The sequence below is a fragment of the Chiroxiphia lanceolata genome, chromosome 8 (genome assembly GCF_009829145.1).
Source record: "Chiroxiphia lanceolata isolate bChiLan1 chromosome 8, bChiLan1.pri, whole genome shotgun sequence".
Classification (NCBI taxonomy): Eukaryota; Metazoa; Chordata; class Aves; order Passeriformes; family Pipridae; genus Chiroxiphia; species Chiroxiphia lanceolata.
Genome location: NC_045644.1, coordinates 26,505,910 through 26,650,088, shown reverse-complemented (window position 1 = coordinate 26,650,088; position 144,179 = coordinate 26,505,910). Strand labels below are relative to the sequence as shown.

General features: G+C 37.7%; 1 protein-coding gene and 1 long non-coding RNA gene across 5 annotated transcripts; one reads left to right on the top strand and one right to left on the bottom strand.

The window, feature by feature from the left end:
• Positions 1-52,796: 52,796 nt before the first annotated feature.
• Positions 52,797-65,284, top strand: LOC116790262. The gene is made up of 3 exons (XR_004358295.1): positions 52,797-52,807; positions 63,902-64,173; positions 65,176-65,284. It is a non-coding gene; the product is annotated as an uncharacterized LOC116790262 (long non-coding RNA).
• A 6,537-nt stretch (positions 65,285-71,821) lies between these two features.
• On the bottom strand, positions 71,822-139,996 carry SH2D4B (SH2 domain containing 4B). Of its 4 annotated transcripts, XM_032694906.1 has the most exons (9): positions 139,992-139,996; positions 135,524-135,712; positions 122,500-122,659; positions 121,236-121,383; positions 112,697-112,841; positions 104,419-104,629; positions 101,452-101,579; positions 76,399-76,619; positions 71,822-73,018 (listed from the first exon to the last, which is right to left on the bottom strand). In XM_032694906.1, the coding sequence occupies exons 2-9, from the start codon at positions 135,705-135,707 to the stop codon at positions 72,926-72,928; spliced, it is 1,290 nt and encodes a 429-aa protein (XP_032550797.1). In that variant the 5' UTR covers positions 135,708-135,712; positions 139,992-139,996; the 3' UTR covers positions 71,822-72,925. The 4 variants fall into 4 exon arrangements, with proteins under 4 accessions (XP_032550797.1, XP_032550800.1, XP_032550799.1 ...); XM_032694909.1 differs by lacking the exons at positions 135,524-135,712; positions 139,992-139,996 and adding an exon at positions 128,572-128,651; XM_032694908.1 differs by lacking the exons at positions 135,524-135,712; positions 139,992-139,996 and adding an exon at positions 123,976-124,127.
• Positions 139,997-144,179: the final 4,183 nt, after the last annotated feature.

Below are 144,179 nucleotides of genomic sequence, written 5' to 3'. Positions count from 1 at the left end.
AAGATAACCTTTACTGTCAGTACCAGCAATGATATCTCATCCATCAAATCCCTGGCATTCCAGTCTTCAGCTGTCATCAAAAAGACATATAGGGATACTGTTTGTCTACGTGGAACACACCATAAATACAAGCAGTGCAATATATTATTATTTTTTAGCCAACTCACCATCCCAAGAACTCTAGTTTATGTATAAATATATGCTCACCCTCTGTACACCTGTGGAGAAATCAGTATCACAGCTCAACTCTGACACTAATACAGTCACAATGTAACCCTGTTCAGAAATTGTAAAACTGTGATATCTCACTGCAAATTTAAGGGTAGAGTAAACTTTACCATGCCAATAGGTTGAGTATCTCTCTGCTATTACAAGTCATTCACCTATTTAAAGAGAGGTTTTTCAGCTTTACCCAAAATTAAAGATTTTGTGGCCAAACAGGTTCTGTATATATAAAACACATAAATTACAAAATATTAATATTGGTAGGTATATTTACATATACACATACAAAAGACAAAAGCTCTGAGCTGTTCTACTAAATAAATCAAAAACATATACTGAACCTATTCTCTTACTCAAAATCTTTGTTTGCACTGTATTACAAATTTGTCTTTGAGAGCTGAGCGTAACAAATGCTTTTTCACGACTGAGAATATCTGTAAAAATTAAATCTTCTATAGACATTTCCCAGTTAACTATTTTACTTAATAAATCAATAAATAGAGTAGGACAGCTCAACTGGGTATGACTTTATTTAATTTCTCTTGCCTTTGAATTAGGTTTCATCCAGATGTAATGTTTTTTTCCCCCTCCCTTACTTTCCTCCTATTGTAGAACTCAATTTTTGAGTTCCAATGATTTCATCACAGAAAATAATACAGCCTTGACAATAATGTTTTATTAACCTTTATTGTTCTAAAGTCTACATCTGAGATTAAATCCCACGGTGCTAACTGTTGAAGGTTAAAAAAGTAATTGCTGCTTCTAATGGGTACCTGAAGGATACTCAATTGTATTTTCCCTTATACACTCAATACTGAAGGAAAATACAGCTTTCAATAACTGGAAGTAGAAGACTTTTTAAAAGAAATCCATGGTGCAGTAATTTTTTTCCTTCTCTAGGAAACTAGACCTTAATTTTAAGGGGAACTTCCATAGTTAAATAGTTTTGTCTTTCCTTCTCTTGCCCACTCTATTTATGTAAATTTTGCTTCTAGTTTACTCATCTAAAACTAAATAGCAGACTTGCACTTTATTATAGAGGAGAGGTATGACATTTCAGCAGGGGTTTCTTCCTGCATTATCACTGAATCACAGTGAACTTCCATCGAAAGCATAGCACAGCCACTTGTTTTAAAAAGCAGCAACTGACTGGGTCAGTGCCTCAGAAAGGTAATGATCTATATCTCATAAAACAATTTGACCTGTTTCCTCCTTATTTTGCTGAAAATTCTCCATTGAAACCATTCACAAAGCCTGATCAAGGGTTGAAAGAAGGTGCTTCTTCCAACACAGAATCTCAGCCTAAAATCCTCTTCTGAAAGTAAATTTCTCCCTCCATTTTTATAAAACAGAGACAGAAGATGAGGTCCATATTAAGGAGGACAGGAGGGTTAACGAAGCCAGGATAGTGGTTAGGGAGCTCCTTCTGGAAGGGAAACCTTGAGTCACAGCTTCTGATTACTTCAACTGAATTGTTTTATGAAAAATGACCATTAAAAAGAAGGGCATTATTAGAGGTTTTATAGCAGCTCAAACCTACTGGTCTGTATTTTGCCACATAACATGGTAATTCACAAAACAGCACAAAAATTTCACTGGCTTTAGGTTGAGTATGCTAATCTTCCTGTCACCAATAAGATATAAGTGCAACTTTTGGGCATTTTGATCTGCAAATTGTTGTTGCCCTGGAGCAGCATAGAGGCAATCTCTGCAGTCAGAGAAAATGTGCTGCTGCTGCAGAAAATCTGCCTGCCACACAACACAGGAGGCAAGGGAGGGAAGGAGAGCCTTGTTTCCAACCAGCAGAATTCTCAGTGATGGCAGCAGTACCAATCTTCAGCTAAGCTAATAATAGAAAAAAAAATTCGTACCCAGTGATACAAATTAGACAAATCCAGAAGTACACATTGATGCTATTTTTATTTGAAAAATTCAGTTATCTTCATCACAGGCTGCAGCCTGTCACTCTCATGTTTTGGTTATCTTTCATTAAAAGATTCAAAAACTATACAAAAATAAACGTATTTCCATGTGTATTTCCTTGTACTGACAACCTAAAATAAATAAATAAAGGTTCTTACGCTCATTAACTTTGTTTCCTCTTCTAAGTATCAGCTTCTACTTCATAGGCTCAGTAATGTAGTATATAAATGAGGCAGGAAAAGAAAAATCCTTGCCTTCCCAGCGGGGAACAGATGATTCTTACTTGCAGAATACCAGGTTATGATACCTCCTGCCAGAAACAGCCAAACAGGTGACCTGGTGCTGGGCTGAACCGTAAAGCAGAACAACATGGCTCGGAGCAGACAACCAAGGACACTTGTCTCCCTCATTTACTGTTTGTAGCAGGACCAAATACAACAGCAGGGCCTGCAGTCACAAACTGCTAGATGCTCTTCCTAAACATTCTGAAATTAAAAAAGGACAACATGTGGACATTGGCCTTTAAACCCTTTGCCACGACGAACAGAAACGGTCACTCTTGTGATGCTGACATTTGATCTCTTCTGTGCTAGGAGCTCTGAGAGCAGCTGTGCTTTATCCTGCTCCTTTGGTAATAAGAATGAGGGAATGGTTTGCTTAACACTGGAGAGGTGAATTTAGCAAAGAGACCGTAGAGTAACATGGGATTTCCTAGGGTAGGAAATGCCAGTAAACTTACAGACTAGAACATCTGAAGCATCAATCACTAGGAAAGAAAAGGAGGAATGGTCCACACTGAGATGTCTAGATGCCATGCAAATTCAACAGTAAGAAAGGAGTTTTAAAGAAGGAAACCATTTTTTAGTAACCAAGGAGAACGTAACTTTTCCTTTGAAACTTCATAAAACTTGAAATGTGTTGAACCATGTGTCCCTAAACTACCTGTGATTGCAAGAAAAGCGACTTAGAGAAATCTATCCATGTTTTTCTTAATATACATAAATATTTTTATAATCTTGACAAAATCACATTAAAACACTAAGTCATTAAAATCGTAACCTAATTTAAAAAAAAAGCAGAAAGTGTAAGAGTTTCTTGGAGGTGGGGAAGAACTCTTTAGGTTTTCAGTGATTTTACTGAGCATAGATTATGAAGAACCACAAACACAAGCCCACAACTGAAAAGATCATTTGTCTCAGTGATTAAACATCTACCCACACAATTAGTTTCAGTTTTCTTTTAGTTTTCTTGAAAAGGCAGACCTTCCTCACTGGTGCCTTTTCCTAGCTCATCAGCCGAGTCAATCCTTGTATTCACCAGGCATCTTTAGGAAACTGTGAAGCAGTTTTCCTGGTAAAGCATTAGGATCTCCTCTAACTCCCTTTGGAATGCATACTTCAAGGGTCTGAACTGCTTTACTGGTGCAAACACTAAGTATTTTTAACAAATGCACATCATAGTGAGGAGAAATACTAATTTAGTTTACTGCTATATATTGTTTCATGGAACTAATTGCACTACATTGGAATAACAAAAACTTAATCCTCATAATTATTCCCTAGACACCTCTATATATTTAGATATATTTGTGTTCATGTGCATGCATATACTTACATATATTTATAAATCAAAGACAACTTTCTATTATCAATAAAAAGGAACTAAATCACAGAGGTTTCTGTTATCTCCGGACAGCTATAGCTCTTTTTAAATCAGGTAAAAGTTGTTTGGATTAAATAATGTTCGTGAAGCACACAAACATGAACTCAACTGCCCGTCACAAGAGGGAATAAGCAGATGGGAGATGCTAATGTGCTCAAATAGAGAGGTCCCTGTACACCCCGACATGTTCAGTGGAACAGCAAGTGAATGAGAGCACTGTTAGTCCCAGGGAGGGAATGTTTGCAGTCAGTCAGATCTGTAATGCTTCCTTCTACTTACAAGGTTTCAAACTAGAAGTTACACAAGTAGTTAGACTGGGTAATTACAATGACCTCTCCAGCACTACAAACTATAAACAGATGAAGCTCTCAGCATTCGCTTCAAGTTGCCTACTTTTTCTCTTAATTCCTTTTGATCTTCTTTAATCTGCTATAACCAGTTGTCCAAGGCTCACACAGATATGTATCTCTACAGCATTACATTTATAGCTTGTGTTTATCTTTCCATCCAATGTCAATTTGACGTTAATTTTTTTCTTTAGCTTTGGTTTCTGTGCTTGAATTCCTTTTCAGGTGCTTCTGTTATGCAACCACATGAACAAAGGTGTCTCTGCATCTACCTTTCATCATTTAAGCCATGCATAGGCTATAAGCTTTGATGAAATGAAACAAAAGTTGAAGGTTAATTACTTTGAATCAAATGTTTCATTACTACAAGGCCCAAATGGTTGGAGTATTTCTAAATCTAGTACAAAGCTAATCTTGAGTAATTTGTACCTCTGCAAGAATTATTTTATTGTTTCTACCATTAGGGTTTCAAATCTCCTTTGCTATTCCTATGTGTGATTAAAGTAGTATTTCAATAATTTCTTCTCATCTTACCAGAATTGTAGAACTTTCACAACTAAAAAGGGAAAGGAGGTATTTTCTAAACTAAACAGATACACATGCTCAACAATGACATAGATTAAGGAAGGAAACAAACAAAACCAAAACCAACCCAAAACCGCCCAAAATCCCTAAACCACACAACACTTGTGTGAAGACTCCCTGCATATCTATACAGATCAAATGTAGAGGAAGTTATGTTACCATCTAAAAAATTAGCAGGAGAGAGAAATAACCATTAAGCAGTATTGCAGCACTGTCTGGCTTTTGCTGTATCTAGTTCTGGGAGAAATAAGTAGTTGCCTAAGGCTGACAAGACAATTTGCTACCATTGCTCTTTGCTCCCGCAAGCCCCACCTTTTCTGCTGCTTCTGCCAGCACGAAAGCAGGTACTAGTTATGTGAGACAACTGAAATTACTGCTATTACTCTGTGTAATGTGGGTGTGGTGTGTATGTGCACATGCAGAAATAATAAAGCATTCTAATACCTTTTTGAAAAATACAGCTTTTAAGCTTTTCTGAATCAAAACGTCTTTAAAAACAATAAAAGATTTTCAGAGCCTTACACTGATGTTTTCATCATCTTCTGCGTCTCACGTACCTCCACTCACCTCGTTAAATTAGTAATATAATGTACAACAACCGTGGGTCAGACTGTAACTGTGTTCAGGCACTGCAAAGTAGAAAAAATTGCCCCAAAGAAGGAAATAAAAATAGCATTTCTACAGAGAGACAAGTTGTGGGTCAGCCTCATCTCGAGCCAGCTAAACAAAGGTGTATTGAAATGCAAATATATTGATTCCACAAGTGTTTCTGCAGATATGCATTAAAGAAATTTTCTTCAAAAGCTATTAAAGAGTACATTGGTTTTAGCATCAAACCATACATAAGAACACAATGGGCTCTGTTAAATAAAGATAAAGGAGAGGAATAACCTTGTTAAAGGCATGACTGTATGAAACAAGGTCGTGCATTTACCACTGTTTGACTGTAATTATGACTTGCAGAAAAACAGTATGTTCCTTGGGAATTAATACAGTGACTGCTGAATTCTTTTATACTCAAAGCACTTTTCGTTTTGGTTTTAACTGTTTTTATTTCCAGTTCAATGTTTTGGAGGGTTTTATTTAATATATGGCAACACACTTTCATCAAGCACATGACAGCAAGAAGGAAATAACCAGGGGGAGGTTTGTTACATACACTCCAACAGCAAGGTCTCATTGTGACTTTGTGCTTGATGGACAACAGGGAATGATGAAGCTTTGCAGGTGCTTGGACATATTTGGAACTTCATTTAAATCCAGTTTGCATAATCATTTCAGAAGCAAATAACAAAACAAGAAGAATTTGTCTGAATGCATTCAATTAATTTCCACTGAGGCACAGTCTCACTTTTTTATTCAAGGGAATGTCATAGAAATAACCAGAATTACAATTTAGATCAGGTTGGAACAGAAAAAGCTTTTTACTGTAACTATAGGAGAGAACACTGGGCAATGGAGTGACAGACTCTGCTGACTAGAACTCTGCCAAAATGGGACAGTTGCAGAATTTTTATATCTCTAGGTTATTCAACTCCTTCATCCCAACTCAGTCAGATAAGCAGAACATGATAAATAACAACAGCAATTGAAAACCTCCAGATGAAGAGACCATAGGCAACACATCCTTTAACAAAGAATCCACTCCTTTTACATAACACATTCCTTCATTAATTAAATTGTGCTGACTGGCAAGAGCATTAGTTACAAGTTTTTTTAGCTACCAAGGTCTTCAGAGGCCTAGGAGATGTTAAATGTTTAGTTTCCATGGGAGACTAAGGCTGAGATAGGAGATATGCTCTTTGGCATTTTAATTTACTTAAATACAGATTTTTAAAATCCCAGCCTGCAGTTTTGATGCCACAATGAGTTTTGTCCCATACAGCTCTGTAGTATAAAAGAAGACTCTGCATTTGCTAGAGCACTGGAGAGGAGAATGGGAAAAACCTGGAACCAACACCTCTCTTGGATTTCTACTCCGTCTATGGCAACATTGCCTGTTGGATGTTGAATAAGGGCGGGATTGCCAGAGCCACAATTGTGTCCATTTTGGACACATTAGAGAAACACCAAACCTTCCAGAATCACAAATCAAATTCATACTTGCCCTTCAAAGAATAGCAAATGACATCTTGTATATACAATGCATGGGTCCTTTCAGTTGTTTGAACTTTTGAGGAACATGTTGCCATGTTTTGCTCGGCATTTTGATAAAGGGAGCTGCGCTTCTCACAGGAAGCCAAGACTCCAGGAGATGAAAACCACCAGATTTTACAGGCTTCACCAAATTACTTCCATAAATAATAGGCATCCTAACTATATAAACTCTGTCCTAAGTCGAACTGTGTATATCACTCATTTTTTGATATAGTGACTAAGTCAAAAGGAGATTGAAAAAAGGAGATAAACTTAAGGAAAAAAAGTTTATATGAAGTTTAGTTATCTTTTTTGCCAGTAAAATGAAAACTTGGGAATAAAAACACCTTCAAGAAATTAACTAAGCACGGCTTACTCTACTTTAGGGCAGATTAATTTTTAACTTAATTTCTGTAAAATTTTAGTTTTCAAGGGTTTTTCTCTTGAAATGAGCTAATATGTAATGTGAAAATGTTCACTGAAAAAATCAGCTTTGATTTTTTTTTTCCAACACTTTCTCAAATTTTTTTAAAATTCTGGGATATTTTTCAAAGGAAATTATTAAGAAATACTGATTTTGAGACAGTGTTAGTCCACGGAAATATTTTTTTCTTAACCTTGATATTTCTCTTTAAAGCTAAACTCATTCTTATGCAGAAAATGTGGTAACTGTATTCTCTACTCTGACAAAACTCGCTTCTTATAACATCACTATATATTTTGTCTTCTAGTACTTAGGTCCATGAATAGCTTTATGCTTGTTTAAATAATTTTGCAGCACAAAGTTGGATATTATTTCCTATTTCACTGCATTTCAGAAAAATATGCACAGCTTTACATTTTTAGAGTAGATCTGGAAACTATCTTAAAGCACTTTGAAGACCATTTCCAGGGTGTTTGATTATCTATGTAAAGAATAAAGATCCAAATGAGCTTTGCTAACACACACTACAAATCTGTCATCAGAGGCTTCTAGTTTGGCACTGTAGATAACCAGAAAATCCAATATGTTTCGAGAAAGACTCTTCAGAGAGAGTTAAGTTGTTGTTTCCCTCACTCACTTTAAGTAATTTAGTGCTGGGGGAAAGTGCCAGCTGAAGACATGGTAGACAAGTAGGGGCAGCTTGGGTGCAGCAACCTCTGCAGCTTCTCTGCAGGCACTCCAGGGATGGGCTGGGGTTCAGGGAACTCACCTGTGCCTGAAGGAAGGAAGGCAACCTTCCAGCCTGACATCCCTCTTGGCTTTTGCCACCTGTCTGTCACCCTGGGTTACTATGTTTCATATTATTATCTGGTTTTTCCTAGGTTCTGAGATCCTGATAGTATGTGAGGCCTGGAGCCACTTGTGAAAAAGAATTATTGCCCTGACATAAATTCCCACTGTCATTTAGTCCCACAAAATGAGTTTCGCACTGTGTGTTTCAAATACATCCCAGCTCCTTTTAGCAACAAATTATCAAATAAATAAAAATAAATAAATAAATAAATAAATAAATAAATAAATAAATAAATGTTGAGGATAGGAAAACTTCCCAATAACAGTTTACAAAGATTTATGGTATAAATTAAGGTGTTCGAGTCCTTGACCTCCAGTTAGGTTGCTGTATTATGTTGCTGAATTACCAATGTTTATCACTATCTATATTGAAATGACATCACATTCCTTTTCCTGATACAAATTAGATTTAAGTCAAAGCTTTTACCTTCAAAGCATTCTGGAAAGTCTGAGGATGTATTGATTCCCATAAGACAGGGTATCAGTTTTTCACCTCTTCCAGACTGTTACTTAGAGTAATACCTCTAGTAGGAATTGTCTGACTTTAAAATATAGACTGTGATCAAAATAAGCAATAGAAGATACTAGATCCTTTCAGGTTTTGAAACAGATATAAATCTCTTTGACTCTTGACATTTCTGTTTTCAAAACACGACACAAGCTCAGCTAACCTCTCTAAGCAGCTATTTTACACCAGTGGCGTCACAGCCATCTGTTTCTAGTGTCAACAGTGTATCAGGGTTGGAATTCAGATTCCATCCTGCACAGGGAGATGAGGTCTTTGAACAAACACCATCATCCAAAATATGTCCCACATCTGAGCAATAAAAATGAGGAAGAAAAGAATGGTGAGCACTGAAAATGGGCCATTCCTCCAGTTGAGACCATTCACAGTCTTTTCTTGAATATATTGCTCATATCTGACATTGTCTTTGGACTGGCCTTGAATTTCAGTGGCTACAAGATATAAATGACCTGTACGCATCCTGTTTACAGTCTAGCAAATTGCTATGGTTATATTAAAATTAGGAAGTACAGAAAAAGTGCAGAGAAAAAAATGGATCAGAGAAAGTTAACACATGGTCATGGAAAAAACGATGTTTTATCAAAGAAAGGGAGGTTCATGAACAATAAGAAAGGAGTTGTTTCATTTCAGTAGTTACAGGGGCTGAACCTGCCACAATTACAGATCTCTGTACACAGAATAAGCACTGTTATACAGTATAATCAAGAACCACTGTGCACATTACAGCCTCAATGGGAGCATAATTAGAAATGTACAGAGGACAAAATGGCAGTTTCACTGAAAAAATGAGATTGAAAAATCCATATTCATTCAAACTCTAAGTGAAGACTTAAGTCTTAAGAATTCTTGAAGCAATAAAAAAACCCCTGTGTTTACGTGGGACCATTAATACCTAATAGCAAAATTAAAGAACATAAAAATACATTTCAAAAATGTTAAAATAAAGTATTTTGATGTTATTTGAGCATTCAGTATTCATCCTAAAAAAAGTTTAGCAAAATCAACTTTAGGATGGTTTTGAAACTTTTTTTTGTATTGGTGGTTGAATATTGGCCTGTCCAAGTTTCGGCAAATAGTTCTGCTGCAGGGCTACAATTGTTAATCTCAAACTCAATGAAATTATTTTGTCATATGCTATTCTCTTTTAATGGTTTTCAACAAAAAGAACACCTGTAAGTCAATTGATTACTGTAAGTGTGGTAAAAAAACCCAAACTGATTCTATATAATCTGAAAAAATACAGTTGAGAAATAACAATTTATTTCCTTGGGTCTGTCACAATGTAATTGATGAAAATGCAAATGCAAAATAAAACTGTTCTTCACCAAACCCAGGGGCATAATATTTGGATCTGAATGACCCAGCAACCATAAGCACCATGAGCTTAGTTTTCACACAGTCAAGTCTTTCTATGATTGTTATGGCAAAGGAAGAGGAGAAAACAGAGCAGATTTCAATTCTTGTATATAGAACTTATGTTATCATCCAGGTTTCTGTGCTAACATGAGCCTTGGGTGTGTTAGAATACATTAAGAATTTATCAATGACATGAATTGCTGAAGGGAAAAAAAAACCACAACAAACCAAAAACAACAAACAAACAAAAAAACCAACAAAACAACCATCAAAACCTCACCAAAAAATCAAACAAACAAACAAACAAACAAAATAAAAACAAAACAAAACAAAACAAAAACAAAAACAAAAACACATGCGTTACCAAGTCTTTTCATCCTTGATATACTAATAAACAATATTTGTTTCCTAAAGAGCTATTTAACCGTCTACTGGGTCCACAAATTAAACTCTAAGTTTGGGTCTTCTAAGATTATTAAATCAAAAAGGTATACACACAAAAAGACTTCTCTCCGTGACTCCTCCTTGGTCAAACAACTTTAGGAGACATTTTCTCTGTGCTGTTAGCTATTTTCTCCCCATCTCCCTTCACTTGGAGTTCTTTCTGTTCATGATATCTGCCTCTCCTTCACCATCATTTCAGTTCTTGTCATCTTCCTGAAGGTCCAGTCCTAGCCATTCATTGGATTGGCAAGATAAAAGAATTGATCTATCCTGACATAAATCTACAAGTCTTTCTAATTTATTGGTAGGTCCAGCAAACACCTAGTAAGGCTCCTGATGCAAAGTGTAATCCTCTTAAATGTAGAATTGGTATGATGCCAATCATTGTCAGGGTAATACTCGGTATTAATGCAGGCTGGGGAACGAACAGATTGAGAGCAGCCCTGGTCAGAAGGACTTGGGGGTGCTGGTTGGATGGAAAAGCTGGACATGGTCCAGCCATGCACACTTGCAGCCCAGGAAGGCAGTTGTATCCTGGGCTGCGTCAAAAGTGCCACGAACCACAGGTTGAGGGAAGGGATTCTGCTCCTCTATTCTGCTTTTTTGAGACCCCACCTGGAGCACTGCATCCAGCTTGGGGCCCTCAGCACAGGAAGGACATGGATCTCTTGGAACAGGTCCAGAGGAGGGTCACAAAAAGTGATCAGAGAGATGAAACCACTCTCATATGAAAAAAGCCTGTTCAGTCAGGAGAGGGCCCTGGGGAGATCTCATTGTGGCCTTTCAGTACTTTAAGGGAACTTATAAGAAAGGTGGGGACAAAACATTTCAGCAGGGTCTGTTGCAATAGGACAATGGGTAATGGTTTTAATCCAAAAGAGGGTCAATTTAGACCAGATAAGGAAGAAATTTTTTAGGATGAATGCAGTGAAACAGTGGGAAAAGGTTGTCCAGAGTCGTGGCAGATGCCCCATCCCTGGAAAATTCAAGGTCAGGCTGGACAGGGCTGAGCAACCTGGTCTAGTTGAAGGTGTCCCTGTACACTACAGGATGTTTGGACTAAATGACCTCAAAAGATCCCTTGCAACCCAAACTATTCTATGATTCTATGACTGTGGGAATTCTGAACAGGAATTCGAGACATACAGAATGCAATACTGGATTGCAGGTGCATACATACTACTGAAAACTGTGTAACATCCCCTTGGACTGTGCAATGCTTAAAAAAGATTTTCTCAGTTATCTGTGCCCTGCTTTAATTATTGTTCACACTATTTACTCTTCATAATTTCTGCAAAGATATTTCTGATTCACTTTAGACCATGGGGAGTTTTGTGTCTGCAATAACTAACTTGCGTTGACCACATTTTTTTAAAAGAAGAAAATTCGACAAACATACCTTTGTCAGTGTTTGTTCCTGTGACAAAGGATAAGTTCTTCCTACATCAAGTGCAATTGCAGTATGAGAGTTGCAATAGTGTTTCAAGCTACGCCTTTTGCATTACCATTTTCAGATATATTATCTACATTGCCTTTTAATATCTGCTGTAACTCTTGCTGTTATCACGCATGTACTCTGTGAACTCCAGTGGACTTATGTGATAAACATAAGCTAGTTTGCAGGGAGAGAGACTTTATAATGAGCCCAGTGTTGGGCAGTGATGCACAGAGACCCACTGCACCAAATTTTCTGAAGTTGATGATGAGGGGAGGGCCTTTAGCCCAGTTGGATTTGCTGTATATATAAAAAAAAAAATAATAAAGATTGTTCTTTTCCTCCTGGATCTTTTTATGTAATTTATACTAAGATAAAGATCAGAAGCTGAACCCAACAGCTCACATGTACATGTATAGAGGTTTACAATAGAAAAAGGGGAAAAAAAAAACCATTTTACAGAGTAAGAAAGAGGTACAAAGACATCAGCAGCTTTACCTAAGGCAAACCAAGAAATACACAGCTATTACAGTGAATGAAAAATACCTTGGAAGCCTCCAGAAGCCAGAAAGTTATCATTCCTGCTAAAATGTGTGAATCTTCTTTGATACCATAATCAAGTCCCTATCAATGATATGCTCACCACTGCAAAATGCCAACCACAATGGAAAGGAAAAACTACTTACCTTGTAGCAAGGTTTGTTATTCTCTCTTCTGACAGGACTGGAGAGAGCAGTTTTCTTTAATATCAGGGTACTTCAATTACTTTTGCAGCACAAATACATTCCTCTTATTTTCTGCTTCTTTGGCTATGGAGAGAAGAAAAGATCTCTGTCCTGGATTATAGAGACCATGACTATGTTTTGCTCTCCACATGAATTTGAGCCTGTGTATTTAAAGGCACAATATTTCAGTCTTCAACTAAAACACCGCAAATTACTTTCATCCTGTAACATTTTTAGCTATAATATTGTCATGAGTGTTGAATGTACTTAGCCTTGTGCTAAACATGAGAAGTTGGTTCAGTCCTATGGTCTACTGACACTGCAAATAACACCTAAATTCTCCTCTAGGTAACGCAGTAAAGGTTTGGAGGTAAAATGAATAAAACACAGAAATGGAATCTCTGTTCATCTGTATTTATCCTTTAAAGTGTTTGCTGCAGGTAAGCTAGGAGGAAAACAATGTTTACATGAGTTTTACCTGCTCCTTTCTATTCACCATTTAACTTTTAAAAATAAACAAACTTGTAAAACAAAGGTGCAAGCAACCATTTAAATACCTTTGTCTGCCTTTGTTAAGCAAAAGGTGATTTACTGAGAGGTGAAAAAAGACTTTGATATCACCATAACACACACATGTCTAAATACATAGGTAACATTCAATTTTGAAGCCTTTACAAAATATAACTATAAAGCAGACACAGTAAAGATAAATAGAAGAGAGAGCAAATGTCCTTTCCAGCAGAAAATGCAGGGTTTATTACTTTATGTAAGCCACAGAATGTAGCATAACTCATCAGCAGCTTATTATGCGAGCATAATGCAAGACTTGAAGTGCCCCAACACAATGTAAAATATAAACGAATATAAAGACCAAATTGGGAAGTATGTTGCATAACAGTTAGTATAAAAGTTATAAGAGGAGCCATGTATATTTATCTATTATCAAGGACACACAAAACCATTTTGATCTATCCTTGATTTTTCAATATGGTTCTGTTCTGTTAAGGGCAGAAAGATGAACTGTGCCAACAGACAGACAAGCATGGCCAAGTACATCACAAAGCTGTGACAGGGTGAAAATATCCAAAGTGTTCATATTTGTCTTTTAAGATCTGAATTGATATTTTTCAACGCCAATGTTTCCATCCACCCACAGCTGAAAACTAACCAAAAGCTTTCAAAACACTTACTGTAAATATTTCTTTTCAACTGAATAGTATGAGAGTACTCCCATGGTCAACCTTTGACAAACGGTCTGAATAGCACTTGCAAAGGCTTGAATGCAAATGTAAACAGCATGAGTGAATCAAATTACACAAAACTATCTGGGAGGCTTATGTTAAAGTGAAAGAACCTTCAGAGGGATTAAATAACAACTGAGAAATTTCAGAGACTTCTGAAACTAAGAGCTGAGCCCAAAAAGAATTATTGAAGCAAGAACATTTGTAAGAGAGAGGAGACCTCGAGGCTGACACAGAAGTGGTCAAAACCTGTTTTGATGCTGCTCCAAGTTGTCACACGGGCAGCACATCCTCTGTCAAGGCCTGACAGAGCATCTTCATCATCAGACATGAAGAGCAGTCCCAGTCCCATGAGGAGAGTGAGACCTTGGGGTGCACCAAGTAGGCACCAAAAGAGTGGGTATATATCACTGAGGGAGGGTGGGGAGCTTCTGTGGGGTGGTCTGAGCCCTCCACTCCAGGGGTTGGATTAATGACATAGGATATCTAGAAATTTGTGGGCATTTGTTAAAACTTTGAAAGCATCCAGTTTGGTGGCTTATTGGATATTGATCCTTAATGTATAGTTCACTGGTTGTTAATTACATGTTGTAAAGTATCCAATTAAGTGCTTTGAACCTGACTTGGTTTAAACTATGCGTTCTGACCTCTGTGAAGCATAGTTTCATACCTCTCAACATTTTATTCTTTTTCTCCTTAAGATATCAGCTGCACAAAAATTTACATACGTGAACTCCTAAGAGTAAAAAAAAAAAAAAAAAAAAAAAAAAAAAATTCGGCTTGAAAGTTTTCAGCTGGTGGTAGAAGCACTTTTTGTGTGTATTGTTCAAAACACTTCCAGAGAAAGTTAAATATCATTAGGAAGGAAATCTCCCTGTCTGACCATCCAGGAGTTGCTCTGGAATTCACACTTCTACCACCTTAGTGGAGACTGAGGCCCCTTCACAGCTACACCCCCCACACTCACAGAGTCAGACCAGATTTCTTTACCACCTTCACCCCAGGTGTCCCAAAGCAGAGTCTCAGACATCTAGATCCTTCAAATAATTTAATCTCAGTGCAATAATTAAATAGCAAAATAACATCTCAAGCTGGTGCCTCTGAGGAGAGACTCTGAACAAAGGAAATCCTGGGCTTTTATCCTCTCACAGTCCAAGCACTGGACAGTCTGGGGGTCCTTGGCTCCTGCCATGTCCCTCCGTGTCCCTCACTTGGCCAGACCACAGGTGGCCAGGCCCTTTGCTGTGCAAAGAGTCTGCAGTTTGCAGCCTCTTGTCTGGGCTCCCACCTGGAGCTCAAACTCCAGCTGTACCCTGAACTACCTGCACTGAATATACTCCTCAACACTTAGTAACTCTGTTTGCAGTGGACAATTCAGAGCATTTATGTGGAGAATACTCCAGGTTCGTGAATGGGGCTTAGTTCTGGTGGCACATTACATAATCTTTCTGAGAAAAATCTACCCGTGTTTAATTTTAGGGATTTCCATGACCTAATTTAACCGACTTGATTTCAGTTTCTGCATTGCTGAGAAAGATGCAGTAAAACTTGCTTATCTGTAGCACAAAAGTCAGTACCCTTCAGCTGCCTTCTTTAATCCAAAACAGCATATTCGTTTCCTGGTTTCCTCATTTAGTGACTGAGTTGATTAATTAGTTCCCAGAACTTGTTAAAACTAGTCAAGAGAGAAGAGTGATGGGAACAATTGGCTAAATCCAAGCTCTTGAAAATATCCAGGGCTCTGATTCATGACTAGGGTTAGCTTGCACTGAGGTAGCAGCCGTGCAATCCCCTCCAGCTGACTACAGGGAAAGTGCAGCGATTTGTGTAGCAGCTACTGAATAACCACAAATTACAGCCTGATATGTTACAAAAAACCAAGGGGCAGTTTTGGTTTACCTCAACACACTGAGCTCTGAGGCCGATAATTCGGATTTTTCTTGTTGATCCAACCCAACAGCTCAGTGCATTCTGCTCCTGGGACAGAGGTTGAGCAGGGGGGGGTAGGAGTTTCTATTCAATCTGTTATGCAACTTGTACTAGCAATAACAATTTAAACACATGAAAATTTCAAATATTTATAAAGCTGATTTTTAAATTGCAAAATTTAAATGAAATATTACATGAGAGAAAAAAATTACAATAAAAAGATAACTAAAATGATGAGATTTATAAATTCAGCTATAATTTAGATTTTTCCAGTGTGAAGTGCTACCAAAACAAGACATTTCACTCTGCAACACCAGTTTTCTACAACATTGCTTTACCTGTTATTTCATAATTATAATGTATGTAAGACAACATGAGATATGTAATTGATTTCTAGTTTTCTTCAGATTATTTATTCACCACTCCCAGATTTGTCATATGCAGGACCTTGTTTTTATACACTACATATCTAAAATTTCCTGATTCACATAATTATTTTAGTTGGAGTTATGCACTACTATAAAACATACTACTAATAAAATAGTGTATTTTCAAAGCTGAAAATTATTTCATATATGCCAGGTTGTCAGTTACAAGTGCTTCTCATACCACATCATTTCATTCTCATGAAATTAAGATGGGATTTACTACTTGAATTTTCCCACACATTCAGAAGCCTATTTCTTAATCCTATAATTACAACACCAAATATCACATTTGATTATTGCTGAAGACAGAACAAGCCTTAATTATAACAGATCTGGTAAACCTGGTATGTTAATGAATTGTGTCTCACACTGGTGAAACTTTCACACAGTTGGCAGTGATGAAGGCCAAGACAGATCACATGGACATCCTTCACACCTGCCTTCTTTAAACAAAGTAGAGAGAGGGCCTAGAAACCTAAATACCGATGTGCTAATTATTCACTGTCACAGCTATTAGTGGGGTCCTGTTTACCGATACCATTCTAACAGAAGAGCTTTTGGAAGATAGTGAATATAAAATTAACAAAATAGGTATTGTGAAGCTAAGGTAGTTTAGAAGTGCACGGCACAGATGAAAACGGTGAAGTGTAGAATAGATCTGTGTAACAGCACCTGCAAATCACCATCCACAATATTTATTCTCACATCTCTTTCTCACATGCTTTTCAGAAAAAATTGTGATTCCCTCAGTTTGAGCGCTCTATCAACAGTATATCAAAAGGTTAAATAACATGTATTATTCCTAGTCAAATCCAGCCAAGGAAGTTTTGAAAACAGAGGCCAAATTTTCCTTTTTTTCTGGATCTAGCACAACCTAGTGTTGTTCTTGAACATAATTTTTTGACAGAGAAAGTGACAGTTGCTCTTTAGAGGTTTATAGCCCCATTTTCCAGATTCCACTTCTCTGAGTTCTTCATATTCAGACAGAACCTAATTTTAGATCTAAAATATATGATATCTAAAAGCAGACACGGCGAGTTTGAAACACAACTGGTCTTCATTCTAATCCGTTTTATGTATTGCAGTTTATGTAGTAACTCAGAAGTATCAACTACAGTTGCTGCTTCACCATTCAAACCAAAAAGAGAAAGCAATGTACATTATGCATCTGAAAACTCAGCTTTTTCCAGAATCTAGTACCTTAGCTGAAGAAAATTATGAATCAGGTGAAAAACTGTACTATATTAAAATATCATAAAGTAATATAAAAATAAGTTTGAATTAAAAGAACACTTCCATTACACTGATTATGATTAGCTTTGCAAAGCAGAGTAATCTGCAGTGGAAAATTAGAAGGAAGGAAATTAATATCTCATCACACTCATTTCCTAAAGATAATATCAAAACCACTCAATAAAAACAGATTTTGAAATAGTATGTAAATAACACAGAAAGAGGTAAGTCTATTTGCATTTCAGCCTTCAGTTCTTTGGCAAAGTATGTCTCAGATAAGAAATAATAGGTGCTACTTTGGTCACTCCATATTATCAACTGCTGACTCCCTCAGCGTCTCCACTATAAAAAAGAGAGTTACTGATTTAAACATGATCTGTTAAGTCTGTAATTTATTTCCTTATTAGCAGAGAAAGAAAGGAAAAATTAAACCTTTCTTCCTTCCTCTTATATGTGTAATAAGTATGGCAATGAAAGGCATTGTGATCCCAAGGAACATCCTAAAGTGTACAAGGATTGCCACCTGATAATAGCATCACAGTTACTATGCCATATGTATTTTTAGACATGTATTAACTTAGTGTCCTAGTGTTTCCTTCTGCAAATTCTAGTTAAAGGAGATTTTTACGAGGTTACTGAAGGTAGTAGGGTATTTCCACAGGTCACAAAGGACAGCTATAAGCACATAAGAGATACTGCTAAGGACTCAGGGGGGTATTCATCCCATGACATTGTTTTTGGCAGATGATCTATGACTATAAGGATCCTTTGCCCCCCAGTTATAGCTCACTCCAGCTCTCCTCCTTTCTTCCTACTCTGCAAACAAAGCAATGTGGATTGCTGCTTCATCATCCTGACACTTTGCCCCAGCTCAGTGCATTGTCTGCCATAGCTACCCAAATTTGAAATATGCTTCTGCTGCCTTGAGGCTCTATCAATCCACATCAAGGTAAAAGGAAAGGGAAGAATAAGATTTTGTCACACATAGGTAATACATTGATTCTGAAAACAAAAATTTCATTTGTAAACCCCCTGTATTCATTCCACACTTTTTCCAAAGGATTACCACCAGAAGTTTTGCCAAACACCACAGGTTTTTTTAAATCCCACTCCCTTCCCTGACTTGAAAATCACTGCAGTTTATAAACGAAAATCACAGTTCCCTGAGAATTTCCACTGCACATCAGTTCTCGTTGCAACTACAAATATTCAGTCAGAAATTATTTTAATGGCTTTCCTCCTCCACATAAATGTTTCCTTCTCACAAAATCTGTTTCTTGTATAAATATCTGGTTTGAGAAATGATCTGGTTAAGTCTGGGACAATAAACAATAAACTGCTTTAATCTTAGTGCAGTATTAAGAAGTGTGAGACTTTTGGGGTTTTTCTACATATCATTCATTGTTAATTTGAAACAAAAGACTTTCTTACCAACATATTTACCACTGGAAAACTTTATGTTGCATTATATATGTGGCAAGTAGGCCTAAGTTGATGCAAGGAGGTCATTACTTCCTTATTAGACATTACATACATTGATAGAGGTAATTTCTTATCCCATCCCAAGTTCTGTACACAAAATTATTAAAAGCAACGAATAAAATAAAATTACTACAGGGCCTGATTTATGAGGAGCACCTGAAGATACCAGCTTGGTTCAGCTTAGCAAAGAGGAAAATGAGGAGTGACCTCATTGCTCCCCTCAACTTCCTCATGAGAAGCAATGAATTCTTCCTTCCTGGTGTCTGGTGATAAGAACATGAAGAAATGGCTTACAGTGGCATCAGGGGAAGTTCAGACTGGATTCTAGTCAAAAGGTTCTCTGAGATAGTGATCAACTGCTGTAACAGATTCCCAGGGAAGGGGTCATGGCCCCACACGTGTCAGTGTTCAGAAACATTTGGAAAACGTTCTTAGACATGTAGTTTAACTTTCAGGCTGCCCTGTGTGGAGTAAAAATTTCATCCTTGGGGCTCCCTTCCAACTCTGGAGGTTTCATTAAATATTAGTTTAATTTAATTTATAGTCCATTTATGACACTAATTCCCATGGGCTATTTAGGATGTTTCACACATGCTAAGTGATCCGACTGCTGTCATTTCAGGCACTCCACTCTGATGATCAAAGCTCTTTATTCATCCACAAATTGGATAAAAACATGCTAAAAGACAGTACCCAGCAGACTCTAACAATGGGTATCCAGATTGACCTGAAGCCACCAAAGCTATGTCTGTGCTTGGCCTTGGCCACTGCAAACACGAAGGAGGTTAACAGGGCAGCTGGGATGGTGAGTCTCACTCAGTGTCAGCAGCTGTCCTTAGAGAAGGGAGCAGAAGTTATTTCCCCACTAGTAAGCACATGTTGCCAGTCTAGAATAGACCTGTAACTGGCTTATTAGCTAAAAATCACAAACTTTGAGCTGAAGAATGCCCTTAAATGGTGTGATGAATTAGAATCAAAGTGCTTTCTTTTACACGTTACACTGAACACAAAGAAAAATACCAATTTCCTTTTATACCACTTGCCACATTCTCTTACTTAACACTTAATTATCCCAGCAATGTTTATTAATTGAGGGAATTATACCCTTTCACTTACATCTATGTCCCATTTTTTCATTCAGTTCAGAGCATGTAATTTTTCTTTTCCATTTGGATAAAAAAGCATATGAAGGATCAGAGTTAGACGGACCAGTTTAGTTTGATATATTCATGCATCCATATCCAAACTTTAGGATACTCCAATGGACAAAATTTGATATGAAATCAATAGTGAAATTACCATCTCCTCTTTCCAATGCAGTTCCAATTTCTGCTGCCAATTAGGCCTGGTTTTCTTGCCTCTGCTTCTCATTCAAGTCTGACACTGTCTGTTGGAGCTGGAGGTTCTCAACTCCCTGTTCCCACATGTAGGTCTGGAGCATCTTCTGCCTTGAGCAGGCTCAGAAGTTGCTGAAGTAAGAAGCAATCTCCCATCCCTCTTCCCAGATTTCTTAAAAGAGCATTGACTCTTTTGTTTGAGTCATTGACTAGCTGATGAGATAATTGACTCATTGACAAAGAAATGGCGTTTATCACGTATTTTAACATGTAAACGCAGAGGAAACGGTACATTTTGATAAGATATGATTCTGACAGTTTACTTTAATATGTTCTAAAAAGAAATACTTCCATCTGCTCATAATATAACCCAAGACAGACATAACACACTATAAAACATTTAGACAGAGATTTGAAGCAAAATGTACATAGAAGAACCCAGATCTTTCTAAGTAATTATTCAAGAATGATGGGCAGTTAAAAACACATCATACAGTTATTTCATAAAGCAGTGCAAGTAATGCAATTATTTTAATAGTATATTCAAATGAGTCATTTATTCAAGCTGCTTACACTGAACACGGCCATCAACGAGAGAAAAGTGGAGAAGTTCACTTAAGCTTTCACTTAGCTTTGCATCTGAATCAAGATGACTGTATTATCCCTTGTTTTGTTGTTTGTTTTTATTGAAAGATGTTTCAATTGCTTTATGAAGGGCAAAAACTGTCAAAAAATGGTTATTACATTTGTGAAACATTTAATTCTCAAGCAATTAACTGCAGCAGTGTTACTGCTTTGTGGTATCTCAGGAAAATTATACATGGAAGGAAGGAATATGAAAAAGAGAAAGATGGGGATTTTGAAATAAAAAGGTTAATATAATATTTGAAACTTATTCATGATTAAAAGGGAAAATATAATATTTGAAACTTATTCATGATTAAAAGGGAAAATAAATCTGAATAATATCAAACTAAAAGCAGGTTTTTTGAATCAATTACCTGTTCATATTCTCACCTTTCTCTACAGCTATAGTAAGCCTCCTTAAGTCCTGACACATATTGCATTATTTGCAAATTTGCAGAATATTCATGAAATATATCCTTGAAGTTTTTACCACACAATCCTTAAATGTAAATAAAAAAAACCAGACTCCTTGAAAGCGTTTGAAATTTGCCACTACAAAGCCCACTTACTCATTGTTCACATAAGCTAAATCTTACTTTGATGAACCACCAACAATGGGAACTATTTTACATTCATTCTCTCCAACATAGTGCCTGTAATCCCATCCTTCACTATTTGTATTTAATGGTAGCTCTGCTCTACCACTGACAAATGAGAAAGTTGACAAGGAAAAGGGCTGGAAGAGCAATGGTGGAACCCTGGATTCTGCTGGCAGGATTTTGAGCCGCAAATGATGTTTCTCTTTTGTCCTGTACTTTGACCCCTCTGACCTTACAGGATTTTAGCCCACTAACCTAATTTTGTAACTGTATTTTGTCACAGTTTTCTGTTAGACAAAATTTGCACTGAACATAGTGTAAATGTGGCTAACCAATCAGGTTAGTGTTTTGTTTGTGGCTCTGGAGACTGATTTTAATGGTCTATTGTGGTTTTGTCCTATTTAACCTTCTTTACCTTTCTTTAGCCTTCTGGTGGTGGCATTATTTTTGAGGTTGCTAGAGTTCTTTTCCCACTGTTACCCAAGTAATGTGTATTATTTCACAACTTAAATGAATTAATTCAAAGATATAAGGGGAGTTCTTTCGGTGTTCATTAAGCCTCTAGTATCTTGTGGGATCTTTTGGGAGCAATACATTACTTTTCACTGACTGAGATCTTATTTTTCTCTGCTCACTCTCTATGGGAACTGAAATAACAGTCAACTGTGCTGTGTTTTCTGCTCTAATTAGATTGCAATTTACATTTTATTATTTTTTTCTCCAAGATCTATAAAGACAAAAAATCAATGCTGTGGTTATTGTTATGACTCTCAAGGCAATAAAGTATGCTTCCTGTTGGCTGTAGAGTCAGCCTCATGGCAATATTCTTCACTAGTCTGTTGGGTTGCCTTCCTGCTACTGCATATAGCTTACAATAAAAATGACTGTCCCTTTTTTCAGAGAAGCTTTATGCCTTGAAGCTTAAGTTTAAATAGTTAGTATATTCACTTTATTTCTGACTTTTCTGACTTTCTATTTATCCAAGGAGTGTTATTGTGGCTGAGAAAGAAAGATCAGGTTGTAAATAATAGTTCATCACTAAAGAATTACATTTAAGGACACAGATAAAGCATTCAGATTCCCAAATGAATGAATAAAATTAATAAATACTATGAATATTCTAAGAAATAGAGATGCCATAAACACCATACTTGTATTTTAAGATCTGTTGGAAATTTTCCTTCAAGAAAAGAAAAGCAATATGTTGCATACTGCTTTTTGCTCCTTTTCAATAGCTTTTTGCTGATGGTGTTCAATATCCCAGTTGTCACCAGCACCTCGAGGCCTGACGCAGTCACCTCAAACACCTACACACCCATTCTGCTCTCTTGTACCTCTTTTCTGGTACCAAGTGCCATCATCTCATCCAGCATTCCATTCCTCTTATAAGCTGTAGTTGAGACCTTTGATTTCAGTTCTGGAGGAAACCTGAGTAACGTGACTGAATTGCACAGATACACCAAACAGGGAAAAGAGGAAATGTAATTCTAGGCCAAGAGTTCTGGGTAGATTCCAGCTAAAGAGTAATCATTCGTCTGATATAACTCTTCCCTAAGAGCTCACTTGAATTAATGCTCCAATAGGTGATTAAATTCTTTTGCTGCTTCCTTCTACAAAAAACATCCTCTACTCAGCAGAGAGCATCACAAAAATCAAAAACATCAGAGCTTTTACTTACAAAACTCAAAGTAGTCCCAAATACAAATAGATCTGTGCGTACATGTCATACCAGGGCTTACAAACTGGGCAAGCTGTGACACTACAGCAGTACAGGACATGTGATGTGTTTTCAGTAGGGCTTTAAAATAAAGCCTGTATCAGCCAAGAAAGACAATAAAGCTGAATATCCACTGTTATTCCAATTAAACATTCTTCATTTGTCAGCACTGAAATTAAATTGTGCCTTCAAATCAAGGCACAATTAAGTGTATATTTCATGTGTGGGGTTATAAAAAAAAATCACTTTTATGGGAAAGCTAGCAGAAAGAAAATTCTATTTTGGGGTACTTTTTACTGTTTACTGCTAAAAATAAGAAATGGTTTTAACCAGGAAAACCTTTAGGAATTGTTTTTACTCTGTGTAAATGGAAAAGTTGTAAAATTTCTAAAATAAAATAACTCACAAAACTGCTGTTTAGGCAAAAATTGCATTGAATTTGGTAGTTACACACAGCTCAATCTGCTGTCTTAAAACATATTCATTTCTATATTCAGTATCCATGTAAGAGTGGACAAGTTTTAGAATAGCAGAAAAATTAAACTCACTGCTTACAAGTTTCACTGATCTGATAAGAATATCAGGCTAAAATGAAGGCTAGTATTGACATTTGTATAAAAAATAGCAAAATCCTTTCATTTATAAATTTTGCATAAAGAAAACTGTGTCAACACATTCAATTCCTTGTCACCCTCATGAACTCTGTGTCTTTTTGACCTGGCTGGGAAACAATTACCAAGTTTGGAAATTCTTTTTGATCTCAGTGGATGTGAAGAATACATTTGAAGTCAAACAGGTACCATGGATTTGACATTTCTTCGTTATTTAAAGCCTGCAACACACAAATTTACAAACAGATTATCACTTTAGAACTTGCTGACCATCTCATCCTTATACATGTTCCTTTGGTGATTTGGCTGCTGTATATTTTCAGTAATGTCTTCAGTGACATAATTCATCTGCAAATGAGATGCCCCTTGCAATTACATTTCTGGGAAAAAGTGTTTCTAGACAGCTTTTTGACAGTAATTGGGGAGGAGTGGAAAGAATAAATCCTTGAAAAAGTGAAAGTTTTTTTCAGGAGGGTTTTTGGTTTATTTTTCTTCCTGTTGGTTCAATTTAGTTTTGATTTGCTAGGTTAATACTCTTCCCTCTATACTATGTTCCTTCAGTAACAACTCCTTGAGTGATTTTGTAATTAACTGCCACACTGCTTATAGCTATATAGGTAAAATTTACTGTGATTAAATCCAAATTAATTATTTCCACACAAATACTAGTAGAGTGGAATTTGCTTGGGGGTAAAAAAAATCCCTCACATTCCTTCAGCTTTCTCAAATAGAAAACTCCTAACTCCTCCCAGAGAAAGGGTTTTACAAAGGCAGACCAAAATACAAAGAATTAAACTAACGGAAATCCTTGTGGGTTAATCAGAATTTTGAGTGATGTATGACACCTTAATTCTGATTAATTTGGCAACTCTAGAAAATGAGCCAAGGGAGATTTCAAAGTAACCCTCTGAAACACCTCATCCATGAATGCACAGTGATCACGATGGACACCCCCCTCAAATTGCATGATGGTCAGATGGCAGAAAAAACATAAGTACCCAACTTCAACCAGAGAGAAGCAGCAGGGATTCTAATTCCTTTTCTCCTGGGGCAGGGGCCACACCACTCATCCCCAGGGTAATGCACCTTTCTGCTTTGGTAGTGTGGTAGAGGAGGTAGAGAGCAGTCATGGGTTACTTTTGCATTTATATCACATATTGCAAAGATATTTCTGACTTCTAAGGAAAGAATTAATCTGAATCACTGGCTATCACAATTTCACAGCGGATGTTTCAACTGCCAGGAGCTGCCATCAGCAAAACTGCAAAAAAAAATCCACCACCAGGAAGAGGGTTATCTGGGTTCTGGCTGGAAGGCAACCACCATGGTGTACTTCAAAGATTTCCAAAGGACAACCTTGCAATATATTGGTTTTGCAAAAGGAGTCAAAGGAATTCCCTTGTAATTTTTGTTTGGTGAGAAGCACTTTTGTCACCAGCTTTCCGAGTGCCTGCATAGGTAAGCGCAGAGCGTTAATTTTGCAATAAGGGTTGTTACAACACAGTCTGGGTTTGACATTCTTAAGGCAAGTGTTAGAGGATTTAGAAGTAGAAGTAGACCAGCTGAACTTTCTAAATAAATGAATGATGTAAAAGAAATTATTGCTTTTTACAGGTACTGCCCAGTATATCACACATTTTTTCCTTTTATAGTGTAGATGTTTATGTTTACAATGGCACTTTTCTCTGGGGAAGTGACAGTTATGACAACTGAGGACAATATCTAGAATGCACTTCACAATTACTGTGCTACAATGGTAAAAAAAAGAAAAATCAATGAAACCAATAATATTTAAACAAGCTTTATCCTGTAGATTGATCATAGTGCTTTAACTGCAGTGCTTCAGTCCAAAAATAGCTTTCCCTGTGTATCCAAGCTTTCTTCTTAGAATCTACAGTCAAGACTCCGCTATTCCAGCATCAAAACAAAACAAGTGACAGTGGTACTGTTTATACCACTGACAGGAATAATCCTGTTCGCTGAAAGCTGCTGTCCTTAATCTGTTATTGATGCAGTTGGTAAAAGAGCTTGTTGGAAATTCCATTTGGCTGATTTGAAAACATTATTCTGAGAGGAAATATTTTCAGTGTGCTGCCAGAGCAGTTGACAAAATATGAATAAATATAAACCAGAGTCACAAAGTTCTTTCCTTCCTGTGAAGCTTTACTAGTGTGGATGTAACTGGAGGGAATATAGGGAAGTATTTCCCTGAAAGGATAAGGTGGGCCCATACTTGCCATTCATTTCTTATATAAGGAAGTATGTTGATTATTATGCAAGAAGTGTTCTTTCTACTAGCTAGGACCATTTTTATGCAAAGCAATAAAACCAAACCAAATCAAAAAATTATCTTATGCAGGTTAGGAAGCCATATTTTGCAAACAGAAAGAGTACAGTTCAACAAAATCAGTTTTAAGGTCACAACAAGTAAAGTTTGTTCTGTATTACGTCCTTACTGAAGGATTTGATCCATGACATTTTCTGAACGACAACTGAAAAAGACGTCAGAAATGTAAGGCACAGGGAAGCACTGAAAAGATTGCATGCTAACTGCACATATAAATACACTTCTTTGCTGCTTAGCAAAATAATAGACATTTTCTAGTCAGTGTTCCAGCAAGAGGCATGGTGAATAATTAGGAAACCTTTTGCCCTCTTGAGCCTTGAGTTAAACTCAGTGTTGTCGTCAAATAAAACAAGTTCAGCATATTTTTTGTGGATCCAAGGGAAAGTCATTCATATCATATAGAATGGAAGTGTGTGGCATCTGTTCAAGAGTGGAATGGATTACAGCACAGGCTAGGAAACTCAGAGTGGGAAATTTGCTTGTCTACAAACAGATTTTCAGAGAGATGTAAAACAGACTGAAGTATGCAAACAGGTAAATATGTTTCTGAAGCCTGTTTCAGAGAGCATTTTGGATCTTCCAATACTTTGGATTCTCCAGTTTACAGTTTCCAAAACCTCAAAACTGAGTTGTGAGAAAGGGCAAAAAGCTCCTGACATGAAGAGATGGGAGCAAAATATGGAATCTAATGTAACAATGGGGTAAAAAAAAAAGATTTTTACATGGATATAAAAAGCGTTATTAGCTGCCCTTACCACAATTGTTTCTCATTCTCTGAAATCCGGTTTCTACATCAATTAATTAAGTCAGAAACAGAAAAATATAATTTTACTAAGTGCCTATTTTACTCATTCTTCAGAAGTAAGTTATAGTAGCATTTTATGTAGGAAGAAAAGGAAAAGAGGGAGCAATGAAATTATAGAATGAAACAGAGTTTCGAGTTTTGTGATGTCCTCTGGGGCTCAAACACATGACAATTTTTGAATGGCATTACTTTGTGTACAAGTACACAAAAGCAGACGGGAAGTGACACGTGAATCTAATTTGTCCTATGATAAGAGACAATGACAAAAAACAATTGGTGACAGTGCAATACTACTACTGTGAAACATTAATCATGTTAATTTTTTGCTACTTCTGAAAGATGACAGTCCTTTTCTACAGTCAGATCCTGTTCATGGTCATTTTGCCTGTCCCAATCCACTTGCTGCTGATAACCTCTGAAAGCAGGAAGCCATCCAAGACTTCACAGACTTCTCTCTCATCCTCTCCTCAGTCATCTGTGGAGAGGTCTTTCCATCTACTCTGAGCTATGGACACATACAGTACTGATAATACGAATGGACCATGGCTGTAGAAGCCGCATAATTAAGTTCTCTGTTTTTTTCACTGAGTTCCCTGAAAAATTCTAAAATTCATTCTACCTTGTTTGACTCCTGAGTATTGAGTCAGGGCTTCATAAATCTACTAAACTCACAGTATAAATGCTAGTATTGAGTTTAAGGCCAACAAATTCTTAGCTGATTCACTAATACCTCTCTCAACCAGCTCTCATGAGACAAATCCAGCCAGCAAACAATCAAACATTTCCCTGAATGCACAGTAAGATTTTATCTAAAGTATGCTAAATACATCATCATTACAAATTGAATCTTTGTCTTCTTGATCAGCCATAAGTAAGTTTAAAAAGACTTGATTTTAGCTAAGGATTTGAAGCACTTCTCCCTCCTCCACACACTCATGTTTAAACTTGAAAATTAATACAAAAATAAATATTAATGGTTTTGTATTGCTCTGCATTTTCCCACAAGTGAATGATAAGCAAGATAATGCAACACAACAAGAAGTTTTATCTGATTTCTCTACTGGTGAAAATAATGGTTTCAAGATAGGAAAGGTATTTCCAAGTAAACTGCGGCACAGAAAAATGCAGACTACCCGTAAGTCTTCCAGCATGTGATATAATCATTGATTTCTCCTTTCCAAGTAAAAATATTTTAAATCATGTTAGCCCAGGATTTTATCTGGTTAAATGAAATTAGTTTTTAGTAATTATAATTAATTTTTAATTATAATATAGAAATGAAAGATTGAAGCGTGAGATGAAAACGCTGAAGCTGAGGAAAGAACAGGGATTCCTTTGTCTCTCCAGTTTTACATATCTGAAGTCCATCCTTTGAACATTTCACAGACAACTCATTTTTTAAATGCTCAGTACTTTAAATCATGTGGAAACTATATTTGTTACCTTTCTTACCTTCGTTTTTGTCACAGCATATGATTCTCATATCATGTTCCTTTATATGCAGCTGTTGCTAGAAAAGTGACTAAATACATGTCAGATACCAGTTCCACAGTAGTTTTGTAAGTTAAAGTCACAGCCACACACAGGGCATTATTTGATACCTTCTTATTTGACATGGGGTTGTTAGCAGGTGTGTCAGCAATGCTAAAGCTGAAATCAGACTTGAGATATTTATTCACCTTATGTTAAAAAAAATTCATTTTTATCTCATGGTCATTTATTTTATACTGTAGGAACCTTTAGTCCTGATGTTAAGGTACCTGCCTTTTAAGATGGGAAAAAATGTGCCAACTGAAAGGGAATTTAGAAAACTTAATTCAGAATGTTTTGGGAGATTAGGAAATTTCATTTAGAATATTGTCAATAGCTTCATTTTCAGAAGCAGGAAGCCCTTTAGTGGGGTTCAGTATTTCAGAGTATTCTTAGGAAAGGATTTCACATGTTGTGGGCAAACACTGAAGATCTATTGATACAATTATATATGTGCATAAATGTATGTATGTATATTTACACTAAAAACATAAATTAGCAACACAAGATCTCCAAATTTATTGAGGGCAATATCAACCTCTCTTCCTCAGGAGACTGAAATGGTTTCTATTCAGTCATAAGTGTCTGATAGAAGGTAGAAACCCACTTATCAGCCTTATAAATGGAGCCAGTTATTAGTCAAGCAGTTTCAAAGCAGTTCAAAGGCACTAATTTCATTCTCGCCACCACTACATCCAAAGCTCTTATTCCAGCACTCCAGGATCACAGCCACTTCCACCCACCTCTCAGCTCTTATCCACTTCACACCCCCCTCCTCCACTACCCTGTTAACCCACGGGTACCATGGCAAGCACTTCCATACAGTCTCAGGGAGAAGTACCACAACGTGTCTGAGGAAAAGCAGCCCATAAACCCCTCAGATAATACCTGACAGTGAGTGAGGTGCTTCGTATGCAGTGGGAACTAACACTAGAAATAAACTACCCACAGAACAGACTATTCAGGAGACAATACAACAGATTAATCCAACTCCCAAGTAAGAATATTTTGACAAGTAACCTGAAATTAATCCCTCAGTTTGCCAGAAGTCAGTCCACAGTGGCAAAAATTACTAGGTTTTGGGGGTTTTTTCAGCTGAATTAATTCAGAAACAGTTATTCTCAGGAGGCTAAGGTGGGATGGAAAGCAAGCTTAAAATCTGAATACCCTGAAAAATAACTGCTTACAAAATAGGAAGAGATTAATAATAATTTTTTAAGTCTATCATATCAATAAAATAAAATCCTGAATCAAGTTAAAAATCCAAATCTAAGGTTTCCCATTGATATATCCCAGCCTGGTGAAATTAGAACATCTCCAAAGAGACAGAGACAGAAAAAACAGCAGGATCTGGGCCCTAGAAACCTGCTTTATGTCAGTTCTGGGGAGGAAAAAATAAAGTTGTGACATACTGCTTTTTATCAGCGATGTCATCTTTTCTGCACAATTAATCTATAAATACTTAACATGAGTCATCACCCTGTTTAGAGTCTGGTCTGGCTTAACTTCCATTCCTACAGAGTCCACTCAGAGAAGGATGAGCCTTCAAAGCACGTCCCTTCTCCCCACAGCAAAAAGGGCAAAAAGGCTTGGGAAGGGGCATTAAAGTTTGACGCTGTTAGACAATATTAGTTATGTTCTGTATTACAAAGCAAAGAAAAGCTGATAGGTGGCCAATTTGTCATGCATTAGAGTTTTGGTTACTTAGATAAATTGTAAATGGCACAGGGTAGAATATTATGGTGAGACATTTTAATATTCTGTGACTAGATGAAGGAGTTATTTTGACCCTTAAGCAACACAAGTATGGAAAAAAGAATCATGTTGTATCAATGTATATGAATTTGACACAGTGGCAGAAAACCTAAACACTGGCTAGCAAGTAGAAGCCAAACTTTAATGTCACTCATTCTAGACTATGAAAAACTGCTTGATTTCTTTGCTTCTCCTATATTGAATATCCCATAAAACTGGATCAATGACAACAAATCAAACTTCTGAGGAGCAGACTTCCCACACATACTCAAGGTATTTTTTCTACCCATGTAATTGATGTTATTATTAGATGAATAAAAATCACAATCAAAAAATGGAGAGATAATGACTACATCCTGTCACAGTAGTTCTAATGGAGGAACTTAATACTTGTGTATTTTTTATAAATGACTTCAGCTGTCACTCAGCATTATCTGCTTTGAAAACATATTCTGCATTTCACACCTGTACTAGTAGATTATTAGCACTAGAACACGTTTGTGTAATCATTTAAAACTCTGCATGGCAATTTAGTCTCTGATAAAGCTAAGCTTTTGTCACACAAATAAGTCAAGAAATCAAAAATTTGAGATAAATCCATGACTCTTGTAAAATATTCTTCTATTCAGCCTAAGGAGAAGCCATGGTTGATTGCCAAAGACATAGGACAGGTAGAGTAGCAGACCTTACGAAGGTGTCTGTTTTCCCAGCCACAGTTCTTACAATGAAACAAAATTGCATGTAATAAACCCTATAACACCTTGGAAAAAAATGTGTAAAACACAGTATTCTTTACCTTTTCAGTGGAAAAAAGGTTAAAATTTGTAATAGTTTACTTTTTGCAGCTTCAGTCATCAAGAAAATTGACTTGAAAGAAGGTATGCACAACGAAGTTGATTTTGTCACTACAAGCTCTCCAGAAATCTTGAATAAGGGATGTTCAAAGCATTATTCTAGTAAACTAGCCAAATATGAGTCCTATTCTGAACTCAAAAGTGTTGAAGCCCCATATAGTCGTGTACTCCAACTCTGAACTGTTCAAACCAAGCTTGGGCTTAGAACTCCTCACTCATACAAGATTCTCCTTTCTCCACTGTAATTAGTTTTCTTACAGTATATAGCTGTTCATATATGCACCAATGGAAATAGAGATTCAGCATACAATCAGCAGGTACTTAGCAAAACCATGAAGAACATTTTTTACAATTTTTTAACATACTTTGCTCAATTAAGTTGTTTTTTGGTTTGTTTTTTTTCCCTGAATGTGAACCCATACCTTGACCTTATTCATTATATGGCACTTACAGAAAGAGTCATACGTGGTAAGTTAGTGCAGAGAAGAAATATGAAAGGTCACATGGACTGTGAGGTTGCCAGTCTAGAAAGCAAAAATAGCCAGAGTATATTAGTTAGTTAGACCTTCATCCAGCAGTGTCTGCCTGTTCTAAAAAGACCATAATGGATGTTGGAGTAAAAAAATACTTATTCTGCACAATTTATTAATTACAGCGGAGTGCAAACCAATAACCCTTTCAAGGCTCTTGCCAGCTACTGAATAGTACACAGCTTAAATAACCCTGTAATTCTGTTACTAGGTAGAAAAATCACACATAAATAAGTTGTTGAAATTCATAATTACTTATTTGTGAACCAGATAAGGGACCCAGAAAAGGTTCTACATTCAAGTGTGGCAGTTGTCCTAGCCTGCAAAATGGGTACTTTCATCTCTTCTTAAAGTTTTGAGGGTTTGAGCATTAGTGGCACAAAGAAGAGTGATTTCAAATTCCATTTAAATTTTAAAATTCAGAGAAATTCAGGAACAAAATAAAAGTATGAAATTACTTATACTGTTAGATATTATTATTCTCATAAAGACAAAAATGTAGACTGCTTGTTTGGTTTTTTTTGTTTGTTTAAATTTAGACCTTTCATGTCATTTATCTATTGGATGGATTATTTCTTTAAAGTGCCACTTGACCAGTTATGAAGATTATAAAATGATATCTTTGGTTTTAACCACTAGACTCCTCTTTCTAGATAATGAGTTTATTTTTCTATCAAATAAATCAAAACCCTCTTGATATACTTAAGCACATCAATATAAATGGCTGTAGTCTGGTACTAAAATATTTGTCCTTCTCTCCAGTTTGCTTTAGGGTAACAGACTGAGGTAATAGCTTTTGAGTAAAAGGTCTAGACTAATACAACTTGGGTAGATTAAAAAAACAAGTCCCATAAATCAGTTTTCCAGTGGTGTTTACTGTTGTCATTGTTCCTGATTCTTGTCATGCAAACATTAGTCTTGTAAGATGTGTCAGCCTTTGTTAAAGTCTTTATTTCTTTCACATAAGAGAAAGAAACCTGTCATTGCATTGGAAGTTAATGGACTCTTAAAAAAAAACCCAAAAAACCTTCTTAGTTTGCCATGCAATTTTCTAAAATTCAGACCAACAAGGGCCCAAATACCCACCCCCCCATAAACCTGTATTGCACTACCATCTTAAATATATATAATTATATTCTCCATTAATTCATAGGTTTTGCAGTACTGTTTAAAAGAGCTCAGATTAAACTACAATAAGTGGTGAGAAGGACACTTGAAGATGACACAGAATGTAGCTACCCCATAGATCAGGGACTAAGAAGGGAAGGGAAAAGGCTGGGTTCCACTGAGTTCTGCGTGGCAGCAGAAAAAGATCTGAAGAGCCACCTTGCTGGTGACTGATACTGCTGCAAATGGTAGCAGCAGCCAGAGGTTGTAGTCAGTCTAAAACCTCCCCTCAGCTCAGCAGAAACAGAGGCAAGACCCACCTCTCAAGGACCAAATGTAGGCAAAACAGGGGGTGGGACCATTGCTTTTTCATTTCCAGAAGTCTGCTTCTGGGTGAGAACGGTCAGCGAACCGCTCTAGAACACGAATTCTTCAGACATCTCAGGACAGAAGTAGACAGTCAAAGTACAAGCTCCTTAAGTGTGTTGGGCTTAAAATAGAAACATGGAGAAGCTTGGTTCTGTAAATCTGATTGTTCTTAGACCAACACCTTGTGCAGTGTCAGCTGTTCTGACTGGGTAGCTTTTGCAATGGTTCAAATGCATGGCATTCTGCCGGGGAAATATGTGCCCTCAAGAAAGGAGACCAATGATCCTCTATACATGTGCATATTTGGGGTATACATAAAAAAATCCTCACCATGAAAAATGCAAAAGACATGTAAAAAAATATATTTCCTGCCCTTTCTATCTCACAGTATTTATTTCTTGCTTCTGAAAGTCTTATGTCTGTAATACAAAAATACCATACAAGATTAGTTGATTCAAGTCAAGTTGCCTGGGAAGGCTGTGTCAGAAATAGGAAAACAATGTCAAGTTTCTGATTCCAGTTGATTGAACAGACTTCTAGATTACTATATGTTCGGGTGTCTAGTATGTTAGACTATCTTATTCAACATCTAAATAAGCACATCTTATCCTGAGGAATTAATATTTAATTACATATGTGAGGAATGGATAAGTTCAAAGTTACATTTCTCAGCAAAACAAGTTCTTAACTATTGTGTTTACTGTTCCCTCTAAATATTTGCATAAATCATTAGGAAGGCACTTTATAAATTACTTTAGTAATGTTAAATTTGAGGCCAACATCCAAAAGGAATAATACATAGAACAGTACGTGGTCTGCAGGGCTGAGCACCCCCCTTCTGCATTTGGTTGTGGAGGAATTGTTTGTAACACCTCTGATTTAAGTTTGGTTTACTGTCCTTGTAAGGTTTTCGTGTCAAAATATTGATGCTATTCTAAAATACAGTTATCCTGAGGGTGTCCCTGAGGGTGCATAATGCACAAAATTAAAAGGTCAATAATGACTTCCCAGCAACACCATCAGCCTGATTCTCCAGGGCTGTTAATCTTCTATGTCTGCCTTAATTTGTGCCAAGACAATACAAAATGTTGCAATGGGCATCACTCAATAGAAAATACTCGCTGGGTCATGGACCATGAGCTCTTTGCCCAGGTCAACTATAGAGTCTTCACATGCAAGTACCCAAAATGAAAGCCCTATTGCCTCTGATGAAGCAATGACAGAGTGGTCACAATATTTTATTTTCCTTTCCATCAGTGTCTAATTCCACCATTTAGCCCTGGAAACTGGTAGCTGACCAGCTATCTGATTGCTGTGTATAACTTGGACTCTCACACCTAGGAAGCCCCAAAGAACATAAGGCCACTAATTTTGAAAGCTCAAAGGCTCCCTCCACAATGAAAAAGCAAACACAAGAGTAATTTTACTGGCTGTCATTCTTGTGGGATTACCTAATGCCTGCATTACTCTGTTTAGACTGACAATGCAACTTGTGATTAGACAGTGAATTTACTTTTTGAATAGGATGAGCACCAAAATGGCAGAAAATGCCATCGACTGCAGTTTTAAATTCCAAAAAATCTGGCACGTTTCACTGCCTATGAGCATCTCTGATAGTTAAGTTTTCACCTTGCATGCTGGTCTAGAATTCATAGGAAGAACAGGAAAGAAATCATCATAAGAAGCCCTAGCTGTTGTTCAGTTTGTTACTGCTTTACTTTTGGTGAGGCAATGTATTTAGATGATTCTCAGTATTAACTTTTTCTCTCTGCTTCCCTCTCCTGACCCCACTCTTATAAAGGTATTGTCTACTGTGCAGACTATGAAACACAGTGCAGTGGAAATTTGTTTGGGTAAGAGGTTCAATGTCTTCCAAGTGAAACAAGCATAGTAGAAAGCAATCATAGCATACAAAACACCTTATTGCAGCAATTATAGAACAGTAAGTCTCTCTAGATATAATTTAGGTGATTTATTATGCAGTATTGGTAGTCATTGGAGAAGGCAGTCTTGTAAATAGAATTATTTTACCGTGTTAAAATGCTAAATAACTGTGTGTTCTTGTTCTTCACATTTTCATATCCGCTGGCATGGCAGGATCTGATGACCCCATACTGTCTTGAAAGTGATAAAGGGTGTCCTTCATTGTCCTCTGGTTTAGGCCCAGAAACCTTGCTTCAGTTTCCATGGACAAACAAGCTAGGAAGTCAGTAATCATTCCCTCCCGGTCTCAACCCACTAATACTGAATTACAACATAGGCTGAAATGGGAAGCTATATCAAGGTCAGATGGAAAAAATACGATTTTCTCAATTATATGAAAAAAAAAAAAGAGGTAACTAGGAAGTTAGCCGCTGGAAATGTCTTCCCAGGTGAGCAACTAATCAGGCTGACCTCTTCTGTATCTCTATAAATAATAGTCTCCAATTAGTACACACGGGAGGTTTGTTTCTTTTTTACACCATCAGATTTTCAACATTCTTTTGAAGAACATGAGTACTGCAACTTCAAACAGAATTTCAGTATCACTCGTACCTATGGCAAAGAGAGATGAAAATCCTTCCCTTCTCACCAATCTCCACTGTAAACAGCCAAGGACTCCCTTAAACCTCGTTCCATAGCTTTTTCTTGAAAGCCCATTTTTGTTTATCCACCCTGACATCTATGTTTCTTACACAATACACCATCTTAGAGAAAGTAAAAGGATTGAATTGGAGTTTTAGTATTGACCACCCACACCTAACAAACTGATCAAATAATTTCTCCTATCAGGGACAGTAGTTGAGAGCTCTTAATCTCCAGTAATTTCTTTTCAGCACCTTAACATGCTCTTGACAGCCATGTCTTGCAAAAGTCAACATGTTAATAAGTCAGGGAGGAACGAAGGAAATGCTCTATCATGAAGCTGTCAAAAGAAAACTTTCCTACTTAAACCTCTGCTTAGGTGATTTTTATTTTTTTTTAATAGTTTCTGGCCAAAACAGACTTTAATGGGTTTCTATAAAGAGACCTGAGAGCTGGACAGAAAAACTGTGCTAATAAAGAGAGGAACTCACATGGGTGAAGAAAACAGCTTGGATAGCTTATTTATTTCCCTGTAGAACAAGGAGAAAAATGACTACCATATTTTAACAGCAACCATATTTGCTTGCTACCTTTTCTTGAGACAACACAACACAACACAGTATAAACTTGGAAAGACCAATGGTAAAAGTGACTCTTGAATACTTTCAGTGACGATGGTCTACCTTATTAAGAACAATCTCAGCATTTCTTAGCCTGTTAAATAATCCAGAAAATTACAAGTGATGAGAAAGCAACATCGACTATTTTTTGTATGAATTTGTGTTATTCTATATTCTTATGACAAAACTAAAATAGTAAGAAGGTTTCAGTGTTCCTGTCACTGAAAGTTCACATGGCTCTCCCAAACCCATCACCTCTCTTAACATCTTCTAAATAAAGAAGTGTAGCTTATCTCCGTTTCATAACCTGTCACATGTTGGTGTCAAAGTTTCAAGAATTTAAACCTTAATTTGAGTTCGGGGTGGAATTGCTCAATGTTTAAGCAGACCTCACTAGTTAAGTATTATGAACCAGGGGAACCAGCAGGGAAATATATTTCATGCACAGTGCCTGATGTATACAGGTTACGATGAGTGAAGCGTGACTGGAACCTGAGAAATATTCTTCTTCACTCTCTCTTTTTCTAAGAGCACTTATTCTAAGAAAACTTCTTTTTTGAAACTTTCTAGCCAGTTCTATTAATTCTACTGCTGCAGGTAATTGTCCAGATCTGCTATTTGTCCACTTCTTCAGTTCCATGGACAGTCTGTGCTGTGCGTAATATCTACGATGGTCATTTCCATGGCATCTTACCTGCTGCTTTTCAATCACTTGGTCGTGCAACTGCTGTACTGAGATCAACAGAGCATTCTTCACCAAGCTTCTGAATACACAGATACCTAGTGTCATGTTTGAATCTGTCAACTTTTTAGTGTCTCCGAGTTCTTTAGATGGTTGATGGTACAAAAAATAGGGCCTGGAGGGGACTCATCCTTTGACACTTAACAAGTTATGTGATTCATGTGAAAAAAAGTAGCAATGATACCAAATTAATCTCATTTACAAATGAAAAATTATCAAGTCAAATATTTCAATATTCTGACAATGTCATTGTTCTGGTAGACTCAGTTTTCTGACTGAACAATGGTGAAACAGCTTTTCTATATTTTTTGCCTGATATTTCATTTTTTATTCTCCAAACAGTCTAAATGTCTGATTACTTTTCCATCGGATAGGAAAGAATGGAAGAACTGCCTAAACTTGAGCACTCATGGGTGCTTGTGTCCTTATCAGCAGTCAAAGAAAAGGCAGTTTTTATGGAACTTCTTCCTCTGTGGTAGGAGAGCCAACAGACATCCCCTCTAGGCAACACCTCTTTCTGAGTTAACACAGCTGCAAATTGTACATCAGTAAGTACAGGCTGGTCATAAGAAAAAAACAATTTTCACAGGAGGATCTACAGTTGGGGGAAACCCTGTTTTGAGCAGAAAAATTGTCTTCATGAACGTTAATTTCAAAATTTCTTTGATTCTGTCTAATTGCAGGCGAGCCACAGATCCAGCATTCCCAAACCTTGGCTCAGATGGCTATAATGAAGCTGTATTTCTCTAGAGTAACCCCGACTTAGTGTATTTAATCTACCTATTTGTGCCTCAGTTTCTCTGAGTGTAAATTGGAATCGATGTATTGCCCAAGAGAAGCTGTCAGGATGACACAGGTAAAGAGAGTGAAGTGCTTTGATGGTTTGAGAATTTTTTCCAAAAGGAATTTTAAATCTTGCCCACGTATGTCACAGCACTGCTATCATCATTACACTTGAATAGCTTGGGAGGGAAAAAAAAAAAAAACAAAAATGTGTTTGAAGGTGGCAAACACCCTCTCCTTACAGGCCATCAGTAATAGAGGAAAACACAACTTCTTATCTGAGGCTGACAAATATCTCAGCATGCAGACACAACCTGCCAAATTCCTGAGGCATGCAATGTACATACAAACATGTCCTAACACATTATTTCATTAAACACATTTCTTAAAAGAAGACGAAATAAGTAACCCTCCCCCAAAAAATAAACCAACTTACAAATGGACAATGCCATTTGTTTTGAATTACCCTTTATTCATACCTATTGCAGTCTGTTTGCTAATTTACAGGCCTATAAAGATGATAAAACAGGTTTTATCTGCTCAGGACTGTTCAAAACCAGAGAGCAAATACAGCCCTGAACTCTGAAGAGTCATAAGCAAAGCAGCTACTCTGCCGGAAGCCTGACTGAGGGGGAATTGCAATAAATCATGTATTATGTTTACAAGGAGGATGTCTTGCAATCGCAAGGTCAGCATGGGACAGGTAAGAGCACAGAATGACCAAAATGTACAGTTTGAGACATTTTCATACCATATCCAGCAAGTTGGGCTTGCCATAGAACAGATACAGTTTACAACAAGTGACAGACGACTAAAACAGGCTTGTTGCAGTGACAGCCTTCACTAGTAAAATAAAGTAGGCAAACTGCTCCATTCTTTACATACCTATGGCATCACTATTATTTACATGAAGTCATTCTTTTGTCCTTGCCACTATATATAGTAAGTTTGTCTGGGTAGAGAACATGTTTATGTACATGTGGATGAAGACACTCTGAATGACCTCACCTCAGCAGCCAGGCTAATGTTTTTATAAAACTAAGAACAAAATAATTTACATGCATCCAGATGGCAATGTCATGTAAGCAATTCTCCAGAGCAGAGATTAAGCTCCACAGGGTACCAGATACACAGCTGTGCATTATGAGAGTGCTGATGTTATTCTGTGCTGTGTTAGGAAACAATTTTGTCTAGAGGCATCACATGTCCTTTGAGCAACAAAGGTTTGGAGACACATCCTTGAAACATGCCATGTTTCATGCTTCTGATCACCAGTTTCTGCAGTTTCATTATTTCTTATTGGTCTTAAGAGAGGATAAGTTCTGATATTGCAGTAGCATCTCACCCATGACGAGTTGCTGAAACATCTGCTCTAAAATGCCTACATCTTTTGAATCTCCAGTTAGATGGAATACCTGCCTGAAAAGCTGCTAGTACCTCAGAAGAGATGAGTAAAGAAACACACTCTCTTTCATGAAGCAAAAAAACCTAGACAGTAACTGATAGGTCAATGGATGGTTTCTGAACAAAATACCAAGATTCTTGCTAAAAGCAGCCAGTATTATTCTAGGTGTCCAAAATACATTTTTAGTATATTATGGCCACACCCCTGTTCTCAAGCAGACAAGGACAGATCACAATCAGAACTGCATGTACTGTGCCTCTTAGTCACTTTTCTCTTCTTACTTGCCCACACAAAGTCAAGCAAAACTGAACACATAATGTGCAATATGCTCTTGCTCCATGTTATTGAGTATAAGAATATAGCAAACATTTTTTTTTAAAAAAAAAGGTGTTAAAAATAATGAGTAAGACATCCCACTACTGAGAATCATGGTGTTGTTTACATTGGAAAAAACCTTGAAGATCATCAGGTCCAACCATTAAACCAGCACTACCAAGTCCACCACTAAACTATGTCCCTAAGTACCACACCTACATGTCTTCTAAATACTTCAAGGGTTGGTGACCCAACCACTTCCCTGAGCAGACTGTTCCAGCACTTGGTCACCCTTTTGGTGAAGAAATTTTTTCTAATATCCAATCTAAACCTTCCCTAGTGCACCTTGAGGCCATTTTCTCTCATCCTGTCACAACTTGGGAGAAGAGACCAACCCCTGTCTTGCCACAAGCCCCTTTCAGGTCTCCCCTCAGCCCCCTTGTCTCCAGGCAAAATGCCCTCCAGGCTCCCTCAGCCACTCCTCACCAGACTTGTGTTCCAGACCCTTCACCAGCTTAATTTCCCCTCTCTGGAGTTGCTCCAGCACCTCAATGTCTTTCTTCAAGTGAGGGGCCCAGAACTGAACACAGCGCTCAAGGTGCAGCCTCACCAGTGCCAAGTACAGGAGGACAATCACTACCCTGGTCCTGCTGGCCACACAATTCCTTATACCAGCCAGGATGTCATTGGCCTTCTTGGTCAGCTGGGCACACTGCTGGCTCAGGCTTGTCAACCACGCCCCAACACCCTTTTCCCCTGAGCAGCCTTCCAGCCACTCTGACCCAAGCCTGTACCACTACATGAGGCTGTTGTGACCCAGGTGCAGGACCCGGTCCTTGGCCTTCTTGACTCTCATACAATTGGCCTCTACCCATTGATCCAGCCTGTCCAGATCCCTCTCCAGAGCCTTCTTCCCTTGCAGCAGATCCACACTCCTGCCCAACTTGATGATATCTGCCAGCTGACTGAGGGTGCACTCAATCCCCTCACCCATATCCTTGATAAAGATAATAGACAGGACTGGCCCCAGTACTGAGCCCTGGGGAACACCACTGGTGACCATCCACCACTTGGATGTAACTCCATTCACTACCACTCTCTGGGCCCAGCCATCCAGCCAGGTTTTTTCCCAGTGAACTGTGCACCCAATCGAAGCCATGAACAGCCAGTTTGTCCAGGAAAACACTGTGGAAAACAGTGTGAAAAGCTTTACTAGAGCCTGGGCAAACAACATCCCCAGTTTTTCCCCCACCCACTGAGCAGGTCACCTTATCATAGAAGGAGATCAGGTTGGGCAAGCAGGACCTGCCTTTCCTAAAGCCAGGCTGGCTGGGCCTGATCCCCTGGTTGTCCTGCACGGCCTGCATGATGGCACTCAAGTTGATCTGCTCCATAACCTTTCCTGACACCAAGGTCAGGCTGACAGTCTGAATTCCCTGGATTCACCTTCCAACCCTTTTTGTAGATGGGCATCACATTTGCTAACTTCTGTGACCTCCCTGGTTCGCCAGAACTGCTGGCAAATGGCAGAAAGTGGCTCAGGGAGCTCTTCTGCCAGTGGCCTCAGTACCCGCAGGTGGATTCCATCTGGTCCCATAGACTTGTGTGTGTCTAAGTGGTGTAGGGCACTGACAATTTCTCCTGGACAGTGAGGGCTTCATTCTGCTCCTCATCCCTGTCTTCCAGCTCAGTGGGGTCAGTACCCAAAATCAAAGGCTCTTACTATTAAAGACTTAGGCAAAGAAGACACTATGCACAGGAATAACTCAGACACATCTATGTTCTATTGTGTCATGGGCACAGTTTACCCCAGAGTGGATGCAATCACCATAAAAAAAAAAGTGGAGGTAATGTCTGGGTGATGTTACATAGACACATTTAATTGTCTTGTGGAACCTATTTTTTATTTGTCACCTGTTAAGCACATAAATGAGGGTGTATGAAGGATGCTATTATTTACCCCCTAAGAATACTAACATTCCAGTTGTGAGCATTTTTAAGTCACAGTCTTTCTTCTTTCTTTTTCCTCTTGAGTCTTAATGCAGAATATCTCTTACAAATTACACTGAGGAACTGTTTTCAGGGGTATTTATTGTTATTCCTGATACTTCTTACTCATCATCTCTCATTGGTGATCCTCTTTTCAAGTAAAAAAAGTACACAGACCTGAATTAGTATACCCTTGTTTTAAATAGAAGAATGTAGCTCAGATAGCAGCCACACAAGAATGAATCAGGAATACTTAGCTCTTTTAAACCCAACCCTTCCCATAATACAAGTCAACTTTAGCAGATTAGACCTTCATTATGATCAGTTTTACATCAATGACAACCCTAAGTTCTCACAGTTTGTGAAGCAGTAGGGGTGAAATCTGAGCATTCAACCACTGGAAACTGGTTTGGCAAGTGCAGGGAAGTTAAAAAATACAACTACAGAAACCAGAATGTTCCTTTTAAAATAATTTCTTACATCAATACCTCTGCAGAACGACCCAAAGTATTAGGAATCGGTTGCTTGGGAGGCACTTCATTACAAAGCCGGGGCCAACATTCAGAAAGACCATGTAGGTCCCCTCAGAGGATATATTTTGCATCTGGAACACAGGCCAAGATGCTGAGAGGACTGAGCCATTGTAAATTCTGTCCAAAGCTCTTTGCTGTGCCATTATATATTCTATCAATATGCACGCAATTTCTTGCATCTAAGCAATAAAATTAGTCATTAAAAACGTGATAGAAATAGGCTCTACTCAGAATCAGAACAGGTTTTGTGTTAGTAGCAGAAAGAAATGGACTTCCAGCACAATCAATGCAAGGAGCCTTGCTCCTGTACACTTTTTGCTGCCCTCGGCATTTAAAGTGGTAAAACACCACCCAGTCATGACTTGCAGTTTGAGACACATGCAGAAGGCATCACCATGATATTAAATGAATACAATTCATTAAAAAAGAGGGGGAGGGAGAAATGAAGTGAGGAAGCAGCTGTGCTAAGATGATAAGCCCAATAGTGCCACCTGCTGAGAACAAGTTCCAGGTACTTGTGGCTCCGTGGCCAGTGACTCGTTCAGGCAGAACATCTCATTTTACACTGCTCATGGTCGGATCTTTTCACAGCCCTGCTTTGTATAACACACCGTAAGAAGGCTCCCTGCCCTTGGCCGGGTTTCCTTCTCTTTTAGAGACGAACGAACACGACTGAGGACAGCATCTGTGTGGCAGTTGTCTAGAAATCAGACTCAGCTTAGGTGCAAATGAGCTGTGGATTTAGAAGGTGTATATTACCCATCTGACTCTTCCTCAGGTTACAACAGTGGGTTTAAATCTTCAAATTATTCCACATTTATTCTTAATGTAGTCTCTTTCCTTAGCTTAATCAGACTTTTGTCATCTTATATTAGTAAGTGCTAGCAGCTCATGCAATAGGAGCTCTTTGCCTTTGTTACAACTAAAAGACAAGTTATTTCAGAGAGAGATACAACCGTAGTGTGTATGAAGGTAAGGAAATGAAGCAGATAAAACATACTTTCCACTGTCAAGCTCATTAAATTGAAGAAACTACAGATCTTCTGTAAGCGAATATTTGTATTTTCACATCGAAAGATCTCAATCTACATCAACAATGCTCAGCTCCTACACCAGTTAACACAACCTTCTTATTAAACCTCGAAACAGAATTCTTACAATCAAGGTCACGTACTGACAAAGGGCAAACACTGAGACTGTGATCTAAATCCTCTTTGGGGCTGGATTTATTTCACCATAGTGCCATGGCCACTCAGAAACAAGAGAGAATGTTTTAAGACACCTGAAAGGAATCCAAGCATCAGAAATCTTGCACCTCGAGGAGACATGGACTACTGTTTGCCAGAGCAAGCCTGTTGTCCCTCTATGCATACACTTAGCATTATCATTCACATACAAGCCCTGGAACAGAGGGAAAATTCAGGAACCTGAGGCACATGAGTTTGCTCTTTCTTCTCTGCAAGATCTTCTCACGGTAGAGTAAAATGAGGGAAAAGCCCACAATCCACACATTATACTCCAAAATAATGGAACCATCAAGAAGGACAAGGCTACAGACAGGGTGACCTCTTTCACAGTCTGTAAACTGTGTCTTTTAGTGTGGAAGCGAAGACTACATGAATAACCTGTTAGCAAGTGTAATTTAGGGAATGTTCTGAAGAGAAAAGTCAAGTGCAGCTCTAAGAGTTTGCAGTGCACAGCCTCCAGAGGTACAGCAAGGAAGGACATCTTGACCCACAGGTTTTAAAGTGAAACTGGCACACTCAGTCAACCGCCAAGATCTGTGATGGAATAGACACCAGCAGAAAGCACCCAGTTTCCATGGTACTGAACCCAGTAAATCAGATCTAAGGATTCCCCTTGAAGTCTTTGTAGGTACTTGGGAAAAAAAAGGGGAAAAAAAAAAAAAAGAAGAAATGGGGAGAGAAAAAAATCTGATCAGTTAGAATCCAGGTTGCTGGGTTTGCTTTATCACTCACATTTCATTACAAAAGGTATTAATTGGACTCCATGCAAGAAATCTGCCATGATTTTAAATAATCACCAAAGATTAAATAGCCACAGGTGCTTTGATCCACCTTATTTGTTTTTATCTGAATTTTCTGTTCTAATTCTTGTGATCTCTGAATAAATGAAAACAGAACACTACATCAAGCTTTCTAATAAAGGCATTGCAGTGTAGTTGAGGGGTTTTTTTTCTTTCAAATGCTGTCTTCCAAAAAAATCCAGAACTGCTTTGTTCTCTTGCCCACCACGACACTTTTAAATTGACACACCTTACTGCACCATTCAGAGTAGAAGCAGTTCTTTCTCATAAATGTTCAGGTTCTTAAGTGACAGTGATGTGCATTTATGATGCTTGAGAGTTCCTACATGACTTACCTACAGGAGGGTGCACTAGACCTGGCCATCTCTTCACTTACTAACAATTTCCTGAGGGCAGGGGGTGACGAAAGTATTCTCTTTTTTCCTGTCTTGAAGAATGAATTACAGTCTGAATAGCAAATGCTGACAGTGTATTATCTATTTAGGAAAACAGACTACCATTGAGCATCACAGTATTATCCTAGTCTTTCTTCCATATTTTTGCTTTGTGTAACTGTGACATGAACTTTCAAGATACACATAGGGACACAAGGCACATGAAAGCTTTCATGTGTGACATGCAGAACTATTTTCATAAGTATTTTGAATTTTATTATCTCTAATATGCCATATAAGACGTCCTGTTCTACAAGCAAAGGCTTCCAAAGGAGAAAAAGGCCTTATTTTGCCACGGGTCTCTTGATTTCTTTCACCTTATGCTAGTAAATGCAATGTTATTTTGCAGAAAGATGAATCTATTTGTCAGGTGCCTCTACCTAATTTTCCCAGACATGTTTCAATCTGTACTGATTCTACCTTGATGACTATTCTGTCAAAATATAATTTTCCCTTTATTTCATATGATGAGGAAATTTTCTTGTAGTTATAACCAGGATGACACTGTCAATTGACTTGAATTTGGCTCATGTAAATGTGAATGTACGAGTAAAAATGGAATATATGCACTGAAGTGACCAGCTAGGTAGGTAACCACTAATTTAAGTGGTTATAACTTCTGTAAGATATTATCTTAAATAATAAATCAACATATCCATTCAGTTCCATACCAGAGCAAACTAGTGAATTCTATACCACATAAATTGTGAGGTAGAGAGGTAAAGGTAGAACCCTTTTTCCCTGAGATTTAATACATATAAATGGTTTGGAATGTGATAAAGTTACCTGACACACATGCTAAAAAAATTTAACTCAAATTCTAGCTTATGCTTGAAGTCAGTGCTATTTTTCTTCAGGCTGTTTAGGCTCCTTCTGTAAGCCAACTGCATACCTAAGACAGTGGAATTGTGGCCTCATCAGTTTACCTAAACTTATTTTTTTGTTCACTTTATAAGACCTTCAGACTTGCATAGGGCTATTCAGCCAGAAATGAAGGAGAGGAAAAAGGGAATCATATCCAAACCAATGAAGATGGACAGAATAATCTTGAATAGATAATATAAAATAATAACTCCTTAATCATCTCTTTTATTAATGACTTTCTTTTTCCTTATACTTCTAAAGGCAACAATATGAATTTGTTTGAGTTCAAATTCATTTAAACTTCAAGCTTCATTAGCTCTGACAGAGCTAATGTTTTAAATCTCTTGGTTTTGGAAAGAGGTTTCTGCAGATTGTAATTTATGCGAAATTTTGCAAAGAAAAGCCTCACTCATTTTTCAAGATAACTTTTTTTCTGCCTCTGGATGGTGCTGGCAGAAGGAATAAGAAGCTTCTTCTCTCTGTGGAATTTTCTCTCTCTGTCTTGGTGAGGCATGTGAGCAGCCTGAGGAGCAGAGTCATGGAAGCATCTGTATAGTCAAGGGATGCCAGGGCTATTAACATAACAGCATTACAACAAAATGCAGATGAATGTTGAAATGCAGATGAATGTTCCAATGCAGAACAGCAGCACCAACCCTACAAACACCCAGAAGGACCGTGCAGAGGTGGGCATCCAGACTGGCACTCAGCATCAGCTTCCTTGGCCTTTCACAGCACGTGCTGCAGCCTGGTGGTATTATTGCTACTCTACAAACAGAGCCAAGCCATAGAACCCAGGTAATTTGACAGAGGTATCAACCTCTGACTACAACTCAAAGGCTGATCTGACTAACTAAATTGGAGAAAATTTGACAAAATTCTGTGACTACTTTTCAGAAAGGTGTCCCTATCACCTATCAGGGGACAGCTTGTTTCGCCTTCACATTCTTGACCCAATACAATTATAAAATAAATTGTTCAAAAAAGATTATTTTGGGGTTTCATTATTATCCCAAATTAGGTCAAGATGATATGAATCATGGCTAACCCACTTGCAAAAGGAGTCTTTCTAAATATCCACCTATAACACTTTCCACTGATCTGTTTCTAAACAGAGAGCACTTTCACTGGCAACAACAAAACATTGTAATATTAAATAATAATGGATGAAGGGACCAAAACTGTCAAAGTCTCTTGAAAACAACAGTAGTCAAGCTTTTTCTTGAAATATTTGTAAAGCCAGATACCCTTTCAAAATAAAAAAAATAAAATCCATATCCAATCCAAAAATCTTTACAAGAGGAAAACTCGTTCAAGTTTTATTTCATATCTTATTCTCAAAGCTTAAAAGCACCTACATACTAAATATCCATGGATCAGCAAAATCACCCTGTGCAAAGAAAAATGAACAGACGTATAGTCTATAAGATTAGATAGTAAGAATATCCATTCTGTTTGGTAATAAGAAATGTGAGGTTTGCTTGTAGAACTTTAATAGAAAACAGGATTCTATCTAAAAGCTGTTTGACCTGTCCTTGGGATTTTAACTGAAACATTTATCCTTGTTATAAAATTCTATATGAATCCTAATAAATTTTGTCTAAGGCCGCAAGCACTAGCCTTAATGCTGTGTTTGTTCCATCACAATGAATGTTGCAAGACTCCATCATATTAAAATTTCCTGAATAATATTAGACTAGAATGTAGGTTTTGAAACCATGCATAATAAATGAAATTAATATTTGATTAGAAAACACAATGTTCTCAGAAGAACAGATTAAGAAGGATGTGAGCCTACACACTGTGTGTAGGAAATCAGCGTGAGCCAGAGCAGTGAAGAGCGTTATCAGATGTGGAGATTGAATGGGCCAGGATAAGAAAACCACAATATGAGCATGAAAACTCAGTGCATCTACTTGTGCACTCACACTAAGGGGACAGAACAGCAATAACCCACCTCCTAGTTTATATGTCTTTCAAGATGAAGATCTTCTGAGGAACCTGATGAGGAACATGCACCCTCTATCAGTTTGGCATACATTCAACACACAGTGCTGCCCAGCGCTCATCCCGGTCAGTCGACACACTTCTGCTACAACACAATTAACCATCATCACTGCTCCCACAGCTTCTACAGCTGTGTCATCTATTCTTTTGACAGACCTGTAATTTGCCCAAACCTGTAACCTGCCCAGCAGGAGTCCTTGCTCAGGACCTTTGAAGTACAACTGCTTTGGCATTATGTAAGGGACACATTTATGTTACATTGTACAAAACCAGATGATTATGGAACTCCTGCAAACACTAGAAAGGAACTAGAAACAGTATAAAATCCCAACTACAAACAGTGACACCTATGCAGGCGGGTACACCATGTCCAAAAGTTACCATTACAAAGTGAATTGTCCTTCCCATAACTGGAAGTGAAAAAAAGCTCAATATATCAGGACATCTGATACAGTACAAGGTTTCATCTTGCAAACCGTTGTTTACTCTCCATTTGGGATTTCTACACACACCCCCTTTTACTTTTTTTGGGTTTTCTCATTCTTGGGCTCATCATAGACCATCAGTTTCCCAAACTTCCTTGGAGGGATTTTTTTTTCTAAATCTGAAGTCAAATCATTGTAAAAGTCTAGGGTTTTTTACCCCCCTCCTCCCTTGACTGGTAATAGACATATTTAATTGTTTGCAATAGCTCTTTTCAAGATTGTAACTTTGATCTTGTTGGGCTGCTAAAATAAACAGCATTGTCTGACTGCTATTCAGACTGGTTTTTACTGTGTGCCTGCAAGAAGTCTACTGAAGTACAACAGTGATTACCTAAAATGCACAAGATTTTTCCTGATTTGCTTTCAGTTCTCTTGACCTCATTTTGCTGGGTGCCAACAGAAATTCTTGATGGTAATAGCAGTAGATGAGAGACTGCAAGAATTCTCTATGGAACAAATCAGGGCAGCTTGAAATCAGATACACAGGATTCCCAGAGAATTGATTAAGGGTCTTGACCCTTAACCAGGGTATTAGAGCCAGATGAAACAGAGAAAACCACCTTGATTACTCCACTCAAGTTCTAGTCACAGTAGAAGCAGCGTGAAGCTCTCTCTATATGGCAACTCTGCCACTGTATTATAGACTTTATAGCAGTTACTTGTAAACATGTGGTCCAAAAACATGGCAATGCAAACACCCAGGTTCCACTACAACTATTTCAAGTATCAACAGCTGCCTTGTACTGTGAGCTTCCTAGGAATTACTGCACATAGTGACTTTAGTATATAAGAAAAAATACACTGAACTCCTTAAGGTATCCTTCTAAATCATGTGTAGTTTCATTCCAAGTTTTAATGTCAACTAAACCAGCATAATTTACTTATTTTCAGTAGTTTCATGGTATACCTCTACAATTTCCCAACTCACCAAACAAAAAATTAACCAAAGAGTTCTTCAACTTTATTAATCTACAGGTATAATTCTGAATGATTATTCATTTGCCTCATTCTGAATAAATGTTTAGCAAGGTGTAAGTAAGAAAAAGATCCAATCTAGATGGACTAATTTAAAACATGGAACTTCTATTTTTCTATTACTATGAGGAATGTTGCACATGCACCATTTCCTTTCTGTATTAACTACTAACACCATTTTTTTTTAACATTCCCCCCTAGTTGATTTTATAATTAAGGGTCACCAGTTTCACTTTGAGGCGTAGATATTGTACCTTCCTCATACACAATAGAGATTTCAGACTGAGAACAAACAGAATTAATAATTCCACTTGTGTGTCTCCAACACACGCCACAGTTGTCACTGCAGATTGTACGTGTCTACATACATGTTGAACAAGTCTGTGTGTGCATAAATCTAGACATTTATAAAAAGAAGTGAGGGTGGTACACTCTATACTAAGTAGTGGTAACAAAGAAAATCTTGTTCTTGTGTTCCATCAAGTCACTGGGGATAGCGAGTTTGTTTCTTTAGCTAAATGTACTCAATATAGTCCTCTTTGTCATAATGTTATTCCTCTTTAAGCCTCTACTTGCTGTTTAAATCAATTCCAAACTACACCAAGAGGAAAAAGTTACTTTGCTTTAATGGAAAATTTGTCCACAGTTTACTATGAGATGGAGAGCTTTATAACTTTTTTGGAAACTCTCTTTTTTTTTTTTCCTCTTTTCCTTCTTCTTCATCCCACATATTTACAATCAAAAGCAATTTTTTATTAAAAAGAAACCACGAGGGTTTTGTTGAATTCATTATATAACTTTGAGAAGACATGGCACCAACATTTATTTAGGGATTGTAAGATTTATAGTTCGGAGAAACAAATGAATACGTAAAATATTCATAAAAGAAACAGCAATTGAAATAATGTCATTAAGAATTTTTTAAGTCCTTTTATAGTCCTAGGGCATCAAATCAGCCCCTAAAATGCACTGATAGCAAATCACTGAAATTAATGAAAGGACTCCAGAGAGTTTGGCTGATTCAGACAGATACTGCAAAGACCAGAACCAGAACTCTTTAGCTCTAATTCTCCTTATTGTTCTGAGGAAGAAATAAGTCATGCTGGAAAACTGTAGTCACAAGGCTCTACTAGGAACTGTAAAAGATGAATATAATAAGGGTTTCTGTCCCACATCTCCAACATGAAGAAGTTCCTTTAGAGAATACGTGAAAATTAATTATCATATTGAGCTTCTATCCCTAAAGGCATGGTAACATTTCAGAAAAATGCAGATTTTTACTTAACCCATAAAATGAACATACAACTTGTAACTCTCAATGTTACTAAACCAAAAACAAACAAAGGCATTTTTTATTTCGGTACAACTATGCTCTTGTATTTTCCAGGCAAATCTTAGTAGAAGCCCATTCAATTTTAGAAGAAACTTTAATTTCAAGGCCTAATGAACGTGATGAAGTGTCAGGCAATAACACGCATCAAAGCCTGAATGTGTCATTCTTCCCTTTCAACACATAAAAAGATGTTTGCTCCTCAACTATAAGACACGTGAACCCCTATGGGCTATAAGAAACAGTTATTGCAACTGTAGCCATTTATTCTATTAAAGAATTTCTGAAATGTTGGAAAGACTTTTCTCAAAGTTAACAGTGAAATGAAAGACCACATATTGGGAGAGTAGAATCGGTTTTGGAATGTTGGAGTTGAAAAAACATAGGCTTAGGAAAAAATATTTAATCTTCAAAACATTCTCTGCTCAGTATTGAAAGCAGAAATGGAGTCTTTGATGTAGAAATAAGTATTTACAATTAAAATAAAAGGCTATTATTATCTTACTTTCTTTAATTCAATCCTTTTGACTGAACATTCTGAAAGAAAAATAACAACATATATCTGAACTACTGGCGAAAGGCATGATTATCCACTTTAATTTTGCTTTAGCTGCTGCTTAATGTTCGTTAATTATTTTCATGTTTAAAAGGCTTTTTCTCCCCTATAACACTAAAATTTAATTCCCAGATAAACTGTAGCTCCTGAAAAGAAAACCTGACAAGTGAATTTTGTTTATCTGACTGTTTATCAATCTCCTGTTGTTACAAGTCTGTGGGAGAAAATCTCAGCTGGTATACACTGATAAAATTCAGCTGATCCTATGGAAGCTGGGCAACTTGCATTGAAGGTCTAATATTTGATTACGAGACTTCACAAACCTCTGTTCTGTTGGGAGATACAGAGTTCAGTTCAGAAGAGAGTAGTGACTACTTCTAGATATCTTGCTCTAAGCTGTGTATCGATCATCTAATTAGTCATTTAGATTACTTCAAAATAAATCCTGCTTTAAGAGTCTTTTCCCTAACCTGGTAGCAGTCTCAGCCTCCCACAAAGATTCTCACTGAAAGTGAGGCAGTGCTCAGAAATACTTCAGAAAAAAATACATTGACAAAGGTCTGCTCCATTCCCTTGCAACAAACACATTTTACTAGCACTAATCAAGTCCCAGGGTTATTGCCAGAGCTCCAGGGCATACTTTCTAACCATTCTGACATACTAATGACTAGTGATATTTGTAATCTGAGCTCGTTAAAAAAAATCTCCTGGATTCAATTGATCACTAAGTTGACCTATGTCAGCACATGAAAACATCAGTAACAGCACTTGGACACCATTCAGCCAGGATTACCTTCTCTATCTATTATAGTGCTTCCCTAAGTTCTTATGCAGGATCACTATTTCTAAGTGTCCTTTTGTGGAATTCAGATATTTATGTATTGACATCATACACTTAACAGTTTTCCCCTGAAAACTCCTGAGGACTTAGACATACTGTGAACCATTTCCACCAAATAATTGCAGCAGGCTGAAATATACTGAGAGTTTTCTTATGCCTTTGCTCTCACTTTGCTTGCCCATATCCAGTGACAACATCTAGGCTCTAACAATGCAGGCATTCTTGTTTAAATTCTTAAATAAATACTAACAAATAACCACCTGTACAACAGTGCTGACCCTTTGCTGAATTAAAATAAAAATTACAGAGCAAAGACAGCATTTGCAACTTTCCTAACTCATGCTTCCTTACTTTGCTATTATTTTCCACCATCTCATTCAACTGGAGATTTCCTGTAACATGTATTTCACTAAAAACATCTTAATTCACCCATTGGATTGTAACCTATAATCAGAATACATCAAGTGTATGATATCTAATAAAAACACAGACACCCCTGTGCACTTGCTCTCCCTCTACCCCTCCATTATGGACCAGGCAAAGAGTTTTCTGATTGTTGGAGGAATTGCAGGGTATGTTTGCAATTCCAAATTCATCTATACAAAGTACAAACTGGCTTAGTTTTGTTTAGTAGTTAAAATCCTTCTGGAACCCTATAATTCAGGCTGGGACTATGGCTTCCCTGTACTAACAGCTTTCAGTATTGTCTGCATGTCCTTATCCTGAGAAGGAGCACCGGCTATCTGGTGGTCACAGTCACAGTTCACATTTTTCTGAGACACTTCTCTTAATTTCCTTCGTAAGTTTAGGATGTGCAAATGGAGAAAATAATTATCCAATGTTCAGAACTTTGCATGTTCACTTACATCTATGTATTCTGTGGAACCTTAGCAAGTATCTCACCCACTTTACGCAGTACAAGTAAATTTTCATCCCTAAAAACATTCCTTCATGTATGTTTTTTTTTAGACACTGATATTGTGAGACAGTTTTTGAAAAATCTGTATGGTTTTGTGGGCTCTAGCTTGCTTTTTCTGAACTCAGTTTTTTCATACACAGACTTCTGGGAGTGCCTGAATACATGCATGCATGTGTAGATAGTGACACCTAGAAGAGAAATGCAGTCTGCAAGGCGAATAAACATACAGCTGGAAGGAGCTTCCCCAGAAACACAGGTGTACACACTTTTGCTTCAAGATCAGAAACTCGTCCTTATATCTAGGGAAAAGTAAGACTGAGACTGCAAAAGCAGAAGGGGAAAAGAATACCTATTTTAAAAAGAGTAAAGGAGCACCTGAGCATCACAGACCACGCAGCCTTATCTGATACTCAGGTAGATACTGGAAGAGTTGCAACATTCTGAGCATAGTGATAAGTAAATAAAATAATCCCCTCCATGAGGTAAACAAAACACGATCCTAGAGCAAGTGAATTCCCTGCTAGCTGGCCTAATGAACAAAGTTAAGCAATAGATGTGCCACACATCAAGCTTTGGTGAGGTATTTGACACTGACATTACAAAAAACTAGAAATATTTGCACAATGGCCAGCAAAAAAATCTCAGAAACTAATAGTTTATGACTTGGTATCAGACTAGGAGACTTTAAGTGAGGTCTTTCAGAGATCTGCCCTGTAATTATTTTTTTAACTGTTCAAGCCACAAAGTCTATAAATTCAGTAATAAAATAAACACACACACACAAAAAATCATACACTGCACTGTACTGGGATAATTTAAAAGGATTTTGAAGGAGATGATCAAAATTTGAAATAACCCTGGACAATCAGAAAAATGGTTTAAAATCAGTAAGACAAATTCAGTTGGAATCAGAGCAAAGCACTACCCATAGGAAGGGGAAATAAAGAGCATAAATAAAAGAAGGGAAGCAAACCAACAGATTATGCCAGGAAAAATCTGGTTGTTAATTTTAAACTTGAATAAGGGTCAACCATTTGGGGCACTTGTTCTGAAATGTTCTAACAGGAGTATTGTAAATCTGAAGGAGAGCAAATTGCTCTGCTTCTCCTCGCCCTGGTGAGAGCTCAGCAAAAACAGTGACAGTGGTTTGGCCTGTCTGCTTAAGGCAGACAAAAGCAAACTACCAAATCCTGAGGAGAACATTAAAAGTCATAAAGGTTTAAAAATGTGAACTAAAAGGAAAGGCTGCAGGAATTCAGTAGGGTTAGTCTAGAGAAGAGTAATCTTCCAAGTAACATGACAACAGTTCTCTAATATGAAAGCTGATAAAAAATGCTGTAGCTATAAATTGTTCTCTACTCTCACTGGGAGAAGGGAAAAGACAAATCAACTTTGGTTGCAGAAGAGATTTCAGAAATTTTGGGAAAAAAATTCTAATTCACAGCGTTTCTGTGTTTATCATTAGTGTTCAGGGAAGTTCTGTCACTGCTTAGATAATGAAGGACAAAACATCTCTCATGAACTCCATCTCACTGAAAGGAGATGAGCTACATAGAAATGTCTCTTGTTAATGCTACACTTCTAAGATTTGTATGCCTTCTTTCACTAAAAGACACAAAACAAAATACTGAAAAATATTGTACAATACTGGCATTTGCAGTTTCACAGTCAACAGGTCAAGCCATTGTTTCTCCACCTTAAAAGAACTGAAAGCCCAGATGTTCCATGAGATGTTTAATTGCATTGATCATCACCTGTCCTGCACAGTGTATTCTTTTGCACATTCAAGCTGTGAGCACTACACACATTCATGCAGCTTTACAGTGAGAATGATAGGTAATAATAACTTTTCCTAGATTTATGTATGTCACCATAAGTAGCTTATTTGCTTGCTTTTTTAAGCTTTTTTTTGTCTTTGAAAGAGTTTGAGTAACAGCTAAGCCACTTTCTGCTATTCAAAACAAATATTTTAAATCTATCTGGTGTTTTGTAGATGAATCTTGTAAACAAGATATAAAGTATTCACAGTAGACATATTCTTTTTTAAACCCCAATTCACAATGTCCATTGCTATCATGTCTGAAACCCATGGAATTTAGTGCTGATGCTGCCTTTCCTCCTAGTTAATTACTTGTCTTATCAGGAAAACAACACTGGTTTTGCTGTTGATTTTTCAGGGAAATGTCAATACTGTATAATTTCTTTCTAATGATATTTGGGGGGAACAGTGCAATTTTCTTAATTAGTAAATGTGATTAATAATGGTATGTTATTCCAGCCATTATGTCTGCAATTTAGCCTTGGCAGTGCTTGTAGTGTACTATAAACACATTCCCAAAATTTAGTACTGCTTAGCAATCTTACTGTCTCTGCAGGTAATTGTTTAAGATATGCAAATAAGCATACAGTCATATATATCTGCCTTCTCCTGACTGCATGCTGAAACACTTTCATCACCCTCCACTGCCAATCATCCTCCAGTTATTCCCCTCATTAACTTCTTGAGCCCAGTTTTTTTCAGTTAGGAGCCTCTTGCTCAACTTTTGGGAGAAAGTCAAGAGAACACATAAAACCCAAAGAAACACCCCTGTAAATACACTTCTCCCCCAGACAACAAAACTATTTCTGATGTCTTCATCCAGTGTTGGTGGCACAGCCAGAAGGCTACAAGATACATTAAGAAGATACACTGATTACACAAATTCAGTCTCTATGAATACAGAGGTAAGGAAAAGGAAGGGAGGAACAGAGAAAAAGGTTTTACCCAAGATAGCCAAAAGCCTACTAAATATTTAACCTGCAACCTGATGCAAGAGGCTGAAGTTCAAGCTCTTGTTTTAAGACAGCTTTCAGTGGTGTCCATGGATTTGACTACTTTCAGTAGTCATTACAGTTGTGAAACTCTAGATAAACTTCTTTCACATTTGTAAACAGACTTTAAAATACTGAAATTAATTTGATATATCAAAAAAAAAAATCATAGTTTTAGTCCATTATATTCTTCATGAAAAAAAAGAAATAGGTTTCCTAATAACACTTACCTGAAGACCTTGAAAGCTGTTACACAGTCAAAAGGACAACTCTTTGCAGTGATAATGTAGAAGAGAAGAAGCAGTGGCAACAAATCATGAAAAAGGGACAAGAACTTTAGCCTGGCTCCTAGATGAATTACTGCCTGGAGACTTGCTAGCAAGGATTTATTTTTTTTCCACTTTATTTCAGTCTGTGAGGTCTTTTACCTTGCCCTGAATTTCCTATGCATTCCCATCAAAGGGAAAAGGAAATGAAGAGACATCCTAAATTTGCATCGACCAGGGGAGACACCAATGAACTGGTGGGGCAATTTAGCCCTCATCATCCCCCTCACCTGAGGTGCAGGGGCATCACAGCTGCTATCTTCCAGCTGAGACTGAGTCAGATAAAAGGTCTGAAGTATTTCTTAGTATTCCTCTCCTTTGTAGGCAAACACATTCCTGTTCTTGCAAAAACAACCTCTTCTCTACACATCACTGGATGAGGAGGAGGAGCAGTTACTGTTTTGGCAAGACATCCCCGTATCTTCTCAAAAAGATGGTGGTGGGCTAGATAGGACCTTGACACCCTCACTTGATTAGGCTGGGTTACAGCATTGCATCTGTGTGCTATATTTAACATACATCAAAAGTATTCATCAGTTGAGCTTTTTTGTTGATAACCATATTCGAGACCCTTAATTTCCCTTAGAAGCTCTAATGAAAAACAAATCACATTTGAAAAGCTGGTCTGTACTATGTTCCCAATGAAGACTGTGCTTGAAATAGGCACTGAGATCCAAATCCATGAACTGCAGAGTGCTGTCTGCCAAAACGGTCAACCCTGGCTGTTACATTTCTTGGAAGAACATATCATCATCATGGTTCATAAATGGCTACTGTTACTACAAAACAAGTCAATTTTTCTCTTGTTCTCTGGCTTTAATTTTAAAGGCATAACACCACGTGCAAGCCAAAGAAAAAAATGTTATTAAAATATTTATTTTACAGAGGGTACCATTTGCTTGTCTCCTAAGTAGAAGGGTGATGAGAAAGTGACTTAAGCGACATTTCAGTACTCAGACCATTTGCAGTGACAGTGACACACTAGCTAAGGAGGATTTTATGCCTGTTTCAATTTTAGTGTGATCTGAAACATCTTAAATTGGCTGTGTCTACCAAACCCTGAGAAAGGTTTAATTGTGAATCTCCAGACAAAACCAGAATGCAACCTACTTGACTCCATACTTGTCAAAACTCATTAAACATTTATGATGAGTCATAAACCCTTGTTAAATCTTGGCAGAATATTGCAGCAGGGGGTCCCCTATCTTACAAAGAAAGGCTCTATTCCTGTGCATGCGTGTATATATATATACATATATATATAATTATGAAACTAACCCAACTACAAGGGAATGCCACAGTCACTCAAATATCTCCTATTATACCAAGAACAAATGAAAAAGAAGTTGATCTGGCAGCTTTTTTAAAGGATGTTACAACTAGCCAAAGTACAATTGTCCTGTCTACACATTCCCAGTTCAGGATGCTTGTCCTAGTGACTAAATCTCTTGAATATTTGAATAAATACTATCAGACATAAAAATGTTTTCTAGAAGAAAGCTTGCAAGAAGATCTCTAAGAGTTGAGAATAATCATCACTGGTGAATTATGCAAGTTGGACAAAACCCAGTAGCAGGCTCATGCACTTCGGGGAAAAAAAAAAGAAAAGAAATTAAAATGGAACAGCTCTGGCAAGGTCTTTCTTTCCCCTTTCCTCCTTCTTTAACTTTGGCCCATCAGAAGTTTCCTGACTCCAGCATTATGAGTTATAGATGATCATCAAGTTGAGCACCAAAAATGATGAGTTGAGCTTAACAATTTGCACGGTGTCAGAGCTGAGTTAATATACACTCACATGGTTCAGGGTTTACTAGTTTGGCTCAGCACTATGCTCACTGACTTCAAGTCTCTGAGTACAAGAGGAATACTTTCACATTTGCTTGCAGCAGGAATATGCAAAGCGAAAGATTTCACTGATATCGGTGTGAATAAGACTATTTAGACTGTATTCTCATTTTCAGATTCTGTACACTAGTTTCAAAAGGAAAGAAATTAGATATGCTGAACCTCTGAGAGAGTAGTTTTTTCAAAGCACTTCCTTTTAGATCAGTTTTAATGAGGTTTTAATTACACTTCCTCAGGCAGCACATACCTTTTCACAAACTGGAAGTACTGTTTTGTGTAGCCTTAAATAAACCCTTTGAGCAAAGTAAACGTTTGGTACCTAACATTTTGTATTAAAGTATTAATGTTTGGCTTGAACTTGTTTCATCATGACTTTACTGCTGTGGTGGATCTTCACTGGATTGCAGCCTGTCATGTAGCAAACACTCTTTCCACTTATGTCTCTAGCCCACATCCAATTGCCTCGTTCTAACAGATTGTGGAAACACTGTGTTCATGGCAAGGCACCATTACAGTTTTCCCAGGATCCCACCTCCCTCTAAAGAGCTGATCAGAAACTTCAAAACAGTACTTAAGATCTCCATTGGCTGTGTGCTGTTGTTCTGAATAAGTTCGAATTTTCCTCTGGTAGGATAAGAGGATGAGGCAATGTAAGGGGAATCATCTAAATCCCCATGTAGGGAATGAATTGAAGCTGAGGATTATGTTCTTTAGAGTCAAAACAACCAAGTTATAGATTAGGCTATGGAAACAGCTTGACATGCATTTACATACCTTTACCTCAGAGGAGTTGTTGTGGTGACCACCAAACCTTAGCGCTTCATTTTTACATCTCAAAGCTCTACTTTCTACATCTTGAAGTGTGTCTAGACTATCCTCTGGAACTTGCACATTCTATCCTTTTGGATGGAGTTATTCAAGTGAGTTCAGCCCTGGCTGTTCCCAACTCAAGTGTTAAATGAAGGATGCCACCGCAATAGTCTAATCTGTACTCCCAGCAGAAAGTGTTTTGAGATTCAACTACGCAATTCACTGTCAGCATTGCTGACTGCTCAACTATGAACATGATTGACAGCTTAGAACAAAATAGAGGCTGCAGAAAGAATCATAAAATATTTTCAGGAAACACAAGAAAAGGTACACGGGCAATTCAGGATTTAGTGAAGTCAACCAGAGGTCTATAACTTTTGTTGTGATCACGTGAGTAATGTGTTATAAAAAGAATGTACATGTTTGAAACTTACCTCCTATTCATGCATCTTATTTTAAAATGGTTTGATATTTGAGAATAACCTTGACACACACTCATGACACTGGTTTTCTCAGACTGGATTATTTCTGAAAGTCAAATCTAGCCATTCTTTATTCAAAAATTTGAGAGTTTTTCCTTTCAAAAACATCTCTATTTTGAGCCCTAGTACTGCATGTTACTGAAAGTGTTTACTGGTAAGCAACAATTCGTAACAGATGCATTTTACAAGATCATTTTCATTGTAATTCTTTTGGAAAAAAATTACAGATCTATTAATCTTCTGGCCAGCTTTTTTTCTTAATGAGTTATATTTTACAAGCTCTCCTAATACATCAGGTATGTTTGACTGCCAGTAGCTTGCAATCCAAAACCTAGACTTGCCCTTGTGAGTCATATGTTCAAGGACAGGCTGCTCACTCACAGATGTTAATGTAATATGAGCTGGGTTCCATTAATGGGATTCCCAATAAACAGCCACCTAATTGCCAGTCAGAAAACCTCAGTGGGTAAGTCAAAAGTATAGAGTCAAATTAATCCTTGCAGCCATAAAATCTACAGAAAGAAGATGAGTTTACAGTAATGTGGAGCTGAAAGCTCAGCACCACCATGAAACAAACCTGCACTCTTCAATGCAACACCAGTGTCTGTCACTGTGCTTGCATTTTTTGTTTTGAACACCACCACATTTTCTCTGATACTATAAAATTTTCATACTCTTTTTCCACTGACTTGTTTTCTTTCTCTGTTTCTCATATAGGTCTAACTCCTCTGCCAATTAAGTCAATGAGAATTCTACAGTTGACCTACATGGAAGAAATACTAGCATAAGGCTTCTTGAGTTACAATTTCCACACAGGTGACACCAGAGAGGTGGGGTTTTTTCACTTCACATGTTAGAGAGCTTTTAAGGAATATCTGTAAATGAATAAAGTAACTAAACACAAGTCAGATATCAAAACCCTCAACAAGATTAATTTAGTGACATTGACGCTAGTATTCAGAGCAATACAGTTTCATAAACAATAATAGACTCTTATCCAGAAAATTAATGGTATCTGAAAACACACTATAGGATTTTATACCTATTACAGTGGTGAAAGATGATGACTTAAAAACAACTTTAAATGGTTTCGTTTAAAACACTATTAAAATCAAAGTCCTTTGTCCATCAGGAGTTTCTAAAGCCTTTACTCAAGTTCATGAGGCATGCAAAAACCCCAAGGATCCCTCTTGCATTAAACTCTACTTTGCCTGGTGCTGATGGGACTGTTACAAGATAGAAGGTTTGTGAGGATATGGGTTTGAAGTACCACAAATGACTTTTTAACTGCATATCAGTGCCATTTTATTGATAATGAGGGGTTTGCTGACTATTTACCACTGACATTTTGAGAAGCTGTTCTGTAATCCAAAGTGATCTCCTACTCTACAGCATTCATTTTTAAGCTAGGATCCAGAGGGAAAAAAGTAGGCGTTTGTTACAGTACGACATTTTGATGTATTTTGAAGAGTTTTCAAAGGATTTACCATCCAAAGTAGCAGGATAGATTAAAAAATACATAAGGACATTTTCATTAGAGATTGGTGGCTCTCAAAAATTCAGTTGATTTTATATAAAGCACAAGAGTTCAAACCCTCGTCTGAAAGTGTTTCATAGAATTCAGGTCTTTGAGATGCATCAAGGTCTTCTTTTGAGACTTCCCATTCTTTATACATCCTCTTGTATCAGCCATTTAACCAGTTGTAAGATGAAGATAAAGGCAGACTTGCATGGATTTCCAGGAGTTTTGGATCAGGCAGGCACTAACAGAGCATCCTTTCAGCACTCAGATCAAAACTAGTAAGAACCAGGAACTTTATGAGACCCTAAGGGGACTGGAAGTGGAGGTACAGAACTTTTCTTTAACTTCAAGAGAGTTCTATTATGGTTACCTATAAAACCAGAACGAATACAGTTTTCCTGAAATTGTTTTGCTTTTTTTAACTGAATTGTTTATCCAAGGTTTTCTTCTCTACTTTTTCTACAATAACTACTCTGGCAGGGTTGCCAAAGGAATGTGTCAAGCACACTTTGATGGGGCACTGAAGTGACTACAACTTACTAGTAAACATTAGAATGTAACAAAAAGGACAAAAAAAAGGCAGGCAGGAGGTAGGAATCAAGAAGGGGGAGATGTCAATGTCTCTGAAAGAAGCAGAGCAGTAGAAGATCATGGACCTGTAAAATGGAGCAACAAGAAGAATGAAGTAGAAATAGTGAACCAGTACATAAGCTTTAGGCTACAACTGTGCTACAACAAACAAGCTGTTTGTTGTCCCAGAAAACATGATCCACTGATTTCTGTTATGGCCTTATGATTATTATCGGTGACTAACTCTCATAATACTAACTCTCATAAATACATTGACAAGGACTGTCAGAACTTTCTGTGCCTCAACAGAAGCTCAAAATTCATTTTTTTTACATCTGTATTGAATTATAATTTTTCAAATATGTTCAACATATATATAAAGTTATGTGGAATATCTGAGACTTCTCAGTTGGCCTTTTCCTTGTGAATTTTGGAGGCTAGCTCTTGACATGCAACTAAGATTATTTGTTTTTTAAACATGGTATAATGTAATAATGTGCACACTACTTTAGGAAGAGGAAGAACATGAGAAAACCAATAAACAAGATGTTGATTTCACACCACAAATTCACTGCCTGAAAGGAAGGATCCCCATAAAACAAGTTAATAATACTGGTCTGCTCGCCTTCCTGAGAAAGGACATCACTCAGTTGCTGGTATAAATTCACTGAGTAGACATGTATCTATTGTAATATTTATTCATTTTCATGCTGTCAATAGTAACAAATTGTTTCCTTGCATTCTTTGGTTAGAAATGGGCTGGGGTTTTTTTTCTTATATACCTCCCAACACCCCAGACACTTTATCAGCCACATCTGTAGCTGTGAACTCCTAGCAACAGTATTTTATTAGGTATGAAACAACAGCAGTCACTGTAAAATATCAAGCTTAAAGAAGAAACTCCAGTTGTCTAGGCTTGTGAAGCCTTCAACAAATCCTCTAGTATCCCATTAAGTATTTTTTTAAACAAAACAAAACCGAACACCGGCAACAACCACAGCAAAACAACAAGACCACTAACAAAACACCCCTCTATAGCTCTATGACATACATATTAAGAATTGTAATACTGCAAAAATGAAACATGGGCAAGAATTTCCAGAATTTCCAGTTGGTTTGGGCATATTATGGTCCTCCAGAGGGTCTGGTGACAAGGAAAAAAATAAAATTCCAGATACTGAAAGATTAGAGAAAATTGAGCAAACTCCACACAAATCCAAAGGAAGATATTCTAAAATTTTAGTACAAAGATCCCTTAAAACCTCAAATTATTCTATGATTCTACAGTTCTTCCATTCTGAGTTAAAAGCAGCTTCCTTTCTTTTATGTCATGAAGCAGTTCTTTAACCAAGTTTTGTGCTTTGTAGAACGAGCACAGGAGAATCTTTATCCTCTATTTGCTGCTTCTATTCAACTAAAATTACAGTGTCATATGTCCACATTTTATATTCTCTGTTGTACTCTTCAGTTTGTTGAAAATTAAATTACCATGAAAAACACCCAAAAAATGTTAACATAAACATTCCATCTGAACTACTTGAGAAAGTATTAACTTTGTTTAGATACTCTGTAGCTTGTTCTCCTGTAGTGAAAAGATGCATATTGAGATTACTTTATTAAAAAAAAAAATCAAAACAGAATAATTTCATTGTGAAAATCAGGCAAAATTGCATTCTTGGTAGCCATTTACAACACTCCCTATTATATGAAAGCTTTCTTATATTACATTATTGAGTATGATTTCAGTATGTGTTATATATTCCCAGTTTTTGAAAGTTTATAGACTGTAGCAAAGCACATCAAATCAACCAGGACAGAGCTGTTTGCCACTCCACTCTCTAGCACAACAATTCTATTTCGGACATTTTTATTTTGACATTTCTAAGCCTTCAGACAGTTTTCCCTCTGCTGTATCTGAAATTGTATTTAGTGCTGTATGGAGAAAGGTGTTAGTGATGAGATTTAAATTTACATTTTCAGAGTCCGATATAGTTTATTTCATCAAATAGAAACAGTTCCATTAAGGGAAACACAAGCTGCCCTGATAATGTGTGCTTCAGCTGTGACTGTGAAGGTGAGAACGCAAATTTATCTTCCTTTGTATTCAAAGCTTGATCCCATTGGAATCATTGGAAAACATTCACATTTTTGTACACAACCTCAATACTGAACTAATATGTGATTTGTGTTTAGTGATTCATGGAGATGCAAACATGTTGGACAATTTTTCCTTTAGATTCATTCTGCATCAGACTCAAACTTTGGACGTGGTTAACAAATTGGGGCGCTGAACAATAACCTCTTTAGCAATCACCGTGGGTTTTGCTGTTCAAAAATCAGCTAGCATCTTTCCAGCATTGCAGCACTGTTACCCTGACAATTATGAGACTCTAAGGTAAACCAGAACAAAAACAAAAAAATGTGTCTTACCTACCGGTCTGCCTCCATCAGGTAAATATTACTGGAGAAGAGGGTTCCTTTCCTTCTCTTTGGAGACAACAGGGTAGCTTCCTTCCCGAGAGTCTTCCTATCTCTTGTCCAGCCACAAGTAGCACAACTAAATCCTCTTCATCAGATAGAGAATTCTTAAAACAGAGCAATTCAGCATTCTCCCAAGTGTTTCCTACTACCAGTTTCATTCTGTCAATGTGTAAATTATCTGCTCTGTTAAGCCTTAGAGGAATCAAGACATGGAGTAAGATTTTGTCAGGCCTTTTTCTCAGGCCTGGTTTTGGGTAGGGCTCAGGAAACAGAAGGCTTTTGGCAGAGGAAAACTGATAGGGAAATTTCCTCCTGCAAAACTGCAAAATTAAGCCCTCAGCCTCTGAGTCTTCACTGTAGAGCAATGCTGAACAAAGTGTGGTGGGACAGCTCCATCCTTCATCCTCCTCCTCCTCCATGGCTGCAGCCACCAGCCCCTCCAGCCACCGCAGCAGAGCCGCAGGATCCCATCCCGAGCCCTCAGAGGTCACAAAATTGGTTAGGTTGGAAGGGACCTCAGTGGGTCATCTGGTCCAACCTCCCTGCTCTAGCAGGGGCATCCTGGAGGACATGGCACAGGACTGCATCCAGACAGCTCTGGAATATCCAGCAAGGGAGACTCCTCTCACAGTGACCAGGACAGGCCGGGGTGCGGCTCCTCCATCCCGATGCCCTCAGACACACCAGGGCCATGGAGCAGGAGCGGAGTAAAGGGGGAATCCACTAGAACTGGTGACATAAAGCAAAGCCAGGCAGTGAATCCTGACCAGTTCAGGTGAGTTCAAACCGATCAAGTGAATTTTACCCCACACAAAGAGAGAAGTGTTTGATCGATACTTGTCTCGAGTTTCCTCTCGGGGCGGCCGCCCTCAGCCAGCCCCGCTCCGTGGCTGCAGGTCTGCTCCACAACCACTGTGTGTTATCACCCGACACCTCATTGCTCCCCATCATTGCTCAAACACTCGTCTCCGGGGGATGTTTATCCCTAAGTAGCTCTGAGGAACCTCAGGCTGCCTCACCCACATCACGCCAAGGCACCAGTGGATGCTCCCCTGTGTGTGCTGTACCAGGATTGCCCAGTGCCGACCCTGTGTGACATGGCCTGGGATGTGGAGCACAGGCCTGGAGCTAAACTCTCAGGAAAAGTCAATTTAAGCTTCAGCAGAAGTAGTATTATCTTGTCATATTTTTTTAATTGATATACGGTAGCACAAAAACATTATGAAATACCACTTGATTAGGTCACGTGGCTTAGAGGATGACTAAGAAAGAATTTCTACAAAGGAATAAAATAATTCCTCCACTTTACTGTACAGATGGCTCCAAGACAATGTAAGAGTTGTTGGAGCTTCTCAAGACCCTTAAATTTCTTAATCTGTGGCAGACATAGCCTGGTAGGATTTACACACGGAAAGCCCTTGTACCCATACTGTACCGAGGCCAGAGGCAGGACATCTGTATTTCCCAGGCTGGGCTGAGGGGGATGTCGTGGATGACACTGTTCCTGCAGTGCTAGGGGATTATTCTGACAACAGTTATGGGCTCCTCCTGCAGTTTTCAAGAAGGGAACTCAATTCATGACCATGTTGTACTTCCCTGTGCATAGTTAATTACTGCATGACCCTGAATCCCCAACCAGTATTCAAAGAGTCAATGTGTTCCCAGCTACACCACTGTGCAATTTACAAGGATCCAGCTATCAGCTTAAAACCCCACATTTTTCCATTGTCTCTCACAGTAAAAACAAGTTCATTAATGTCTTCAATCTTTATTACAGCTGATTACAAGGATGTCACCATTCTACAGAAACAAAGTTATCAGCAAAAAAAAAAAATCTGAAAAACTATTATCTGTCTAGCCTTTGAGAACTTCATCTGATATTGAAACAGGTAAAGCAACATAATTCAGTCTCAAGTAGAGCACTCTGTTCCATTAAAATTTCATTGATTTGCTGCTGATAGAAAATGAACCACTAAAGACATTGATAAAAAAGCTTTATAAAGGGATATGGCAAGTGATCATCAATTACTGAAGTGTAACTTGCAATGAACTTTAGCACTAAGGGCAGGTGCAGACACAGGATTACAAACAGAGTATTAGCCAACAGGTAGGTTTCTCCTTGGTTGTTGTGAGTTTGGTTCATTATTAATAAGTCTGGGAGAGGAAGAGAGAAAAAAAAAAAAAGCCCTGATGCCTCTTAATTTATCACCTTTATCTGTGTCCCAAAGTTAAAGCATTCAAGCCTTTTCAAACCACCTTGACTGTCTCCTCGGCAGACAGGGTATTTTTAGCCCACTGGATTTGAACTGCTTCCGAGAACAGATGGGTTAGCACTTCATGACTATATGTGTGGTGCTGTAGAACAGAATGAATAAAAAATGACCCGGCTGTGAAATCCTTATTCTCCACTTTCTTCTCATTGACTTCAACAAATTGTGTACATGTCTATTCACCAGTAGGAAAACAGTGTCTGCCAGCTCCATAATGCCTCTTTTTTCCTTTTGCAAACTGATTCTTATCTAGGGTGGGGAGGGGGATGTACTTTTTTTTCTTTTCATGATAATATTTCAAAGTTTTCACACTCTCTCTTGACTCCAAGTCTCCTTGAATAATCAGTGGTCTTTGGCAGAGGAGCTGATATCACACTGACCTGGAACTCTGGATGAAGTCTATGTTTCTAGTCCAGCCTGAGGTGAACAACTGAAGCCCAAGCTACTCATTTTTGCCACACAACAGTGACTGTTCTGTGGGATGTTTCACTTTTACACATAACTGGTTCATTGCAAATGTTTCCATTTCGTATTTGCACACATAGTCAGAACTTTGCATTCTTAATCAGAAACCTTAATCCAGGATGAGATTTCTATTGTGAATAGTCACAATGACTACTTAGAAAATTAGATCCTTTTTTTTGCAGAAGTTCATGACCAGACTTAGTCTTTTACATAACCATTTATAGAATTAGTCTTTTTTAGAGAAACTGGAACAGCAGGCTTAATTTCCACTATGTTATTTATTGTTCCATTTAAATTAATTATTTTTCAGTGCTCACACTTTTTAGTAATGTATAAATGTAAATCATAGTGTAAGAATCCAAGCATGTAACACCAAATATTCAAAACTGTGAATGACATACATCAGGTTTTTTTATTGAACTCATTTTCCTAGCTTGATTTTTTTTTCTGGAGAAAATTATCTGGGGTCTTATTTAAACCTTCATGAATTTATTTCAGTCATCAAATCAGATATTTAATGGGCTTGACATTTTGAATAACTGCTCCCTGGGTATTTCCATTTTCCCTTAAAAGAAAACTAGCACTAAGGGAGAGAATGGATACCTAATGAAATGTCAAAAACATTGAGTATCTGTATTGAATTTTGATCCTAATGTAACACATTTTCTTTTAGGAATGAATGAAAAATAGAATTTTTCTGTGCTAGATTTTTGCTTACTTTTCATAATTTCTGCAATTAAAAATGCTTTTAGATACTTTTAAATGTTGTTTTTACTCTAAAAAATTGAAACAATTCCATGGAGCTTTTCATTTTGAAAACAACATTTCTCCATTAAAAAGTATCAATGGGAAATTTTAGAATAGCTCAATTTCTTTCTGTGGAAAGTGAAAAATGATTCTGACAGGCAGTCCTAATAAAAGATTTTCATATTTATCAACCAAGGACTGCCACCTGAACTCCAGTGAATGTTGTGGGGGCTCAGCACTGGAATTCAGTGAACATTTTCATCCCACAGAACAGTTCGTTCACACACATGTATCTACTGTTTTCTTACTAAAAAATGGAGATAGGTTCCAGTGTAGCACATAGATCTCTGAAACTCAAAATGAATGAACCAGCATGCTGTGAGTACAGCATATAACAGGTAACAAAATGTTATCTAGAAGTCAGACTTTCACTGTTAGAATTTTTTTTTTTCTATGATTCCTTGAGAGAAAATGTTAACAGTAAAAACTTTGAGAATCAAGAGCAGATATAAGTGCAACAGGCTGGCTGTCTTACTAATAGGAGATCACTGTACAGCTCTCAGAAGTGACTTGTAGTCCATTATCAAGCTTAAATTCCTAAATGAGAAGACATTTTCTTGTTTTCAGTATTGATATTTCCTACAGGACAGCAGTATAACCAGGGACAGCTTTATTCTTCATTGACTTTTTAATTGCTATAAAAGTCACATTGAGAAGTTCATTATGCTTTATGTGGTAAGCAGTGTTTAGCATTTGTGTATCCTGACATGCATTATACATTTAAAAATTTTCTGTCACAAATATCTGACAGTAATACCTATTAATACATGTCTAAGACAACTATGTCTGATTTTCCTTTCAGGTAATCTATGTCCTATCAATTTGTGGAATCAGAGGTGCATTAAGATTGGCCATGTCTTCACGTGCACTGACCATCAATGACAACAATCATACAATTAGAAGGATTAACTTCTAGCAAACAAGAATTTGCAGCCACTCCTTGCTCTACACACCTATGCACAAAATATGTCTTTATCATGTGCTTGATCTGCATAGTTCTGTATCATTCCTGGGGCACTGTAATATTACTCATTGAACTCCCTTTGTGCCCTTTACATACCCAGTAGAAACACCTTCCTGTTACTGCTGTGTAAAGAAAACAGTAACCACAGGTCTCAGCATAGGTACTCTGAATGCTAAGCAGGAAAAACAGTGAATCTCAGGAAATACTTCATTCAAACTTTGTCTGTAAAATTACATGGAATTGTAAAATTACATGGAATAAAATAGTCCTGCCTCCTCTCTCCATGGTTTTGAGCATACGACCTTCTCCCACACACAGTTCTCGTTAAAACTGAGAACAGGGGAGAAAAGGCAGCTAAACTTTAAAGGAAATATTAACATGATAAGTGTTTTCTTTGTACATAGATCAAAAGAACATGATTAGGACCAGTGCCCAGTCTCTTTTGACGTTATTTCTCCTCCATAGGAAAAAATCACTTCTTGATATATAATAAAGATACCATAAAATGTTACCTTCATTTAAAACTATGGAAGAAATTCCAAGAGCGAAAAAACCCAACTCACTGAAGGTCCCAGCCTAGAAGAAAATTTGCATTAGCTATGGGCCATCGTGTAAATATACTAGCTACAGGACTAATCACTAGCAGTAAACAAATATTTGAAGAGAAGGCTTCACACAGCACTTGCATGGCAAGAAATTAGCTATAAAAATCAATTATGCATCATTATCACCAGACAGTATGCATCCAGGACATTCACCTCAGGAAACACAAACCAAGCATCTGGTCAAGTGCAAACACCTCATTTTGCAATTTATAGCCCAGCCAGGGACACATTATTCACAGAGGTCACTTACCTCATCCTCTTGGGAAGGGAAAAAGGAATCTTAAAGCAAAGGCATAATGAAACAGTAAAGAAAGTCAGTCCTTGAAAATCACTGAAAAATAAACTCTAAGCTGTGAATAATGCAAACAAATTTATTCATATAAAGGAAGAGAAAAGCTTCTCCTACTGTGAACTGCCACATTCTGCTCAAGATGAGGTTTCTATTGTGGCTTTATGTAAAGGGAAGAATTTAGGCTGCAGCGAAGAGTGGAGTAACTCCATTAGTGCTCTATATTCACGCTTGTGGCGACCAAGGGAAGACTGAGCAGAAGTGGATCCCTAGTTCATACAAAATTAAATTCTTTTACTGTAGTCAGTTTATTGATCCTGCCTCACTTCAGCGATGGAATAGGTTTTATTAATTTGATTCAAAGTGATTGAAACCTAGTGGAAGTTCTCACTCTGAATCAGATCTTTGGAAAGAGTTTCTACTCAGTAAGCCTGAAACTAAATCTCTGTTATAAAAAAAAATTTATGTATTTTTTTCTTGAGGCAGATGCTATCTCCTTTTGCTTAGTACTTGTTCAGGACAATAGGGTTTTAGTACTTCAAATAATAATCCAGGACAACTATTATAGAACTAATATATAAATACTCATACTACATCATTATTCCATTAATAATGAGGTAATAGACTGGCATCTATGTTCTTTGAGTAGCCTTGAAAATCTCCATGATTGCTGTCCATTTCTTTGCTTGGTTTTTGTTCTTTTTTAGAGAAGAGACCAGTATTAAATTGGAGATGTCTATGTACAATAACAGATTAAAACAAAATTCAAAAGAACAGATGGATCTGTGGATCCAGAAAGAAGTAAGAATGCTTTTTCAAAGATACCTTCAAACAAGTTTGGGGCCTTGGGTGTCATTGGTGTGAAACAGATATGAGAAAACTGCAATTCATTTAAGTTTTCCTTCCTGCTGTAGCATTTTTCCTTATGAAACACAATTACCACGGTAGGTCTCTCAGTGTATTCCCAATGGTCTCATCAACAAGAAATAGTGACAGGAAATCTTACAATGAAAATCCATAACATGCACCTCTTATGACTCAACAACAGGTACCACTAGAAAGGAGGTTAAAAAGCAAGATTGGAAGGTCATCATGTGATGAAATATAGGTAGCAATTGCAGACAAGGAAATGGCAGCATTATGAACATATTTTTACCCAATGATGGACAGCTTCAGACAGCACTACATGTAGAGGCAGAGTGAAGCAGATGCAGCATTCAAGGCTGCAGTACAGACCAGCCCAACTATTAAGATTCAAGAGTGTAAAATCTAGCTCCAAGGTAGATTGTTAGCTCAAAGATGAAATCTTGCAGAGAGAAAAGGAGGTAGAAGCACCCAGTCTTCCTCCCAGAGTAGCAAAAAAAAAAAAAAATCAAAAATGCTTTCAAAGCAATGGGATAAGCACATTTCCCCCTTTCTTATTTTCTTAATTTTCCGTATTTACTCCTTCCCTGCTTTTCTTTCTATTCTTCCTATTAACTGGCTTACCTTTTCATAGTCCACTTATTTTCTGGAAGGCAGCAAGAAGCATCTGTTAGCTTAGAAAAGATCTCCATGCTTGTACTTCACTCAAGTATATTGGAAACAGCTGCACATTTATACCAAGGAAAGCTTTTGTTTTTCTTAATTTCTGCTACCTACAATCTCCTTTTGTTTCCCTCAAAATTTACCTTCAGTTAAGTGCACTGTATTTCATTGCTGCTGCTGCTCCTGGGTATATATTGTTGAGTTTTTCTTTACTGTAACTCTATGAATTGACTGGCTATTTTTCATTAATTTTGCAGGGCTATGGAGAAAAAAAAAAGCAATTTCTTTACTTTAGAATACTGCCATTTATTAGCATAATAAAACTCTCAAGAAATTGCAGTTTTCTAAGTAATATCATGTGCAGGGAAACTTACAAGGGCTTTATTTTAAAGCTAGGTAAAACTTAGGATAAGAAATCGATGGAATTCAGATAGAAAAATTTAGAAAATTAGAATTTAGGGAATGTGCTCTGAAGTGACAATGATGATGCTGTTCTGATGTTAATCACATCACAAGAGGCCACATAAGCTAGAGCTGGTATTTCCAATCCTTCGTAATGGCTAAACAAAACACAAGCAGCTGCTGGGAAGTGTGACACTAGAAACAAATAGATGTATTATTATCAGTTTCGGAACGTGAATTTCATGTGGAACGAGTTCTTCAATATTGTGTCTACAAATATTCACAGAATTGTGTACCATGGGTTGAGTAATCTTCCAAAAACTTTGTAATTTGCATGTCTTCTAGCATTCTTAGCACCTTTTCCAAAGAGAAGGTGGCATTTTATGGTGGGGGTTTTTTTTTGTTGTTCTTGGTTTGTTTGTTTGGGTTTTTAAGTTCATAAAGGCAAAACACCAGTCTGCAAAGATGCCTAGGTGTCTAAATACCACCTTAATTGTTCAGTACCACCTCTGGACCCTCAGTCCTACCCAGCCAGCTCCTGCTTTCTGGCCTCAGGGTAAGTCTATGGATACCTTAACTTTAAAAAGCCCCTTTCCATTCTCCTTTAAAGTAGGGGTCCAGTTGTTCTGTGATGGAACATGTGCAGCTGTGAATAATTCCAGGCCAAGGTGGTTCTAGAGATGCCTTTTATAGAGGGAACAAGTGCAGAGCTGGTTTCTCAGAGGAAGCATCTCATAGGTACTGAGGTTCTTTGGAAAAATTAACCACAATGTTACAGTAACACATACGGATTGGTCCACATTAAACCTCAAAATACACATCACGTATGAAAAGCACAGAGAAACTGCCTATTAAAGGCATGGCTATGACACTATCCAATAGGTACACATCTATTCATGTTCCACTTCACCCTTGAAACAAATCAGTTGCATTCAAAACTGTCACAACCCTGTTATTTGAAATATTGCCCTGCAAAATGAATGCCTGGAGCTGAAAAAATCCCACTTCTATATTCAGCAGTTTCTATCTGGCCATTCATGGGAACAGAGCACAGCAAGGTAATAGCAACAGTTTTGCACGTCTCTCATTCCATCTTCTGAATTGACTGCCCTAGTAGTGTTCAGCCTACCAATGAAACAATGCAGGACTACATCTATACCATGTGACAGCCCAGACTGCAAGAATGGCTGAGACACAAATTTCAAGAGGACAAATTAACTACTGTGATGATATTTTATTATTTTTATAGTCCGAAAGCTAAGCAACTACTCCACAGATCTCCTGGTCTATTTACATGGAGTTAATACATACAGCAAATGGATGAGGAACACATTATGTGCATCTTTTTTAAACATAAAATAGCACGATGATAATGTAATTAGTTGTACCTTTTCTATGTACAAATATACCAGCCCACTATCACTTATAACTCTGCTAAGGAAAATACCTGGTCCTACAGCAAAGTAAAGCTAGAAATGTCCAGTGTGTCTCTTGCACATCTAAAAGTAGAAAACATGACAAGGACAGTGAGAGAATTGCAGCAAGTCAAACTGTTTTCTTTAGAATAAACTGACCACTTACTGTACAGGAGTAAAGTTTCTTCCAAGGCTGCTGGACTGCATGAAATTGTAAATATAATGTGTATGACCTTGTTCTGTCTCTGCTGTGAGGAATTTTGTAGGCCTGAATTCAAAAGCATAATGCCAAGTTTCAAGCTACACCTACCTACCTAAGCAATCACAAACTGTAGAAGGATGTTTTAAGACTGCTTCTCTTGTTATCAAAAGTGCACCACCAAGTAATGAGATTGTCAACAAAACCTGACAAACCTTGCTTTGGAAAAAAGAATCTGTTCACCAACACTGGTACTTCATACAGTACTCTATGAACAGTTCCTGGCTGTGCTTCTTGCTGCATCAGACATGAAAAAATTAGGATAGGTAGTTAGCATTCAGTGCAATTGGCCACAATCCCTTTTTAGTAATTTGCTGGTAATTTTTCATCTTTCACTTGCTAGCAACATGAATAATGATGATAAATCAGATGCAAAACAGGAATAGTTTAGGCCTTCTATTGAGGATACTTTTTGGCCACAAGACCAGTGGCTTTGGAAGTTTGTTAAATACTTTCAATATTTACTTTTGTAGCTATTTATTACTACAGCTATCCAGAATGTGTCCCTGTTAGTCCTGGATCAGTTATTCAAATAAAGGACTGTAGTCTGGTGGATTCTTCTGCTGTCCACATGGCTCCAGTAGTAGCTCCCCACCTGATGATGTGATGATTTCTTCCTGGAAAGATAAAACCAATTAAAATATCAAAGATCTAAGCCTTCCCTCTCTTCTAAGAATAGCAATAAAGACCATCACTCCCACTGTCATTGGCAACCAATTATGAATAAACACTTGATAAAATAATTACAGATCAGAAAAGGGATCCTATTGACTAATCATTTTCTTCATGCTTTGTTTATCTTGTACTTATGCTGGTAGTAACTTGTGCTACTATCAAACAATGCAATCAGTGTGCGCAAGAGGCTGAGGTTTGTACTACTTGCAAGTTGCTACACTGCTTAGAAAAACCAGCTACAGATGCCCATAAAGGATGTTCTCATGGGTTAATTTAACAGACATATGCCAATCTTCCTATGCTATTTCCACAATCATTCCATAGGGTGAAAGAAGCTTCCCTGGGCAGACAGAGCACGAGTTCAATGTTGAGTGCTCACACATCACAGGAACAACTTTCTGACTGATTACAGAAATGTGAGACATTAACCCTACTAGGATAAAGACAGTCTTTACAAATAGCACCTATTCTCATTAATTAAATATTCACATGTCAAGTGTATATTTCCAGTAACTGATTATCAATTCACTTACTGTAAAAGTAGATAACCTGGTCTTTGCACTTATTCCTACAGTAATGACTGTCCATTTTTGGTTTTGTAGAAGTTTAAGATTTATAGATGCACCAAAATGAGCCAGGATCCAGACATGGTATTGACTAAAATAGCAATCCTTCATTTGAACATTTAGATCCAAGTTATGGATCTATATATGGGCCTAACATGTTCAAAAGCTATCTAGTTTCTATTGAAATTCAATGCAAATTTGGTGCCTGATTTCTTCAAAATGCGTGCAGGCTGCCAGTTGTCATTCCTTCCCAGTCACTACATCAGACTGAGAATAAGTTCAGAAAGTTACTACCCAAACTAAATGATTTTCAGACTCAAAGAACGACAGAAGCATTTAGGTTGGAAAAGACTCTAAGATCACTGAGTCCAACCTTTGACAGATCACCACCTTGTCAACTAGATAAGGTTATGAGGAAGTCAATACAAATATTTAGCAACTATCTTTGAGATTTTATTGCTGCTTTCCACACAGTATTTAAATGAAAATAATAAAAAGAGAAGATTCACAGTGGCACTTTATTCTGTAAGGTTTGTTCTTTCAGCTAGTGGTTACCACTTGTGTCTGTCAGCTGAGTTGCCTGAATGACCTGTTCTTATTTTCTTTAATCAAAATGAAGCAAAATGAATCAATAAGTATAAGCAAGTAAAAAATTAATTATACTAGTCCTGCTCATTTTGATTGAAAGTGAAAAAGACCCTCAAAGAGAAGTCCATGCAACCCATGGGGTGGGAAAGTATACTCTTGCCAAAAATAGTCCTGAAGAAAGCAGCACTTTCTCCAAATGATACAGCAATAGCTGCAAGAGAAAGTGTGCCCACAGCACAACCATTTACATACAGATTGCTTAGTTGATTACCAGAAGGCTTTGGGACACTTGACAGTGTACTTCACCAGAAAGGGCAGGAAGAAAAGCTTCAAAGGAAACCACATGCCAAACAGGATAAGATGCCTCCTGAAGGGATTGCCAAAGAGACTGGTTTTAATACAGCTATAAGCTAGACAGTTAAGAGAATTGTGATGAACCAGTTTCTCTGATAGACTTCCTACAGGGGCAGCTATTAACTATTATCAGGGGACACCTAAGAAAGTGTTGGGTTTTTATTTTAATGGCAGGAACTAAAAGTCATTCTGCTTCTGACAAGTGCTCTGCTGCTGTCTGTAAATAGAAGTGTCTGATTGCTTAGCATGAGCTGTGATGAAAATACAGGAACGTAGCTGGAGCAGAGCTGGTTGGAACTGGTTGTCACCATCACCCCTCTACAGGAGCAGAGAGGATACTACATGAGACAAAGGTCCTACATCCAACGCCTGACAATCTGCATTTGAGGTGTTGCATATCTATTTTTCTTTCCCTGACAAGCCTCTGGTTTGACTCTTTCCAGTTGTACTGGGTCTGGCTGGAGTAGAGTTAACTTTCTTCACAGCAGCCTGTGCTGAATTGGGATGTTGTGTTTTGAATTTGTGGCTAAGATAGTATTGATAACACACCATGGTTCTGGCCACTGCTGATCAGTGCTTGCACAGCATCAAGGCTCTTTTTTTCCTACTTGGGCCCTGCTGGCAGAGTAGGCTGGAAATAAGGGAGAAGCTAGGAGGGGACACAGCCCTGCTGGTTGACCCAAACTGGCCAAAAGGATATTCCATACCATATAATGTCATGTTCAGCAATAAAAACTGAGGCAGAGGAAGAAGAAGGGAATGGGGGATTTTGTCTTCCAAGGTGGCCATTGAGAGAAGATTTCATCAAATTAGGAGAGGACGTATTTTTTAGTCAAACGGGACACCTACTATATCCCCACGTGGAAATATAATTGTGGACATATAACGTAATAGTCATCTGTGAGGGGACACTAAGGCAACACTAAACAGATGTTGCAAACTAGGTAAGGTAAAAAAAAGATTTAAAAGAGGGGGAATTTAGAAGAAAAATAACCTTTGTGAGGCTAAACACTTAAAAAATAAAAGCTGTGAAGAAAAGGAGGAGCAAAAAATGTATAAAATTACTTAGAGACAAGAATAAGAAAAGGATAAAAAAGGGAAAAGGAACTAGAAAAGAGAGGATGAGAAATTATAAGGGTAGCTAAGAAAAAAGCAATTAAAACTGATGAAGATGGAGAGAGATACGAGATCATGAAAACAACTTATGTTATCAGAAACAGTGCTATTGTTTAGTTACAATCTGGCAACAGGAAACAAAAGTCAGAGGCAAAGTAATTCAAACCCACGTAAAGTCGAGTAGTAAATTACTCCTGTAAGATTGCTTTGGGTAATAAGGAGTGACCCTTAACATGTCCCTAAAAGGGAACCCCTCCATGTTCTCTTCACCCTCTTTACTGCAGGGCCCTCCTCCCTTGCTTTTGCATATTACAGCCCTCACATCAAAGGCAGACAAATGCTGAAATTTCATTGAAAGACCTTTCTATGGCATTTCCAATCCAATTTTCCACAGGAAAAAAACTGAAAAAGCATTAGCTCTGTGAGCCCTTATTAGTCCATTTGTAGCCAAGGAGAGCATGTGTTGTGTAAGAGGAGACAAACACATGCTGAAGCATTTTAAAGAAGGAGAAAAGCCTTCTGATTCACTGCAACAAAAGACACACACTATGAACGTTACAACTAGTCTTAGTGCAGAATATTCTTTCCCCCACTATGGCCATTATTATTTTCCAATGTGGTTTCAAATCACACAGCTCCTCGTTAAATTATTAATTCGTTCCACTCAGCTATTGATCTCTAGCTAGCACAAGTGTTACCTTGTGAAAATCGATCAGATCTGTGAGTGTTGCGTGTCGGTTTGGATCTACCCCCAAGAAGCTGTAGAAATCCCCCGAAGCATCAACCAGGAAATGCTTGAACCCGCTTTGCTGGCGATAAGACAACGCGTAGCCCCAGATTTTCTCACTGACTCGCACCAGGAATGTGCCTTCAGACTTATTCATCAGCAACTCTTCTGCCTCCTGACGGCTGATAATACCTGGCAAAAAAAAAAAAAAAAACAACTATAGTTATGCAGGTAACAAGTCTGTCAGAGGCAACCAAATGCAACAAATACAGAGCAGTGGTGAAATTAAAATGGTGTAACTTCTGAAGACTGAAATGTTTACATTCAGGAGTAGAAGCGATGGAGACAAAATTTATGCTCTGTGCTTCTGAAGGATAGGTATAAGATGAAGTCTGGTGGTATAAGCTTTTTAATTCTGTTATTAAGAATTTTTTTCCCCATTCTTATTGCTTTTCCAAAGAAAATGCATGAATGCAACTGGTCTATCAGACTGAAGAATTCTGTACAAGTGACCATTTAAGCAGATTAGGATGGCTTGGCATTGCAATCTGAATTTGCAATACATTGCTGGTAATTGTAATTATATTGCAGTTTTTCAGATTCTGTTACCTTACAAGTATTTTATAGGTCCTAAAGAAGGAATGTAAAAGTATTTCTCTGCTTTTGTTCATACACACACACATATCCATAGATGCACATAGATAAACTGGAGCACAAAGAAATCAAATCCTGCTCACAAACGTGGGTATGTTAGATGACTTATTCACAGGCTTGCGTTTCTAGGAAACATTGTCACAGAGGAAAACAAGAAACAAAGATCATTCTGCATTTCCTTCTGTGACCTTTCAGGTTTAATAGCAGAGTAATAGTCTCCTCCAGTTAAAAACTGTAGCTGTGACCTAAAAGAGTCCCCAGACAAAGAAAAGATTGAATATTGTATTTGTTGACCAGAAGTGAGTTCATCTTTATAATTCATAGTGAACAATTATGACCTATGCACCTTGCTCTACAACAAGAGAAGACAAAATTAGTTGGGGCTTCTTGCAGTATGTGTCATCCTGTGGTCACTTTCTCTGTGAGCTAGTTTATCTCTCTGGACAAGTTCCATCAGGAAAAAAATTTTCTCCCCATACCCTGGTCACCAACTAGTTGATTTATAGGTGAATTTATTCCTTTATTGTATGACAAACTTATTTGTCAGGCTGAAAGTATCACAAATTCACATTTTCAGAGTAAGAAAGGGAAAAGGTTTAACAAGAATAGAGCTCTCAAGAACTTTCCCATTTTATTCTTCTATGTTGGAAAAATCTTCCTCTCTCTTTTTCTTTCTGAAGGGAACAACACTTCTTTCTTTCTTAGGGCATAACACTGAAGTTGCTAGTACTTCTGCCTGCAAACGGTATATAACAGACAAACGCTATTCTGATCACAACCCATGTAAAAGGTGTGATCAAAATCGCACCCAGTACTGACCCAGGTCTTACCATCCACCTAGAAAGGCTGGTTCCACTTTGTCTGACAGGCCTAGAGGACAGTAAGCTCATGTCTCAATTATCTGTGAAACACCAGACGCTCACTTTCATCAGGAACAGATGTGGAATTAGGCCTTTCTGAACATGAACATGGCGCAGGTTTCAATAAATAATGTACGTACACATTCCAAAGTTACTCTCTGTGAGGCCAAACTTTCTCAAAACAATACATAGAATCATAGAATCAGTTGGGTTGGAAGGGACCTCTGAGATCATCAAGTCCAACCCTTGATCCAACACCGCCGTGGTTACCAGATCATGGCACTAAGTGCCAAATCCAGTCCCATCTTAAAAACCTCCAGGGATGGGGAGTCCACCACTTCCCTGGGCAGCCCATTCCAGTGCCTGATTACCCTCTCTGTAAAGAATTTCTTCCTAATATCTAACCTAAACCTCCCCTGGCACAGCTTAAGACCATGCCCTCTAGTCTTACTGATAGTTGTCTGGGAGAAGAGACCAACCCCCACCTGGCTACAACCTCCTTTCAGGGAGTTGTAGAGAGTGATGAGGTCTCCCCTGAGCCTCCTCTTCTCCAGGCTGAACAACCCCAGCTCCCTCAGTCTCTCCTCACAGGACTTGTGCTCAAGTCCCTTCACCAGCCTTGTTGCTCTTCTCTGGACCTGCTCCAGCACCTCAATATCCTTCCTGAACTGAGGGGCCCAGAACTGGACACAGTACTCGAGGTGTGGCCTCACCAGTGCTGAGTCCAGGGGAAGAATCACTTCCCTTGTCCTGTTGGCCACACTGTTCCTGATACAGGCCAGGATGCCATAGGCCTTCTTGGCCACCTGGACACACTGCTGGCTCATGTTCAGCTTCCTGTCAATCCAAACTTCCAGGTCCCTTTGTGCCTGGCTGCTCTCCAGCCACTCTGTCCCCAGCCTGTAGCACTGCAGGGGGTTGTTGTGGCCAAACTGGAGGACCCGTAATGTTTAATGTTTAATGGAACTGCTTGTCATAGTAGAATCCTACACGTCCTACTAAGAGTTTCTATGGATTCCAAGTACTGAAAAGCCACATTGCTTTACTGTAATAATAAACGTAGCCCAGAGATTACCAGTTTGTACAAAGAAGGGCCTACCAGAAAGACCATAGTTTGGAATGCTATAATTAAACCCACAAGGAAAATTATGCCTCTGGGAGATATAGGAAGGGACTGAGGAGTTCTGGGTCTTAAAAGCAAGCACTTTGTGATGTTAGGAGAGAGAAAAGTATCTCAATTTTTTGTCTACTTTAAGAAAATTAATTTCTTTTACAGTTTTACTTGATGCAATGGGGCTCAGAGGTCCCTACTGAAATGTCCTCAGTACTAAGAAGAAACACATATATATAGAATTTGCTGAAGGACACTCATTTCTCTGTTCTGAAGGATACTACATCATCTTTGCACCACACATGCGAAACAGGCAGTAAACACGCAAACAGAAGCATTTGTTAAGAAACAGCATGTAACTGCTCAGCCAACAGTGTCAATTGCTGCACTTTGCAAAATTAAAAATAGTTTTATTGAAAGTATTCCAAGATGATTTGTTAAAAATTCTTGAACTCTGTTCAGATAAAAAGATAGTACCAATATGAATCCATACGATACAGCATATTATGTGAAGCCATATCACTAGATAACAATACCAGGTGCCATGTGCCAAGTATTACACAAAAATTGATTCTGAAATCACATAATCTATTAACCCAGTCTTCACTCAAATTGGCCTAATTTAAATATACATGAAAGGTTTTATTAATGATTATGGTGCCTACTTCCTTGACAAATCTCTGCTGGAAATGAATAGAGATGAGCCACACTAACAAGCCCAGAGTGTTCAATAACAGGAAAGGATAAACAGTCCCATCACCAGCAAATGCTGCATTCATTACAATAATCAATATTTATACTGTAATTCCAGATTGAAACCATACTGGTAGGTTTTGGCATAGGAACTTGGTGCTGTTACAACTACCCATTCTCTAAGCAGTGTGAGAACTGTTATGCAGCCCTGATAGATAATTTAGCCTCTATGAATACAGAGGATTTGTAAAAGAAGGGAGTTGTAAAAAAATAGAGGTTTTATTATAGAGTGGACACTATTCTTAGGATAATTCTAGGGTTTGAATGGCCATCACTATCAAGCATATAATATGAAATTCATTTAGCATTGATTAGTTTAATAGTAAACAATCTGTTTTAGTTTTACAATAGTAAACTCCTATCAGTGGAGTTAAGACACTGCAGGCTTCCACATGATGTTAATCTGCTTTGCCAGACCTTATTTTTGTTCTGGGCACTTTATATCATTGAGTAGGTAAGGAATGTTACATTGCTCACAGCCAAGTTCTTTTTTTGTTTTAGTTTTCTTTTCTGCTAAAAATGGTGTAATAAATTATCAGCCTGACTCTTTCTTTCCTTTCTCTCTTTTGCTTCTGTTAACAGCCCATGAGGAACCATCTCTCCCCACCATCTCCTCCCTCTCTTTGCCTCCCAGTTACTTTATTTGTCTCTGATTCAATTCTTCAGTGGGTGATTACTACAGCAATGAAAGTCTCCCTCTACCCTTTGAAAAACATTATCCTGTTCTCAAGACAATTGGAAAAAGAGTGGCACTGTTCACTTCTGAGACAGCTGTAGAGATAGACAACATCTCTGAAAACCCTACATGAACATTTGAAATTGTTTTGGGTAAAATCATGAGACTTTGGTTTCCCAAGGCCCCAGTAAGAGATTTAGAATCACAGATGCTCTTATTTGTGTTAGTTAGGATATTAATTAGAAATATTATCTAGAAAAGAAACCAGTGATGCTTTGAAAACTAATTTTCCCCTCGCTTTCAATCTTGCTATATGTTGTCTTCTAAAACAAACCAAAAACAAAAACAAATGAACAAAACAAAACAAAACAAAAAAAAGGGAAAACCTGCAACATCTTCACTTGGTGTAAAGCAATACTGCATCAAACAGTAATCTTTTCACATAAATCATTTAAATAACTATCTCACAATTAATTGATCTATCATCAGTATCATCATTTTAACTCATCATTTGGCCAAACCCCAGCATATTTGGACAGCAGCTACTCCACTGAAACACATCTTCTACCTGTCATGCCAAAGAATTTCTCTCAGATGTACAAACTGCTGTTTTTCTATAACAAACCATAAAGGTGTAGTGGGCTTTTGGCTGAGAGAGGATCAAAGGTGTAAATAACTCCTCTCAAAAGCATGGAAACCCTAACAGCTGGCTTGAGTTTTAGCCCCGTGCCCCTCAGATTCACTGCATGTATCTATCACATTACATGCATCTACCTCTCCACTTTTAACATTCTAGTTTTGCAATGCTTGTAGATATTAACATTTTGAATTCTTAGCTAAAGAATAACATTTCGTAAGACAGTTATTTCGAATCATGGGACATTCATCATCAACTGACATGTTCCCAATTAACAGCCTCATTTATAAAATACGGGGCCTATGATGAAAATTTTTAGATGATAGGCATGTCTTACCATCTTTGTTGTAATTATGTTCTTTTCACTGCCACCAATCTTCCAAAAAGGAAAAAGAACAACCTAATATTTAGGGTATATTAAGCTCACATGGGAACTGAAGGGTTCATTATGAAATTAGTGAGCACAGCTAAGTCTTGATGCTGCCTTCCAATTTTACAGCAGCCTCAATAGCAGAAAATGCTATTCTGAAATATTATGCAATGACAATTCAGCTTCCCACTCTTCTTTCAGCATTATCCTCCATACATCCTTGAGTGAAACTCAGGAGGTGAAATACATAAATATTTGCTACAAGAATGCCATAACAAGGGTGAATCCAAACTAGAAAAGCTGATGAGCTTTACCAACAAGGCAAGACTAAAATTATTTTTTCATTATTATACAGATTAAGTTACATCATATCCATTGTAATCTACCAGTGGTCTAATGTACCACATGTAATAATAATGTCTAAATATACAGATAATTTGGCTTTTAATGGTCAGTATATTTTAATATACAAATGTGCATTTATATGTGTCAAGAGGCTGGTTAAGATTAGAGGGACAGCAGGTACAAACACAGCCCAGAAGCCCTCATTTAGCCTCCTGCAATAGAAGGTATCTGCTCAGACAATGTTTTCTCTTCTCGTATTTTTTCATTAGCTTGATCTCAAACACTCTATTGCATGAGGTTTTATTCACAGAGAAAAAGTGTCACAAATACTGGCATGAATAAATGAGAGCAATCATGCCAAAAGTGCTTTCATGACCATTATGAAAAGCCTTCTATTTCATGCAAAATTGATTTGTTGAACAATTATGAATATTCACATGTAATCAATGAAGAAGAAAGAGATTCATCCTGTTTATACAACTTAAGACATCTAAGGGGAGCATGTGATTTAGGTAACTAATCAGGATTCAAAGCAGAGGGAAGCCAATACCAGCATCTCTTTTGTTTCCAAGGGGATTAGATCAAAGCCCATATGAATACAAATATTCCTGGCAATCATTGCATGAATGACACGCATGCTAAAGGTTATACAGACACATTACACATAGAGCAAGTGTAAACAAAAAATAAATGAGTAAACACAAGGAATTATGAAAAATTAGCAGGCAACTCCTCAATAATGTAAAGGACTATATTTGCTTAATTATACAGGCAGATCTAGTCAGTAATTTGAAAGATAGTGATAAAACAGCCACAAGGGTTAGAAGGATCAATTTACTAAGCATCAACCAATCCCCTCCATTTTTTTCAGCTGAAAAACTGAGCTAGACAGACATACTACTCTATCTCACTGGGAATAAATCATTTCCCAGTGGCAAAAGATCAAATTTCAAAAAAAAATCCAAATCAACTTTCTCTCTCCAGGACTTAGTTTAAGGGTCAAAAGTTGGATTACACCTCACTGTGGAAAAAAAAAAGAAAAAAAAAGCTGAAATAAATTTCGGAAAAGAACACTATAAAAGCCTGAAAATAACTTTGTATAGAACAGATTTTAGGGTCTTGGGTATTTTGAATCAAAACAAAAAGGTTCTGATTTGAGGAAAGGAAAATACCTCATAGGTTTTTCTGCCTATTTCACTATAATTTTAAAAATCATGTAGTTGGAAAATCAAACTTACTTGGGATCAAAATCTGAATAAAAGAAATCAGTTTTGAAAGAAATAACCAGAAAAGTAGACAGAAATTCAGAAGGGATTGATCCAGCTGCAGCCAGTATGGTTTCTGAAGAGCTCAGAGCCTGTGTTAGCATGCCAGCATTAACACAAACTATGGTCAGGAGGAGCAAGAACAGCTTCTAAGAACTAATCTGTGAAGCCAATGGAGGGGGGCAGAGTTTTCAGCGCGCACAGAATATGAAGATAGACATAAGGAATAAACACAAGGTAAGCTGGAATCCGAAGCTGGAGAACTAAGGTTTAGAATAAATCTGACCTTTCTGAGATCCCATAACAAGTTGGGGCAATAAAGACATGGAACTAATACTCGAATGCATGACACTACCAACCATCTCTGGTCTAGGAGAAGGTGAAAAATCCAGCTCCTTCAACCACTCAGAAAGATCAAAAGCATAAAAGCAGGGAAGATGAAGTGATTGCTTCCCTGCAGTGCAAGAACTAGAGCACAGCTATAGTGTATACTCTCAAGGAAAAGCAGCCTCTACATCACTCAAAACAAGTTTCCTCAGGCTGACTTTTTCAATTCTCTCCCACAGGTGCAATTCTGTACGTGGACTCTTAAACAGACTGAACACACTTACGGTTGTTCATTGGGTAGGACACCATTAATCTATAAAACTGTGGTGTCTAGACTGAATACTTTATGTTATCCTTGAGATTAACAATGTCACATATAATTTAAAGAATGCTGTTATTAGTTATGGTGGTCTATGGAATGAGTTGTGACTAAAATAGTCAAAGGATAACATACATATTTAGGTCACACCTTGTCGTTTTTCTGGTATTTCCAGCAGGAGTAGCATGCACAATTTAATACGTGCACAAATATTTTCAGCGAGAGGATCTTACAGTGTACTACTCTATTAAAGAGGTTTCATCCTCTCCTTCCTTTTAGTCACAATACTTTTTTGGATAGCACCACAAAACAAAGAGTGAAAGAAGAGATCAATTGCATTGCGTGAGAAAAGCTGTAGCTGAGTGGTAACAATAGCTCTACCTCTGCTATTTCAGAATAAAAGCAATAAAGGCTAAAAAAGCAAAGCAAGGGAGTAAATCAAAGACTTCTGATAATAGAAACAAAGCTGTTGAAGCTATTCACCATCTGCTGTTAAGGCAGGATAAACTCACATGGGACCAGATCTTCAAAAGATTTGTTTCCATTTAGGCATTGAAATAAATGGCCAGGCTTAAAAAACAAACAAACAAACAAAAAAAAAACAACAAAACTACAAAAATCCAATAAAAACCCAAACAAAAACCCAGCACAATGACTGGTGGGGTTTTTTGGTTTGGGGTTTTTTTGTTTGGTTTTTTTTTGGAGGGGGGTTGTTGTGATTTCTTTTTATTTTTTTTCAAAACCATTTTTTCACAGCCACAAGTGTCATGACAAGAGTCCAAGAGCCCAGGGCTGCCGAATTCCTATGTGATGCTAGTAGGAATGCAAATATTTCATGCTGTATGATGGTAATCTAAGTCCTAGTAATATTTATAGATATTGATAATAGAGAAACTATGTTCAATAGGTCACCAAAAACCAAAACCTAAAATATGGGTAAATAAAATCTTCCTATCTGCATAGAACTGCAATGGGAGGCAAAGCTGGGATGCATTTAGAAATCAACAGGTAAAATACACATTTGAAATACGTTGGCTGTGTCACATATGGGCTACTTGAGTACTCAGGAGTCAGTATGGGGCCATCCTCCTCTGAGCTATATAGGCCAAGTGAAATGTCACTTCTTAGGGACCCTTTGGTGAAAGCTTCCTTTACTCCACATTCACCACCTTGTGTACAATCTCAGGATTGTACCTGTCAGGATTGTAAAACCTACCTAAGATGGAGATAAATCTGTGCTGTTGAAAGGTGAGCAGGAGTCCATTACCCATTCTTCACCATTCCTCTCCTTTGGAACCATCCTGCTACATGTGACATACTCAGAATTGGGAAATAACACATCAGGGAAACTCAGCTCCCTCCCCAGTGAACCTTGCTCAGTATAGAAAGTATGGTCTGGGCTACACACAGACACGTGTAGAAAACCAAGACCCAGAGGAATATGTATTTCTGGTGGCAAGAGATACCTTTAGGCAGGGGTGAGGCACACTGTAAATGCATCATGCCCTAAACAAGCTCTCCTTGGAGGTGCATTGGACTATCTTGAGACTCTATACACAGGAGAAATTTATCAAGGAAAAGTATCATAGGTAAAAATATATACACCTCATTTTGTTTGAGAGTGGAGGGAGGGGTTGTGGGGTTCTTTGGTTGGTTGGTTTTACTTTTTGTTATAATGTGGATTCAGCTGTCTGTTCTGTCAGGGTACTGCAGTTCTTAGAACAAAGAAAACTCAGATCTCAGAAGCTTTCTTAATTCCCTGATAATGAGATTCTTTAAAGCAATTAAAAACCTACCGAAATTCTGAAAGAAATGGGTGCCTTACTCCCCTGGGAATCTTCAAAAATCACATCTAAACGAGTAATGCAGTTATAATGAGTATTTTTCTTCAGGTTTACAGAAAATCAGGTGTGCCACATCCATTGTTGCCAGTCTGGCTCAGTTAATTCCCTATGTACTCTGAAGAAAATATACCTCCTAACTGTCTCCTTTAAAGTTCATTCTACATCCAAACTATCAAATACTGTAAAACCCCTTTATACAGACTGTCAAAATATTTACACCTTAATCACCAGCAAGCAGTGCAGCACATAAAAGAAAGGCGTTGGCATTACTTGTCTGAATACACCACTGTATAATAAAGCTGTAAATTTCTGTTAATGTCTCCTCAAAGCCTAGTGTTGGTTTCTTTCCTTCCTTCCTTTCAGATCAGCCTACAGAATGCATTAGCTGGGAGGAAAACAATCTCTCTCTTCTTTTTGTACATTATTAATTGCACATATCAGAAGAAAAAAGGTAGCACAAAGTACCTTTAGCTTTTTACCTCATATATATTTTTTTCTTTAGATATAGGCTGTTCTGACCTGAAATTCCTGCATTAATCCTCTGCTATTATCCTTTAATTTTTCTGAGCTTTCTCTTCTTGTCTAAACAGCTTCTGAAAACAAGCTCATGTTAAAAATGGAACAGTTAACCATTCCATTCCCAGTGGTTTCTTAAACTAAATTATCTGTGTGCAGTTTACTATCCATGATCAGCAAATTGACAGAAATGATGGGTCAAGAATATTTCATTTTTTGTTGTTTTCACTGTTGGATCACTGTTGTGTTTCAAAGTTGGAAGCCTCTATGTTCTAGTGAAGTCAATTGAAGATCAACAACAACAGGGGGGTTGGGTGTTTCGTTTTGTTTCTGTTTGGTTGGTTTTTTTAAAATCAGGAAGTACTTCCAGGCCTATATAAACATTCTAGGCATTTCCTTCAAACAGCATGGAAAATAAGCATATTCATAAGGATGTCTCCAAACTTGAGAAAATATCAGTCCACTGATCCAAATAGGGACCTTTTTTACAAATATTATTCCCATAGGATGCATTCACCCCCTTACAATACAGATGGGATTGAATTTTTATTTCTATTATGTATGAAGAATATAGCAAACTATCCAGACTATCAATAAACTTTTGTGATGGGTGTGTGATGTGACACATGCAAAATAGATATTAAGACCTTGCTGTATCTTCTTCTGAGACACGAAAATTTGCCTAATCAGTAAAGCAAACAGTAATACCTCATGAGAGCCTGACAGGGATAGAAATTGTACAGTGGTGTAATAAAAACAGAGCAAAGAACCTGATTTATGCTCTGCTCCTGGTTCAGCAAAGAAAAACACATCTGTTCTGGTACAACAGTCACTGGCATTGTGATTTGTGTGAAAATTGAAAAGCATGGCAGCTTTTTTAGAAGGTTAGTGGCCAGTATTCACCATCATTTCTCCAGGCAGACAAAACGTTTGCATTCGTTCAGTCTCGGTCTTGCAGGCAACAGAGGACAAAGAATGGGAAATCCTAGCTTGTGGGCATCTTTTGCAAGCCCTTCACCTTGTTACTTCTCATCTAAATTCTCAAATTTTGCTGAATTTGAAAATGAGAGAGAAAAATCTTCTAGTCTACAAATTATAGCTAAATCAAGGAAAAAGATGAGAAAGGTAATATGTGAAAGGAGAGGAGGGGAGAGGAAAAGCCCTCCTGGGATGTATTTACGTTCTCATAACTCCAGCCATCATTAAGTTCACATTTCTCCTAAATACTTCGGAGGGCAACACGGATGTGAACAAGCATGGAAGACTGAGCTTCTACCAAACCAATGCACAAAACACAACAAAGCCCAGAGTGAGATTTTTGTTTACTCTGGATTTCTGCAAAAAGGCAAACTAGAAGAATTAGTTAAAAGGGAGTCTTTAAAAGGAGCCTTTAAAAGGAGTCTCTTAGTAGAACCTTCCTGGCTTTGTATGACCCATTCCAAGGCAACACTGCCAGGTGACACTCCAGGGGAACACATGGGCCAAAGACAGAAATAGTGCACAGAACAGCACAACTGCTAAATAGCCTTGGCTGGGATGACATTCCTGCAGAGACAGGGTTTCAAAGAGCCTAGCTGATGGGAAGCTGCTGGAGGAGAATTGGGAGGTACAGTTCTAAACACACAGAAACTGGGGAAAGTCCATGAAATTGGGGGTAATTGTTTCTTGAATCAGAGGCTCCTTTAAAAAAGAATTTAAATAAATCTATAAAATTAGAAATTATTTGCAATTCAAAATCGTCAATCACTGGACACTTTAAGCACTGAAGGTATTACAATCACAACTGAGTGCCAGCTCTCTGACTTGCCATGCAAGCTGCATTTGGGACCTAAAACTCTACACCCCTGCTCACTGAGCATGTGTAAATGTTACCGTTTCCCACTTTCTGCAAATGGAAGACAAGTATGAAAAACTGCAAATGTTAAAACTACTGTCAGTCTCAGGGATTGGTTTTTTTTGAAAAACACGTCTCATCAGATTTTTATCAGCTTCTATCATTTTTCCATCATGTAATTAAGTACAGAAAATACAGAGAAATTAGGAAATCAGGCCCTTGTCCACACAGACTGGACTGAGACAACCAGCTGCCAAAGAGCTTTCTAATAATAACAGTAATAAATTACTGAGCATTGTAATGTGTTCTGATTTTATATCAAAAGGAATGAATAAGACAGCAACATTAAATCCTAGTGTAGTTCCCTGTGCCACTATTGCCATAGTTGTAAATGGCTATGAAACAAAGTCACTGGATTTACTAAATGAAGAAAAAGAATGAATTTCTTAAAAAATAGGAAGCTACTGGCAAATATCATCAAGCCAAGTGACAAGCAGCAAAATGAACAAAAATATTCTGAAATCATGGAGGCTACATGATGCAGAGACTGAGTATAAAAAGACAAACAAAAGCAGGGCGGATGTATCTATATCACCACATTTTATGGGTATTCCTGCTTTTATCAGATCATCTCCAAGAACCACATAAAAAAAAAAAATCAAAATAAAACAGCAGGGGAAAACAGTGCATTCAGTTGTGAGCCAAATTATAAAAAGCATGCTATTCTTAATGGTTAAAAACATAATAATTAATTTTAAAAAAGATAAGAAATTCTCAGGCATTCTTTCCTTCTCAACATTACCATACAGCTTGCCAATGTGTCTGGTATTAAAGCAGTATAATGTCTTCATTATTAAAACAAAGATTGTTTAAAAATATCTTCAATATATATTTCAGTTTGTCCCATTTTTTAAAAAATTGAGATAAAGCCCAACACTTCAAATTTGGATTTAGAAACTGGATTTACTGTCTTTATCAGAGGGTTGACATATTTTATTTGGGTATAATAGCACAACCAAAAATACAGATTATGGTTTCAGGTAAACAGGATATATACCCTCATCCTATTTAGAAAAAAGCTTAAAAAAATGAGATGTACTGAATGAAAGCACATTTTAGAGCACCTGAAGAACAATTGCCATGTTAGTGTTTATAAAAAGGAAAGCAACTGGACTGGCTTTAGACTAGCAGATGGATCCAAATAATTTTCTATACAATTCAGATTTTCTACATGATGCATCTCTGAATGAATACTTAAAATACTTTCCATAAAGGCAATTAATTTGCAGTTCTACCTAAAACAAACAAGCCTCACAATTACTACTGTGAAAGAGAGGGGTAAGATTTTGACCTGAGTAAGGCCTATTAGATGTTCAAAATCCACTTGTACGTGAACTGAAACCCAAATCTCTCCAAACACATCTGTGCTTAGTAAGTCTTATGCAAATGTCAAATTTCTGTGAACAGAGTGCTTGAACAGTGTAACACAAAATACACAGCTGGGTGGGAAAGGTTTTATAATTTTACTGGTTAACAGAGAAGTGATATCTAGATGGGTCATGTTTTGAGCATTAGGAATGTTCAGTACACCGGGAATGCATTAGGAATACAATTTCATTAATTTAGCAGTCTAACTGTAAGAGCATTTGCCCAATCAAGGGATACTGAAATGTCTACAAGTTAATTGAGTTCCATGGTAGCAAACAAAATATTACATTACAGCCCCTGACAAGCTGCTAATTTGCTAGAATTGCTAATGTTTTCTACTGGCCTTTTTATATTCATACTGATTTGTAGCTATGTTATTTTAATTTCAATTTGCTTTTTATCTGAGTATATGCAAGTTAGATTTCGATTCTTCATTGCATCCAACAACACTCATCAAATCTCCACTTCAACCTCCAGCAACAAGGGCTGACTTTTAGACTCTGGAGTCCCTCCTACATCAGCCCAGAAAAGCAGCCCAAGGCTCATTTGGGTGGGGAAGGAATAGAATGGCATCGTCGCAGAAGGCAGTGAGCTCCAGCTTCTCTCTTCCCATGGTATGTCTCCTTGCAACTTATGACACAGCTGAGGGCTTCTGTATGCTCCCAGCATGAAACTATTAATTTCAGGAAAAAAATAGACTATTGTCATAAATTGGGTCGACAGTTCATAGCCACTTTGACACATGAGTATTGTGAATATACTGAGTAGATGCCAGCTGATAATGGCAACTATATAGTTCTGCAACTGGCTCTGCAATCACCAGAGAAATTTGTGGGTATAAAATATGAAAACTTTCCAGCAGGCTTTAATGGTAACGTTCTTGACTGTGAATTAGACAGAAGAAAAACAATGGAATGCATTCTCAGGTTGGTTTTACATAATAAAAAATCTTCTCTTTTTTATTTTTTTTTAACAAAAATACAGCCCACAATCAAAAATCTGATCAACCCCTCTCATTTTTATAATTAAATTAATAGAATGCAAAAAGTACAAAACCAGGACATGTGTACAACCACATACACATGTCCATAATGGTCTTCAAAAGCACATATATCTTACAGTTCACCTAGAACACTATAATCTCATGGGTGTTGAAGAAGTTGTCAAGATAAATTTTCCATAAACTTAAATGACAACTGCACTAGTAAGGCACAGTGTCAGCAGAGCTCTGTCAACAGAAGGAGAAAAATAAAAGTCACAGTTGACATGGAGCCCTGGAATTCAAATTTTACAGCTGAGTGTTACTGCAGATAACTAGGCAGAAAATAATACTGTGTTCTTTGCTTTTCATGCTTTTCTTACAGGTGAAGGAAAATGTTTTTCCTTAAATATATTCCTTTTGTGTAAGGTTTAAGAATGCATAGATTTTTTGGGTACACTAACAGTCAAATCTCAAATTTATTTACATCTGTGAGAAACTTCCAGATGACAACACTGAGCTCATAAGAAATCTTCCTACATGATTTTTAATCAAGTAATCATTAGAACTTTTATTGCTAAAAGGGATAAAAATTTAAATCATGGTGTATCTGAAGTATTTTCCCCATATTCAGGTTAAAACAGCAATTCCAGATAGATTTCTACAAAGTATTTTCTGTACATACTTAAGAAACTATACTTCATTATCTAGATCAAAGAAAAATAAATCTATGGATAATATTGATAACTAATTTTTCTTCTCACACATTTGGCTAAATTTGGGAACTTTAGGCTAACTTTGTTAATTACAGTGCTTTCCAGCTGCTTGCAATGTTCTTGCATATTGATTTAGTGCACTGTTCCTCAGGGGAAAAGCTTACCTTTAATCACTCAATAAAGGGAAGTAGACACTGAAGCACTGTTGAAAGTCAAATGAGAACAACACCAGGATAGTAAAAACTTCAGGTCTAATGAGCGCCAGTATAATAACCACGTGCAGCTCTGACAGTGATCCAATTCTGGACATCCTCTGGGGTTTGACACAGTTCTCAGTTAAGCCACTAAAAAACAGCCACTAAATTGCCTCATTTCCTACAGCAGTGGAGCTAAGGTAAGTGAGCTAGCAGTCAGGCTCAAACTCACAGTAGGATAATCTGAATTAGGTGTTTGAAGCCAGTACTTAGTAACAGAAATTACTTTAATGGAGGAATCAACTTCATCTCAAGTTCTGAAAAAGTTACAAACAGAAGCAAACAGAATTTTTTACTTAATTTTGAATTCAGAGTCTGGAATTAAGAGTCTTTCATTTATGCTAAATTTCATGGATGAAACTATTCCACTTTATATGATAAGAGGAACTGGACACAGACAGCTACAATGCAGAATAATTTGTTGCAACCACCATCTTAGATCTTAAAGCTTCTCTCCCCACCATGTAAACATGGTTAAGAGAGAAAAGAGGAGAGGAGGCTCTGTCCCATAACTGATGAACTGTTATTTTCTTGTAGCATGGATTGAATATCTGTAAATGTTTGCAGGTCACTTCAAGTACAAAAGATTCTTTTTATCAAGCGTACTGGAATGAGTTTCCAACAGCCACACACACTCACGTAAGATCTGTGGTGTGTTCCATTGTGAGAAGCAGTGGTAACAGCACTGGAAGAATGTTCTGTGGAATTACATATAATTTAGATCTGAGTCTTCCCTGTCATGGATTAAGAACTTATTGTTATTATATTATAGATGCTAATCTCGGATAGAGAGGTAGGGTATGAAGCAGTCAGAGCCAATGTTAATCAGTGTGCAAATCTGCACAGCTCTTCTGGACTCTTACCTCTTAAAAAGATTCATAAGTTTGTGATTTGACAGTCTCGTTCACTGAAAAGAGAAGAAGAAAGAATCAACCTTTCTGAAACAGAAGAGGGAAGGAAAGGAGGCTGTCATTCCCTTAATGTTTGCAGGGCAAGGGTAAATTTCTGTTTCCCACATTCCAAATCATTCTGCTTCCATGCCAACATCACGTAGTGGAGTCATACATAGAGGTTAGCTGCCTACAGAGTCACAGAAACCTCTTCCCTTTGTTTTTGTATCATCTCCTACTGTTTATCTCCTGTGGTGAGACCACTTTAAGTGTCGTGATCTGCTCCTAACTGGGTGAACTGGAGTCAAGCTAAACCAGCAACATAATTTCACACAGCCTCTTGCTTCACCCCCGCATGACTACACACACAATACCTGCTGGTACCCTGTTTGAAAGAGTTGTCTATGCTTAGCAGGAAAATAGTATTACTTCAGAGGAGCTGTCAAACTAATAACTTGTAATCTTTCCCCTTGGGGCCGGATCAATAGGACTGTGGTTTCAATGCAGCAAGATAGAAGGACCAATAAGGCATCCATCTGCTGGAAACCAGTGAGATTTACTGACCTTGGATCTGCAAGTGTTTGCTGTGCTTTGAACAGAAAATATTGCAGATAAAATAATAAATATAACTTAGTTTATCATAAGCTGCAAAAAAAAATATAATGAAATCTGTGAAACAGAAAGCATATTCTCGTAAGTGTGCTGGCAAGGGAACAAGAGCTGGAGGCATGGTTGATAAGCAGTTAGATATGGACTAACAATAAGCAGGATATCAGCAATTCATCCAAGACTAACAAGGTTCTACACAGGACACCTGTGGTATGCCAGAGGGGGTGATCAGGAAACATCCAGATACAGCATTTAGAGATACACAGTATGAGCTGAATGCCTCATGCTGGTAGTGACTGACATCTGAGTGTGCCTTGTGCATGGATAAACTAACCAACTAACACATACACAGCTGCCACTGAAAGGAGAAAACGTGATCCTGCAGGTGAGGACCAGACTGTAATAGATGTAACAGGGCACCACAGCTCCAATTCAGGCTGCTGGACAGATGTACAAGGCCACTTGCATTCACTCTGGTCACCATAAACAGTCATCATAATTTCTTCCAGTCTTACCATAAACAACCTTTGTAGATGTCAGAGCTTTTTACTTGTATGTAACACTCCTTATATCGTGTAAAAGGATCAGCTTTATGTCTTTAGATATGATTTCTTCCAAATAACTCATGCTCTTATATCACATGGGTTTTATAAATGTCTTTATTTCCAAACGCTAACAGCATATCTTTCTGTTCAGAAATGCTTCTTTTTTTGTTTTATGCAATGTGATAAAGAAAGCCTGAAGGAGCTGCAGTAATAGAAAAATGAACTCACACACGGTCCAGTTCATGTAAAATCACAGGTAAATACAGTAATCTACCACGATGGCTTACTAAACAAAAATTATAATTGCTCACTGTGGCATGCTGTAGTAGAAGCAGATGGAGAATAAAATCTCAAAAGTGCTTTAAATAAAGAGGGTAAGACATCTTCAGGATGTAAAACAATTTGACTTTCTATATTCGTTCATTAAGACATTAGTAAATTCGCCTGGGAGTAAACTCTATGAAAAAGCTGCTGGATATTCTTCAGAAATGCAAAGAATTGTCTGACATAAACTTGAAAGGACACCTTTTTAACTTTATTTTTAACTAGCACTGTTTTGTATGGGCTCTGCACCTGACTTGCTTGTGACCATGAAACTGTTAACACATCAGAACTGTTTCCCCTTTATGGTCACACATTCTTTATTATCTCTGACTTTTAGGGTCTACAAAATCTGCTCCAAAAAATTGCTGCCTTCTATCTTTAGAACATGCCTAATCTTTAGAATATAGCTTCCAGTTAAAAAGCAGTCAAGAAGGACGATGTATTGTAAAAGAATAAGAAAGCTCATTTCACATTAGCAATTAGCCTATTTACATTAATTATTCAATTGCCTCATTCTACAATTTCCCTGCTGTTCTTTTGTGCTTCCTTTCTCCTTGCAGCATGTTACAGCTCACATTACCTCACTTTGATACTTTGCTCACTTCCAAGGTGAGCCATGAGTCTAAAACATTTATTTTGTTTGCTAATAACCTGTCTGTGTAGACACTTTGGAACTCTAATGGCATGAGAAAAAGAATTCCAAAGCCTTCAAAAGAACTGACAAACTGAAACAATCGTTATGACCTAAGTGGAATCACTTAGTATGTGAAGGATCATCTTATTTCTCAGAAAAGAGCAAAATACCTCTCACTTCTTAAGGAAGAAGCTGAGGGCTGAATTAAAGCTGAGGAAGCATTTGGTTTTGTCAGGTTATGGGTCTGACTTAAGTCAGACATCCATAATCAAGTACCAGAATCCACCACAGAACCTCAACACAACTCCAAATACTGTCTTAGCTTCGAAAAATACTACCAGAAAATCCAGGAGATATTTGATAAAAATATGTTCAGAAAATACAAAAAAATGGTGTTCCATCTCACAGCAAGTAAACAGATAATCATGACAATAATACTGGCTCTAAGAGCTATGCTTAAATCCACCCATAGAGAGAATATATATAAAGCTGCAAGGACAAACTGGTTCGTGTATTGTGCCCCAATAAAATCTCTACGTGTAGGTTATAAAAATTACTGCTTCATCATTATTTCAAAGTAAAATAAAATCACAAAATAGTAACACAAAAATAGTATTGTTAGTATTTAAAGGTGATGGTACCAAATTGGAGTGAGCCAGTCCCTCTGTCCTTCAAATGCAAAACAGACTTTCCAGCCTCACTGAGTGTTTAGCAACTCCTTTATCTAACACAGCAGAGGGCTCTCATTCATCCCACGTCACCACTGTGATATGAATATCATCATTCTGTGCCTGAATTGTTCTGTGCCTGCTTTTCAGCGATGAAAAGCACAGGACTAAGCAGCTCTGGAAACTAATGTGCCCTGTTTAACCACAGAATGGGGACACTAGAGGTGACAGCAGCACATGCCTTCCCACTCAGGTCTAATGGAACTCCTCGACCCATTTTCTCGTGTAGGGTTGTGTGATGAGAGCATAATTTGGCATCCAAACTTGCCCCATAACTGTTCTTCCTGCCAAGATTCCCCTCAAAGGTAACATTCCTAACAAAGTTTTTTGAGAAAACCTCTCAGACTAGAATGGTGAGATTAGGGATGATGATTGATACTAAATGACTGTGGCATTACTTGTTTTACACAAAGTCAACTGAGCAGCAATAACCAGCAGCTCACATCGACCTGGGTGTATCCCTGCAGCAGTCACAAGCCCCAATGTTTATAGATATTCAAACAGTTGATCACAGCTGTGTCTGCCCTCTCTCTTTGAGAAGTGGCTGGTAGAGAACAGAGAAATCTACTTTTTTGATAACCTCTTCTAAATCTACTGTCATGAAAGTCTTCCTTTTTTTTAATTCTTTCCCAGACAATGGTTCAAAATAAATTTTGATATTGTCTAACTCTTTATCTCACACTTCCCCTTCTTCATTTACTGGGCATAAATTAGAGACCTGGAGTTGTCCTGCAAATGTGTGCAAGACAACAAGTACACTGTCATTCACAATTTTTATTTTAGTTGGTTCTACCATTTGAGTCAGGAATTCTCAGATTCCGTTCCAGAGGTTTCCCAGACACAGAATGTTTTAAATAGCAAGTTTTGCATATAGCTATTTTTTTCGTGCATCCTTCAAGTCCTGTAGAAGACAGTGGAAAAGTTCTCAATGAATTCAGATTTTTAACAAGATTTTGTATATATTTTTCTGACAAAATACCCCTTCAACAACAATTCTAGTAGTGAAAAAATCCCAGACCCCTGGGGCACTTAAACACAGACTCTTGTCTGTGCACTTTCTCAAAGAGGAGTAAAAGTTAGATAATGATAAAGCAAGGAATTAGAAAATAGATCATTAATATCAAGAAGGCTGTACTTCTGCTGGATTTACAACACTTGCTTTTCATCTTCCTAACAAGCATTCATTGAACTGGAAGGTTCAAGAGCAGAAGAAAAATCATGCTTTTATGCTCAAAGCAACAAACTTTATTCACTGTTACATGTTTTTCAAACCAAACCATTGCCATTTCTGTGTCCCTTAGAAAATATTACAATAAAGCTGTATTTTATAAGATGCATTTCCCACAGTTCAGCTATATGAATATGCCTAGTGCTGCCACCACTGTTAAGGACTCATAATCAGTAGACTTTCAGAAATATTAAGCCTTGACTTCTTTACTGAGAGCACCTGATTTGCAGAAGCATTGTCATAATTTAGGTGTGCTAGACTGTCCTCTTCAAAACAGGCTTCTTCTTGAAATCAACATTAGGTATCTGAAATTAAACCTTAATCTGTAAATATCTGCAACATGTTCCTGTTAGACTGAAAACTGTCTTCCCTGGCTCCCCTGACCTCAGAGATTACTCAGCTCTTGCTTCTCTCTATTTTTCTGTCCATCGTTCAACCTGCTCTGATCAGCTTCTTCACAGCTCAACACTCCCTTAGCCAGTAACTGCACCATCAGTCTGGCTTTCCATGATAAAACAGTTCTCCACAATAGGATCCATGCTACTGCAATTACACTGTAAAGGTACAACCTTTAGGGCAACTACCTCATGTTTCCAGATCTGTGATATCAGCCTCTGAACTTTCCTTTCAACCTGAAGGCAAGTGGAGATCCGATAGTGCTACAGCAGATGTTTAGCAAACATGCACACAGCCACCCCAGAGACAGGCAGTGAAAAAATTCTGTATTATACTCACTACATATCTGAGACATCCCTGATATACTGCAGATAAAGAACAACAACAATCATAAAATATTGGTCTCAACTAAAGCTGGGGAATATTTCGAGGTCAGCACCCTTTGTAAAGAGCAACACTGCTATGTTGTGAATGGAAAATAACCTAACACCAAACAAAATATGTGAGAGTGAAAAACCTAACATCTGAAGCTGAAAATATCAAAATTATCTGAAGTAACAGCTGACAAACTAGTTGGAATGGGAAAAAAAAAGTGATGAAGTAGATTTCAAACACAAGAGAAAGGTTAAAGGACAAATGAAAGAAGGACAAATGTTTCAGAGATCAGCAGCCTTTTGTTAAATAGTTATGGGAGGAAGGGGCTTCTAGTTTTGTTGCCATATGGAACTCTATTCCCAGTGTCTTATGCCTCAGTAAACTGAAAACTGCAATTTGCTAGTGTCTGTGGTAAAGTCTGGTAAAACCCTTTAACCTCTAGAGAAGGATGGTAACTTTCCCTTCACTTGGCATGGGTCACACAGAGGTTTGAAAAAATAATTCCAGTTCAAAGCTAAACTTGGCCAAAAATGAACATTTCTCCCTTTTGAGCCCTTTTGAGAGACAAACCTGCCATCCTAAGCACCAACTTACTTTCCGACTTTCAAAGCATATCACAAACTGAGATCTTGGCACAGAATGCTCTGAATTCAGATTAACTAAAACACTTCTACAGCTTGATACATTAAGCTGTTTGATTCATCTGCCCATACTCATCAACTAGCAGATAAGAAATCAGAGTAAAATTATTAACTTCCTGGTTATCAAACTGAGCAGAATTTACCTTTAATTAAATTTAGAGCAATTTCTTAGTTCTCATAGTCAAAAAATCAAAAGCATAATTCTTTTCACTCAAATCTAAGGCAACTATTAAACAGTACAAAAGAAACAGCTGTTTTGTACAAAAGATATAGACACCAACTACCTTAAATCCCAAGAAAGTTTCAGTGACACTTTAACTGTTTGCTCTGGTTATTCTTTGGTTTAGCAGTTTGAGTATTCAGCATCATCACACTGTTGTCACAAAGTGAGCATAAGCTCCCTTAAAAAAAGGTTCATTACTTCCCAATCCAGATTATAAAATTTTATGATTTATGACAGGATTAAACATAAAAATGGTTATAAAAACCATTTAAAAATAGATAATTTAAATATTATTTTCTTTAAAACTTTTAAAGTTGTTCTGGACTGAAGAGGTAAATGATCTGGATTTTGGCAGGGATCTATTATTCAAGCATAGTAAAAAAATTAATATACATCCATAATTCAGCTGTACATTACAGTTTGTATCTTTGACATGTCCATTTTTTTAACCAAGAAAACAGTAAACCCTATTCAAAATGAGCTAAAATCATCTGCTGGAGTTCAGATACCTGATGATAATTTCAAGAGACAAATAGAGATGGATGAAATTGAAGTTAATATTCATTTAAGGAGTAATTTTGGGTGAATAAAGAAGGAAATGCTCTGATTTTAAAGACTTTATTACAGGTTTTACCACACTACTTCAAATGAAACATTTTGTAGTGATTCTTCAAATGAAGACAAAAGGAAAACTTCAGGTACATTAAGCATGCCATATGTTACCCTCTTTCACATACCATGAAAATGCCCCAGACAATGTACATTTTAAAATGGAATCCAGGTCAGTTTGATCACTGGAAGTGGAAAACATGACAAATATATAAGGATAAAGACATTTTTGCATTACTACTTGGACTTCAGTATTTTAGCTGAACACATTCTGCCTCAAAGCTTTAATCTCTGTATAACTAGAAAATATTATATGTCCATAGTACAATTTGAAGATAGTGAATTTGCCAGTGCTTAAATTTAGCTAAAAATCTGAACAACCTGACAGTCAAAGCAGGTAAGCCAAGGTCTATTGACCCCAGAAAAAAAAATGTAATTCTGTAAGAAATTAGTATCTAGTTTTTCAGTACTGTGTAATAGCTCGCTTAGTTCATTGCTTTTAAAAAGCCCTTAATGTGAGGTAGAATATTAAGCTCCCATTTTGTTGTCCAAAATTGGGATGTAAGAAAATACAGAAATTGTTCAAGGATGTGAAGGACCTGATTATACCTTTTTTGAGAAATGCTTGAGGTTTTAAGAACCTGTCAGCACAACACTAGACAACACCGAACATTAGGCAGCAGTTCTTCCCACAGAAACATCCACCTACCCAAATGATGATTTTATTGTTGCCCCAGTGGCTCAAGTTGTCAGTCATAATTCTTAGTTTTGCAGAATGGCTTTCGTTTGCATGGCCAATATCTTATACAAATCAGACACATTCCACTGTATTTTTTCAATACACAAAAATAATAAAACGTCATATATAATGTCCCTAAATACAATACAAAATAACAACACATGGAAGATCCCAAATAAGTCTATACAATAGAAATCAAAATCTTAATTCTAATAAGAAGTAAACAAAGAATAGAAAAACTATTTTTGTTGGGATCAAAAGGGTTTTGGTTGCCTTCTTCTCCCTACCTCCCCCTGCCCTCAAATTGGAGGTCAATTCAATGAAAAGAATAAGGGTTTTTTGGGGAAAAAAAAGGTCATATGTTAATACTTCCTAATATTTTGTTCCAATGCTTTTGTTTGTTTTCCCTCAAAGTTTGTCTACATTACAAAATGTAACAGATACCACATAACACTGCCAAACACAGACCACTGGACCTGTAAGAACCTGATGTTTGGATTCCACCACTGCACAAGAGTTAGAAGGCAGCTGCATTGTTCACTAAGGTTACAATGAACCTGACCAGAGCTACAGAAGCCAACAAAATAGGTATCAAAGCAGCACTCATGTGGATCCCTGCAAATAAACCCACTGAGTTTTAGGCTGGGAGTGCACCAGTGCTATGTCAGGCTCCTTGAGTGGGAGAAGGAGAAATAAGGTACTTTGCTCACTTTTAGAAATGTCATTGCATAGTCACAGCTTCTTAAAACATGAACAGCACAGTCTGAGAAACTAAAGAACAATCACGAATGCCTCAGTTCTTGCAGTGATTAACAGACTAATCCAGAAGCCACTGAAATTAGTAGGAAGACTGCACATGCATTAACTCAAGCCCAGATACCTTCCTAAAGTGTGAATTATGTTAATAACTGCTCACAGCAATTTATATGGATGTCAACTTCCTACATGCAGGGAAAACATTTACCATTGGACTACACAGAAAGATCATGTTTGAAAGTACTTTAGAAAAAAGTCCACAAATGAAATTTTAATCAGTTTGTCTCTCAGAAAGCAACCACACCAAATGCCTTCTGTGAGAAAAAAAACAACTGTGTCTGCATCATTGTTCATAAGAAATGGAAGTATGTAGCATTTACAAGCTATACATGACTGACTCCAGTGTCTTTGACTAATTAAACCAATGAAAATAGCAGCTTGATGTCTTTTAACACAGAAGGATTCGTGTATCATAAAAATCAATCTGAAATATACAAAACACTAAACTTGTTTAGAAATCTTCCTTGTCTGGTTCAGTTTAGAATGCCCACACATCATCATCATTAGAGAATCATGAATCAGATCAGGGTCAGCTTAGTGCTTCGAACAAAGCTATATCAGACCAAAAGCAGCAATGAAAAGAAAAAATTGAGATTAAACTCTAAAGTTGTTCTAGTTTCTCAGTTAAGCCAGAATTCTTCTTTTTTTTTTGATATCTAAGAATAATGAGTATAAAGATCATTGCTAATACTTATGAAAATAAAATCTCTTACCTGTGAATTTGATATCAAAGATTTAGCTGGATGGCAAATTCTATACAGAGCAAAAGTCTCAGAGATAGGAACTCAATCAGACTCAGCAAATTATGGACCTGCACAGCAGTTTTTTTCCCATTTCACGAAAACTCTCTAAAATCACACACTCTCAATTACTTTTTGAGAAAATAAATTCAATAATTTTTGTTTACAAAAGGAAGTAAGAAATAAAAAATGCTGCCTAAGTTTACAAGGTGCAAGGGATTAAACATACATGAGTTCAAGTCCTTCTTGCAAATCAGGTAAATTAAAAACGTGAATGTCAGTCATCCACGTACCGTATCACTACACTATTTGCCAGTTTATTTTGGAGTCCTTCTCACCCTATCTTGGTCTCACTACTCCTGCTTGGTTTACTATTTTACAGCAACTATATTTTGGCCAAAATATTCCTCAAAAAAACTCTGGTGATATGAGTCCCAAATTAGTCTGCTTAATCAGAAAAAATAAAACAGGAAAACCATGGGCTATTAATAGGAAAGATGCAAAAATCTTGTTTTAACAGGCACTCGGTTTCACAATGTCAGTAGACTTTCTTTTTTTGGGGTGAGAGCTGGAAACATTTATTTCTGGAGCATATGCTCACAGCTCTGTTATACAAGAAATAAAGAGTGAGTGTATTACCGTGAAACCACTGAGCAATCCTGTTGGTGTTCCTCTCGAATCCAGCACGTCGAGGGATCTGCTCTTCCCTGAACCAGCGGATGATGACATCTCGGGAGAAGGGGCGGGACGGACGCTCCCAGATGTTACTGCATTGAAAGAGAGAGAACTAGCAGTGCATGAAAATGAGAGACAATATAAATTTTAACCTTTTTTTTTTTTTCTACACACTTAAAAAAACACACAGCTTCAAAATGGCCAGTGTAACTTCTGTTCGGTATAACTCACTGAACAACTTTAACCTTTTTAAAATCTATTAAAAGTATTTTGGGCTTCTGTGGAAACAACAATATTGTGGGTTTTACATTTGCAGTGGAAGTTTAGACATTTTTTTAAGCACTTAAACTTAACTTAAACTGAAAACCAATTTATCACAAAAGATGCAATGGACATTTCAGTCAGTTTTTCCTTTCTACCTCATTTTTATTCCAAGATAAACACTGATGTGTGAATCTTATTTTTTTACTTAGAGTATACTCCTATAATACATTGTGTCTCCAAATCACTAAGGACAAGAGAGGGAATCTTTTGTTTAAACCCTTATATTCCCTTTGCATTCTCTACTTGAAAGCCTTCCTTACTCTTTCTATGCATTATACTTCCTGTGCATTTTAGATAGTAGGAGGCAAATCAGGTAAAATATGTGGAAGATCCACCAATTACCACAAATAAGGTGTAAGGTATACCATATCAAATTCAATATGGTGGTATTCAGCTGAGTCCTCCTTTCAGTTTATCTTGTTACTTAAATTAGTGTTTGGTTCTGCTGATATCAAATGACGAAGTCCACAGTGAACGTAATAGTTATTGCTGAATTACATGAATGCATGTGAGCAGATCTGACCAATATTCATTGTAAAATTTGGAGATACAACCATAAGCAAGGGGAAAAAGTGAGAATTCAGCTACACGTTGAAAAAAGCAAAAAACAGACATCAAATGTTTCTCATATCTCATTTTTCAATACATTATATAAAGAAACAAAAAATCCCTTGAATTACAGGGCTCTACAGTCCATTCTTGTTCCTTAACTCATTTCTTTCTAATTCAGTTAAGTTTTGAACAGCTTGTCACGTCCATAATTTTTCCTGCCCTAGGCTAAATCTCAAAATTACTGTGTCGGTTTCTGTACAGCTTCTGTGCTCCAGCTTGTTCAATAGGGGCAGGAAGAAAGAACAACAACCACAGAAGTAAAAATAAAAACCCCACAGTATGCTAAAGGATAAAAGTGAACAGGCAGGCCAAAGAGTTTCATCAGGAGGAGAATACTCAGCAAAGTAAAAAAGCCAGTAGGAAAAAAAATCAAATGGTTTTCTATATAGCTATATGGAAATAAGAGAGAGAGAGATCTCAAGTAAAAATAAAAGAATACTATTTTCATATGGCTTTTAAAAGAAATGGCAAGGCAAGGTAAAAAACTACAGGAGCAACACTTCATGTTGAAAAACTTAGAGATGTAACACTGAACCTACATTCTCTTGAGGAAAAAAAACCTTGTCTCATAGCTGTGGTAAATAACAACTTAGTGTGCATCTCCTCCTTGACCTCCCAGGTCACTGGCAAAGTAAAATCTTAGATTCACATCTGCTCCTGCCTTTCCATACCAGTGTAAACTGTGAGAAGTTGAATTATACACATTTAAATATATTCATTATTGAAGCATTTGTCAAAAACAACTTTTATGTTTCTTGACACCTTCACAATCAAGTCATGGCCAGACAATGAGCAGTCTTAAGAGATAAGAAAAAATAATTACTGCCTCATTTTTGCAGTATAAACATAGCTTAGGAACACATAAATAATATTGAATGTGAGCTGGATAATGACCAGAATACTTTTCAGCTTTTTTTCAGGTCCTTTTTGAAAAGGGTCATATCTAGCACCAGCAAATTCTATAGTAAATAACTTCATGGTAGAGCTCAGAACTTCAGATCAAAGTTATGGACTGTCTTTTCTCAAAATTTGCCACTTTTACTGGTGTTTTTACTACTTGAGTTTGAAGGAGAGTTTAAGGAGTTTGGGAAAATAATGAGAGACTTCATTTGACAAATTGATTTGATGGTAACTTTAAAGATCCTGCTCTCAGAATGAAATTCTGATTCCTCCTCAAACTGAGAATTTTGGTTGCTGTTATAGGAGAGTTTCTATATCTCAATACAGTAGAGCAAAGAACTTATCAAAGCAGAACACATTTCCAAACAATGGAATATCTGTGGTGATACACTGACTGGGAAGGAAAAAGAATGTAGTAGGACTCTCTCCTTTCTAAGCTTGGATATTTGTTGTTTCTTTAGAATTTAATGTTGCCATCCTGTCAGTGCTCACATTGCCTTTATCACCACTCAAAGCCAAATTAATGGTATAAGCAATAACCAGTAAAAGAGTAGAGTGATTAGTCAGCTTCCTAGCTGTCATCTGCCAGTTTGGATTCTTTTCCTCTTCTGCAATTTCTGGTGCTCCCTAAATAGTTGTATGAAAGATTAATAAATAACAAAGACACTGGATTTGGCCAGGGGAAAAAAAAAAAAAAACAAACCAAACAACCAAAACTAAAACCTCCTGAAACTTTGGACAGCTCTCTGTAAAACGGAGCTATTAAGCAGCAGGCAATTTTAGGCTTGAGGCTTAGGACTTGCCTAAGAATTTGTCCATTTGATTTCTCTGTGCCACAACCTCACATACTGATCTAATAGTGACGTTTCAAGGACTCATCTCTCTGTGTGGATTCTAAGTAATCTGTCTGAAAAACAAATGGCATTTAGTTCACATTAAACCTGGTTTTGTTTGTCTTTAAACATTCTTTTTCTGGTCATAAACAGCAAGACTGAGAATTCCCAGCGACTGAAGAACAGCTCGTCGAGGTGGTGGGAACTGGGGGGGAGCCATTCATCAGAAAACTGCTTCAAAGTCACTCCTGTACAAACCAACCTGGACGCTGCAGAGAGAGACAGCAAAGGACTTGCACTATTGTTGTTCAGTTTTATCTCCTGGTCGTTGCTCAGGCTCGTCCCCTGGAACAAGTTACTCAGGCCAGCCACTCTTCCCTTCTGGATGGCGCGCAGGGATTGCCGTCGATACTCATCCCGCGCCCTGCGCGCTTTGTGGCTTCTCTCCTCGTCTGCGGCCTTGGAGCGGCGCACTGGGTGGGATGAACGGGAAGGTTGGGAGGAGAGACTTTAGAAATACAAACAGCCATTTACTCCTTTCCTTACAGAACAACTTACTACCTTTATTCCTGTGTGACCTCATTTTAAGGATGTATAAATTACAATGCATTACCAAAGGCTGGATGACATTTCTCGTGCTTCAAATGCAGCTCCACCACTAAAAGAAGCCTGCCAGACTCAAGATATCAATGATTTGATCACTACTGGCAATAACTGAGCCTCTAACATACTGTGATTACATCTGACCTTGCTTTGGCTGAAATAAGAGAAATTCTGCTTCAGGACATCTTTTCCACTGGCAGTGCATCAAGTTCTATGTTTCAAGAAAGGATTTTAATTGCTGCTTAAAGTTAAGTTTAACAGAATTCTTTGCCTCTATGAACATAACTAGAAATGAAGGAACTACTCCCAAAATTTACAATTATTAAAACTAACATGTACTTTGCATTTTTTGTCAGCGTTGTTTTCTTTCTGAAAAGCATATGCTATCTTTGTCACAGTACTTGTAGTCACAGAAGTTCCAACATGAAAATTTCAGTCTAAAAATGATTTCAGTAACAATGGATAAATCAGTAACCATTGGAAAGGGCATGCTGATGCTATGGACAAGGTTGTCTCACAATTGAGTCTCTAAAATTGTATATAAAGAACTAGAATCTCTATTGGAAGATTTATTACACACTTAACAATGGCATTGACCAGGGAGTTACCAATTTCTGTAACCTGAAATGAGACTGCTGCTCTGGCCACTACAGGTCAGGTATCTTTTACTAAAGTTTCTTCATTTTAAAACTAATGTACTAACAATCCTGTCTTTGAAATGGTATAACTTAAATGCATCAAGAATTGTACTGCAAATATTCATCATGTATCAGCACTTCTCTGGTGCCTCAAGTCCCATTTGGATCATTTTTTGAGTCACAAATAACTGCAGGCAGGCAAATTTTTCCAGTGCAAAACAAACTCTTAACATCCAGTGAAGCAAATATTAAAGAAGCTAGCTATTGCCTCCAGTAGCAATTAGCAATCCTGCCATGACTATCCTGGCTTAGATCATACCCAGTTCATAAAGTGCACACACTATTTCTTACTCCACTGTGACTGTACCTGTGACTAGGAATGTATGACATAACACCACACAGTTGCATTTCATTAGGCTGTTTGCATCCCTCTGATTTATAAATTGATTTGTCCAAATTATGAGAAAGTTTAATGGAATCAAGCAATAAAAACACTCAAAGCCAAATGAAATTAAATAAAACATTGTGGGCAAATGAGGGAAAGAGAAATGACCTTTAAGCTTAGATTTATATAATATCATAAGTAGAAAGATATACAGACTTGAAAGCTCATCAAGATAGCATAGTAAATGAGTCACAGATGCTTCATACGTATGAAACTGTCAGGATTTCAGTTTCACTTTACATACCCTGTAGTTTTAGAGAAACAAAGTAACAAACAAATGTTCAGCACAGAAAACATGATTAACAGACTTCACTATTTATCTCACAGGTCATTATTTTTAAGGCTAGATAATGTCACTTAAATATGCCATTTCAGTGGCTCAAGTATATTAGTTACAACATTTTTTTTGATTTATCCTTTGTAAAGCCACTCAGTAATGGCCACTTTAAACATGAACTTTGTGTTTGTAGCACAAGGAGAGACTGCAAGGAAGATGAGTGCAATGCAACTTGGCAAGGCATTTAGAAACCGGTTATTGCCACAATCACAATACACAGATTGAGGGCAGACTGCCTGGAGATTTCTGACATTCTTTTCTACTAATGTACAGGCTGCCTGGTAATGAAAAAAGCAAGCTACCTTCATGCCCCACTTTCCTCAGCAATAAACACTCCTTTCAACAAACATTCCTGCTCAGTTTTTGCTCCTTAATAAATCTGTACCATCAGAAGCTGGTGACCAGGCTACATTTTCCCAAACTGTAGAGCTTCTTATCACAAAACTATGGGGAGAGGTAGCATAGTTTGCAACTGTTAAATATCAACATTTCAACTTTCAGAAAACCTTTTGAATGTATGTATTTGCATTTATCAACATACCCATACACGTGTATATGTGTTTGTGTATATATGTCTGTATATATGTCAGGATAGGGAAGGCTGTATGTAGATTTTTAGATTTATATCTATATATGTATATAGTCATGTCTTTCACATTAAGAAGAGTTTTTATTGAAATTTCCCCAGTGAGGTATCTGAAGAATTCTATCATTGACCATAGGGATGCATAGGGTCTCTCAATCCATTTTTTTTCTCATTACTGGAATCCTGACTTTCTCCCTCTCCCATTCCTTACAGTTATTCCCCAAAACATCCCTCTCTTTCCCCTATCTTTCGAAGTTGTTCAGTACAGTTTCTACTGTGGACCTGCTTTGCTATGTTATCCTAAGTTACTTCTAAAAGTCTGACTTGTCAAAGGACTTTGCAGGTAAATAATTGAAGTCACTGGCACAAATGACTGGGTTTGGTGACTGGAAATAGTATCGTGGATAAAGCCATTGCAATCAGGAACCTACAAAAAGGTTTATCACTACATTCCAGACAAAGCAATGTGTGCCACATGAACCATCCTCCCATACTGACACTTCCCACAAATTAATCTATCTTGAGAATGTCACTCAAAGTCTGAAGATAAATCAGGATCTATTTCTGTAGCAGATTTTTCTTACAATAGAATTTTTTGAATATTCATATTTCTCTCTTTGGCTCTGAATAATCTCACTAGGAATAAGAACTTTATGTCTGGATCGAGTCTAGCACAAATATTTTAAGATAGAAAAAGCCAAAAATCTGCATTACTTGTATTTTCAGAGACATCATAGCCTTTCTCACAATAAGAAAGCAAAAGTAGTCAGGACTTATAGGTCTCCCTTAAATAAGAAGAGGTTACTGTTCTTGACCAGCTGCCCTTTTACAGCAAACGTATTTCCGGCATGACCCCTGTGCAAAACACTAAATTCAGTAGTCAATATTTTCACTAGGGAGATTAGATATGTGCAAAAAATCTTACACTCTCTGAATCATCACCACAGGTCCATATATCTAGCATCAAGAATTACATCAATAATAATTTACGTATACCTAATCTTCTTTTTATATTACAGAATAATGGAAGGACTGACAAAGGGAAATGAGGAATTTGTTAAGCTCACAGGAAATCTACAGTTCAGCCAGGCCCTGTAAGACCAGCTCCAACAACAGTGTTCTCTTACAGTGCTGGTGATACCAATAACAACAGGTAACTTTTCCTTCAGCACTTGTAAAATGAAGCACACTTCTGCCTGATGGAACTGTAGCTTCTGTAGAAGTGCCTGAGCTGCTCATACGGGTTAGGTGTCAATATGACTGTAGCCTCAGTAGAGCAGGCCAAAACTGGGTTACCAAACCCTCCTGGAAAGCTAACAAATATATCCAAGACAGTTATTATTACTAGAAATGAATAGTTTAAAGCCAGTTCACATGTCTACATGATCTGCAGTGTGAACATACTCTCAACAACAGAGAACAAACGACAAATGGTGTGTGCAACAGCTCTTACAATCTTAGAGGTGTCGATTGCCTCATTTTCCCTGAAGAGTTTGTGGAAATCCATTATTCCTCTATGCTAATCTAAATTGTCTTTTGAGAGAAAACTCAAGCTTGCCTTCTAAATTTTCATTTTGGATTGGTAAATCCCTATTAGCAGCCCCAGTAAAGCTCTAATACCAAATCTTCTGATAAAGATTGGGATTAATTCATGGTGCACTGCAGCTAAACTTGATCACATAATTTGTGAAAGACTAGGAACTCTCTATTTTCTGTAATCTATTTTGTGCTTTTGAAGGGCTATGAGTTACAGTCAGAGATATGTGAAAGCTGAAAACAACATGTGCTATGATTATACATCCTAATTTTTAAATTATTTTGTTTTGGCTTTACACCCTTGTTAACAATTCTTGGAAGCTTGTTTATGAGCAATTCAAAATGACTACTTAATAGATAAAATCCAATCTTCAGATTTTCTGAGTGCACAGACAAATCACACAGTGGTTTTTTTTGCCTTTCTTAATTGGAAAATAACTTCCCACAAATACTCTGCAATATGGCTCCAGTTCAGCAACCTTTTATCTGAAAGCATTTGAATAATCCCAGTCCTATTCAACAACGCACTCTGAGACCTATTGAAGTTCAGAGGGTACATACTTTATGTTAAGCACTTGCTTAGCTAATGTATAGCTAAACTGGGGACTACTCACTTCAAAATTCAGCATTTTGTCAAATGCTCCTGCCAGTAAACTCACTCACTTAAATTCCTATGGAAGATAAAGACCAAATGAATTCCTTTAAAAGCCAGACAAAAAAAATAAATTCATAGACACATTTGTAGAAGAAATAAAAATATAAAAATATAAAAGAAGCTATAATGAGTCAGCCTGGTATTCTACTTCCAACAGAGACCAAAAGTGGGTGCTTGGGGAAAGTCATAAGAATAGATCAACTCACTCATCTATGTTTACATTTTTACTGGAATAATTTTTGTCTGCAGATGAGTAAAGCTGGTCAGATGGTATCTGAGCACTTCACTGCTTGGTGCAGTTTGCAGGGGTTTGTAACTGTACTAACAGAATGCTTTATGCAACATCCAATCGGATGAATATTCATGCTACAGCTTTTTTCTATTATGTTTTGCAGATTCCTTTTCTGCTTTCACAGAGAGAGGTCACATTTAAACACCCCAGAAACCTAAAAAATGGAACAGTCCACAGAAAGGTCCAAAACTAATAAGAATATGCACCCTCCTCTATCAGAGCTTAGCCTTAGTTCTCACTTCTCAGTCTGAAAGAATAAGAGCTTTGAACAGTGGACACTCTGAATCAGTCTTTTTCATTATTCTCATTTGCCAGCCAATATACTTGTTCCACTTATTAACTCACAACTGCCCATTAAAATAACCCAATATATATCTATTATGTGAAATCAAAGTGTATGATTGCTCTTGCAACGTCATATTTCCCCTTTAGTACTGATTCCTTAAGTTATTCTACATTTTTCAGCTACCCTACTAAAAGCACTAAAATTATGTATTTCAATTAACACAGCAGTTCTATGGGCCTTTATTGTTATCTGGCAAACAGCAGAAGCAAACTGAACCAAACAACAGAAACTAATATTAGCAACACTTTGCTTATTGCCTTGGCAATAAACAGCTGAGGGATAATGTGATGAGGAGAGATGAATCCTCATCACATTCTAAATTCCATCTACTAAATAAGTTAGTGGTGTCATCAATATCATTGCTGCATTTGCTCTCCACAATAGCTGCTCAAGCACTGCTGCTCCTCTGCAGTACTGACCCCCAGCACCGTTGAATACAAAGGGTTGACTTCAAGGAGGTAAGATCCAAAGGAGCCTGGCCCTGTTCCTAACGAGCAATAGGGTTTTGCACTGCAAGAGTGTAGAGGCAGAAGATGTAAATATTACATCTGCTTGTAATTCTCTTATGCATTCATGCATTTATTTATTGCTTAAAAAGATGACTATTGGATAGCTTTGCCTAACTTCAATAAGTTGTTTCTTGGTGTTCCATAGGTACTTCTGGACAAAATGGAAGGATTACCATAAAAAGGAAAAAAAAAAACACCCTCTGGAACTCAAAAAAACCCTGAGAAATCTGGTGAACCTGAGGTACTAATTAATTCCATAGCAATTTCCAATGCTTCCATTTCTAGGTATTTGCTACTGCCTGTCTGCTGGACATTCTGGCTTTTAAACCAGGCAGGAACTGGTGTGAGATAAAGCACTAAACACTGCATCTTCATATCTTCAGTTGTCACACCCATTTGCTAATGGAGCACAGTTCTAAGCCCTCAAACCAACTGGGACAAATTGAGACACTGAGATAAGCATAAGAGGATAAACAAGGATGTGATACACTCTAGTCATTAGTCTGCAGTTAGTTTAATGCTAAATCAATTACTGATAACAGCATAAACTCTGGCAGCACAGCATTTATGGCAGGCTGCAAAGCCCAGCTGTGGTGCCACCACAGAAGGTGCTGAGCTGTTGTTCCCCACGGCAGCACTACTATTGCTGACCAGGCTGCACAGCTTGAAATCATGGGAGCTGCCCTTGGTCACCTTTAGGACGAGCAGACAGGACTGCAGGTATCAAGGCACACAGGCTGAAGGTGATACAATTCCTTCAGAGCACACAGAATGTCTCAAAGCTTACACATGAAAGGAGCACTGGTGCCAGGCTATACCCATCAGGTGCTGCAGTCACAAGTGTTTTGACAGATCAAAAATGCCAAAATCTTACATAGCTTATTCCTTTTTCTCTGTCCTCTCCCATAATTGCTCTATTGCATTACTGATGTCTGTCCCTATACAAAGAACATTCCTTGAGAAAATGGAAGCAACAGTTTAAATCCTCAGTTACCTCTTTAATGCAATAGTAAGGAAAGATACCTGGTTTCAGTAGTCTTTATACTATTTTTTTTTGTTGCCAATTTCAGTGTAAAGATAGACTGGACTTATGGCTTCTTTTTTTAACTACATGGTTGCAAATGTAGGGGGTTTTTCCCTATGTACCATCAAAGAAATGTCAAAGTACCTAGTACTACTCTCTATGCTGGTTTGCCAGGTGATGCTAATTTTCTACAAAACTAAAGGGCTCCTTTTCCCCCAACTCATTCTGCTCTTACATACCTAAAACACAGAAAGTTACAGGGGTTTTTTCCATATAAATATATACACCCAGATTTAGATAATTCTCTGGGAAATAATTACCTTCTCTTTATTGACAGCGTAATATACACAGGTTTTATTGATCAAAAAAAAAGCATAGCCTGTTATGAGCTTGGAAAATGGCATCACTGTATCTTATATAGATTTAATTCATGTTGTGCAGAATGATTCACTATCAGATCAATTCCAGGTAATAGCACTTCAATAATTAGTCCTTAGGAACTAATGAAGTGATGACTAAAACCATAAAGTAAACTCATTGTATACTTGGAAAATTTTTTTACCCCGTCAGGAAATAAGTAACACTTCTTTTTCTACTCCATGAGGTATTTCTTGCACAATATATCAGCTCCCTAAAACTCCATTTTTATTATTAGTTGATTAACTTCTGTGTTACATATAATTACTACAATAAACCCACAGGAGCTAATATTTTCCAGTCATTACACTTCCTTTTTCTGCAGAGTAATCAAATCAGTATAGATGTGAGAAATGGAAAATATTCTTCCCCCCCCAAAAGAAATGTACAATTCTTCTTGCAAACAAATTTCCCACTTCCAAAGTCAACTGTACAATAGACAGATAGACAGACACTCCATTAAATATTTAAGCTATTAAATATCATTTTTTCATAATGTGGACCTTTACTTATTTAAAGTATGAATGTATTCATATACAGTAATATAGTTCTTCTGCTCCTTGTAAGGTTTTAAAAATCACTAAAAAATTATAATGATCATAATTGTGATTAATTTAAAGAATTTCAGGATGTCTAAAAAGGAACAGTACCTCCATAGAGTGAGATCACCATCATCATAACAATTTTTTTTTTTTTAGATCAACAATCGAAGTATTATTTGCTGTAACCTTTTGGAATGAAGTGAGTTTCAGCACTGATATCATAGCTTCATCTAGTTACCATGTGGAAGCAATTAAAATACAGATTAAGACAGATTTTACCTCTTCAGAAATAGCTACGGACAAGCTGTCAAAATAACTGTGTCCTGAATTATTATTACTAAGCCAAAACTGTTAATTAAGTACTTTAGAAAAAAAATTAATGATCTCGGTTATCGTACAAGAAAAATTTTCTGTAAGGCATTGAAACGGGTTCAAAAAGAAATATGAAACTTCTGTTTATAAGGTTAAGCTGGTAATTTCTGCCAAAAACAATACAGCTTTTTGTATTGCTCTAGGTAGAAGAGAGTTTTGGCAACACCTTTTCCGTCCTACAAGTCTCCTTTTGTTTGCTCTCAGAAACACATTAATCCCGTGCAGGTAATTTACTCACACTGTTCTTCCCACTCCTGGTCATCGTCGCTGTGCTGACTATGCTGCTGAGCTTGCTTGAGGCTCAGATACAACTCCTTTGCTCGGATTTCTTCCTGCTGCCTGATTTGTTCTTCACCCTTTTGTCTTTCCTCTTCTTCTCTTTTCTAGGCAAAATGAAGTAAGCCACAAGTGACTAAAGAGGAAGAACGTGCCAAAAGTTGGGACACTGCTTCAGTTGCTTCCTGTGATAGAGGAGCTGCATTACCCTTGGACAAATCCCTGTCTCTTCTAACTTTGGCTTTCTCACCTTCACAACAGGCATAACTGGAATTCCCTACATCTTAGGAACCTCTGAGGAGGGTATGTTTTGAGATGTACAGCTGTCATAGGAATGAGGAACATGTAAGTATCTAAAATCTGAAAAGTATATGGAAAATATTTTATCATGTGACTCCAAAGGCTGTATTATCCTACAGTCCACAAGCAGAGCTTGTTTTAAGTCCACATGTAACTCCCATTGAAGATACTGCTGTATTCAAGCACTGCACACATCATCTCCAGAACCTGTAGAATTCAGTAACTGTTACATTAGAACCAGCAATAGTTGAGCACAGGAAAAACAAAACCAAAAAGCAAACAAAACCCCATGATTACTTTAAACTGGAAAAGAAATTTCCAAATCCACCAAGATGTTCCACCAATCAGCTGAGTTGATATATTTGAACAAATGTTTCTTAGCTAAAGACTTTGTACTGGTAATTTTTTTTTTCTTAAGACATGGTATGATGCAAATTCTGAAAATTATGATCAAATGGGATTCTTCCTGCTTTCAAAGGGAAATTAGACATGTTTACCTTCCATTGTATAATATTAGTACACTGTGAACCTTGTGAGTGGGCATATTTCTAAGTTTGAAAACAAACTTTCATCACAGCAGGACCCACAGCATGACCAAAACAATCCATAATCTATTTTAAGTACTACAAATATGAGTGGAGAGATTTAAAAACTGAGGCCAAAATCTGACTTCTATTATTCTCTAAACTTAGTCTGTGGGTTAAAGAGATGCAAAAATGGAGTTTTCATGATGTTGCTCACAATCCGGCAAAAAAGTAACTTGCATTTTTCTTTTTCCATGTACGTTCTTCTGCTCAGTCTTAGAAGATGCTACTTATCTGAAAGGTCACACTATATATAAACTTTTGGTATAATTCTGCATCTTTTTAGGATGAAAGGGCTGAACTATCCAAAAGCTATATTAATTCTGTAAAAGTATGTATTAATTAACACTTCCCTACAGTAAATATCTGTTATTTGATAATACATTGAAAAAATCCTCATTCAAAGGTTGTCTGTCCCATCTTAACAAATGCTAGGGTACAAACAACAAAGGCAACCCAAATATAGTACTATGAATGTTCAAACAATGTTGTTTGGACAGGCTGAGGAAGTTGGGGCTGCTCAGCTGGAGAAGGTTACATGGAGACCTCATAGTAAATTTCTAATGCCTGAAGGGGGGCTACAGGGAAACTGGAGAGGGACTCTTGCTTAGGAACTGTAGTGATAGGACAAGGAGTCATGGTACGAACTGAAAGAGGGGAAATTTAGGCTGGATATTAGTTAGAAATTCTTTACTATGAGGGTGGTTAGACACTGGAACAGGTTGCCCAGGGAACTTATGGATGCTCCATCTCTGGCAGTGTTCAAGGCCAGGCTGGACAAGGCTTTGAGCAACCTGGTCTAGTGGAAGCTGTCCCTGCTCATGGCAGGAGTGGTTGGGACCAGATGACCTTTGAAGTCTTTTCCAATCCTTAACATTCTATGATTCTACGAACAATACATTAGGTTGCTCTTAGTTCTGAGAAAGAAAATCCTAGTATTGTTCTTCCATCAAATTTAATGCTAGTATCTTTGATTATTTCTAACATCGTCCTCCCACAGTTATCTCCAGAGTCCTAAAAACATGAATTGAGTGGACAGGTCATTATTTTTGAAAAGTCAATTATTTTAAATAACACTGATTTCAAAGCCCAGAAGCTTCCTTAGGAAAAAAAAAAAAAGAATCTTTTCTAATATCCCTATAGAATTAGTGATTCCATATTTCAGTTGCTAATAAATAGTTCTGTTCCCTTCTTGGAAAAAGTATGAGATCAGTTATTCTTTATTCTTATGAGGAAAATATTTATTTACTTAGCTTCACTACCTAAAACAATTCAATACATCTAGGCTATCTTTTCAGGAAGATGGACAGACACAAGGGTAATCCTGGGTTATATAATGTTTTATATTCAACCTCTCAAACCATGGAGTAAAATTTAATATAGAGGAAGGAGGAAAAAATCGATTTCACAGCAGTTTCCCTGAATCACACGGAGTTTTTCTCACAAGTTGGGGGTTATTTTTTAATGTAGTTGTAATTGAAACATTTCTAGTAAAAAGATGAAGTGTATAAGAAAAACAAACAAACAAAATACACAATCTAAAAAAAGAAAAAAACCTCCACCAAAAACTAGAAGTCAGGTAGAGTTTGAGCTGTTAATGGAAAGCAGAATGCCTACTAAGAAAATCCTACCCCCACTTTTTTTTTGTGTGTGCTGAAAAGAGGAAGGTTTAAGTCAAAGAAGAGTCAACAACAAAAACTTAACACTGGCACTTGATTCTGAATTCACCAGAACTCTGTCTTACAATTTTCCTTTCTACAGAAAGACAAGTTTTGATTTCTATTTTTTTAATTAGTGCATGGATGCATGTACAAGTACATTGTACAACTCCTTAAAGGCGTGTGAGAAGAAAAAACCCTTGCTAGTGTGACACAGGAAAGAACAGTGATCCTTTTGTCAAGTATGATTAAACAGTGTATGTATTTACAATGAACAACAACTGGACTTCTCACATTTGCTCCACTGGAAGAACACAGCAACCAGTTTATTTGCTTCTCCCCATGAACTCAATCCTGCACACCAGAGCTGAGAGTAAGAGCTGTAATAACCTACAAACATCACCTTCTGTCCAACAGTTAAGAGAGATTGTACCCTGTGCCGTGTCCCTTTCAGCTCTTCCAGAATAATTAGGAAGCTGGCAATTCAGTACAGTGGCTAAATTGCTAAGAAATACCAACCTGAAGAAACAAATCACACTGACAATTCAACAGGCAGCAGTAATCCTCTCAGGTATTAACTCCACTGGAGAATTTGAACATGTTAAATGGTCTTATCTGTCCTCTGGCAGTTGAGAATTTACCACAAACTTATTACTGTCTATGTGTGCCTTGATTACTATGGACAGCTCTAAATAATATCTAATATTAGACATGGTTAGGTTCTAATGTTTCAGTCCAAGGCAGATGAGAGGAGATTAGGTCAGCATTTAGTTTTTGCTGCAGAAAGATTTAAAATATACACTGAGGAAAAGGCAAAACAGAGTAGTGGATTTTTTTACAATGGAAAACTGGGCTCCTGGCTGCCACGGGTCCTGGGGTCTCTCTGGGGAGTCTCCCAGGGTGCAGGGCAGCTGAATGACCAGTATCATGCTCAAGGCAAAACTCATAAGGTGTCTTCATTGCAACAAAAAGGATGCCTGGGATTCCCTCAATGCTTCAGGCTGGCAAAAAGTATCTTTGGCAGCCCTGAAAGTTACAGCTGCAGTGAATCTCCTGAGCCCACTCAGCAATCACCTCTGCCCCAGGGAAGACATGCAGGCTACCTGCCACAGAGCTGAGAGCCCTTAAGACTCCCTCCTCTGAAGAAAATCTGGGAATCCCAGAGTACCCAGCTGTAGGACAGCCCACTCTCAGCAAGGCCGACACAGCTGGCTGAGTTCAGAGATCAGATTTCCCTGTAAACACACCTGATAGTTTTCAACAGAGCTGTGAGTAATGGCAGAAATATGTCCAACTCCTTCCTAGCCATTTTCTGAGAAAATTGTCTCACTTGCACCAGAAAAGAAAGTGTTTGCAGAGGCATTATTTTCTTCTCTGCTACCAATGTCTCAGAAAGGAACACAGGCTTTGCAACGCTTCACTGTGCATGTATTTGCATAAAAGCAAATGTACTAAATGCAGTCGTGCTTTATGCAGAAGAAGCTATGTTTCAGCCATGGATATGTCCCAGGACATGCATGTCTCATACAGGGAAGTAACAACATACTCTGGATCACAAAGACCCTCTTTTTGATGAGCTAGAAAACAAAGCTAAGGGCTGTTCCAGGCTGGGAGAGATCTGACATCTACTACACACACTGGAGCAGACTCTGCTTGAGTAACTTGCTGTAATTCCAGTGAACATCTATTGAAAGTTTGTCTCTGGATCTTAGGGACTCCTCACAGCTTGAGTTCCCAGCGTGCAAACTATCCTCCTTAGTGGCTCAGATTTTCCCAGTCACCCATGGGAAATACCAAAGCTCTGCTAGTTTTTACTAGCAATCCAGAATAAAGACAGTGGCTTCAGCAGTGCAGTCATTACAGGGAAGAGATTTTTCTTTAAAATTAATATCACAGTTTCTCACAAGTAGGATAGAAAAACCTGAAGACCCAATTCCCATCTGTAACTAACAGCTGCCTAATTTCCAACATTGTTCAAGAGACAACTGGATAGAAAAAATAGGATTTCTGAACTGTGGTCTCACAAAAGAAAACAAAATTAGGTATTACTCAATTATTGTAATTGCCATTGAAACAACCCAACTAAGGCATTTTCAGAATGAACTGGGTGCCAAATCCCAGCAAGAAGCTGTTGTCACATTCCTAGATTCTAAATATGCTGTCTTTGGGAAAGAGTTCAATGTTTTCTTGGCACAGCAAAGCACTGTGAGCTGAACTCACAGCTTATTTGCTCTTAAAGATAACAGTCCCACTCAAGCACTTGACTTTTATTGGAGACAGATTTTTTTCAGATCAGGACAGAATGCTCAGTGCTACATCAGAAAGAGCCCACAGTACTGCAAGTGGTGGTGACATTTCACTGTATCCATAAACTGTACACCTGGCAATTGTCTGAAGAATCAGGTCCACAGCACTTTGGGGCACAGTAAAGCACTCAGACATGTTGAAAGCTCATCCAAGTCAATAGGACTGAAGTGTGTTCTTTTTATTAAGCATAAGTTTAATTAGAGATTTCCTGAACTGAAGCACTAATTATTCTGTTCTTCTCTAAAGGTTGATTCTCAACCTGCCTTCTTTGAAGAGACATATTTCATCTCCCAGGGAATTTTTAAGAAGCAATCTAGCTTTGCTGTCAACTATGCTTATATTATTAAATTTGGCAGGTATCTGATGTTGTCATAAGGACAGTACTTTACAATTAATATTCTCTTGCTTTATGCAGACCACATGAAGAGTGAGCTTAGAAACCATCTCTCTTTTAATTCTAAATGTAGCTGAAGGATACCACTCGTCCCTGGTTGGCTGACACTCGCACCTTTAATTTTCCTTAGCTTTGCACATTGTTCAAGACTCTTAATGACAGCTACTGATAACAGTAGAAAATTATGCCTATGATCTCATAGCCTTTGTGAATTAGCAAAAAGATTAATGATAGTAATTGGCTTTCTTATTTGTCCTTTGCAATAAGTGCATAAAAGAATAGCTGTCCTTAAACTGCAAAAATAGAGAAGTCAACATTTATATTCTAGCATCATAAATTAAAGGCATTTCTGCTTAAGAAACACCAAGGAAAGCAATAATTTTCTAATAGTGTTGGAAAAGGAAATAGGGAACATCATTCACTTTGATATGTGAGATATCATTTACCTAGTGCAGACAGCCCTAACGTCCCATGATAGGTCAAGAGGAATAAAAGCATTTTAAAAAGGAGTGTTTGTGATACAATATGGTTAGAAATTAAACAGTCAGCAGAAAGGACAGAGTTTCAATTTCCCAACTCAAAATGCCTCAACAGGATGAAGCATTAGCAGAGGCTGAACTTTTCATACCCCAATATGGAGACCTCTTTAAACATGATCAGGTCATCATCACAGAAGGATGATTACCAAGATGTTAAATATTTTAAACCTGTTAAAGTGGGCTTGCTAACTGATTTGCATCTCATTCTGCAGCCATTTCTTCATTATTTGAATTACTTAAGTCATACATGAGTAGATTCATTAATTCATCTTTTTCCCAGAACCCTAGTTCTATTCCCTTTCTGTAGTTGGATGTGGATGCCAGAAACATAACTTTCTTTTCTTGTCTAGTACCTATCCACTCATTCAGCCTGTAAATATTTCATGTAGCTCTTCCACTGCACGAGAGTAGTTATAAAAAGAGTAAAATGGGAAGGAGAAGGAAAGCCAAGTGAGGTTAAATGAGCCAGTGGACAGAAAAATTAACAAGCCCCCCACATGAGCCTTGAGATTCACCTGTCTTTGAAATGCTTTTGCTGTCTTGAAGTAGTTCTACAGCACAATGTCCAAGATCTGCTCTTTCAAGACCAAGTAAGAGATAAGTTGCTTTTCTGAGTACCAAAGGAGTGGTGTTAAAGTACGAGGAATCAATCCTACATTTGAACCTCTGCTGCTGAAACCCCATGTCAATCCAAGTCTCTCCTAACAGATCTCAAATTATAGACCTAATTGAAGATCAGGGCTGAAAGTGAAATTAGCCTATGTTGTTGTATTAATAAAGGAAATGCCAGGAACACACTCAATAAAGCAGCATTTAAAAAAACAACCACTGCATCAAATCTTGTTTCCAAACTAATTTTTTAAGCCACAGAGTTCATTTCTTCTGAGTCTTGTTTTAAAAATTTTGGTCTGCTTATTTAAATTTTTTGCAAACAATATCTACAAATGCTGAATTTAAGTGAAACCAGAGGGGAGGAAAAGGTTTCTGTTTCTTTGATCAGATAAATATATTGGCAACTTTATGAACAGACCTAAAGAAATGCTGCCCAATGTTTAGTATTTGAAATTCAAAGTAGAAACTGAACCATATTCTCAACCCAATTACAGCAGTGCTCCTTGCTCCTACCAGGCACACAGCTGGATGGAGGACACCTGCTCATGTCCTGAGAAACAGTGGGAACACAGAACACTGACATTACCTTTCCATTCATATGAAAATGAGTAGATTTTGGTGCCATTACTGTTAATTGTATCAACAACTGAAGAACGAGTTTTCCTTAACAGAAGAGTATGAATACTGGCCACTAAAAGTCTCAGAAGTTTCTCACTCTGCTTTTTAAAAAAGTCTCTTTGAAACAGAATAGTACCAGTGAGCTTGTGGACATTTACCCCATTGAATGCCCTGTAAATCAACTACAGAGATATAAGTGAACACTGTATCAGCCTTTGTTCAAGAGGGCTTTGCTTTCCAGAGAGCAAAGGAAAGAGTGTTTAATTAGTTGCTCTGCTCATTATTCATATATTAATAAAGTACTTGAAAGGTATAGTTCCATTACTCATTGACATCGAATTTCAAAGGCCTCGTTCCCTCCTGCGAATTCAAATTAATTGTGCAAAGGTAAATCAGCAACTCTGTGCAGAGGAGGCTGCAGGAATGGCCCTGGCTTTGTGCTCCACAGCCACCCTCAGATCCCAGGCCCACAGCTTACAGTGACAAGTACCTTGTTGACTCTAGTTTGTAATCAAACCACATAAATTTTACACTGAGTTTTTCACCATTCCTCCCATCCCAGAGGGGCAAGGGGGAAGTCTATCCACCCCTTCCACACCTTTAATCACTGTGTCAGGAAAGGAAAGGAGAGATACAGCAGGCTGTCAGCAGGGGAGAGGCATATAGATGGAAGTTACTGGATGCAGATCTCCTAGGAGTCATATTTTGCTACAGACTTTCTCCATGGAAACCCAGCCTCACCAATCATGTGCAGTCCCAGCCTGCACATCCCAGACTCAGAGGACTGTGATAATTTCTCTGCATGCTGAATCAATTGTGTTTTTCTCTCATTTTTAAACAAGGTTTCATCTTTATCCAGTAATATGAAAAGAGTGGAAAGATGCCATCTTTGCCTCTTGAGTTTTTAAATTGTTATTTTCTACAAAAAAAGTGAAAAAAATATTATTTCAAAAAAACTTTAAAACACTGTAACATCTCATGGAAAGTTTATTATGAAGTCAATAAAAATCGGGCTAATAAACTTCTCCTAGCAAAGCCAACTGGATCTTTCCTATATGTTGAATAGGAGAAGGATCCATCCCTTACTAGTTTGAAGAAAGTAGTGACATAATTTTCAAGTTCAATACATGAACAACTCATCCAAAATGCACAGAATATGTTCAAGCAAACTAACTCAAAGTGAGGTGTTTCACCACTGGACACTTTTTCCCCCAGTATGATTCACCCAGAACAGCCGACTGAACAATTCTGTTAACGTGTGAGCTGAATGACCAGTTTGATTGTTCTGGCACTTGTGAATGAGTTTGTAATTTTTTCTTATCACTCACCCAGCTGTTCTGGTGAGTACCATGTAGCTGTTTGTACATTCCAGAATGAAAAATTACAACTGTGGATTTTAAAGCTTATTAACAAACATGCACTGAAGGTGACTAGAACTTTGAGTCTGTATTAAAACACTATTAAAAGAACCAAATTACTTTATGCAAACCTTTAATTCCTCCTGAATTTTTTCTTCCTCCAGCTTGGCTGCTTTCCGATCCTCTGTTTCTATTTTCCACTTTTCTGCCACTATTCGTGCTTTTTCTTGAGCCATAGCATCCCGGAATTTCTTTGTAATTTCAGCTTCCTTTTGTCTCCTTCAGAAAAGGTGTGAAAATAAAAAAAAATTAAGCCACTGATTATTTTTTTAAATTGAAGATCAATACTTACTCACTAGTTGCCACAAACAATTAGCATAAGACTTCCTGGAATTATGCAAGGAAAGAAAATATATTTACCAGGAGACCTGCCACAAATCAGATTTGAGGAAACTATCCAGAAAGGAGACTGTTTACAATTTTTGATAAATGACCAATTAAAATAAAACATTCTAAATTAGACAAGTACTTCTTGGATGTCTTTGAGTTGTACCTGATTTTTTTCTGTCCTTGGTTGCAAAAATAGATTTTTCTGTCACTTTTTTCTAGCAAAGCACGATCGGGAATTTATTGTTTTTCAAATATCAATGCAAATGTCTGACAAATTCTTATGCTATACTGTTTATTAGTACTGACAGTGTAAAAGAAATGCAGAGATCGGGTTGAGGCCTTTAATCCTTGCTTAAATAGGCAATTACTATAAGCAAAGAATAATCTCATACAAAAAGGGATAATACAGAATAACCTGATATTTAACTGTCACTTTTCAGTGCTGCACTACAGGAAGTGTGTGAGACAGGTGGCCTACTTCTTAACAATATCAGGCATCCAAACATTTTTGAATCTCTCCCAAACCTGGGAAAGGCCCTGTTGGAAACAGCAGCACGGCACTTAGTATAATCAGTTTCTGAACTGCCAGAATAAGAATTAATGCAAGCAAAATGCAAATAAAACCAATTTTGAGAAGGATTTTATGTACCAAATCCCCATTGTGGGCTCAGATTTGTAATACAACAAACATATTAAATTTAATCATCTCAGAATTGTTTCGGTTTTCTTTATTTACAAATTTGCCAATGGTTTAGCAAAATTCCCCAACAGGAAAATATTTGCTCCTTTTTTTTTTTTTTTTTGTAATAGGGGGTTTTTGTTTTTCAATATTCAAGAGAAACAAAATTACATTTTTTACATGCTGAAAAATTGCCCAAGCAAGTCAAAGCCAATGTTCACAAAACATACTTACCAATTCCACCCACCGTTACCTGCAACCTTTCTACAAGGCCACGTCTCCCATTATGCCAAGCGGACCCTGAATTCAGTTTCATAAATCCTCACCATAGTTCTTCTGCCTCCCTCTGTGCCTGTTGCCTGGCTCTCTCTGCTATGAGCTCCTCGGATATCTGCTCGTAGGGTTTGTCACCTGGGCCTTCTCCCATCACCCACACCCAGACCTCGCCATCCTTCCCACGCAGCCACTGCACGCGTTTGCCGTTACCTGCAACAGCCACCGAGAACAACCCAAAATATAAAGACTGGCTCAAATTCTCACACAGATGTAGGTGAAAAGATGGCAAATTTGCAGTTTAGAAACAATAAATCTTGCGATTTACAAGTCAGAACAAAACGTTACTTAGAGGTTGAAAGAAATCTGATTTGACCAATCTACCGTGCTGGGGTTTGTATGCTGCAGGTCACACAATCTTTAAATACTCACTGTCCCACAAAAATACAAATTATTAATTCTGGCATACATTTCCCAGCATTTTGGTGTAATGATCCCTACTTAACTGTCATATTTTCTTTCTTCACTCAGCAAGGGATGAATGAAGAGCATGGAAAAAGAGATGGGGTAAAAACAAGAACCAGTGACATAATGTGCAATCCTTTGTGCTCAGAAAATGTTGAGTGTTGAGCATAGAGAGACTTCACCAGAACACCTTCAAAAAAATCCAGGAATTTCCTGATGCCACTGTGTGAAGGAAGAGTTTCAGGGAGCTTGAATACTCAGAGCACACCACTCAACACTGCAAAGCCTATTCTGTTCACGTAGGCAATCGAAAGGGATTAAGTTTCTGGTTCAGCTTTCAAGAAACACACCATGCAAAAATCTACAGTTACTGTGTTGACAGAGTGATGCTGAGAACATCAAAAAAGCCTGACAGCTCTTTACAAAACAGACTACACTTGGTGAATCTTCATGTCCAAGAGAACAAACTACAGGACTGCAAAGGGCACTAGATTAGATCCTATCTGAATACATTCATATACAGTCATATAAACTACATGACTCAGCATAGTTTGGTCTTTTCCTTCTGCTTTTATGCATATAACTCTCAAATACGAAAAGCATTTTAGAGGTTCATAATAAGGAATTTGTAGAAACATCTCTTACACATCCATTTTTATGTTTTATTTCTTGCAAATTTGTTGACACTATCCTTCAACAAAAAAAGAGGATTACACCACAAAGACTGCTGCCATGATGGACAATGGATTTATTTTAAACAATGCAGACTACAAGGCCATAAATGCTCAGCAGTTCATATCACTCCCTGTATATTACAATTCTCTAGATTTCACCCTCTCACCCAAATATTGAGGTTAGAAAACTGTGGGTCATCACACAGTTTTTAAAAGGCATCTTGCCTCATTTGAAAATGTGAAGAAATGGACAGGGCACCATTTTTCCAAGTAGTTTCTCCCCAGTGTTCCCATAAGACTTAAAAGAAACCTGGTCCTATTTAAACAGTCAGGCTCTGCTTCTGCTTTTTCCACATCTTTCTCTACAATCACCAGCTTAGCTACTCTCACCCTCGACTTCTCTTATTCTGCAGTAGGACAGTATCCATTTAACTGGATTAAGTTTCCCAAAGCACAATCAATAAAGTGTTTCTGACATCCCAGACTGCAGACAGACAAGTGCAGGAGGAAGGGAAGTGGGGCTGTTGACAGCAGGCAGTGCCCCCGCCAGCCCACACTCACAAGTGTTGACAATAGGAACTGAAGGCAGGGAACGTATCCAATCTCACAATGAAAGCTAATATTCTATATCAAATTGGAAAATGTAATTTATACGAATTCCCAGCGTTGGCCTAACAGTACTGACTTCAAGGGGGGCTGGAAATTTAAGCTAATAATGTTTTCCTTCAACAAGTCTCAAAAGCATTTGCTCTTTCCCAGTCTATCAGATTATGTCTCAGGTTATAAATGTGAATGTGTTCTACTGCCGTTCTTATTCTGTACGTTTCTGTGTTCCTGTCAACCCGACATTTATGTTGCATTTTTTGGATACAGCATTTGAATACCATCTGCTGAGACCTGACTGGTCATATCAGTATTTGCCTGAAAGGTTTTCACCTACTGCATTTCATGGTAAAGCATCTTAAGAAGTATGGAATGATTTCCCAAGAGTACCAGTCCCACATAACCAATGACAGCTTTTGTTTTAAAAGTGTTCCATGTCCTCTTTCCTATAAGGAATCTGAATACCCTAGTTGCTCTCCTTTATATGGTACTTCAAAAAAAAATTGGAAAAAACATGCCTCATGGTAATTGATCTGTACCATAACTGGTAGATACCAAATACTTTTCCTGTTCTCACACAACTTCACTACTTCTGTTCGTTTATGACCTTATCAGATGGAAAGAGAATAAATTAAAAACAAATAAACAAACAAAAATACCAAGCCCCAAACCCACCTTTTCAGGTAAGCAGAAAAATTTTGTCTTTACTTCTTTCCAGGTTTCCTGTGCCAAACAGTTATTAATGTGTTTCTCAGAGATACAACTTACCCGCTGCAAGCCAGTCCCATAAAAAAAACAGCTGATTTGTAGACGTCTTGAGAAACTGTTCTCTTTCTTCTTTTAAAACAATGGATCTCTCTTCTAAAGCTATAGACAGTAGATGTATAAACTCTTTTGAAAAGACCAGGATAACATTTTGTTGGTTCAGCACACCCCAGCACAGTACACTGCTGTGTACACACCCACAGTTCAAGCTGAAAGATCACAGCAGCATCAAGCAATCTGGAAATTTTAAGCTTTAGCATTAAACAGACAGACCTCCATATATACAATTTTAAAACAGTTCAACTTGAGCACATATGCCTTTATTCAGGGTTTTCTCTAGAAGAAAAGGCCTTTTCACATCCAACCATCTATTTTACTTTAAGAAATGAGTCCCACGTAAAGCTTCCCTTAGACCTATGCTCCCATAAAGCTGGAGATGGGCTTTACTGTACATTTTGATCATAAAACTTTATGTTTTAGTTTCTTAGCACATAATAACATAAAAAATGAGCGTGCAGAAAAAGAAATAAGCGCCTCAGGGAGAAAATCTGGCAATGTGAAAACAGAATTTCTGCCACACAAAAAGTCTTTGCAGCCTCCAGAATCACATTCACAATGATAGTGTCAGCTCTGCTAGGCTCATGATACTGGTCTTGCACTTTTAAATTGCAGAATCAATGGCAAGATTTGAGATGAAAGTACAGAAAATTATTTTCCCTAATACTTTTAGGAAACTAGTGTTGTCTGCTTTGCAAGCAGAGAATTACCACTACCAAGGGCCAATTCAAACAAAATAATTTCTGCTTTAAAATGCCTCTCAAGTATTATTTTTTTCTGCAAAATAAGATGTTTTGTTAATACACTTTATTTCCAAGTGAAACAGAAAAACAAAATAAAGATTCAACTAAATATAAAAGGAAGAGACAGGTCCTGACAAAAAAAAATTCAAATTTAAGTGACAAAGAGGCAAGAGAACCTCATGTTTCGTTTTTAGAAGCAGGCTTCTGAGCCCAGTCACAAATACTAATACAGAGTCAGGAAATAAAAATTAAATCTCTTGAGCTCCAGTCTTGTGCCTTGACCACAAAAGTACTTTTTTCTTCCTGGAGAGACTATAACATGTGGCAAATAATTATCACTAGGAAGTAGTGGACATCAAAATTAGTCTGGATTGGAGAGTAGAAATGGAATTGTTTTAGAAACAAACATTGCTTCATCAGGAAAATTTACTGAATAATTTACCAGGTCTTCTCCATCCCTACTCTTCAGATCAATGATTATCAGCTTTAATATTCAATCATTTTTCACCTAAAACAACTCTGTAGCACCACAAGAAGACAGCATTAACTCTTGCAGTTTTTTAACCTTTTTGGTGCATCCATGAATTAGTATCTCACATGGAGTTCCTCTAAATCTACATCTATACTGTTTCGAGAGGAGTAAATTGGTTTCTGGATAATGTTCCTTACTCCAAATAAATGCCAGATCAGACAAATGCAAAATCAGGTCTCTCAAATTTGCAGTGCAAGGGGATCACAGTGAAAACTTTCTAGGAGACCTAAACCGTGAACCAACAGCAACTCAAGTGTGCACATGTAAACACACACAACCAAAAATAAGACCAAATCATGTTTTCTATTCTATAATAGCAATGAAAGTGTAAAACAATGCCCTGGAGAGCCATAGGAAACTCAAGCTCTCACCCACAAGAATTACGAGCTTCTGCCAGCAGCACGGCTGATCTCACACCCACCCAGAGTGCTGGAGTGTTACCACGGGCTGTGCTGCAGGACACCACAGGCTGCTCCTGGCCTTTGTGTCACCCTGGTGTCAGCAGGGTATCGATACTGCCACGGCTGAGCTCTGCCAGGGAATATCGACACTGCCTAGTGGGAGAGAGAGGAGGACAGCAGCTGATGGCACAGGGATGGGGAATCCTGGTCGCAGGCAATGATCAGGCTGCATCGGGCTTCACTTCCAATCAGCTCCACGTTGGGACTAGGGCTTTAAACAAATAGTTACACAAAGGAGAACTGGGCCTCACACTGTCTCAGCTAATTGGAAAAGAGGAGTTGAACCTCTGGTTTAAGAGTTTTATGGGTGATGGTTTTCAGTGTGTTTTCTGTGGTTTTGAGTTGTATCTGCCTTCATTTTCTCATGGTTTCAATTAAAAGGGCTTTAAAAATAATGATAATTAGAGCAAACGGTATACTACTGGAGTCAGCTTCCTTCCTCCAAGCTTGTTCGCCATTGCTTTAACAGTTACAGCATCCCCAACAATTCCCATTTGTGATCCATATCCAGTGTTTACAAGGGAACTACTCCAAGGACCATTAGAGGCCTGATCTGGTGTCAAGATTGCCAGCTGTGCTGTCACTCAGCCACAGTCTGCCTGCTTAGTCCAGCGAAGATAGAGAGCACCAAGTGCTCTACTGCCTTTCTGTCACAGGGAATACCACAGAAAATTAGATCACTTATTTATAGTCTCAGAGACATGGGACAGCATTCAAAGTCTGCTAAATTTTTTTCAAAAGAGTTTGCTATTTCCATGAACAAACTTATTTCTCTGAGGTTGGGCTTCCCACCATAATTCTTGTGCTTGGCAGCTACAGATCTCTGCAGCAACAATTGACTCTCCTTCCTCACCTGCTGGAAAGCTTTGTAGTCATACAAATATCATTTGACTTGCTTTAGAAAACAGAGAGTCTTGTTCTGTCTTTTCTCTCTGTGGTAGAAAAACCACTCCTGAAATTTATTATACAATTGAAATACAGCCTATGCTGTATGAGTGTTCACTGCTGACATCAAGCTGATCAGTCTGATCCACTTTTGCCATGGAGAGCTAAACCATAGCTTGTAAAGTTTAGTGTATTTGTAGGGCTGGGGTTTTTTGTCCTGCTGTTCAGATATCTGCTATACTTTGGTCTGAGCACAATGTCTTTTACATAAGATTTCTTGGTTTTCCAAGCAAATTATTTTTATGGTTTCATTAAAATATAAGCTTGAATTCTGATAGTTACAGGGTAGATGAGGTTCCGTTCAGAGTTTCATTAGCTCCAGGACACATGTTAGAAGCACATTGATTAGGATGAAAATGTGAATGAGAGCTTTAGGCTGTTCTCAGTTCCTTGAGCTTAGCCAGTACAAGGATCTAATTATATTTCATTTTTATACAAACACACAAATAGATGCACATTATCTCACTTCTTTCTAAGGAGAAAACCTAGGAAATTTCTGTGAATGTTTTTGAGAGACTGTTCAAAGGACAGAATGCACTTCTCAAAATCTTAACAGCGGTAAATCCATTAAAATATATAGACAATAATTAGATGGTAATGAGGAAAGTAATAAAAATAACATCATCCCACAATAAACTGAAGATCTGCTATAATTAATTTGTGCTCTGCCCCTGCTAACAGTCATAGGAGCATGAACCCCACTCTTCCAAAAATACATTCAAAAAACCCTTTCTTTTCAATTCTTAAACCAACAAGAACATGGGCAAAAATTCTGCCCCCTAGCATTCCAGTTTACACACCCTCAAATTTCAACACTGTGTTATGTGCCTTTCTATTTAGGGGAGGATTTGCAAAGGGAGAAAGAAATTCAGCTGATTACATTAATATATCAACAAGGGTTGCAGGATTTCAGCATTGCTGAAAAATCAGCCCTCATGGCTCCCCAGCTGCTTCCTGATCATATAACAAACTCAATCTTCTGTTTATGGAATTACAGCCTGTTACCATGGAAATAATTATGCTGCAATATACCCCTGCAGGATCAAATAAAGGAAGAGTGATTGAAGAGAGCAAATACTAAGGGAGGAAGCAGTTACTCAAATGAGACTCTGGTAATTAAGAAATGTAGCAAGGATAACTGTACACAACACTCAAAGGTAAGTGGGTTTGCATTATCCCACAGTATGTATATATGCAACATATACTTATAGATTTGCACATTTTAAACCAAAAAGAAGAAGAAAAAAATAAAAGAAACACAGAAATTAAGTATCATTTATGTGGTCTCTACCTAGGATGTTCCAGATAATTTCATGGCTACCTAGCCAAGACGTGCTGTTACACATAACAATTTTGTAATTTGTCCACTTTCAACTGGGAGACAACGTTCAAAACTCTTTCTTAAAGATATTGATCTAACTCCTGGTATAATCTAGAGGTAGCCTGTTGTCTATTCTTTTTAATGGCAGATCTTTTCACTGTAGACAGTATAAAAATCTAGGTAAACATTAGAGCAAAATTGAAGGTTTTCAAATCATTCACATCAGTATGATTCATTTGATATTTTTTCTCTTCATTAAAAAAATAAGGCAAGAACATAGCCCCATAATTTCTGATTCCTAATCCAAACTGACTCTTGTAAAGAGTAAAAGCTATATACAGGGCTTGGTTCCTCACACAGACCTTTCACAAAGCCTCCAGACTTTCCTTTTGCTGGAGAGTAAGATAAAACCAAGTCTGCATGGTTGCTTCAGGGTGTGCTGGAAAGTCAAAGTGGAAGGATAAAGGCTTTGTGTCAGAGAATAAATAGAGAACTATAGATCGCTTTCTGCACCAGGCTCTCCTACTTAATGCAGCGTGGCAGGTTTGCACTGACTCCTTTTATCAGGCACACAGGAACACAAAAGCAGAGAGAACTATACCACTATAGTGAGATTTTTTAGCACCATAGCAAACAAGTGGACTCAAAGGTTATTGAACTGCCACCAGTGTCTGGCTAAATCCACTGCTGACTTGAATATATTGAGTTTTTCCACATCTTTCAAATCCTGCTCTCAAAACCTGGTGCCATTGTCCCTGAATGTTTTAGTCATTTTTGTTGATAACTGGCACAATCAGCAGGAAAATATTGAATTTGCTTGGGTGAATCCCATTCTCCCCTTGGCCACAGTCCTGCTCTCTTTCCATATCAAGTATTTATGAGTTTGCAGACAGTGACAAACCCATATCATTACCAGAGCACTAGTAGGTACAAGAAAACCCATCTAACACCACTGTGTCCACACATGTGGAGGGACACAATGCAGAGAAACACAGGAATGCTCTCCATGCCAGTGGCTCCATTAACCCAGTAGCCTCTCTCAAAAAGTGGCAGATGCCAGATGTTGCAGATACCAGGAGCACTGAGGATTGTGTGAACGCAAGAGAAGGGTCAAGTAGCCAGCGAGATTCTGCTGTCACTTTTCTGCAAAAGTGAGAAGTCAGCTGCAGAGCAAGATATGAGACTAAAAAGCACAGACTTACTGCTAATCATAGGAGGGCAGAGAATTCCCTCTGGATTTGTTCCATCTGGTAAAAATCTAGGTCATATGGCAGTTGGAGGTGTCTTGCTGGCCCCAGGTCCGGAGAAGTGAACAGAGAGTTTAGAAGTTGCTGTCTGGCTGCACCTCATCCTCAGCCACACTGAGCACGAGCTCTGAGCAGCTGAGCTCTGGCCCCAAGGTGTACAGTACTAATAAAGCTGCAGCTCATCTCAAGCTACTATATATGTCATGAATGTTACATTTAAACTTGTCAATGAGTTCAAATCAGTTGGGCTCAGTCCCCTAATAAAAATTATTCTAAGATTCTTGCTTATGTTCTCCTGTTACTGTTCCATCTGTATCAGAATTGGAAACAAAAGACAGGGTTCTACAGAACTGAAGACCACATATGGACAGAAGTTTCAGAAATATTCAGGTCTGATGTCTCTGGTTAGACCCATATCCAATGATAAAGAGAAAGAGACAATGGAAAATGACAGGAGCATATCTCCATAAGATTACCAGGATATGTAGAGGCCTTAGCATAAATGAGGAATACATTTCTGAGTTCAAAACCAGAGAAAACTGTCAGTGCATGTACACCTACTGAAACACATACCCACTCACTGGCCTTCTCATCTGACACTGATGTATCCTCCAGCCATCCACTTGGGATATTTGAAATACTTGCTTCCAAATAGCACCATCTATTCTCTAACGATTTTCTAACACAAACGCCATTTATACAAATAAATTATTTTCTAGCCATGCTGTGATAAGCCTACCTTATTTTCTCACAGCTACTCTTGTTAAGGACAGGTAAATAAGAGTGTTTACAAATAGCTCCCAACTGAACACCACGAGCTGCAGTTCATAATGAATAAATGTCAGAACAAGGAGCAGCAGACCAGCATTATCTCCCCTCCCACATGGCTGTCCTTCAGCTACCTAATGCTCAACAGTTTTTGAGATCTCGTTTTGGGAATGCTGACAGTTCTGGATACTACATCAGCATCAAAATCCAAATTGGTAGGGTCCTTTGCTTACTCCCAACTCAGCTGTAGTGGTTAAAGGGCTCCTGGCTAATCACAAATATGTTTCCTTGCAAATTGCAAAGCTGCCTGTCAGTCACTTCTCACTAAACCCCAAAGGGATCTTGAAATTTTGAGGAGATTTCCCTCAGTGATTTTAGCAGAGTAAGAACAATCAAACTGTTTCATTACAATGAAGATCTGTTCCTGAACCATCTGCCCAGGAGCAGTTTGTGAGTGAACTGAAGATGGACCTCCAAGAATTCAACTCACTTGTGGCAATATTCCAGTATCAGCCAGCAGTCATTATTTAATTAGAGCCACAAAATATTTCTTTTACCTTGAATAATCTCACTAAATGCTGCAATTTTGAAAGGACCCACATGATGCCCAAATTCTGCTAATAATTTTAGGCAAGATACAAATAACAAAAACATGGGAACAATTTATTCAATATCTTCTAAAGGAAATACTTCATTCTGAAGTGTTATCTATATACTGCTCCCTTTTAGACATCAATCTGTGTTTTTAAAATGGGAAAGAAATTAAAACTCTTTAATAATTTGAACACATACCATTCACCCCCAAAAGTGAAATAATTTCTTTAACATTGACTCATTCTGATACTAATTTCAGTTTTAACCTTTCCTCAAGACACAGGGAACTAAATAATCCAAATGGAAAGACAGGCACAATTTACCATTCACTGCAGGTGACTAATATTATTTTCTTTAGAAATTAAGAATAAGACTAGCTACACAAACTGGTACACTATTTGGCTTGATAAACACTCTCAACAACTTATATCTTATTATGGTTTGGACGTGCTTTTGTTTTCTACACTGTAAATTTAATAGTACTGAATAGACATTTATGGACAGCCTGTGCTCAGTGGCACTTCTGTAAAAATCAATGCAGATTTTGGGCTTTTGCTAGTTAGTTTCCAAACATTTAAACAATTATCATGCTAATGAGTGTTCCTTAAACCTGTTGATGATTTTAGCTCTAGCACAAGGCCATTCTGACCTGCATATGCCACTCTTTTTGTCCCAGCTCTGCACTTAAGAGTTTCCATAAGATGGTACACCCAAACCTTGCACAAGAACACTTCATCCTCAAGTCACTGTAGGAAATCAAGACTGGATTCACAATCACTGCTCTGTGATTTGGAAAATCCACACCTTTCTCTATGCTGCTGGATGCACACATACCATTGAAGCTAAGATAAGCTAACCTAAGCTCTTGAATTGATAGACAATTGTAGCAATTGGGGTATAGAACTCCAGATCAAGCAGAAAGCATTTTTAACAACAGAAGTGCTCATTGTCATTAACTTCTTTTGTTCAATATCACTATATTCCATCCCAAAGAAGTGGGATATGCAGCTATTCAAACTGTAACAAAAACCAGAAGGATTTGAAAGGCAGTCCTATAAAGACAATTCCAATTAAATTAGTATCAAATTATTTTATACAAATGCAACATGGTATTCACAAGCAACATACACATTTTCCTGTCAATTATACATTCTTAGAAACTCAGAACAACATTAGAGATATCAAAGTCTCACATCTGTATTCTGCTCTATGTCAGCCTGCCAAGATTTCCATAAAGCCAGAGTAACTCTTGGCTTCAACAAAATGGCATGAATATAAAACCTGTGTCATGCAGTAGAGTCAAAACCAACACTTGCAGATGAAACAGGTCAAAGCCCACCAGTTTCAAAGGAATAAAGAACACGTAATTGTGGCAGCTTCACATTTTTTCGTAGCCACTAGTTTAAAACAGAAATAAAACCACTCTACGTTCTACACTCTGTAGCAGGGGAAGAACGTTTGGAAATTCATTTATACGTCAATGGCAACTAAAAATTAAGCAGCTTCAAGGTCTAAAAAAAGTTGATGTCAAATTTCTTCAAGAAAAAAAAAACCAACATATTTTAAGATAAGAAAAGATTATTGTGATCTACTCTGACCTTTTGAGTCATATAGGCAAGAATATTGCACAGTAATTCTTATCTTTTACCCATATTTTGTGGTCGGGTTTTCTTTAGCTTTTCTTTTTTAAACAAGAAGCTGGCTCCACTGTGAGACCATTTACCAGCACATTATGGAACTGCACAGTAGAAATCAATTACAAGTATCTGTACAGTCAATGACCAGCACGCCTGAAAGAAATTGTATTTTCTGACTCTGGTCCACATCAGTTCATGAAAGTAAAAGATATTTTCAGCAGAACCAAGTGTCTGAATTGCAAATCTGATTCCAGCAGTTCTTCAGTACAGCTCTGAAGGAAGCAGGAAGTTTCTAAGTGTGGGCAAAAGTCAGACCTAAGCAATACCTTAAATTGGCAATTTAAGATGGTAAAACAGAAAGTGGCAACTGTGAAATTTAACTCAATGTGTATTTGTGAATACCTTTGTCAGAGCAAATATAATCTATAGGTTACTCTGCAGCTCTTCTTTCTCTTACTCTTTATAAATCAGAAAATTAATTACCCAGAAAATGGTCTCCTGTAGTAGGAAGCTGAACAGGTCTAATGTATAATTTATATATGGAAATTTAGGTGTCAACACTGTGACAAATCCTCATGTAAATATTTTTGCAGTTAAATTTTTCTGTATCTGTCTTCCACAAAGAATGAGCATAACAGATTATCTCAATGATAAGACATTATTTTGGTATGTGGGGCAGAACTGCATTTTTAATTTTTTCTCAGCTACAAATCAATTGACATGAACAAGGTTTTTGTGCCGCATGAGAGAACCTATTTTGATGCCATCCCTCTTCGGAGAGTACCATTCACAGTGAGAGTACTAACATGAAGAAAATAGAAATTAAACAGAATGAGATTTTCCAACATCCACCTTGCCATCTGTGAGGGGACATTTTAAACTCTTGCTATGGCCGATTAGGGTGTTCTGAACATTCCCTCCCTATTTTGAGACTGCCACTGTAACTTAGTCTAGTCATTTCATAAAGGCCTGTGCTTCAAGGGAGCCCTGGAAAATAGTTTTGCTTTGTAACACACTTCTAATAATAGTCTTTGAATTGATAACTATCTAATGGGCACTTCGTAAGGTTCAGAAGCTCTAAATATTTCAGGTCTGACAATTGAATCCAATAATCTCTCTGTATTGGGGTGCTTTCTACCATGGGCGTATTAAAATAAGCAACACTTTAAACACTGACTGCAGTCCCATAAGCATTAAAACACTTTCTCAAAATCAGCTACCAAAGTTATTGAAATTTTTGAATATTCAAGCTTTAATAGATTTAAAGATAGGATAAGATCTTTGGCATTTTGCAGGGAAAGGAGTGTTTGACATATCTCTGACATTTCCTTGTTGAGTGAGGAATCACTGCAGTTACATTTCAAAGCTGAAAATGTTTTCTATCTTACACCAGCCTAACAACATCATCCTGTGACTGGGGGGAGAGTTGGAAGTCACTTACTCAGAGAAAAGAGCAAGGAGCTAAGAAGTTCTGTTTATTTCAAACCATTTGGACCCAAGACTAGTCAGTTAAAAATGACATTTAGAGAGGCCTTTTTTGATATTTCTTCCATTATTTTGCTTATTTGCTTTTGAAGTCAACACACACATTCAGCATTCATAACAGCCTGTGGAAGGAGCTCCATATTTTAACTATGTATTGCATGAAAATGCATTTCTGGTTTCTTCTTCTTAGGTTTTGGTTGTTTACTTTTTTTGCAGCCTTGCCACACTATTTTCCTATTCCCTGGACATAATCTCTTGGAGACTGTTCATTAGTACAGTTGGAAATTTAGTCTCATATGGCATGGCTGTTTTGACATTATGTCTTATTCACAAACAGCCCTTCCTGACAAGCTGAAATTCATAAATTTATCTCCTACTCCAGCTACTTAGAAACCTTTTCTACCAACTCAAGAAACCTCAACAGCACAGGCTTTTGCCTGACTGACAGTGAGGAGGGGGATGGCAGGTGAAGAAAAAACTCACAGGAGTGGAAGGGAAACCTGGTCATGGTATATCTGTTACTCAGAGAATAGCAGCAGTGACTCCTTCCTGACTGAAACGTGCACTTCAAAATGATTCCCCTTACTCCAGCATTAAATTACTCCCCAAAGAAAGAACCAGCCTTGAGATACAAGGAGCAGGAACACGGTGCTTTTGCTGTCCCAGACTGTCTTTTTGCCTATGGGGACAGATGGCACTCCTCCCTGTAGTCTCCTTCATAGCCAGTTACATGCCCACCATCCCCAGTCCTTAAGTACAGAAGGAGGTCACAAATCTTACTCTGGTTGTGCCTCGCTGTCTTTCTCAGCACAGCCTCCTCCAGTCGGGCTTTTTCTTCCCTCTCCTTCCAGCGCCTCAGCTGCTCTTCTCTCATTTTGTAGAACAAGATCTGCTTTTGCTCTTCATTCAGCTCTGCCAGGAGCTCAGGGTCAATATACATGTCACGCAAAATTTGCTGCAGCATGGTGACTCCAAAAAAAAAAAAAAAAAAAGGAAAAAAAATGAAAAAGAAAGAAATCTGCTTCCAGTTATCCTTACTACAGTGACAAAATCCCACTGATGGCACTCCAGAAAGCAACCTGCAACAAAGGAGCTCTCCCACACCTGCCTGCCCAGGAGAGGTTTGATTCTTGCTCTGGCCCTCTTTGTGCAGACATGTTCTGCTCCTTGTCTTTACAGGGACAGAGTTCTCTGCTTATCTCATCCTCCAAAGGTAGGAACAAGTGTCAAGGGAATGTAAGGAGGAGAAACAGACAAGGATAACAAAAAAAAAAAACATAAAAGGCAAATTCCAGGAGAAAAAAGAAAAAGTCACTTCAGTGGTCTTGACTGCAAGCCATTAAAAATTAGGGATTCTTGATTGAACCCATCAGCTTTGTTCCTTGAGCAGAAGGAAATTCAATGGAGAGAAAGTCTCAGACTTTCAGGTCAAGCAGTTCCCTTCAGCAGCAATACACTCCCAAGGGTGTAAGTGTTGCCCAAGGGTTTATAGTGATGTCATGGCTACAGGTATCACCTACACTAACAATATCTATGTCACTTTGGGAACTGATCTCTTCTGATAGGAGAGGAGAAACGAGTTTGCGTATTATTTCCCAGTCTAGGCTGTTAGCTAGCCTCAACAGAGTAAGTCATATTAGAGGTCCTATTTACCTGGTGTTGACAAATACTGTCATGCAGCAAACTGATTAAAATGCCTCTAAAATTAAAAGCAGATGTAACAAAAGCCACACGAATCTTATCACTTTATAAATAAATTAATATTAATTAAACAAGACTAAGTTCTCAGCAATTCATGCAGACTCTGTAAGCCCTGATGTTAATTCATTTTCCATTTGGTGGCTGGAGAAAGTTACAATGGTGCTCTCCCAGGAGATTATGGCTTTTCACTATGACAGTTTTATTAAAATCAGTAAAACAATATTATTTCAGCACCAAGGCCAACAGCCAACTAATTATATAAAAAACAAAGCAAAAGCAAACCCTCTGGATTTGGGAGCCAGTTTTCACTGGACAGGGGTTTAGCTCTTAGCTCCTCCAGGGAAGGGTGGCACTTTGTGGGAAGGGGGCCACTTTCTGAGATGAACTAAAACCTGGTCAGTCAGAGGCATAACAAAACACAGATCATTTGCAGGCTGAGCCACATCCTTCTGCTTGATGTTTACACAAGAAGGAAGAGCAAAAGCAGGTCTGCATTTCCTCATGAGAAACCTGCTTTATAGATAGGGAGCTGTCAAAGACTTACATGACTTCCACAACCTTATATTCAAGAACTTAACTGCTAATCCACCTATTCATGTATCATTCTTTTGATGTATGCAAAATACTAATGTCCTAATTTAGGTAGAAAACAAGACTGATATAAACCAAAATTCCAGAGAAGACACTATATCACCTAGAAGCATGATTGTGGCACTGTATTCACTTAGAAACCAAAGATTAAGCTTGAATGATGCCTTCAGATAAAGCAGAATTTCAGAACCCATGTTTGGGCTTTAAAGAGTTCAAGTCCACATGCTACCCTGCAATTTAGGATTTCTCTTATGTAACAGATTTTATCTCCTAAAACGAAATACCTTTTCTATTATTATTATTTTTTAAGGAAACAGGGTTTGGCAAAAGAAATCCTAGGGTAAGGAAGATTTTGTTACTGCTTCTTTATTTCACTTGGTCAGGTACAGAAAAGTGAGACCCTGAGGGGGTTAGCTTTGTTTCTCTGCTTTTATTCAATTATATTAGTGCTGTGGCTCCACATTTTGGCACTAATTGAAAAAGACTCACCTTTGCAAAGGCTTCAGGGTAAGCAGTTTTGCTGTTTTAGTCATTTGTCATCATTCTTATTTTATTTTGCTTGACTTCCAGACCAGAAATCAAATCCTGATCAGAAACTATCACAGTGCAAAAAACAAACTCTTCATCATGGATTATGTGCATTTAAGCATGACAAGTAGAATCATTTCTGAACTGCATTCAGCTGCAGAAGTAGCTCAGGATGGAGACACAAGACAGCATACAAGCAAATTTTCAGGCAGTTACTGGTAATTTTCAATGAGCAACCACCCAACAAAAACAGCAAAAGCAAGGAGATGAACAACCCATTGCCTGAAGATTATTCACCAAAAATATTTGAAGATGGTAACCAAATGATCAAGTGGAATTAATCTGTGGGAGAATTATACTGTTTTCTTAGAGGTGGAAGTGTTATCTAATCACAGCAGTGAATCTGATCGACTTCCCCTGATGTAGCTTTTCTCTGGGTTGCAGTAATCCCAAAATAAAAAACTGGAAATAAAAAGGAGAAGCAAGGAAGATAAAAGAACACCCTATCTGCCATAAGCCAAGATCCAATAGAAGTAGAAAGATACATCTTAAATTTTGCCCTTAATTTCCTGTCCAAGATAAAAAGACTCTGCTACATACCACTTGGTCTTTGGACTCCCACATGGGTGACAGTTTTTCATCATCTGTTTCTCTCTCTTTGCTATCACTGGTAGATAAATTTGTTTTAAGACTTGCATTGCTTTATGGGGTGGAAAATCTAGGAGAATCAGGGGAAAGAATCAAGGTTTTTTCACCAGTTCCTTCTTTTCCCTTACTAATTAATAGTTGATTTCATCTGATAACAATCTGAGAATAGAGTGCATGGCAGGAGAGAGCTGGTTACCTCCCCGCAGATCCCAAAGGTACAGAGAACCTCAGTCATGGGAGTAAATACTAGGCATGCTTGAGAAATCATCCAATGTTCCACTTATTAGAAAACAGTAATGATGGATGGCGCTCTGAGAAATCCATGCTTTGCATATTTTGGGCCAAACTAGGCCCAGCCTGTTGGCTTCATTAGGAGCTGAAGCTCCCTCATCAGGAGCTGGCAACACACTACCATTCTATGCCAAGCACCTTGCAGGATATAAGAGAATTTGACAGTAGGTCCAATTTCCATATACCCTCACCAGGCCAGAAGCACTAAGAAGCAATAAATAATTCAGACAATTAAGTTTAATCACTAACCACTATTCCAGTACCTCAAATTTCTTCTGCATCTGACAAATCTTTTCAGAATTACATTTCTCCCCTCTGAAGAAATACTTTTGAAGCACTAGTAGAAAACAATTAAAGGAACTCTCTGATACAGTGAGAATGACCCCAAATATGCATTGCAAGGAATAAAAAAACCTGACTACAAAAAACATAGTCATCTGCCCCCTTGTCATAACTGTCAAGAAGAAGATGGACTGCAGGAAAATTGTCCCCCTAGTTCTTTTTCCAGCCCAGTTTATTTTCAAGCCTCTCCACTTGCTTTCCTGCCCACTGTGATGAAGCTTCTTGAGAAACCAGTTTCCTTGGCTGGCAGTCCAAATATAAGAACAATTCTGACTAGCTGTGATCCTTTATCTGGAATGAAATAATATTTGTGTAAAACCATTGTATTTCTACACCGCTTGTCTTCCTTCCTGTGCCGACATCATTTTAGATGTTACTGCCCTCTTCACATCCTTCCTTTAGTTTTTTTTAACTGTAGTGTTTTCACAGCTCACTCCCATAACACACAGGGGTGTCACAGGCATCTGTGCAGTTTTGCTTCCTGCTCACCCTGTTCACTAACAGTAAGCTAGAGAGAGATGCCTGACAATCAAAAATTCAGAGAAAACACCATAGTTAAAGTCAAAAAATGAGAGGTCACAGATTTCCTTCCATAACCAAGAACAGATTTTATAACTCTGAACTTATATTTTCAAAGGGAGAGGAAGAAAACAATTTTTCTCTGCTTTGGAGACATGGTCCCGTTACAGGGATAAAGCTGCTTCTCTCTTCTGTATCCCAGTGAATCTGTTGTCTGTACATGAAATGTTCCCAGTGGTAACCTATGCCAATTCAAAACTGGATTTTTAACCTAGTAGACACTGATTCTCATTATAGTTCACCTTTTCATAAATATTTCAAATACATAGTCTGAATTACTGTGAAGAAATTATCATCCTGATTTCTCAGAAAATTAAACAATTCTATGAGGTCTAAAACTGGCAACCTTGAAGAAACACCAAACCTTCTATAAAAACTCTTGCTATTTCTAGGATTAGCTCATATTTTGTAATGAATGAGCTTTGCAGCTCCAGCCAACAGAGTCAGAAAGCTAAGGGACAGGAGATAACTCAGGCAAAACACAAAATAAAACTTTCTATTGCAAAATAAAAATTTCTCTCTTTCCTTCCTTTCCTGGGCCTGATTAATATTTGGATTAATTAATGACTCAGAAGAGCAGGGGAAATTTGAAGTAAGGGTACCCACTTCCTGATTATGGCCATCCATCATCTTTCCAGCCTTCCTGGGAAGTATTTTGAATATTTTAAAAGAATAATGAAGTCTCCAGTGCTTTTCCACCTTGGTTACCCCTCGTTGAACAGTCCAAGCTAAGTTAAAATAATTACAGAAAGACACTACATCTCTAAAGCCTGTACACAAAATAAAAATTACTATTAATGCAGTTCTTTGTTCGTAGGCATTACATTACTGGCACACAACTTGATGATCTAACTATTAGCACTCTCTGCAAGGAGCTCAGAGCTGTTTAAAATTTAAGTTTGGTGTTTCCTTTAATCTTAAATGGCATCTTCTGGGACTAGACACACTCTGTCCCATCTCTGGTGTAACATCTTTCTGGCTAAGCTCTCCTCAGCACTGCCACTAGAATTCATCTGCTGAGGAAGGGGGAGGGAGAGCAAAAGGCACAGAAAAACATTTTAATTTCATTTTCTAAGAAAAGAGGAAGAGCTTAATTGGCTAAGGCCTGCAAATCTCTTCATCCATTTTGCTCTGAGCATGGGCAGCCTCCATCCCCTGCACAGAATAGCTGCCAATGCTGATTAATGCTGAGCCAGCAGAACTGCATTTTCATTTGGATTTTATGACACAGCCATATAACTCACTTTAGCCATGTCATTTACATAAAAATATTGTGCTATAACCTACAAATTACGGGGAAAGAAAGGGGTGTAATGCAACTCCCTCCTTAAAGAAAGGGATATAATTCATAGAAAAACCAGTAAACAAAAAATGTGGCAATCATGATTTCCAGGCTGTGAACTACATGGCCTTAATCAAATTTTTGTGGTTTGTATCTTTGTATTTTTCATTTTTTATGAGGAAGCAGTGTGCAGCATTTTAATTGTTCAAGTCCTGCTGTATCAGCATCAAAAAGAGAACAGTAGAACTTGGAACCAAAAGGTGCAGGAGGAAGCTGATCTTGTAAAGGGGGAAAGGTAAAATGAACATTCATTTGACACATTCCAAACCCTACAAATCACTGGAAAAGCAAATATGTTAGGGCATTCCCCACAACCAGTCTTGCCTCTGATTCACAAGTTCCCATCGATTAAAAGCTAGAAAAAACAAAACCAATTGAGAACCAACCCTTCCCCACCTCCTCTATCACAGCTATCTGGGTGTAACAAAACCTGCCTGTTTTCACTCCATTTCCATAGTCAAGGCTGTGGCTCCCTCTAAGGGCTAAAATGAATTTCTCACTAGCACAATCTGCAGTTGAATCAGAATGATTGTTTCCCTGAAGCTGCTATTCCATTACAAAGCACCACATAAAGCAAGAATGAGGGTATGTTCTTCCAGACGTTCCTTTTCTATACAAGGCCAATATTAGTAAATCAGGCTACGACATGTTTTGGAGCATGGGCAGGCTTTGCATATTCATCATCTTCTTTGTACTGGTTCCAGACTGCTATTTCTACAAGACACTCTCATAACTAAAAAAAAAAAAAAAAAAAGAGAGAAGAAAACAATGGAGATAAGTATAGCAAAGTAGGAATTAAATAGATTGATTAAAAACTCATCTTAATGAAGAGAAATGCAGCAAAAGAGCTGTCGGTCACAGAGCTGTAGGTGAAGTGATGCTAACTCAGGATTTTAATGATTTTATGATAATTTACAGTGGCAGGGGGCTTATCAGCTGTCTGGTTTTTTTGGTTGTTTTTATTTTATAAAAATCTATTACTCCTCAGTCCCACACGGAAATTAGACAATCCTAAATATAGACAGCACTGACAGTAGGGAAAGAAAAAGGGATGGGAACTACCCCAGAAAAGGTAGTGTTTGGAGTCCATGGCTGCAGAGAATGGAGCCATCCTTCATTACTCCATTCTCCCAAGGTTAATTCGGTACTCTGCAACACCACTTGCCCTTCAGAAGAAGTCACATCAGTGCTTATTTTTGCCTGGCAGTGTGGCAATCCTACCCAGCAAGATTACGTTAGGTCTATCCCTTCGTGTTCCATGCTACAGCTGTTGTACACACGATTGCACTGGAGCCTGTGATGCCTTCATGGTTCAGCAAAATTTATCAGAGATTTGGGGAGCTGGGGGGAAAGGGCAGTTCTCCAATTTTTCTTCAAGTTAACAGTAGATATTTGAAGTTCTGACCGGCATTACAAAGGTCCGAGGTTAATACAGGTCTGTTAACTGTAAGTCTGGACTTGTTTCAATACCTCTATAGTACAGACATGGATGCAACCCAAATTAGAACAGTACATACTTGATGTTCATTGCTATTAATATACTCACAGTAGCATAATACATCAAAGAGCTGGCAAGTCCCATCATAATGAAACATCCACTATTAAAATAACTCAAAGTGAAAGCTAGTAAAGTAAACCAAACAGAAAAAAGCCAAGATTTCTTAAGAGAATTCATCTGAAAAAATATGATACATAGGCTTGCAAGTAACAACTAGTGTTCTAGCTTATCTCTATAAGCTAGGTACTGTAGAGATATTATCTTGAAGGAAAGGGGCAGAAAAAGAAGGCAAACCACTTACATACTCTGCAGTTAACTAAAACAGAGTTCTCACTACTTCACCATCCTCTCACTAGGATTGTGCTGTCTAATCCTATTGGTGTTCATCCCTTTTACAAAGCAGTAATCAAGTTCATCAGATTGGACCCTCAGCTACAAATGGGGTGTACTCGGTTGGCAGGCAGCAGGCTCTACTTAGGAAGCAATTACAGCTCACTAAATGTCTGCAGGGATCAAGCCTGAACATAGATTAAAAGGCCCGCTGGCAACAGCCTCCAAGGAATTTCTTAGTTCAAAAAGATATGCAGAATGCACTGCCTCCTGCTCTCCTATTCACACTGCCTTGCTCGTGTCAGCTCCTGAAGTTGTACTGCACTGTGTCAGACACAGCGTGTGCTCACACTGCAGCTCAGCCCTGTGCGGTGCAAGTGCAAAACACATCAGTCCATCTGTTTCTCAGCAGAAGTCACCATAACTGAGGGAGGCCACCCATGGCAGAATTGGTTGCCTTTCAACTCTGCAGCGACAGGTTTTTCTTAAGGCTCTACACGCCTTTTTTTCTTATTGATTTACTTCTATCCAATCTTTGTAATGAGCTGCTAACCTAGGATGAAACTCCAAGTACAAACAGCTGTCTAAAGAATACTGGTATAGTCTGCTCTTCTTTCCCTGTCCCCCCAGCACACACCTTTCCAAGACCCAGCTCTCTGCATATTGACAGGACACATGTCTTCAAGCAGGAACTCAGTATTCTGCTTTATAGGAATTATTCACTTTGTGTATCTGCAAAGCCCAAGACACCTTTGAATTCCATGACCTAATTGCTACATGAAATTATTCCAGCATTTGGTATGTTTTCAGTGAAATTCATTACAATAAGCTACCCAAGAGATATCATGCACTGAATTATGCAAGTTTCTTCTCTCAGATACATATTAACTTATGAAAATGCTCAGTTAATTCACTTTTTTTACCTAATCATAAGTGCATCAAAATGTGTCATGTGAAAGCTAATTTTCTTTAATATACTCCCTGGTATAATTTAGCTCCATGATACATAATGCAGCAGTCATATCATATCAACTTCACATCATATTAGACACTGCATTATGGCAGCTAAATTGATTACTTGTGTAATTGAAGGCCACTGATACGAAAATTTTTAATCATTTAAGTGACTCATCAGCTTTATATACAAAATGTCTTGCTTTAGTGGCATCATGCAAGTGACTTGCTTTCAGGGAATAGCATTTTTGTCCGTATAAGCCACTTTTTTTTTTTTTTTGTCATCTTTGTTGGCAATACAATCCTACAGAATTACAGAAGGCAGAGCATAATCTGAATGCTGACTTCAAAGGATTTATTTTGACTATCAGATTCTTGTTTGCAAGACCTGGTCAACAATCCAGCTAGACAAAAGTAGTTTTGTTTCTGGTGAGGTTTTGGGTGGGTTTGTTTTGTTCTGGTTTTGTGGTGGGTTTTTTTTTTAATTTTAAAATTTCACTCACCATATCACTTGCTGCTCACCTGTTAAGGTGGGAAAAACTCTGCTGCAAACAAGTGCTGAACTTTCTGCTGCAGATCATATTCAGCACTTTCCACATCTCGATGCTGAGGTCCTGTTCAAAAGTTTAAAA

Bases quoted from the DNA above. Each gene is read 5' to 3' on its own strand.
- SH2D4B (XM_032694906.1), bottom strand. From the start codon at position 135,707: ATGCTGCAGCAAATTTTGCGTGACATGTATATTGACCCTGAGCTCCTG. The intron at 121,384-122,499 runs GTGAGGATTTAT...CCTTTTCTGAAG, and splicing joins AGGGAGGCAGAAGAACTATG to GAGACAAAAGGAAGCTGAAA. The intron at 112,842-121,235 runs GTTTGCATAAAG...CATTTTGCCTAG, and splicing joins AAATTCAGGAGGAATTAAAG to AAAAGAGAAGAAGAGGAAAG.